The sequence below is a fragment of the Myxocyprinus asiaticus genome, chromosome 12 (genome assembly GCF_019703515.2).
Source record: "Myxocyprinus asiaticus isolate MX2 ecotype Aquarium Trade chromosome 12, UBuf_Myxa_2, whole genome shotgun sequence".
Taxonomy (NCBI): Eukaryota; Metazoa; Chordata; class Actinopteri; order Cypriniformes; family Catostomidae; genus Myxocyprinus; species Myxocyprinus asiaticus.
Genome location: NC_059355.1, coordinates 16,933,055 through 17,077,233, shown reverse-complemented (window position 1 = coordinate 17,077,233; position 144,179 = coordinate 16,933,055). Strand labels below are relative to the sequence as shown.

Genomic DNA, 144,179 nt, shown 5'->3' with positions numbered 1-144,179 from the left:
ATAATGCTCAGACTGAGGGGCCGTTTACACTACAACATTTTCAACTAAAAACAGAAAACTTTTTATACGTTTTGGCTGTTCGTTTACAAGACAACAGCGATTTGGGGCCTGAAAACGCAAACTTTTGAAAACGGGTTTCAAAGTGCAAGTTTTTGAAAACAATGCCGTTATCGTCTCCGTGTAAACATACAAAAACGTGAATTTGTGAAAACGATGACGTCATGCACACGCGTATTACGTGTTATATAAAGAATGATAGGCATCGACGCCATGCAAGAAGCGGACATGTGGGCGACGATCTCTGCACACTTTGCTAAATTTTTAATTATTTTCATTTTATAATCTGGTGAAATTTGATACACCCAGTTACACATTTGCTCTTTGAGGCAAAACATGGCGGGGAAGTCAAAGTCCTCGGGCTCTGGAGACATTAAAAGACACTTACGTGTTCAGGATGAAAGCCCCAACAGGCCTACAGACCGGGGACTTGATTTAGATGGCGCGGCGGGAGAGGAGATCCAGCGTCAGTTGTCCAACATGTCGGTGATGTTGACGAAGGTTCTTGCTGACTTGGAGGATCTCGCTGTAATACTTCAATCGATTACGGCGATGGAAATAAAATTCTCTGAAATAGTTACAAGAGTGACTGATGTTGAGAGACGAATCGATTTTCTGGGATCTTCGGAGAGGGAATTAACCACTAATCTGCCCGTTACCAAAGTTGATTTGGAACATCTCCTTGAAAAGCTTGAAGATCTTGAGAATAGAAGCCGCAGGAATAACGTTCGAATTGTTGGAATTCCTGAGCATGAGGAGGGCAGAGATATGGTGAAATTCCTAGATGAGCTTTTCCCGAGTCTGCTCGACATAACAGGCCACAAGCTGGAAATCGAGTGAGCTCACAGAGTCCCAGCTCACAGATTTGCTGAGGGAGACAGGCCCTGATCGATTCTGGACAGATTTCTGAGATCATCCGATAAAGATCTGGTGTTGCACCAGGCGAGGAGCAAAGGGAAGCTTTCTTTGAGACAGTTCTGTGAATGAATCTACATGTTCTTTGTGTTCATTCTTCCTATTGGCTGGGGTTTATTTTACAAAGTATATCCGGTTATGTAATTTTGCCTCACTAATTTGTGAGGCAAAATTGAGCAATTCGATGGCAAAGTTGTCATGGAGTTTAGAGGGATTGTCACCGGTTGGCGCTTTCGAGCGCGGGGTTAATGCGCACATTTTTCTTTTTCCTGTTTGTTTTGTTCGAGGGGAAGTTCAGGGTTTGATTGTTTCACTAATAGGGAATGTGGTCTGTATAATTTTGTTTTTGATCTATATCAAAATGTCAAATGTTAAAATGATTGTACTATCTCTCTCCACATGGAATGTAAATGAGTTGAGGCACCCCATAAAAAGAAGGAAGGTTATTACTTTTCTTAAACATAAGAAATATGATATAGTGTTTCCTCAAGAAACACATCTCTCCCTGCAAGAAGCTGAAAGAATTGTGAAGATATGGGTTGGACATTTTTTTAGTGCTGGCTCAAGTAAGAGCAAGGGAGTCATTATATTGATTAATAAACATCTACAATTCAAATGTCTCAAACAGACTAAAGATAAATTAGGGAGAGTCATTATTGTTTTAGCTGAAATTCAAGGGCAAAGGTTGATTTTGGCTAATATTTATGCACCTAACGCTGATGATCAGGGCTTTTTTATAGATCTTGAAGGGATGCTGCAAACCGCTGGCACCCCTCATGACATAATATTGGGAGGAGACTTTAATCTTTTGATGGACTCAGTCCTTGATCACAGTAAAGCAAAAGTGTGTAAACCCCCTAGAGCAACATTGACGCTTCACAGGATGTGTAAAAATCTTGGTCTTACGGATATTTGGAGAATTTTGAACCCTTCTGGTAGGGACTATACTTTTTTTTCATCAGTCCATTTTTATATCCAAATCCCTCATTTCATCTGTTGTTGATTGCTCAATTGGAAATATCTTAGTCTCAGATCATGCCCTGGTGAGTTTAGAGGTGTTGCCATATACAGAGAAAAAGAAATCATATAGTTGGCGCATTAATGTGTCCCGTTTGCAAAATCCTGATTTCCAACAAATGTTAAAGACTGAAATCAGTGTTTATATGGAGACCAACTTGTCCTCAGTATCCTTTGTGGGCGTGGCTTGGGAGGCACTTAAGGCAGTTCTTAGGGGTCGGATCATACAGTATGCCTCATTCATCAAAAAATCCAAAGCACGAGAACTCGTGGAGTTGGAAAAGAATATTAAAAGTGCAGAGGCAGAGCTGAAGCGCCATATGTCAGCTGATGGCCTCAGAGAATTGACCCAATTGAAATATAGATATAATACTATTTTGTCGCGGAAAGTGGAGTTTTGGTTATTCAGGGCAAGACAGTCATACTTTGAGTCGGGGGACAAAGCAGGGAAGCTTTTGGCTAGATATATAAAGCAGAGAGAGTCTTTTTCTATCATTCCCTCTTTTTTTGGTGGTGAAATTTTTACCTCAGCCATTGATATTAATAATGCCTTTAAAGAGTTTTATCTTGATCTTTATAGTTCCACGTCTTCATCTACTGATGAAGATATTAGAAACTTTGTGGAACCATTAGATCTTCCTAAACTGATGATTGAGCAAAAAAACTCTTGATTCTGAGATAAACTTGGAGGAGCTTGACAAGGTAATTAAGTCCCTACCTACTGGCAAGGCTCCGGGGACAGAATCATTAAAGAATGGAAAGCTTCCTCCAACCATGACACAAGCCCGGATCAGTCTGATTCTTAAAAGGACAAAGATCCAAGCGAGTGTAAAAGTTACCGTCCAATCTCCCTGATCCAACTAGATGTAAAAATAGTCAAAAATTCTGGCTACCCAATTAAGTAAGGTTATGACATCTATACAAGGTTATACATATAGATCAGGTGGGGTTTATTCGGGGCCGTAGCTCTTCTGATAACATCAGGCGTCTCATCAATATCATGTGGTCAGTAGCGAATGATCAGTCTCCAGTCGCTGCCATCTCACTTGACGCCAAAAAGGCGTTTGCTATGGTAGAATGGGATTATCTTTTTAAGATTTTGGAAATGCATGGGTTCGGGAGTACATTTATTGGTTGGTTTAAGTTACTTTATAGACACCCTGTAGCGGCGGTACAAACAAATGGATTAATTTCAGATTATTTTACTCTGGATAGGGGCACTAGGCAGGGTTGCCCACTTTCCCCTTTATTGTTCTGTCTTGCCCTGGAACCATTAGCAGCCATGATAAGGAGGATGATTTTCCAGGGGTGGTTGCATGAGGTGTGGCGCATAAGCTTCTGCTTTACGCAGAAGTTATTTTATTATTTGTCTCTGAACCTACTAGATCTATGCCTCCACAGAATTATTAATTCCTTTTCCAAGTTATCAGGATACAAAGTCAATTGGTTTAATCTGAAACTTTGGCTCTGACAGCCTACTGTCCAGTTACTGCTTTCCAGCCGGGCACCTTCTAGTGGGCCAAACAGGGCATTAAGTATTTGGGGATTTTATTCCCAGCAAATTTGTCTGATTTAGTTAGTGTTAATTTTGACCCTTTAATAAAAAGATTTGAGTGATGTGGGCAGGTGGGCTTCATTACATTTATCAATGATTGGGAAGGTTAATGATATTAAAATGAATTGTATTCCAAAATTTAACTACCTGCTACAGTCTCTCCCTGTAGATGTCCCCCTCTCTTATTTCAAGCAATCTGATAGCATAGCAAAGTCCTTCTTTTGAAATGGTAAACGTCCCAGATTGCATTTTAATAAGTTACATAGGCCGATTGACAAAGGTGGGCTAGCCCTACCCAAGATTTTGTTTCATTACTATGCGTTCAGTCTCAGACATTTGGCTAATTGGTCACTTCCACCTGAGAGAGCCCCCTCCCTGGGTTGTTATTGAACAGGCAGTTCTTGCCCCTAATTTGCCATTACAAAGCATCTCTATCAAACCAATTGGAAAAGTTAAATTACACCCCGTTATTTCATATTTACACTCGGTATGGACTAAAGTGTCCAGATTGTTTAAATTGGGCACTTATTTAAATGTTGCCTCGAGCATATGGCAGAACCCAAGATTATGTATTGGCAAGTCCCCTTTCTGCTGGCCAGAGTGGATTGTGAGGGGGGTTGCTACACTCAAAATATGAAAGTGGAGTGTTGAGATCATTTGAAAACTTGGTCCAACATTTTGGGATCCCCAGACCTCAGTTTTATAGGTATATACTATTTTTGGGAGTAGCACACACCCCCCTAAGGAGGCAGATGCTTTGGGAGAGGTGATTGCGGCTTTTGGATAAGGTCATGAGGCATCAGTGTATTACTCCCTGTTAATTCAGAGTATGGGGGATGGAGCTTTAACTTCTATTAAGAAATTATGGGAGAAAGATTTGAATTTGGTATTGGAGGTGGAGTGTGGACTAAGATTCTGAAAAATGTCAAGTCTGCATCTAGATATGCAAGGGTTCGCCTTATGCAATTTAAGATTTTACAAAGATTTTATTGGACCCCCTCTAGATAAAATATAGGCTTGGTCTTAAAGACACACCCACCTGCTGGCGATGCCAAACAGCCCATGTTTTTTGGGGATGCGTTAAGATCCAAGATTTTTGGTTAAAGATTCAGAATTATTTGCATGACATTCTGGGCACTCAAATTTGACTTTGCCCCAGACTTTGTATTTTGGGCGATGGGGAAGTTATAAATTCGGGCGACAAATATATAAAAAATTGGGTTCTGACTGGCGTGATGATCGGTAGACAAATTATTTTAAGGGGATGGAAGTCAGACCAAGCGCCACCATTTCTGGAGTGGTGTGCGGAGATGGGGAGGGTGGCGGCTTATGAGAAGATGATAGATGGAGGGCTGGGGCTGGAGGACTTATTTTTCAGGAAGTGGGGTAGGTATTTGGCGGTTTTGGAGGACTCTAGGGGAAGGGATGAGGAGGGAGATGTTTAGTTTAACTATGTATGTTTATTATACATTATTTTTTTTTATTTTTTATTTATTTATTTTTTTATTTTATTGTTTGTGTGTGTGTATTATTTTATGTGATCACAGGGGTGTTCTTTGGGGTAGGGTGGGGTTGGTGTTTGGGGAGAGATGTTAATGAGCGTTAAAAGTTATATGTTGGTTCGGTGTGTATATGTTGTGTTTTTCTCTGTTGTGTTTTCTCTTTGAATCAATAAAAAAGTTTAATTACAAAAAGTCTCCTCCCAATATTATATCATGAGGGGTGCCAGCGGTTTGCAGCATCCCTTCAAGATCTATAAAAAAAGCCCTGATCATCAGCGTTAGGTGCGTAAATATTAGCCAAAATAAACCTTTGCCCTTGAATTTCAGCTAAAACAATAATGACTCTCCCTAATTTATCTTTAGTGTGTTTGAGACATTTGAATTGTAGATGTTTATTAATATAATGACTCCCTTGCTCTTACTTGAGCCAGCACTAAAAAAAACATGTCCACCCCATATCTTCACAAATTTTTCAGCTTCCTGCAGGGAGAGATGTGTTTCTTGAAGAAACACTATATCATATTTCTTACGTTTAAGAAAAGTAATAACCTTCCATCTGTTTATGGGGTGCCCCAACCCATTTACATTACATGTGGAGATAGTACACTCATATTAACATTTGACATTTTGATATAATACAAAAAATAGTGTGTCAAAAACAAAATTATACAGACCACATTCCCCATTAGTGAAACAAACCCCGAACTTCCCCCAGAACAAAACAAACAGAAAAAAGAAAAACGTGCGCCAACCGGTGACAATCCTTCTAAATTCAAAAGGTCCATGAACACCCACAAGCCTCCACGACAACTTTGCCATCGGATTGCTCAATTTTGCCTCACAAATTTGTGAGGCAAAATTACATAACAGAAAATACTTTGTAAAATAAACCCCAGCCAATAGGAAGAATGAACACAAAGAATGTGTAGATTCATTCACAGAACTGTCTCAAAGGTGTGATCTTCCACAAAACAAATTCCAGCTGACATAAAACCGTTCAGATTCCTCGGACAGACAAACTAATGTTCAGTGAGCTGGCTGTTATGAGTTCAGCGGATGACGTAATCATTCCAATGTCCCGTAAAAATACTCAACAAAACAAACTCCAGCCAGCAGGAGGAATAAACACGAAGAACGAACAGATTAATCCACAGCTGTTCCAAAGGAGTGTTATTCAATAGAACAAGCTCCAGCCGCTAGGCGGAACCAATACAAAAAGAAACAAAACCAACATCCCGGTTCCCCGGATGGTCAAGTCAATTCACTCGGAGGCCACATAAAAGTATATACCATGACTTACTCAATCCGTCAATTTTATAAAAGACATCCTTTGTGTAAGCATGTAGACATTTTGCAGTCATCCGTAGTGTCCACTCTCAAACTGGCTGGGAACTTCAATGCAAAATAATCTTTCATCAATGCAAAATTTCTTTAAGGAATAGTGTTGTACACAAACAAACTCCAGCCGCTCAGCAGAGCCAACGCAAAAAGAAAAAAGAAACCAAAATGATGCCCAGCTTCCTCAAAAGCCAGAGTAAGTACAGCGAGTCGACCCACTCACATGAGAAACACCCAATGGTTTACTCACCCATTGATTCAATAAAAGACATTGCCTGATTGGGACATGTAAATACTTTGCGACCGTCCTTCGTTTCTATTCTCAGTTTGGCCGGAAACATCAGAGCAAAAGCGATCTTTTGCTGATGTAAGAGTTTCTTACATTCCTTGAACCGATTGCATTTCTCTCTTGTCGAACTCGCAAAGTCTGGGAACAAGAAAATATTATGGTTCTTCCAAGAAAGCTTCCCTTTGCTCCTCGCCTGGCGCAACACAAGATCTTTTCCGGATAATCTCAGAAAGCTGGCCAGAATCGATCGGGGCCTATCTCTCTCAGCAAATCTGTGAGCTGGGATTTCCAGCTTGTGGCCTGTTATGACGAGCAGACTTGGGAAAAGCTCATCTAGGAATTTCACCATATCTCTGTCCTCCTCATTCTCAGGAATTCCAACAATCCGAACGTTATTCCTGCGGCTTCTATTCTCAAGATCTTCAAGATTTTCAAGGAGATGTTCCAAATCAACTATGGTCACGGGTGGATTAGCGGTTTATTCCCTCTCCAAAGATTCCAGACAATCGATTCATCTCTCAACATCAGTCACTCTTGTAACTAACTCAGAGAATTTTATTTCCATCGCCATAATCGATCGACGTATTACAGCGAGATCCTCCAAGTCAGCAAGAACCTTCGTCAACATCACCGACATGTTGGACAACTGACGCTGGATCACCTCTCCCGCCGCGCCATCCAAATAAAGTCCCCGGTCTGTAGGCCTGTTGGGACTTTCATCCTGAACACGTAAGTGTCTTTTAATGACTCCGGAGCCAGAGGATTTTGACTTCTTTGCCATGTTTTGCCTCAGAGCAAATGTGTAACTGGGTGTATCAAATTTCACCAGATTATAATATGAAAATAATTAAATTTAACAAAGTGTGCAGAGCTCGTCGCTCACACGTCTGCTTCTTGCATGGCGTCATGTGACCTCTGAATAGATTTTCTTTTTATATCTAAGTCCCTCATTTCATCTGTTGTTGACTGCTTAATTGGAAACATCTTAGTCTCAGATCACGTCCTGGTGAGTTTAGAGGTGTTGCCACATACAGAGAAAAATAAATCATATAGTTGGCGCTTTAATGTATCCCTTTTGCAAAATCCTGATTTCCAACAAATGTTAAAGACTGAAATCAGTGTTTTATATGGATCCTCTGTGGGCGTGGCTTGGGAGGCACTTAAGGCGGTTCTTAGGGGCCGGATCATACAGTATGCCTCATTCATCAAAAAATTCAAAGCACGAGAACTCATGTAGTTGGAAGGTAATATTAAAAGCGCAGAGGCAGAGCTGAAGCGCAAAATGTCGTCTGATGGCCTCAGAGAATTGACACGACTGAAATACAGATATAATACTATTTTGTCCCAGAAAGTGGAGTTTTGGTTATTCAGGGCAAGACAGTCATATTTTGAGTCAGGGGACAAAGCAGGAAAGCTTTTGGCTAGATATATAAAGCAGAGAGAGTCTTTTTCTACCATTCCCTCAGTGAAATCTGCTGGGGGTGAAATTTTTACCTCGGCCCATCTCTTATTTCAAGCATTTTTATTAACATAGCGAAGTCCTTCATTTGGAATGGTAAACGTCCCAGACTACATTTCAACAAAATACATAGGCCGATTGACAAAGGTGGGCTAGGCCTACCCAAGATTTTGTTTTATTATTATGCGTTTGGTCTCAGGCATTTGGCTCATTGGTTGCTTCCACCTGAAAGAGCCCCTCCCTGGTTTTCTATAGAACAGGAAGTCCTGGCCCCTATTTCACCATTGCATTCAAGCATTTCTATCAAACTAACCGGAGAAGTTAAGTCACACCCTGTTATCTCACATTTGCACATGATTTGGACAAGAGTGGCCAGAGTATTCAATTCGGACATTTAAATAAATGTTGCCTCGAGTATATGGCTTAACCCAAAATTATGTATCAACAAGTCCCCTTTCTGTTGGTCAGAGTGGATTGTGAGGGGGTTTGCTACACTCGGCGACCTGTATGAGAGTGGAGTGTTGAGATATTTTGAGAATTTGGGTCATCATTTTGGGATTCCCAGATCTCAGTTTTACAGATATTTACAGCTGCGCCACATGCTTTGTACTGTTTTTGGGAGTAGCGCGCACCCCCCTAAAAGGCAGATACTTTGGGAGAGGTGATTACTGCTTTTGGGAAAGGTCATGAGGCATCAGTGTATTACTCCCTGCTGATTCAGAGTCTGGGGGATGGAGCTTTAACTTCTATTAAGAGATTATGGGAGAAAGATTTGAACTTGGTATTGGAGGAGGGAGTGTGGACTAAGATTCTGAAAAATGTCAAGTCTGCATCTAGATATGCAAGGGTTCGCCTTATGCAATTTAAGATTTTACAAAGATTTTATTGGACCCCCTCTACATTATATATGCTTGGTCTTAAAGACATACCCACCTGCTGGTGATGCCAGTCAGAAGTTGGAGACACAACCCATGTTTTTTGGGGATGCGTTAAGATCCAAGATTTTTGGTTTAAAGTTCAGAATTATTTGTGTGACATTCTGGGCACTCAAATTCTACTTTGCCCCAGACTTTGCATTTTGGACAACGGGGAAGTTATAAATTCGAGGGACAAATATATACAAAATTGGGTGATGATTGGCAGACAAATTATTTTAAGGGGTTGGAAGTCAGATGGAGTGCCACCATTTCCGGAGTGGTATGCAGAGATGGGAGGGGTGGCAGCTTTTGCGAAGATGATAGATGGAAGGCTGGGGCTGGAGGACTTATTTTTCAGGAAGTGGTGTAGGTATCTGGCAGTTTTGGGGGACTCTAGGGGAAGGGATGAGGAGAGAGATGTTTAGTTTAATTATGCATGTTTATTATATATTTTATTTTTTTATTTATTTATTTTTTATTTTATTGTTAGTGTGTGATTTATTTTATGTGACAACAGGGGTGTTCTTGGGGTAGGGTGGGGGTGGTGTTTTGGGGAGGGATATTAATGAGGGTTAAAAGTTAAATGTTGATTCGGTGGTTATATGTTGTGTTTTTCTCTGTTGTGTTTTTTTTTCTTTGAATCAATAAAAAATGTTAATTACAAAAAAGTATATATATATATATATATATATATATATATATATATGCACATGTACACATATGCCCACGTACGCACACCCACGCACACCCACGCTTATACGTACGTGTGCACGTATGCATGTGTGCATGTAGGATGTATCGAGACAGCGGCGGGTGGTGACGTGAGTGATGGTGACAGGTGGTACTGATAAGGGATTAGCCGATTAGTGATTGATGAGCTTTCCTGATGTGGAAATGATTGGATCTGATGTAGCTATGATATGCGTATGAGGACCAACGACAGAGAGATTGAATTTGTTGTTCTGATAAACCTTTTTGGGCAACTGTGTTTGCTGTGCCGATACGGAATGAATGACTGGAGTAAAATTTTGCCGGGATGCCAGAATGGAGGAGGACTGATTTAAGGTGCTTTTGGAACCAGAATCTTGAAACTGCATGGTTATTATTGTCGGTGAATAGCGGATCAAGAGGGGACTTAATGTGGGAATGTCTGTAAGCAAGAAATGATGCAAGAAATTGGTAAGGTTGGATGGGGAAGGGCAAGTTGATTGAATGCCCCTTTTTAAATTGATCTGTTTTGCTTTGTTTAATGAAGAGTCTGTTTCGTTATCTATAATTTGTAGGTCTGAGAAGGTGGGATGGATTTTGGGATCAAATTGTGTGTTGACAGTGATTTCTGAGCAACGCAGAAAGCTGAATAAAGCTAGGATAAACATAGCTTCGAGCGTGCGGGCAGTGTTTAATGAATGGTATCCAAGGCGGAGGATTGTTAGGCATTTTGTTAAAATGTCGATGGTTAGAGGCATTCTGGTGTCTGGGCGTGCGGGTTGGGATTTTTAAAATTCCTTTAATGAGCAGAGAAATTTGGGGTTTATTGATTGCTGGGACTGACTTGCCGAATATTAATTTGTGGAAAAAATAGACACCGCTCAGATAGCCTTTGATCGTACCTGGTTGAATACCTTTGAATTGATTTAGGAATGAAATAAAAGATGAAATGGATAATAAGGAAACATTTGGGAACTACAGCTTATAGGTTTGGTGAAATTGTTTGAAGCTTTTCCAGGCTGTCCAGAAGGTTTGGAGAGTTCTCAGTGAGACTGCTTAAATTATGGAGTTGAGTGATGCAGTGAGAAGTTGGGGATGGTCTATAGGAATCTCAGCTCTAAACAGGGAGGTATCAGGATCGGAGTCGACTCCACCTCTGGAGCTAATGCTCTGAATTTCTGAAAGGAAAAGCGTGAAAGTGAGTCAGCAATTTGATTCTTTGATCCTGGTATGTGTCTAGCAGAGATAATGAATTGGTTACAGGCTGAAATCCAAATTAGACGTCTTAGAAACTGCATGATTTCGGGGGCACGAGAATGGCCCTTGTTGATGCATTGAACTATAGCCTGATTATCGCAATGGACTATGATGCTTTTTGAAGTCCATTTGTTTCCCTGCAGAAAGGCTGTGACCACGATAGGGTATAATTCTTGCAGGGCTGAGGAAGCTGCTGATTGTGGAAGGCTGGTGAGCTCTGGGGGCCAGGTGGAGGCGAACCAGCGACCTTGGTAGAATCCCCCAAAGCCGATGGACAGGGCGGCATCAGTGAAAAGTTGGATGTCTTCAGGGAATGAGAGGAAGTCCTCTTAAAAGAAGGCAAGTCCGTTCCATTGTTTTAGGAATGTTAACCAGAACTGGAGGTCGGTGCGGCGGTATAGGTTTAGGGGTTATTGTGTCTTTTAATGCAGCGACGGATGAGGTGAGGGTGAGGAGGTGCGAGATGAAAGGGCGGCCTTGGGGAATGATGCACATGGTGAAATTGAGATGCCTGAGGAGGGAGAGGAGCTCTCGTTTAGAGCAGCTTTTGTTAGATAGGAAGTTGGACATGATTATGATTATCCTGTCAATTTTCTCTTGGCAGGGAGGCTTGAAAGTCGTCTGTGTTGAGAATGATACCTAGGAATTCGATGGATGAGGAGGGACCCACTGTTTTCTCATGGGAAATTGGAATTCCTAAATCGGCAAAAAGTTTCTGGATGGTACAGAGGTGGGCAGCGGGAGGGGCATCGGGGGGCGAGATAAAGAGGAAATCATCTAGTAGGTGAATTAAGTGGGGAACGGAGTAGTTATTTGACAAGATCCAGCAGATAGCTTTGGACAATAAGTCAAAAATCTTGGGGCTGCTTTTGCAGCCGAAATGCGGACAGAAAAATAATAATTCTCTCGCCAGAAAACTCCGAAAAGATGCCAGAAATCAGGATGGATAGGCATTAAACGCTGAAGTAATGTCAACTTCAGCTAGCCAGACTCCTTTTCCGACATTTTTTTTATCATTTGGATGGTCGACGCTGTGGTAGTGGAGAGAGAATTATTTGAGAGGAATTAAGCTGTTAATGCTTGAGTACTGGTATTCGTGCAGGGCAAAAAGATCAATGATGATGCGTTTTGCCTGAGAATTTTTTAGTCACTACCCCAAGAGGGCTGAAGCGGAAGGTTTTAAAAGGGGGGCCTTCGAACGGGCCGATCATAAAACCTGACTTTAGCTCTTTATGGATTAGTTCGTCCACCACTTAGGGTTCAGCTAGCGCAAATTCCAAATTATTGCAAATAATGCTAGTAGAGGGCAAGCTTTCTAGCCCAGGGTTGAAGCCAGATTTTAAACCATTCAGGAGGTAGTTTGTAAATTGGGCATCGAGATGGTTGGCAAGTTCTTTAGCAAGAGAAGAAATATTGACAGGAGAGCTGAGATATTTTTTAAGATTTGTATTTTTGAAAGGTTTCAATACAGGGCAGATAGGGCGTGCACCGCTGCAATGGGAACAGACATGTAAGAAACGACAGTGTTGCCTAGAGTGTTGCAAACTTGTCTGCCGGTTGAAACTCTTACTATCCTTCCTCTGAAATCGTGATCTGGTTGATCGAGAGGGGGGATGTTGGAGGGGTGTGGGATGTAGCTGGTAGAGTTTTCGGATCTTTGGGCTGACCGGGTGGGAAGGTTAGAATTTATGAGAGGGCATAGTTCAGTTTGATGGTCTGATGATCTACATACTGTGCAAGAAATGCTGCAGCAGCCCAGAGAAACTCTGGTTCCACTGCGCGACTTGAACAGCGCATCTGGCAGAGAACAGTTTATGATAAGTGTATGAATGACTGTCGCCAAATGAGAGGGAGAGCTCTGCAATGATCGCCATGTTCGCGACATCTGTGTGGAAACAGAGAGCAAATAACTTCTGTATAACGGCTAAATGAAATACAGAATTCTGCCAAGGAAAGCATTCGAGTGGAGGTGATTTTGATGTTTTTTTAGCATTACTGAAAAGTCGGCGCAATCTAAAAGGCATTGCGGTTCGTTGGTGGAGTAGAGAGAGAGGAGGGCAGAAAGGTCTATATCTGCACCTGACAAAATCTGACTACAGAGATTATTGGACACTTGGCTCCATGGCTGCGGCATTTGGGGGAATGGCTAGGGGCGTAGCTGTGTGGATGGTGAAAGTAGGAGGGCGGGCTGGTTGAGGGCCGCCCGAAAAGGAGTGGAGGCGGAGCCTGCGCTGAAGGCAGAGACATCCTCATGCCTAGGGTGACTCCAAAGGCAGGATAGAGTGAGGGGGTAGGAGCTGGAAAAGGTAAACAGTGGGCTGGTTGAAGGCCTTTTACGGGATGGAAGTTTGGTGAGGGAGAGATGGCCTGTACCTGAAAAACCAGTGGGTTGTGAGCAATTGGGTTGTTTGCGAGCTGGAGTGTCGCATCTAGAGGAACGGGTAGAAGGTAAGGATTCGGCTATAATGTTTTCAGGGGTTTTAGAGGTAGAGGGAATGTCATGTTGGGAAGAGGCATATAAATCATATAGTTGGATTTTACTAAGCCTGCATGAAAAGTGGATGTTAGGCTAAAGCGTGGCGAAGTTTGTTAACTGTCCATTTTAAAATGACAGATATAGTTGGGTGGTTGGCAGAAGTTGAAGATCTGAGTGATCTGGATGGCTAAGGAGAGGGTTGATTCCTACGTCTTGGTGTGTGGGTTGCTGAGCGAGAAGCTCTTCATCCTCGGCTTGGAGCAGCCGGATCGATAATGGTGTTGGATGGAAAAGTGTCTTTTCCGGGATCGGATGGCTACGATGAAGGATTGAGGGGAGAGTTGAAGAGTTCCTCATCGGAGGGAAAGAGATCCAGTTCAGACATCTTGCTGGCTTGAGGGTGGGACCCAAATGTCAGGAGAGTTGTCATAGGAAGCAGGTAAGCGGCGGCTTATATACTCCTGCATGCTTGCTTTGATTTGTCAGATTAAAATTAACATGCTCCTCCCGAACCTCTGTTAATTAACTCCATTTTACTCAGCTCACTGAAGAATCTCCTCCATAGACATCCATTCAAAAAGAACAGTCTCTTGTCTCCTTGCTAGAGTACCACCCATATGGGACCGCCACATTATGCTATTTTTAGGCTAAGCTTGTAGGCTCCACTTACTACAAGAGCTCTGGTGCAGGGGTTGTCTTGGCTCATGAAACTTGCCTGTGATTTAGATTTAGCTTGCCAACGGAGTACCAGAAAAGTGCGGGGGACAGAATTACTTTTTATAAAGAGTGAGGGGGGACGTGTCCCCCGCAGCTCCTATGCACTTGTGTTTATGTATTCATCAAAACACAAGACCTTTATCGGTGCAGCATCTTATGCAGTAACAGCAGTGGGAGAGGTAATCGTTTGTCTTTATCTTTCTTTAGACCATTCAGAAGCAGCTGGATGGACGGATGACCAAGAAGACTAATGATGTTAGGGTCCTTCAGTCGCAGATGGAATTGAATGTCTGCAAGGGTGGCTTTGTTTGAGTTGGGTTGCAACAAAGTGTACTATGATGGCACGTATATTGAACAGGTTTATTGGAAGAGCAGGAACAGAGAAACAAGCACAGAAAGATGAGAAATATGCCCAGGCATATTCATAAGATTTGAGCGTGGATTTAGCCATCCTGACCTCAATATTTGCTGGCGGTAGTCATGTATGAGGAGAGAATTTTAGTCTAACATGACTTGACTAAAAGGTGGTATCTTAGCCGGTGGGCAGACTTCTGCGCATAAAACATACAATTTCTGAATTTGAATGGGAAGGGTGTCAGCTATATTATTATTTAAACCTCGACAAGCTAAACGATTGATAGAAGGAATAGAAACAACACTTATTTATAATATAGACTAATGCTTGGTTGTTGCATAAGAAAGTGATCCGTTTACCTTTTTATTCCTCACCCCACTAAAGGCATTCAATTATGATGTGATAGAGTTTAAAATTAGATAGATTTAGACTCAGGGGCAAGAGTAGTATTTCGGTGGCCAAGTTTCTGCAGACTGCTTGTTTCCGGATATTCCACCAAAGCCAATAGAGGGAGCTGTATCTGTATAAATTTGGAGCGAGTTTGAAGTTTGAATTTATCATTGTAGAAAAAGATAAACTGTTCCAATAATTTAAAAGGTGAGCCCAGAAATGCATGTCTGACTGGCAGACTTGATTATGAATTACAAGGTCCTGAAAGTTTGGAATAGATTTAAACAGGTCGAGAAGTCTGGAGATGAAAGTGCGCCCCTAGGAAATAATTCACATGGCGAAATTTAGGTGCCTTAACAGAGAAAGTAAGTCACACTTAGATATAGATTTTGCGGAAACAAAAGAGGACATGCACTGACCAATGCGGGCGAGTTTCTTGGAGGAAGAGAGGTTACCATATGCTACTATATTTCAGAGAGGGACACACAGAGTTTAGAAAACAGACCTTAAAGTAGAAATAATGCAGTCTGGCGGGGAACTAGGAAAATCAACCACTAGAATATCGTCTAAACAGGTGCAAAACTAATGGTAATTGTGTTTATGAATCCAGTAAATCTCTTCCGAGAGAGTGTTGGAGATCCATGGACTACTACGGCAACGAAAAGCTTGACAGATGGCAAGTTAAAAAATTTTTTGACACCACTTGGCTCGAAAAGATGCTGGAGGGGCATGATTTTGAAGGCATCAGATGTTGGCTTTCCTTAGTTGAGCACCTTGCCAGCTGTTTTAATAAATTGAATGCCATGGCCGACTAAAGCATAGGACAAGGAAGATATGTCAGAAGAATGAGACTGTTAATGCTAGGAATTGAACTATAATACTCTATAACTACTGAGAGATTAGGGAGGTTTTTTTTTTTTTTACACTACTAGTGATGTTACATGACACTGAAGCTTCAAACCCTGAATCGAGTACCTGTATCGAGAATTTCCAATGAAGCCCCTTATTGGTTTGTGTATTGTTTCAGACAATCACGTGATCAACGAAAAAGGAAACTTCATTTTCTGTCCAGTCACGTGCTCTTCACTTTGTGTGTCAGAATGTTCAAATCAAGACCTCTACTCTATGGGTTTATGTAACTAAGTCCATTTACAAACTTTCAAATTACATTATCATATATCCTGTCATACAAGAATTATTCAAATAACTAGAGCACCAGATACTTGCCTCATACAACTGTTTTTCGTATTTTTGTTCATTATTATTATTATCACATTGAATCATATTGACTCATATTGGCATTTATTGCCACACTTTAATAAGAGAATTATATTATCAGAAGTTGAAAATCAACATTTAGTGCTGTTAGGCTTTATTTGTGCATACTGGATTAAAACTACATCAGGCGCTTCCTTTAAAGGAGCTGCATTCCCGGATTTATGCTGCTTTAAATTTGACCAACCACCAGATGGCACTGTTTTCGACACTCCCGAGGCTTTAAATATTTTCCCGGAGCAATCAGTGGAAAGCTTCAGCTCTTCATGAGGCTTCATTTGCCCATTCCTACACTATACACTTGAAGGCAACATTAATTTAGCTAAAGTGAAACTTTAGAAAGCCTGGTGTCACACTCTTCAAGATGACAGAAACATTGCCACAATCCACAATGCACCTGTCTTTAAATCCAGAACAGCAGAGTAAGATTTAATTAAATTGATATATTTACCTGCTAATACTCGGGAAAGCTGAAGCCAGAATAAAACGCTGAGTGATGTCATTTGGACCGACTTAGATCTCGAAGCCTCCAAGACCCGTATCCAGGCTCAACTACCCACCCCATACGCAGCTCTGAACTACACCTTCCTGGGCAATCCCTCTGAGGGTTTTGGAAGCTTTCCTCACACCGTTTGCCAACACACCCAGACTCTTGGTGCTGGTTCCCGTAAACCTCTCTCCAGTGACATATTCTGACAAGAGGAGAGGGACTACAAGGAGCTGGTGACCTGAAAGGTGTCCCGGCTGAAGGTGGGACTTGATGCATGTGGGGTGGGGCTTATATTTGAGGGATATGAAATTGATTATGCTCATACCAAACTAATTCCACTGGCCTCAAAAATGAGTCTCACCTGTCCAGCATCTGAATTTTATGATCACTAGTCTGGATATGTAACATCAGTTAACGGTCCACCCGCCAGCAAAGAAAGTCTTAAAAGAGATATGTGCCAAAATTACCCTACGTTAAACATTTTCTCCAGATTTAAATCAGAATTGTTAATAGAAATGACAGAAATACTTTTTTTTTTTTAACTGCATTAACAAAATAGTTTCAACATTTAAGGTTCTGTGTTCTTAAGCACAGTATTTTCCTCATTTAATTACAAGATTATCTAATTTTAGAGATTCGATTTATAATTTTTAAACAAACAAGTGGAATTTGAGAAAAAAGACTGACATTCATTAAGTCTCTGATTGTGAGGCTTTATTACGGAGGCCGTGAAGTGCAAAACTAAACAACAAAGCTGAAAATACAACAGCAAATGCAAAAACAAAAGAACAAATCAGAAAACACAATGCCAAATCCAGAAACAAAGAACAAGTGAGAAAACAAAACAGCAAGTCAGAAAAAACAACAGCAAGTCAGTAAATACAATAAGTCAGTCGAAACCATATACAGTAAAAAATGTAATAATTTTTTTTCCAGCTTATGGTTTTTTTTTTTAGTCACAGATACTACGAAATGTGAGTTCTTTGCATCTACATAAAAACATGCTGGACAAACAATATTCCCCCAAATGTTGTCCCAACTAACCTAACAGAGTTGTTTGAACTAACAATTTCATATTGAACAATGTTGCTGATCCACGAGTTCCCAGCATGCATTTTTTAACATAAATCAATTACGCAGTTAGTGTTATAGGCTTATTTTTTTGCTGTTTGCTCACTTTATTAGGGGGCTAAGCACCAAAGGTGATGGAACCCTATTGTGTTTGTTCTGATTTTCTTCTTTATTTTTCTGCCCTAAAAAGTGTATGGGTGTCAGAGACTGTAAATCATAGAGACTCCAAACTTGGCAGGATGGTCCCAAATGTATAATAAGTACTTTTAAGGTTTTGCTCATATCTCCTCAACTGTATGGGCTAGAATCAAAATTATTTCCCCCCTTATTCCTTGAGTCAAGCCCTACAAAATGTATATCTCTGATTTCATTTCTTGTCAATAAAAATTTTCTGCCTTTTTCATTAAAAAAAAAAAAAAAAAAAAAAAAAAACTTTTCTAACTCCTCCTAGGCCGTTTGCCCAATTCACAAAAATTGGTACACATCATCTACAAACCCTTTTGACAAAAATGTATCAAAAGAATTTAGATACGTCAAATCGTGCCGAAGAAATTAGTGATACAATTCCTTTGGTTGAATGCACTTTGATTCATTGATCAATATCTACTCAACGTAAAGTCCAAATGTAACGAAACCCGGAACACATAGTCAGCAGGCCATGTTGAGGATGCTCGCAAATTTTCATTACAATTTTACCCATAGGGTCACTACAACTAAAAAAACTGTAATAACTCCGCAGTCATTTGACCGACAAAGTTCAAAATAAATATGCACCTTCTTTGGTTCAAGTGCTCACATATCCTTAATATATCGATTCGAAAAATAAAAACAAAATGGCCGACAACAGCCAATCAAATTTCAGCAACTAAAAACTCAAATTGGGAAAGGGCCGATGAGCATGAAACTTATTTTACACAAGAAGGGATTCTACACGAAGCTGTATATAAATGTTTGTGAGAATCTTCCACACAGTGGCGCTATTATAAGCTAATTCGTGTTTTTGCTAATAACTCTGGAACCATATAGGCTAGAATAACTTTGCTTAGCTTCTCAAATCCTTCATTGCCCCCAAATCATATGGACACATGGATTTTGATTTCCGCATGAAAGCTTTTCAACTACTTGGATAAAAAAACTAAACAAAAAAAAAATATTTTTTGAACTCGTCCTAGGCCGTTTCCTCGATTTTCACAAAATTAAGTACACATCATCTACAGGCCCTCTTGACAAAAAGTTATCAAAAGAGTTTTAATTAAGTCATTCAGTGAATATATTACCGAATACTTTTTTGGGTGTGGCCTGTAATTAATAATTTGCCTGTATCTTGTGAGCGAAAAATTTTAACTTAACAAAACTTCAACTTAGCAAAATGTCATAAATTTTTTATACTATGGGGCACTATAACTTCCTATTTGTGCTACTGTGATTAAGGCAATTAGGGTTAGGGCTTGATTTAGGGTTAGAGTTGGTCACATGCATAATTTCATAAATTTGTGATGATAGGGGGTGCTATAACTTAAGAAAATCCTATTTGTGCTACTGTGATTAAGGCAGTAAGGGTTAGAGTTAGGATTCCACAGAATCTTTCCTGTTTAATCTGATTTAAATGTAATTTTTCCATATGTGCTTGGCCCCCGATAATTGCCGCTTTTGGCTATATTTTCTGCTGTTTTTGTTGCCACTGTTAGTCATTTGTTGTGGGGTGGTGATGTTAAGAGCTCATCTTTCACTTAATGAGGTTTGTTGATTGTCACCGTTAATAAGGTTTGTGTGTTAAGGGTTGAGCTCTATTATGTCAAACAATTGTATGTACTGTCTTGCCTTGCAAGACATATCTCTCTTTTCAGAGGCAAAGATTGCAGTTAACTTCATGTAGAAGTAGTTGAAATGGTAACAAAATGAAAGTTCTCTATCGCAAATTGATAGTTGGCTGAACAAGAAATTAGTGGTTTTCTCAAGAATTTTTGCATTGAATGAACAAACAAATTCATATTGACTGAGGACAATTATTAAGACAGTAATTGCAAGAACTCAAAAATCTTATTGCAACATGTTCTCTTTAATTTTTTTTCACCCAGTTTGGAATGCCCAATTCCCAATGCGCTTTTAAGTCCTTATGGTCACGTAGTGATTCGCCTCAATCTGGGTGGCCGAGGACGAATCCTAGCTGCCTCCGTGTCTGAGACCGCCAACCAGATTTATTTATCTTATTTACACATAAATGTATCAATTTTACCATTAATTTGCATATGCAAATTCAACAAATTTATATACATTAGTACAGTAAAAACCTACTGTGACCCTTCTCTAGCTCTTCTATGGAGGAGGAAGCGGGGGTCAGGTGAACAGTCCACGAAAGTCTTTTATTCACACTTTTCAGCACAACATACTCAAAGGCACACACGACCACTGCTGCATGCGTCTCTCTCTCTCTCTCTCTCTCCCTCCGGCGGTCTGGACTCCCTTTTTATCCCTCTCAAGCTCTCACTGTAACACATAACATCTGTTAGAGATAACTTCCCACAATTGTCAATCCTTACCATTCTTCCTCTCCCGGCCTCACTCTCCACAGACGTCGCTCGGCCACGGCCACACCACCACACCTACACTTCAGTAAGTTTAAACATAAAGAAAATATGAGATTGTGACATACTGTATACTGGCAGCCAAAAGTTTGGAATAATGTACAGATTTTATTGTTTCGGAAGGAAATTGGTACTTTAATTCACCAAAGTGGCATTCAACTGATCACAAAGTATAGTCAGGGCATTACTGATGTAAAAAACAGCACCATCACTATTTGACAAAAGTCATTTTTTATCAAATCTAGACAGGCCCCTTTTCCAGCAGCCATCACTCCAGCACCTTATTCTTGAGTAATCATTGAGTTGCCACAGTATGCAATAGCTTGACATGTCTTATAGTCAATATTAGGTCAAAAATGGCAAAAAAGAAACAGGTTTCTCTTGAAACTTGTCAGTCAATCATTGGTTTGAGGAATGAAGGCTATACAATGCCTGAAATTGCCAAAAAACTGAAGATTTCATACAAAGGTGTACACTATAGTCTTCAAAGACAAAGGGCAACTAGCTCTAACAAGGACAGAAAGAGATGTGGAAGGCCCAGATTCAACTAAACAAGAGGATAAGTACATCAGAGTCTCTAGTTTGTGAAGACGCCTCACATGTCCACAGATGACAGCTTCATTGAATTCTACCCGCTCAACACCAGTTTCATGTACAACAGTAAAGAGAAGACTCAGGGGTGCAAGCCTTATGGGAAGAATTGCAAAGAAAAAGCCACTTTTGAAACAGAAACACAAAAGGAAAAGGTTAGAGTGAGCAAAGAATAGAATCTATAAATCATTATGTCTATAGAGAGTCCTCATAAGGTTAGCTGCACCAACATTTGTTTTATAGTCTCATTGTGGGTGATTTATTGATTGTATCTGACAGATTAAAAAAAACCCTGCTTTGTGTTATTTTTTTTAATTTTGTATTTTTTTTTGTATGTTCAGATGGCAAATGGAGGAAAATTCACCAAGTCTTGTACCACAGATAAAGGAAAAATTTTTTTTAAATCAGCAAAAGTGGGGAGTCGCATGGTGCCATGCGAGGGTCAGACTTGTGAACAGCTAGCTCTGTGCACTTTGCTAGTTTTAATGCTTTTTATGTCATAACCCAGTGAGATTCAATATACTCCGATTCTTGACTCTTCTAGGAAGACAATATGTCAAAGAACTCAAAATCCTTGGGCTCTGGAGACATTAATAGACACTTACATGCTCCAGCTGAAGCCCCTGAGCAACAAGCCGGAAGCCCAGGACTCAATTTGGACAGCGCGGTGAAAGAGACTTAGCGTCAACTGTTGAACATGTCAGCAATGCTGGCGAAGGATCTTGGTGTAAAAGATAAAATATATTTTATGTAAAAATATTGTTAACTATTCTGGCTAACCGATTAAGTTATGACATCTCTTATACATATAGATCAGGTGGGGTTTATTCTGGGCCGTAGCTCTTCTGATAACATTAGGCGTTTCATCAATATTATCTGGTCAGTGGCGAATGATCAGACTCCGGCAGCGGCCATCTCACTTGACGGCAAAAAGGCATTTGATATGGTAGAATAGACAACAGGTAGCGGTGGTACAAACAAATGGATGAATTTCAGATTATTTCACTCTGGATAGGGGCACCCGGCAGGGTTGCCCTCTTTCCCCATTATTGTTCTGTCTTGCCCTGGAACCATTAGCAGCCGCGATAAGAAGGGAAGATGATTTTCTAGGGGTGGTGGCGGGAGGTATGGCACATAAGCTTTTGCTTTACACAAATGATATTTTTTTAGTCATCTCTGACCCCATTAGATCTATGCCTTGCCTTCATAGAATTATTAATTCCTTTTCTAAGTTCTCCGGATACAAAGTCACTTGGTCCAAATCCAAAGCTTTGGCTTTGACAGCGTACTGCCCAGTAATGGCTTTCTAGCCAGGCGCCTTCCAGTGGCCTAAACAGGGCATTAAGTATTTGGGCATTTTATTCCCAGCAAATTTGTGTGATTTAGTTAGAGTTAATTTTGACCCCTTAATAAAAAGGTTTTCGAGCAATGTGGGCAGGTGGGCTTCATTACATTTCTCTATGATTGGGAAGGTTAATGTTATTAAAATGAACTGTATCCCGATATTCATCTACCTGCTACAATCTCTCCCTATAGATGTCCCCCTCTCTTATTTCAAGCAATTTGATAGCATAGCAAAGTCCTTCATTTGGAATGGTAAGCGTCCCAGATTACATTACAATAAGTTACATAGGCCGATTGACAAAGGTGGGCTAGGGCTACCTAAGATTTTGTTTTATTATTATGCATTCATTCTCAGACATTTGGCCCATTGGTCGCTTCCACCTGAAAGAGGTGGTTTTGGTATTGTCCCTCCCTGGTTTTATATTGAACAGGAAGTTCTTGCCCCTATTTTGCCATTGCAAAGCCTTTCTATCAAACTAATTGAAGTTAAGTTACACCCCGTTATCTCGCATTTGCACTCGGTATGGACAAAAGTGTCCAGAGTGTTTAATTCGGACATTTATTTCAATGTTGCCTCAAGCATATGGCTGAACCCTAAATTATGTATTAATAAGTCCCCTTTCTGCTGGTCAGAGTGGATTGTGAGGGGGGTTACTACACTCGGTGACCTGTATGAGAGTGGAGTATTGAGACCTTTTGAAAATTTGGTTCAACATTTTGGCATTCCCAGATCTCAGTTTTATAAGTATTTACAGCTGCGCCACCTACTCTGCACTGTTTTTGGGAGTGGCACGCACCCCCCCACAGTGCGGCAGATACTCTGGGAGTGGTGATTGCTGCTTTTGGGAAGGGCCATGAGGCATCAGTGTATTACTCCCTGCTAATTCAGAGTCTGGGGGACGGAACTTTGAATTCTCTCAAAAAATTATGGGAGAAAGATCTAAACTTGACATTGGAGGAGGGAGTGTGGGCTAGGATCCTAAAAAATTTCAAGTCTGCATCTAGAGATGCAAGGGTGCGCCTTATGCAATTTAAGATTTTACATCGATTTTATTGGACCCTCTCCAGATTGTATAGGCTTGGTCTTAAAGACACGCCCACCTGCTGGCGATGTCAATCAGAAGATGGAGACATAACTCATGTCTTTTGGGTGGGGGTGGGGGTGGTGGGTTGAGATCCAGGAGTTCTGGTTGGAAGTTCAGAGTCTTATACGTGATGTATTGGGCACTCGGCTTTCACTTTGCCCCAGACTCTGTATTTTGGGCGATGGGGTGTTCATCGACGTTGAGAATCGGCACATAAAGAGTTGGGTCCTAACGAGCGTCATGATCACCAGACAGGTTATTTTAAGGGGTTGGAGGTCAGTTGGAGTGCCCTCATTTCATGAGTGGTGCTCGTAGATGGGGAGGGTGGCGGCCTTTGAGGAAGGGATGTATAGAAGGCTGGGAAATCTGGGGTTATTTGATAGGAAATGAGGCAGATATTTGGCCTTTTTGGAAGGCTTTCGAGGAGGGGTAGCGGAGAGGGATCTTTAGTTTTAAATGTGTGTGTGTAATTTGATTGTTTTTTTTTTTAAATATGCTTTATTTATTTATTGTGTGTTTTTTTTATATTTATGACCACTGGGGTGAGTGTATGTGTCGACTGGGGGTGTTCAGGGGGAAGGGTTTAATTGTACATAATTTGATTCCACATTTTCTGCGATGTTTAATTTGTTGAATGGAATCAATAAAAATTGTTAATAAAAAAATAAAAATAACAAAAATGCATCCGAGGATGTTTACCATTCCAGATAAAGGATTTAGCAATACTATCAAATTGTTTAAAATAAAAGAGGGGAACTTCAGTGGGGAGAGACTGTAGTAGGTAGTTGAATTTTGGAATGCAATTCATTTTAATAACATTAACCTTCCCAATCATAGATAAATGTAATGAAGCCCAGCCCACATTGCTCAAAAACCTTTTTATTAAGGGGTCAAAAATTAACTAAATCAGACAAAATGCCCAAATACTTAATGCCCTGTTACTGAGCAGTACGCTGTCAGATCCAAAGCTTCAGATTTCGATCAATTGACACTGTATCCCGAAAATTTCGAAAAGGCATAGATAATTCTGTGAAGGCAAGGCATAGATCTAGTACGACGCTGCAGGCACGGAGGACCAAGTAGACCAGAGCAGATCAGGCGGATGGCCAGGAGACCAAGGAGACCAGAGCAGAACAGGCAGACAGCCAAGTGTCCAGGGAGACCAGAGCAGATAAGGCGGACGGCCAGGAGACCAAGGAGATGACCTCAATGAGGGGACTGGGTCAGGAGTCCTGAGAGGCGGCCGCAGGGTCGAGACAGGGTCAGGAGTCCTGAGAGGCGGCCGCAGGGCCGAGACAGGGTCAGGAGGCGGAGCCGCCGGGGAAATAGTCTCTGGGGGCGGAGCCGCCGGGGGAAGACTCTGGGGGCGGAGCCGTGGAAGACAGAGCCGTCGGAGGCTCGAGGGGCCAAGCTGTGGAAGGCGGAGCCGTAGGAGGCAATGACCTCCGTGGTTGTGGGCATGGGAGGAGACTCGGAAACAACCTCCGTGGTCGTGGGCATGGGAAGAGACTTGGGAACGGAAACTTTTCTTCTCTTCCTCCTCCTCTGGATGGCCAAAGTTGGCAACGCGGCCGTGGCAGGCGTGGGCGCAGACAATTTTTGAGGTAGTGTCTTCATGGACCTACGCACGGATACCAGTGGCAGATCATACAACTTCGAGACAGGAGCTGTGGAAGGCTTCGCGACAGGGGCCGTGGACACAGGTTTTGGCCCGGGGTTCCCACCATAATCCATTGTATAAGGGGAACTGCTAAGTTCCAGAGCCCTCTCCACATAATCAGTGCACTATTTAGACTGGCCCGGAAGAAAACCACCAGAGAGCAGTCTGGATAGTGCACAACATTTGCCAGCTCTAAAAACTCACGGACGTGATCCTCAACTGGACGGTCCCTTTGCTGAAGGAGCAGAATCCTGATGGCACCTAGATCCATTTCTTGGTCAGTCTTTCTGTGACGAGACAGGAAAGGAATGAGGATCTAAATGCAGCCTTTTTAATAAAATAAAGGTAAACCAGGTAACTCAGAACATAATGAAACAAAACACAGGGAACAAAGCACAGCATAATACAGATGAAGACTGACCAAAAAAACCAGGGGAAAACAAGGGCTTAAATACACAAGGGAAAACAAGTGAATGAGGAACACCTGGGGAAACAATCAGGGGAAAACCAATCATGACAAGAAACTACAAAAGGACTACAAAACTAACAGGAAACAGGAACCTAAACCAGAATTTCAACATAAAAGTCGATACAAACAACAGGGAATATGACAATAACATTCTAAATGGAACTCCGCACGGTAGTGCAATTAGCCCAATATTGTTTAATTTAATGATTTTGATAAAGTTAAAAAAACAGGAATAGGATTAGCTCTTTATGCAGATGACGGAGCATTATGGAAGAGAGGCCGTAATATTAAAAATGTAGTTAAAGGCATTCAGGAGTCGATTAAAGAAGTGGAGGAATGGTCACTGGATTGGGGTCTAAAGTTTTCAATTTCAAAAACACAATATATGTTATTCACAAACAACAAGAGGACTGAACATTTAGATCTGAAGTTGTATGATCAAACATGGGAAAGAGTACCTGTTTTTAAATATCTTGGTTTATGGTTTGATGAAAAATTAACATGGAAATTGCATATAAGTAAAATTTAATCAAAGTGTAAAAAGATCATAAATCGCATGAGTACGGTTGCTAGTCATAATTGGGGAGCTAGTCGTAGTGCATTGTTGTGCATGTATCAAGCATTGACTCGTTCTTGCTTTGATTATGGATGCATTGTATACGGGTCGGCAACCAAGTCTTTACTGAAAAAGCATTAAGAATATGTTGTGGAGCAGTTAAAACATCCCCTGTAGATGCAATTGGGGTAGAAATGGGAGAGATGCCTCTAGATCTTAGAAGGGAAAAACTGGCAGTGACATACTGGGTGACTCTTCAACAATCAACGAATAATCATCTTACTTGCAAAGTATTGGAGGAGTGCTGGGAATATACATATGATGGAGGACATAGTTTTTGATGGAAGAGTAGAATGTGGGCTAAGGAATGTGGCATGGACAATAAGATCTTCTGTCCTAATGTACCGCTTACTGATGCTCCACCATGGATAGTCCCTGAACCGCTGGTAGATTTGAGCTTACTAGACAAGTCCAAAGAAGAATACATTGGAAACGAGGTTAATGCTATTTTAAATAACACATTTTATTCAATTTTACAAATATTTACAGATGGTTCTAAGGAACCTGTCAGTCAAAAGGTTGGAATAGGTTTATATATTCCTAAATTTAAAACACAAATTAGCTTGAAATTGCCCGATGAGTTATCTGGGTACACTGCAGAGTTAACAGCTATAATAATAGGACTACAGTGAGTTGAACAAGTCAGACCAAACAAAGTAATAATATGCTCAGATTCTTCTTCAACTTTAATTAGTATAATACATGCAAGATCAGACAGAGAAGATTTATTAATGGAAGTATATTTATCATTATACAGACTGAAAGAGGCTGGAATAGTAGTGTATTTTTGTTGGGTACCAGCACATGTTGGGGTATCTGGTAATGAAGTTGCTGATAAACTAGCAAAAAAAGCACTAGACAAGAGGGAGGTGGATGTTAATGTACCCTATGGGGAAAACGGAGGCAAAATCGATTTTAAAGAAAAAGTTAATGAATAAGTGGCAAATTAGATGGGACAGTAGTAACACAGGGAGATGGTGTTATAGTATTATACAGACAGTAGGGAGGATAAATTGCCAGGGAGGAAATAGAAAAGAAGTAGTATTGCTGTCTAGATTAAGACTGGGACATACAGGCTTGAAATCAACACTGGCACTTATGGGTTTGCATGAAAATGGATTATGCGATGTGTGTGGTGAAAATGTATGTCATGTGCTTTTTTATGTGTAGTAAATATAATATATATCATGATATATTATTTGGTCACTTTAAGAATGGGGAGGACAGAATGAAGAATGAGGATATATTAGGAAAAGGTTTAATGGACAGACAGGTATACAGAGCACTAATTAAATTTATATATGACTCAGGTCTAGGGTCTAGAATATAATATGTGTGGATGGAAATACTCTACCTAATCTGGAGCATGAAGAACTAATTGTGAATGTTAGAGGAGCTGAACATGCAGCACTAGCATGAGCATGCGCTCTGGTTGGTCCACGGACTGGGAAGTGAGAAGTGTGCTGAAACTGTGAGGTGAACGTGAACTGATGCAAACTCATCCAACGAAAATCCTGTAAAACAGAAATTCTTCGCTTTATTAGGAATGATTTCTGATAATGATCAAGTTTTCTTGGTAAGTGAATCTATATAATTATTGTATTTAGTAGTTTACAGTTCAAATATTGGTTGATCGTTTACTGAATCAGATGTCCTTAATTGTGTATGATATATGGTTCAGGTACGTGTATCAAAGACCATTTAGTTTTAAAACGTGTAATATTTTCAAGTGAACGTGTCATAATTGTAAGTAAAATGATAAATTAGCGCTGATGGCTAATTTAGGGAATTATGTGAATTCGTTAATCTCACGTGCTAGTTTTGCTAACCATGTTGGTCGCACGTGCTGAGGCGCATTATTGGAGTATACATGAAAATGAAATAAATTATTTCATGTGACAGTTGATTATTCTTAAGAAAATGTGTTAAAGAAAAGGGTATGTATTCAGCATATTAATGCTGGATGTAGAGAGTAAATACATGTGTGTATATTCTAAATGTTTTAAGTACACTTCAAGACAGTTATTGAAATTTTGAGGGTTATTGTTGTTGGAATGAGAATTAATTGTGATTCCGGCCTTGTCTTTTGCAAGGTAAAAACAAGGCCGGAGTAGTGGACTAAAGCACTGAACTGGTAAGCAAAAGGTTGTTGGTTCAATCACCACAGCCACCAGCATTGTGTCCTTGAGCAAGGCACTTAACTCCAGGTTGCTCCAGGGGTATTATCCCTGTAATAAGTGCACTGTAAGATGCTTTGGATAAAAGCGTCTGCCAAATGCATATAAAATGTAAAAAAAAAAAATGTAAATTGTTCCTGTTAACAAGCAAAGAGTGCTCAATGCTGTGTAGGAACTGGCGAGCCAATCTACCGTATACCTGAGCCTGGAACAGAGACATTTCACAATAGGAATATCCGAGTGGTAGGACTACACATTTCTTTTGCTGAACATTGTCTCAAGAACAAGAACTATATCCTATTCTGAATCAGTGTCAAAGTTTTTGCATAACTGCATTGCTCTGCAACGGAATAGAGTTGAAACGCAGAGGAATATGAGCAAATAACTGAGTTGAAAAACTTACACTGGTACTGAGTCAGTTTCAAATTACATTGCACACTGAGAGTGAGTGCAATTCACAAGGACATTTAACTGAATGAACATTGAGTTGATGTAACATTGGGTATCTTACCTGTGAATTTCATTTTCATTGAGTTTTTTATTTTGTTGTTTTTCCACAAAGAGTTCTGAAAAGCAATAATTCAGAGGTTATGTCTTGAATGACATTGAATTGTATTTGGTATTATGTGTGAAATCGTGTTAAAACGGATGTAAGGAAAAAAGAAATAAACAAAGTAATTATAAGTAATTTAATATAAATTTAAATTAGAACTAAAATCTAATACAACTAAACCTAACTAAGGAAAATTAGGAATTTAAAATTAGGCAATAATTAGGAAAATTAATATCTAAGAGAATAAATAACTTTGAGCGCTAAATTCTAAGAGGTCTACTCAAAGGAGTTTATTTGTGAATTGTTTATTCGAAACTGTTGGTGTCACTAGTTTTCTTTTCTTTTCCTTTCTTCAACTGAAACAAGGCAATAGACAATTCTTACTTGTTCAACTGCACATCTGTCTCGTGTGGTCATTTCCCCTTCTCTCAGTTGCAAACACTGTCTCTTGAGCGAACCTAGTCTTCTGATGTCTGGTCCGAGACATTGGAAAGTGTATCCCTCTGCATTAAATCACATCGAGTCACGAGCTGCAGGGCGGTCTACACTCGTGCCATGCCTGAGTTACATATAACTTCAGTTATATACTATTATGTGTAACTTATGGTTTAAAAGTCATTAAATGTCATATTTACAAAGTTATATCGACATACATCATAAACTATTTTAAAGGATTTCTACTCAGGCAGTGAATATAGTATCCATTAATAGGTCCCTCAGTCAGTAGAATTGCTGTGACGTCAGAGGGAGACCCGATTTTCAGGGGGGACTCTTTCTCACGACACTGGCAGCAACGCAAAATGAAGTTTCTTCTGGCAATCTTGATTTGTTTGAATTGAATAAGCAATTGGTGGAAATAACCTGCAGCAGTGAACAGGTTTGGTCTGACTCGGTTCATCATTGATTTGGTGAGAACACCTCAAAATTTACTGACTGTGAAAATCAGCAGGTGGGGCTCATTATACTACATAAAAAACGCTGTAAAAAGCGCAGCTTTTGTGCAACTAAAAACAGTGTTTTTATGGTGTCATATGCCAAGCCAAATAGCGTAAAAAGCGGCGCTTTTCACATACACTAAACGCCGTCCGATACGGCATTTTAAAGACTTTTTAACGGCGTTTGGAATTACTTCGGTGTATTTTACAGCATTATGGTCTTTTAGAATGCCGCAAAATATACCATTTTAGAACACGTTAAAACTATCCTGTAATTCTGGTACTCATGGCTTGCCATAGTAGCCTGATGCATATCTCTTAAAAAATTTAACTGCGAGTCATGTTGACGCAGAACACAACAGCTGTACCCCAGGATATCTGAGGTTGTGTCGCATTTTATCCAAGTTTATTTTAATATCTATGCATTATATTACATTGTATTTGGATTCGGGACCATTAAAGAAATTGTCTCAATCAGGATCATCTACTCTTTTTTGTTTTATCAACTAAACTCCTTAATATGGTGGTATAGATGATTTTGTTCTTGTAGCCAATGGTGTTGAATTTTTTGAAGAATTTTTTGATATGAAGTGTGCAAACAGCTCTTAGCTCTTAAGAAGTTCTTAACATTTTTCTAAAGATTTTGCCAATCCTCAGCACAAATGTCTGGACTCAAATAAGAGCTGACATGCTGTTGTGGCAGAAGTGCCGTCTGTCATATACTGTACATTTAACACCCCAGCAAAAACAATTACGTTGTAAAAAGTTTTGTTTTCACGTTGTAAAAAGGTGGTGATAACGTTTATATCCAAAGTACTTAATACGACAAATGTCGGGGGTTTTTCACGTTGCAGTAATGTTATGATGTCCGCAAATCTCCTTGTGAGGTTTAGGAACCTACAGTACTTACCACATCCAACCTAGTAGTACTTCACGTGCTGTTCAAATGTTTTTTTTTTCTACTGTTGTCTTCCAAAGTAAAGGGTACCAGCATCAGCCCAGTAAATTACGTCCCCCGATAACGTTTTTACCGATGTACTTAATACGGCAGATGTCAGGTTTTTTTCAGTAGGGGTAAAATCTTGGGGCAGTGGTGGCTCAGCGGTTAAGGCTCTGGGTTACTGATCAGAAGGTTGGGGGTTCAAGCCCCAGCACTGCCAAGATACCACTGTTGGGCCCTTGAGCAAGGCCCTTGACCCTATCTGCTCCAGGGGCACCATATCATGGCTGACCCTGCATTCTGACCCCCAGCTTAGCTGGGATATGTGAAAAAAAAAAGAATTTCACTGTATACGTGCAAATGTATAACATGTGATAAATAAATACAATTATTAATTATAATTATCTTTCTGTGGCAGGGAGAGCTGCCACAGGCAGCTCTCACTTGATCTGTCACCATTCGATGCGTCGCCTTTCTCTATGTCTCCCTCTCGAGGCATTGCCTTTCTCTGCATCTCCCTCGATGATTCACCGGTCTTTGCATCTCCCTCTCGATGCGTCACAGATAGTTAATTGCATCTCCCTCTAGATGTGCCACAGTTAGTTGCGTCTCCTCGATCCGGACACAGCTTTTTCGCTGGAATGGGTGGGACTTAAGTGTAAAAAAAAAATAAAATAGGCTTTACTCTCTGCCCTGTTAATATTTTACTCTTCAACAGCCTCAGTTTGAATCTTTAGGTTCAAGTGCATTTCGTTTTATTGTTATTCAGTCCCACCAGGATTTTGCTGCACTTTTCCTGATTTTGCGGCCTAAAATTACAATTTGCTGCAGCTTTCCTCAAATTTTGCTATGCAATTTGTGCATTTTTTGGGGTTGTTTTGCAGTGAAAACTCACAAATCATCATTATATACCTCTGTAATTGTGTTAATTACATTGCAAATGCAATTACATGTAAATATTTTAGTACACAACTGAATATGCAGAGAGCAAGAGAAAAAATAATGTTTGAATTACACACAAAAATAGGCTACCATACATTTAGATGAAACTGGAATTTTTTTGTTTGTTTTTGTATTAACATTTTCTGCCTCAGACAATGCAAGAAAACTTCTAAGTTTAAAATAGATGTGCAATAAATCTGTAAACTAAAAACACCAATGACGATTGTATTTTATGGACCTACAGAGCAGAGATCTTCTAAAAATCTTAATTTGTGTTCTGCAGAAAAAAAGAAAGTCATACACATCTGGGATGGCATGAGGGTGAGTAAATGATGAATTTCATTTTTGATTGAACTGTCCCTTTAACATTTACGTCTGAGGATAACAAAACATGCTAGTAGGCAGCCATCCATTTACAGGAAGAGAGAAGTCTGGTGTGGTGTAGGTGGAACTGGAAGAGGCAACTGTCCAGGTTTACACAGCATCTCTTGTGTTTTCTATGTCCTCGCAAACTGGAGACTTGCAGTATTACTGAATTACAGACAATGAAAATCAAACATCAATAACAATTATTGTGAATTTATCATGAGGCTTTAACATTTATAATATGCTCATTTTGGCCTCTGTGGTGAACATTAGTGCAGAAAATTACAATTCAAACAGTCTTTGAGAGTGTAATGACAGTTTTAAAGTCTATTCATCTCTCTGGCCACGTTCACACAGCAGCAGAATACGATTGTCAGTCCTGTTTAGAGTGCTTAATACGGTTACATCCACACAGGTTGGTTATTTACCAGTGTGACCGCATTCTATAACCTAACTGACAACCACACCCATGCTGTGTGAACGGAACCTGTACTGGTAGTTGTCTGTCACATCATTTAATGTGAGAAAGTCATGCTGCACTGTACACGCGCATGTCTCGTCCATTTCTTGTGGGGGTTTTGTTCACTCACGGAGACGGCGATATAACTGCTTGCAGTGGCATAGCCCAGAATATTACAGATTATTCTTTGACTTCAAATATATGTGTATAAAATAGTTTCAAAAATGCATAAATCCTGATTTCTGAAAGTGTGAAAGATCCGTTTGAATGTGGCACCTTTCTATTGTTAATTTGGTAAACAAATTGGGTGAAAATTTGGCCCATCTATTTTTATAGAGGCCCACCCAAATGTAATTTCCTGGCTACACCCTTGGATGCTTGTCATCGAAGATTCAGCCGCCGCACGAGCCACACGACAAAAGCTGAACTTTGCACTCAAAGTACCGAACATTTACAATTAGGGGCAATTTACAGTGAGTGTTAAATAATAACCCACGTTAAGTACAAACGAGGCGTGAGTTCATCCATCAGATCATAATTAACCGACAGCAGCTTTGAATGCTTTTAAAATAATATTTCCAAATGCGCATGTGTATACACTACTACTTAAAACAAATATATGCACTTCTCTTGCCTCTACAATCCATATGTATTCTGCCTTTTGCACAAGAGAACTTTGCTGCAACCTCACAATGTAAAGCCTGCATCACTGCATAATTGCAGATGTGCAACTTGCACAGAAGTACTACTAAGGGTAAGATGTGGGTACCACTTTCCCATAGGTCTAGCTCACTGTAAATTACCCCTAATTGTAAATGTTCGGTATTTTGAGTGCAAAGCTCAGCTTTTGTGTCGCAAGCCGGTAAGACGGTGTTATGGATGTCGCTACTATAAACTGTTGTATGAACAGGAAATTTCAAGACTCACACATGTAAGTAAAAACGGTTGTCAATCCCAAACACTGACTGTGTGAATGTAGCCTCTGTGACTAAGCATTAAGGCCCAAACATACTTCACGCAAGTACGCGAACGCAGACGCACCTTGCTACGCAAGCTTGCCACGTGTCGTTGCGTAGCAAAATGTGTCAGCGCTCAATTCCGAGCCAGGAAGAAATGGAAAGGCGTCCACAGCAGAGATGCCGCAACTAGCTATGGATATCCAGTCATTTTGGACATATTGGGATGGCTTTTTGACTTCATAAAACACCGGACCACAGAGTAACATTTTCGTGATTCGGTTTTGTGGCGCCTAAAAAAACTCTATAGTCCCCTTGTGGTGTGAGATTTGTAACCACCAGAGCAACGCAAGAGCGCATGTAAAGTATGTACAATGGGACCATGCGTTGGCCAAGCACTTGCATCTGTGTTCGTATACTTGATGTTTCGGCCTTTACGATCATGCGTGAGCGGCATACAAAACGAACAGACACTTTAATAAAGTTAATATTTTGAAAATATGTAAATGATTATGGTGAAGTATATTTTGAAGTGTCTGTTTTAAAACAACTGAAAGTGAACTATATAAATTTACCTCAGATTTTACCTCAGGCTACCTCATGGAAATCTGGCAGTGCAAAAATGAACCAACAGAGCTTTGGTTTTGTTTTTAAAACAATTTTAAAATACAACACATTACTGTAATGTAACCCTAGTTACATTTAACGTTAGATGGACAAAAATGATGAAAAAACTGATAATTACTTTCTCTTCAGCGTACGTTGACTGGACGACCTCAAAACTGACACATGCGCAGTACTCCGATTCTCTTTGTGGGAAAGATTTTTCTAAATGGTAAACTAAAGTTAAACACATTATCCCCCGAGAAATATTCGGTTCAATAAAGCGCGTCAACAACGCTAACATAAAACAAGCAGTTAGCAAATAAACACCTCTTTCTGTTCTTCTTCTTCTTCTTCTTTGGGTTTTACTGGCAGCTTGCTTCCTTAATGCTGCACTACTGCCATCTTCTGGAGTTATCAAACTCCTAAACTGTCCAGTATTTCATATATTCCCATCTATCCTGTTCCTATTAGAAGCAGTTCAAGCATCTTCTACCTTGTCCATTCCAACCACACTTCAGTATACTCTTTACTCCTGTTCCTGATATTCCAAATCTTTCCATTTCTTCCATCATGTCATTTCTTTCTGCTTCATATTTCCTGCAATTGACAAGCACATGCTCTACAGTTTCTGATACCTGACAATGATCACAAAAGCCGGTTGGATGTTTTCCTATAATGTGAAGTGTGCTATTCAGATTACTGTGTCCTATTCTTAACCTAGTCTTGATTGTTTCCTCTTTTCCGTTTCCTCCCCTACTTTTCACAATATCAACTCTATTTTGAATGAAATATAAATGTCTTCCATTTATCTCCTGATCCCACTGCTGCTGCCACTCTTTAATGATTTCTCTTAATACAATGCTCTTTCCTTCTGATTTTGAGATACTAATATTTGTGTCTGTTTTCTTTAACAGCTTGTTTAGCTAGTTTGTCCACTCTTTCATTACCCATAATGCCTGTATGAGCGGGAATCAAAATGAATATGATCTCAGTGCCTTGTTTCCTTATTCTTGAGTGTAATGATATTATTTTGTAGATTAAATCCTGTTCGATTACTGGTCATACCTGATATAAGACTGTACAGGGCAGAGACTGAATCACTACACACTAGGACTCTGTTTGTTTTGTTCCACCCATTCTAATGCCATCAATATGGCATATAATTCAACAGTATACACACTTAAGTAATTTGAAGTCCATCTGCATATCTCACTTCTCTGGTTAGGAACTACAACCGCAGAACCTGTACTTCCTGTTATTGGATCCTTTGATCCATCTGTAAAAATCTGCTCATAGTCTTTATACTTAGATTCCTTATATCTAAGGAATGACTCAAGATGGCGCCGAGTATGGCTGCTGCGTTGCGAGCTCCGATACAACATGGTAGTGTTTTGTTTGTTTTGTTCACAATTCTTATGTTTTTTGTCTTGGATGTTGTCTGTCTTATTGTCTACGACAGACAAACACTTTTGGACATTGGTTCAGCAATTTCACACCGTAAACCGGACTTCAAATTCCTCAATGCCAACCCGCTGTTTACAAACACGCAAGCGGAGCCCTTTGTCTGGGCAGTCCGGACGCGGACTTCGCAACAGAGCTGACGTTCTCATCAGAGTAAGACGGCACGCAAATCGACCCCTGCTACCCAGTATTCTACTGGCAAATGTTCAGTCTCTGGACAACAAGCTCTGCGAGCTTAAAGCGCAGATCTCTTTCCAACGAGGGACTGCTGCATTATCTGCCTTACGGAAACTTGGATGTCTGTGGAGATTCCAGACTCAGCCATTGAACCCGCGGGGTTCTCCGTGCACCGAGCGGACAGAGCAAAAGACCTCTCAGGTAAAAGCAGAGGTGGTGGTGTATGTTTTATGATCAACAAATCCTGGTGTGATCAGAGGAACGTACATTCTATCAAGTCTTTCTGCTCTCCTGATCTGGAATTTCTCATGCTTCTGTGTCGACCATTCTGGCTACCGAGGGAATTCACAGCGGTCATTATCACTGCTGTGTACATCCCGCCACAAGCCGACACAGACCGGGCACTCAAGGAACTGTATGGGAGTATAAGTGAGCAGGAAACCGCGCACCCTGAGGCCACGTTCATTGTGACCGGGGACTTTAATAAAGCCAGTTTCAAATCAGTCACACCAAAATACCACCAGCACATTAGTTTCAACACACGAAGGGACCGGGTTTTGGACCATTGCTACTCTCCCTTCCGGGATGGCTACAAATCCCTCCCCTGCCCACCATTTGGCAAATCGGACCACTCTTCCATTCCGCTTCTGCCCGCTTACAGGCAGAAACTGAAACAGGAAGCACCCGCCCTCAGAACGATCCAGTGCTGGTCGGACCAATCAGACTCTACGCTACAGGACTGTTTTGATCACACGGACTGGGAGATGTTCCGGTCCACCTCTGATGACGACATCGAGCTTTACGCTGATAGCGTAATGTGTTTCATCAAAAAGTGCATGGAGGACGTCATTCCGACCAGAACAACACGGATCTATCCGAACCAGAAGCCATGGATAAATAGCGATGTTCGCGCGGCACTTAATGTGCGGATCTCCGCTTTCAATTCCGGGAACGCGGAGGAGCATAAACAAGCCAGTTATGCCCTCCGAAAAACGATAAGAACAGCAAAACACCAGTATAGGAACAAGATTGAAGGACAGTTTAACCCCACCAACTCTAGAAGCATGTGGCAGGGAATTAACATCATCACGGACTTTAAAGGGAATAAAAACTCCGCCTTGAACACTGCTGCCTCTCTCCCGGATGAGCTAAATACTTTTTATGCTCGTTTCGAGGGAAATAACACCGCCCTCGCGGAGAGAGCTCTCGCGGCCGAAGCAACAGAGGCTAGTTCGCTCTCCGTCTCTGTAGCGGATGTAACCCGATCCTTCCGATGGGTGAATATCCGCAAAGCCGCGGGTCCAGATGGCATTCCGGGCCGCGTCATCAGAGCGTGTGCGAACCAGCTGGCTGGTGTTTTTACGGACATTTTCAACCTTTCCCTCTCTTTGTCTGTAGTCCCCACATGCTTTAAAACATCCACCATTGTGCCTGTTCCAAAGCAATCAAAAATAACTTGCTTAAATGACTGGCGTCCTGTTGCTCTGACCCCCATCATCAGCAAATGCTTTGAGAGACTAATCAGAGATTACATCTGCTCTGTGCTGCCTCTCTCTCTAGACCCATTGCAGTTTGCTTACCGTAACAACCGCTCCACTGATGATGCCATTGCATCTACAATACACACTGCTCTCTCACACCTGGAAAAAAAGAACACTTATGTGAGAATGCTGTTTGTAGACTACAGCTCAGCATTCAACACCATAGTGCCCTCCAAGCTAGATGAGAAACTCCGGGCTCTGGGCTTAAACAGCTCGCTGTGCAGCTGGATCCTGGACTTCCTGTCAAGCAGACGCCAGGTGGTTAGAATAGGCAGCAACATCTCCTCATCACTGACCCTCAACACTGGAGCCCCACAGGGCTGTGTTCTCAGCCCACTCTTGTATTCCTTGTACACACATGACTGTGTGGCAACACATAGCTCCAATGCCATCATTAAGTTTGCTGATGACACGACGGTGGTAGGTCTGATCACTGACAATGATGAAACAGCCTACAGAGAGGAGGTGCACACTCTGACACACTGGTGTCAGGAGCACAACCTCTCCCTCAACGTCAGTAAGACAAAGGAGCTTGTGGTGGACTTCAGAAGAAAAGACAGAGAACACAGTCCCATCACCATCAATGGAGCACCAGTGGAGAGAGTCAGCAGCTTCAAGTTCCTGGGTGTCCGCATCACTGAGGAACTCACATGGTCCATCCACACTGAAGTCGTTGTGAAGAAGGCTCATCAGCGCCTCTTCTTCCTAGGATGGCTGAGGAAGTTTGGAATGAACCGCCACATCCTCACACAGTTCTACACCTGCACTGTAGAGAGCATCCTGACTGGCTGCATCTCCGCCTGGTATGGCAATAGCACAGCCCACAACCGCAAAGCACTGCAAAGGGTGGTGTGAACTGCCAGACACATCATCGGAGGTGAGCTTCCCTCCCTCCAGGACATATATACCAGGTGGTGTGTGAAAAAAGCTCGGAGGATCATCAGAGACTCCAGCCACCCGAGCCATGGGCTGTTCTCACTGCTACCATCAGGCAGGCGGTATCGCAGCATCAGGACCCGCACCAGCCGACTCCATAATAGCTTCTTCCCCCAAGCAATCAGACTTTTGAACTCTTGATCTCCCACGATCAAAATACATCAGCACTGCATTTTATTACTCTTACTCTTATATCTCACACCGGACCGTCATAAATTATATTATTATTATATTATATTCTCTCTTAACAACTTACTATCAAACAACAGCCTGAATGTCAATACAGTACAATACAACCTACTGTACATTCTATATATACTACTATATATACTTTTTTATTTTTATTGAATAATGTGCATCTATATTGTGTGTACTGTATACTGTACAGTGTATGTTAGTATTTGTATATTGTGTTGTGTGTAATTGTGTATATTGGACTTTAAATTGTGTTGTGTTAATTTGATGTTATTGTAAATTGGTATATGTCTCATCACTGTCACGACTGCTATGTTGATCGGAACTGCACCCAAGAATTTCACACACCATTGCACTTGTGTATATGGTTGTGTGACAATAAAAGTGATTTGATTTGATTTGATATCTATAAAACTCACTCACCAGGTCTATATTTTTATTTCTAGCCTTGATTTGAAGCAGTTCCAAATCTACCACCAAAGTTTCTAGCATCCACACAGGAGTAATAGGCCATATTACAGTAGGACAGAAGTCCTTTCCATGCACTCCCAAGTCTCTTGCTGCTGCATCTCCTGTCTAGCCAAAACTTAATTTTTTCACTCTTTCCCTTTCCCAGCTGGCTGTAACACTTTTAGTTGGATGACTATCTCCATAGCCCCTCAGATTTATCCAATAATTTACAAACAGCTGTTTTCAGCAGAGACTCAATGGTAGTTTTCCTGTCTCAACTTGAAGCACACACACTGGTGATGTTCTCACTGCCCCTAAACACTCTCAAGGCCTGAGCCTGAATTACATCCAACCTCGCAAGCACAGATTTAGCTGCTGATCCAAATGCCACACTGCCATAGTCTAGCCTTGATCTTATTAGAGCTACATATACACTACCGGTCAAAAGTTTTGAAACACTTGACTGAAATGTTTCTCATGATCTTAAATCTTTTGATCTGAAGGCATATGCTTAAATGTTTGAAATTAGTTTTGTAGACAAAAATATAATTGTGCCACCATATTAATTTATTTCATTATAAAACTAAAATTTAATAAAAAAAATAAATAAAACAATTTGAAATTGATGACTTGGACTAAATAATAAAGAAAAGCAGCCAATAAGTGCCTAACGTAGATGGGAACTCCTTCAATACGGTTTAAAAAGCATCCAGGGTGATACCTCAAGAAGTTGGTTGAGAAAATGTTAAGAGTACATGTCTGCAAATTCTAGGCAAAGGGTGAATACTTTGAAGATGCTAAAATATAACACAGTTTTTATTTATTTCGGATTTTGTTTGGTCACAACATAATTCCCATAGTTCCATTTATTCCATAGTTTTGATGACTTTACTATTATTCTAAAATGTGGAAATAAATAAATAAATAAAAAATAAGAATGTGGGTTTCAAAACTTTTGTATATATTTCACTGATTCAATATCAGCTCCCCATTTCACTCCTGCAAAGACATCTCATAATATTTATAATTTTTTTACACATTCTCCACTATTCACACTTCCACGTTTTTCCCCCGAGTCTGCTTGACATAACAGGCCACAAGCTGGAAATCGAGCAAGCTCACAGAGCCCCAGCTCACTGATCTGCTGAGGGAGATAGGCCCCGATCGATTCTGGCCAGATTTCTGAGATCATCCGGAAAAGATCTTGTGTTGCGCCAGGGGCGAGGAGCAAAGGGAAGCTTTCTTGGAAGAACCATAATATTTTCTTGTTCCCGGACTTTGCGAGTTCGACAAGAGAGAAATGCGATCGGTTCAAGGAATGCAAGAAACTCTTACATCAGAAAAAGATCTCGTTTGCTCTAATGTTTCCTGCCAAACTGAGAATAGAAACGAAGGTCGGTCGCAAAGTATTTACATGTCCAAATCAGGCAATATCTTTTATAGAATGAATGTCTGAGTAAACCATTGGATGTTTCTCATGTGAGTGGGCCTGACTCGCTGTATTTACTCTTGAGGAAGCTGGGCAACGTTTTGGGTTTTTTGCGTTGGCTCCGCCTAGTGGCTGAAGCTTGTTTTGTGAATAACACTTTTCCTAAAAGAAACTTTTGCATTGATGAAAGATTACTTTTGCATTGAAGTTCCCGGACAGATTAAGAGTGGACACTATGGATGACCGCAAAATATCTACATGCTCACACAAAGGATGTCTTTTATAAAGTTGACGGATTGTGTAAGTCACGGTATATACGTTTATCCGGCCTCCGAGTGAATTGACTTGACCATCCGGGGAACAGGGATGCCGGTTTTGTTTCTTTTTGTATTGGTTCCGCCTAGTGGCTGGAGCTTGTTCTATTGAACAACACTCCTTTGGAACAGCTGTGGATTAATCTGTTCGTTCTTTGTGCTTATTCCGCCTGCTGGCTGTAGTTTGTTTTGTTGAGTTTTTTTTTTTTACGAGACATTGGAATGATTACGTCATCCGCTGAACTCCTAACAGCTGGCTCACTGAACATTCGTTTGTCTGTCCGAGGAATCTGAATGGTTTTACATCAGCTGGAATTTGTGTTGTGGATGATCTCACCATTGAGACAGTTCTGTGAATGTATCTACACATTCTTTGTGTTCTTCCTATTTGCTGGGTTTATTTTACAAAGTATTTTCTGTTATGTAATTTGTGAGGCAAAATTTAGTAATCCGATGGCAAAGTTGTCATGGGGGCTCGTGGGCGTTCATGGACCTTTTGAGTTTTAAGGGATTGATGCCGGTTGGCGCTGTTGTGCACGGGGTTAATGCGAATGTTTTTATTTTTTCTGTTTGTTTTGTTCGGGGGTCGATTGTTTCACTAATGGGGAATGTGGTCTGTATAATTTTGTTTTTGGCAGAAAAAATTTCTACTATATCAAAATGTCAAATGTTAATATGAGTGTACTATCTCTCTCCACATGGAATGTAAATGGGTTGGGGCACCGCATAAAAAAGGAAGGTAGGTTATTTCTTAAACGTAAGAAATATGATATAGTGTATATATTAATATGTATATATTATATAGTGTATATAATATATAGTGTATATATTAATATTAATATGTTAATATGAGTGTACTATCTCTCTCCACATGGAATGTAAATGGGTTGGGGCACCGCATAAAAAAGGAAGGTAGGTTATTTCTTTTCTTAAACGTAAGAAATATGATATAGTGTATATATTAATATGTATATATTATATAGTGTATATAATATATAGTGTATATATTAATATTAATATGTTAATATGAGTGTACTATCTCTCTCCACATGGAATGTAAATGAGTTGGGGCACCCCATAAAAAAGGAAGGTAGGTTATTTCTTTTCTTAAACATAAGAAATATGATATAGTGTTTCTTCAAGAAACACATCTCTCCCCACAGGAAGCTGAAAAATGTGGGAAGATATGGGGTGGACATGTTTTTTTTTAGTGCTGGCTCAAGTAAGAGCAAGGGAGTCATTATATTGATTAATAAACACCTACAATTCAAAAGTCTCAAACAGACTAAAGATAAATTAGGGAGAGTCATTATTGTTTTAGCTGAAATTCAAGGGCAAAGGTTGATTTTGGCTAATATTTACGCACCTAACGCTGATGATCAGGGCTTTTTTTATAGATCTTGAAGGGATGCTGCAAGCCACTGGCACTCCTCATGATATAATATTGGGAGGAGACTTTAATCTTTTGATGGGCTCAGTCCTTGATCACAGTGAAGCAAAAGTGTGTAAACCCCCTAGAGCAATATTGACGCTTCACAGGATGTGTAAAAATCTTGGTCTTACGGATATTTAGAGACTTTTGAACCCTTCTGGTAGGGACTATATTTTTTTTTCATCAGTCCATTTTTATATCCAAATCCCTCATTTCATCTGTTGTTGATTGCTCAATTGGAAATATCTTAGTCTCAGATCATGCCCTGGTGAGTTTAGAGGTGTTGCCATATACAGAGAAAAAGAAATCATATAGTTGGCGCCTTAATGTGTCCCTTTTGCAAAATCCTGATTTCCAACAAATGTTAAAGTCTGAAATCAGTGTTTATATGGAGACCAACTTGTCCTCAGTATCCTCTGTGGGCATGGCTTGGGAGGCACTTAAGGCAGTTCTTAGGGGTTGGATCATACAGTATGCCTCATTCATCAAAAAATCCAAAGCACGACTCGTGGAGTTGGAAGAGAATATTAAAAGTGCAGAGGCAGAGCTGAAGCGCCATATGTCAGCTGATGGCCTCAGAGAATTGACCCAATTGAAATATAGATATAATACTATTTTGTCGCGGAAAGTGGAGTTTTGGTTATTCAGGGCAAGACAGTCATACTTTGAGTCGGGGGACAAAGCAGGGAAGCTTTTGGCTAGATATATAAAGCAGAGAGGGTCTCTTTCTATCATTCCCTCTTTTTTTGGTGGTGAAATTTTTACCTCAGCCATTGATATTAATAATGCCTTTAAAGAGTTTTATCTTGATCTTTATAGTTCCACGTCTTCATCTACTGATGAAGATATTAGAAACTTTGTGGAACCATTAGATCTTCCTAAACTGACGATTGAGCAAAAAAACTCTCTTGATTCTGAGATAACCTTGGAGGAGCTTGACGAGGTAATTAAGTCCCTACCTACTGGCAAGGCTCCGGGGACAGATGGTTTTGCCGCAGAATTTTTTAGATCCTATGTTACAGAACTGGCTCCACTTTTGTTAGAAGTTTATACAGAATCATTAAAGAATGGAAAGCTTCCTCCAACCATGACACAAGCCCGGATCAGTCTGATTCTTAAAAAGGACAAAGATCCAAGCGAGTGTAAAAGTTACCGTCCAATCTCCCTGATCCAACTAGATGTAAAAATAGTCAAAAATTCTGGCTACCCAATTAAGTAAGGTTATGACATTTATACAAGGTTATACATATAGATCAGATGGGGTTTATTCGGGGCCGTAGCTCTTCTGATAACATCAGGCGTCTCATCAATATCATGTGGTCAGTAGCGAATGATCAGTCTCCAGTCGCTGCCATCTCACTTGACGCCAAAAAGGCGTTTGATATGGTAGAATGGGATTATCTTTTTAAGATTTTGGAAATGTATGGGTTCGGGAGTACATTTATTGGTTGGTTTAAGTTACTTTATAGACACCCTGTAGCGGCGGTACAAACAAATGGATTAATTTCAGATTATTTTACTCTGGATAGGGGCACTAGGCAGGGTTGCACTCTTTCCCCTTTATTGTTCTGTCTTGCCCTGGAACCATTAGCAGCCGTGATAAGAAAGGAGGATGATTTTCCAGGGGTGGTTGCATGAGGTGTGGCGCATAAGCTTCTGCTTTACGCAGAAGTTATTTTATTATTTGTCTCTGAACCTACTAGATCTATGCCTCCACAGAATTATTAATTCCTTTTCCAAGTTATCAGGATACAAAGTCAATTGGTCTAAATCCAATTTAGAGAGCCTGAGAGAGCCCCTCCCTGGTTTGTTATTGAACAGGCAGTTCTTGCCCCTATTTCACCGTTACAAAGCATCTCTATCAAACTAATTGGAAAAGTTAAGTTACACCCTGTTATTTCGCATTTACACTCGATATGGACTAAAGTGTCCAGATTGTTTAAATTGGACACTTATTTAAATGTTGCCTCGGGCATATGGCAGAACCCAAGATTGTGTATTGGCAAGTCCCCTTTCTGCTGGCCAGAGTGGATTGTGAAGGGGGTTGCTACACTCGGTGACCTATATGAAAATGGAGTGTTGAGATCGTTTGAAAACTTGGTCCAACATTTTGGGATCCCCAGACCTCAGTTTTATAGGTATTTACAATTACGCCACCTGCTTTGTAATATTTTTGGGAGTAGCACACACCCCCCTGAGAGGCAGATGCTTTGGGAGAGGTGATTGCTGCTTTTGGAAAAGGTCATGAGGCATCAGTGTACTACTCCCTGTTAATTCAGAGTATGGGGGATGGAGCTTTAACTTCTATTAAGGAATTATGGGAGAAAGATTTGAATTTGGTATTGGAGGATGGAGCGTGGACTAAGATTCTGAAAAATTTCAAGTCTGCATCTAGAGATGCAAGGGATCGCCTTATGCAATTTAAGAAAGATTTTACAAAGATTTTATTGGACCCCCTCTAGATTATACAGGCTTGGTCTTAAAGACACACCCACATGCTGGCGATGCAAATCAGAAGTTGGAGACATAGCCCATGTTTTTTTGGGGATGTGCTAAGATCCAAGATTTTTGATTAAAGATTCAGAATTATTTGCGTGACATTCTGGACACTCAAATTTTACTTTGCCCCAGACTTTGCATTTTGGGCAATGGGGAAGTTATACATTCGGGTGACAAATATATAAAAAATTGGGTTCTGACTAGCGTGATGATCGGTAGACAAATTATTTTAAGAGGATGGAAGTCAGACGGAGCGCCACCATTTCCAGAGGGGTTTGTGGAGATGGGGAGGATGGCGGCTTATGAGAGGATGATAGATGGAAGGCTGGGGTGGGAGGACTTATTTTTCAGGAAGTGGGGTAGGTATTTGGCAGTTTTGGAGGACTCTAGGGGAAGGGATGAGGAGGGAGATGTTTAGTTTAACTATGTATGTTTATTATATATTTTATTTTTTATTTATTTTTATTTTATTGTTTGTGTGTGTGTATTATTTTATGTGATCACAGGGGTGTTCTTTGGGGTAGGGTGGGGTTGGTGTTTGGGGAGAGATGTTAATGAGTGTTAAAAGTTAAATGTTGATTCGGTGTGTATATGTTGTGTTTTTCTCTGTTGTGCTTTCTTTTTGAATCAATAAAAATGTTTATTACAAAAAAGAAATCAAACTCTGGACCTGGCTGTGAAGAGGACCATAGAAGGGAGGGAGAAGGCTAGTGTCTGGTAATTAAAAAACATTTTATCAGCCCAAATGGTCTTCTCTTTCTCTCCATCGACAAGCTGTTTGACTTCAGACATATGAGCTGCTGGTGTTTAACTCTGTATTGGAGAAGAAACTTTCCACTGATGCAAATTAGGCTGTGGTGATGTCTCCCTGCTTTTTTATTTTTATTTTATCTCCAAGACAGCCAGTTTCTGATATTGTTTGTACAAAATAATTACAACTGTTAATAATCTTTGTCACACTTTAAAAAAAAAAAAAAAAATTTCCCTCCAATTCCCATACCATGTAATTTAATCATTAATCCCTCTCTCCATAGCATGTCATATGCTTTTTCTACATCAAAAAACACTGACGCCAATGTCTCTCTATTTATTTGAGCTTTTCTGATTTCATCCTCCAGACACAACACTGAATCCATATGTAGCATGTCTGGATCGGACACCCTCACACACAAAGACCACACAACCACTCGATGAGATCTAGTGCTTTTGTTTAATCTGTAACAAAGAAAGATCATCAGTGGATCAACGGGGCATTGGCTTCTCTCTCGAGTACACACAGAGATTCACGGAGAAAAGCAACAGCGCATATGCTCATCAACCTCGTGCATAGGTAGACTGAGGCTATCGCATAATTTAACAAAAAAATGGAAAGACACGTAAATAAAATAACTACAATATAGCAATATATAACAATATATACATTGCTTGTCTTCCTTATGATACAACACATTAATATTCTTAATACATTTCAATATTTTATATTCTACATTATATTAACATATGCATTAATTCAAATATTTATACGTTATAACATACTATAAAACAAATAAACAATAATAATACTATTCATATACATAAATCCAAATGAAACATTCAATGTATTTAACACCATTCCACATGCAGGCCACACCACGTGCGTCACGCACAGCATGAATCATTAAATCGAATTCTTTTCCCTTTTAACACTCTACGTACAATACACGTTCATTAACATTCAACCAGATCTCTTTCTTTTATAAAACATAAATAATTAAACATACCTGTAACAAAGAAAAATCATTAGTGGCTCAACGGGGCATCGGCTTCTCTCTCTCTCAAGTACACACTGAGCATAAGATGCTAATTAGTTAGCGCTATGATGATTTCGTAAAAATCAAATTACAATTAAACACACATCACCACTAACACGATCAAATGCTGCCATCACTTAAATCACACTTGAGCGATAGATATACATTTAGACAAACATCATCTTACCAGAGATTCACAGAGAAAAGCAACAGTGCATATGCTCATCAGCCTCGCGCATAGGTAGACTGAGGCTATCGCATGTCGCACAAGGAAAACCCTGGAGGTGTTCCACCAATGACGCTCCCTCCCCAAACAAACACCTGAAGAAAAGTTCCGCCACTATAACATTATTTTCTTTTAACTTACAATAACGGGAACAAAATTTCGTGAAGCTCAATAAACCCTTCTAATAACAAGACACAACAGAGGTTGAACATTAATACAATACAAATACAGAAGAAGAAAAACAAAAAAAAAAACAAGTCAAAACAAATCAATGAATAAATTACACCAGTTACATTTTCCCCCCTGAACTTCACAAAATGTTGTCTTAAAGGGAAGTTATACACTGGGCCTGTTAGACCAACTGTTATCCAGAACCTTGTGCAACAATGTTTCCCACTCACAGGGAAGGTGAATAGGGCAGGTTGATCAGGCCCACTGCAATCACCTGCAAAAAGGTGCCTTTAAACACCATTCATCTCGGATGAGACTTCATCTTGGATCTGGAACAACAAATGTGCTGAAACATATTGACTCACAGAATCTTAACTCTACAACTTCAAATAAAACAATATTCTAATACATTCTTATTTCAATATAGATCTTACAACCAGATTCAATGTTCTGATAGACGGAGACATGTTCTCTATCAGTCTGTTGACATGTTTCACCATCCTACCCACTCTGGTCCGAACTCTCATTTCCCCTTGACCAGGAGGTGGCTCAACAAATCCAGCAGGTGAAACACAACGGTCACCATGGAGAACCGCCTCAGTAAACGAACTGCAAGAGTCACAACTCAGTCCTTCATCCGGACTGCCTACATTGCTCCTTGGTACAATCATCCTTTGACGGCAATTGCTCCTGTCCCAATGACTCAGGGACCACGTCCAATGATGCAGCACTATTGGACCTGCAGGACGACCTCTGCTGCAGATCCTCGGAAACTGTGGTTCTTTCTACCCAAGTGGCAACACGTTCAGACACAGGACACATCTCAGATGCGGAACCAACAACGTCATCCAGGGATGCACTCCTGCTTTCAAGGACAGATTCACCACTATCCTCAGGTGATTCAGAACCTCCCAAATCAAGCGGCAGGAAATTCGCTTGTAACAACAAATTCTGGTGAACAGTTTTCTCCTGACCCGTTTTGGCGTTACGTATACAGTAAATATAGCATTGAGGGTTCAACGCAACTACCCGATAGGACGTAGACTCCCACCTGTCTGCTAGTTTTCTCTTCCCATGTTCACTTTTGTTCGACAGGAGAACCTGATCACCCAACTCAATACTACAGCCCTTCGTCCTTTGGTTGTACAACTCGGTCTGACGTTGCTGACTGGTGTCAATGTTCCTCTGAGCGACAGTCAGAGCCTCTTTCAGGTCACCTTTCAAACTTTTCACATATTTGTCAATCAACGACATCACAGTCTCTCTCAACATTGTCAAACATAACATCCACGGGTAGCTTCGGGATCCTACCAAACATTAGGTAGAACGGAGCATAGCCAGTGGACTCGTGCGCAGTACAATTATATGCAAAACTCAGTGTCTGGAGCATCTGTGACCACTTTTCCTTAGACCTCGGCGGGAGTGCTCCGATCATGTTGCCCAAGGTTCTATTGAACCGTTCAACATGGCCATTTCCCATGGGATGATAAGCAGTTGTTCGGGACTTTTTTACTCCGGCAACCTGCAGCAACTCTCGGATCAGCTGGCTCTCAAAATTAGCCCATTGATCCGAGTGGATCCTGTAAAGGAAACCGTACACACAAATATATCGATCCCACAATTGTCGTGCTACCTGCTTTGCCGACTGGTCACGACACAGGAAAAATGGTCAGTCATGACCAACATGTCCACATTACGGCCTTTGGAGCTTTCCGTGGTCCAAAAATCTATGCATATTAGCTCCATTGGACTCGACGTTTTCACGCTCTCTAGCGGGGCTCTGCCTTCGGGTTCGGCAGTTTTACTGACGACACAGCACTTGCAACACTTAACATACCTGCAAACGTCTTGTTCCAACCCGACCCAAAAGCCTTGCCAGGTGCATAGTTCTACCTTGGCCCTGGTGCCCTGCTTCATCGTGGATGCCTGTCATCATTTGCGTGATCAAAGAAGATGGGACAACTTACTGTAGCCATTTCTTTCCCATCAGGTTATCTTTGTGTAGGTTCTACTGATTGTTTAGATCAGTGTTACTATCAGAAATAATTATTTATTTAGTTAATATTTAAATTAAATAACAGAATCTAACTCATTAAAACCTCATACGGGGCTCCAGTAAATGTAGTGCGCTACGTTCAGGAGCGGGTTTGGTTATTAGCAATAATTAATTATCAAAGATAATTATTAAAATCAATAGAACATTGATGAGAATCAATGTTAGCCTTTTTAATCCTTTAAATCAACAATTATCAAAGATAATCAATTATTAACATCAATGAAACTGATTAAAATTAACACTAGCTTATTGATCATTCAAATTCAACAATCAAAGATAATTATCAATTATCAAAAATCAATAGAACATTAATGAGGATTAATATCGCCGGGGCACCACCCTGGAATCAGGGACTAATAACCAGATAGTATAACAGTCTCAATATTAGATTGTTCTCCAAGGAAAATCGACATCCGAAGAATATCGATTTTCGAAAAGAAACAATGAAGGCTTGAATCCGAGCACTGACATCCCGTCAGCATTTGACACAGGTGTATGCAAAACAAACCAAAACGCTTCTCTTTGAAATATAAAAAGTTTATTTATGCAGTAATATCAGTTAATAATCAATACAATGCAGTCAATAAACTTCCAACTTCCAACTACAAACTAAACAGTGATATGATTAGATATGGTAACCAAAATAATCCTATAACACGAGAGGAAGGTGTGTGTAAGGAGGGACGCAAAATGGCAGACGTGACTCTCGTGGAGAGTACGTCATGCGAGATTTCCGGCCAGAGAATATGGCCGTGAATGTGGGCGGAGAGAAGCCGGTCAATGGCGTCTGCCCATTTACCACGTGTCTCCGCTTGTACGATAACTTAGGGACAAAGCTGAGCTTTATCACAAAGTTATCTACTAGCCAAAAGTGTGTGCGAGAATGTTTGTGAGGGGTCGCGTGTGTGTATGATTAGTACGAGAGAGAGAGAGAGAGAGATTAAAGTGGCGGCACCAAAGCCGGTTTCGTGATCGTGGGAGAGAAAGCATCTGTTAGTTTATAACTCAGAGATGTGGTGGACGGCTCGTAAACCGTCCTGCGGTCTTTGATTCTTTAACGGATAAACTCTGTTAAAAAAGTGTGCCGGTCTCACCTGCAATGGCAGAAATACACAACAGTCCAATGCGGCTGGACTACAACACAGCAGATCTAATTCATGATATGTACATTACAGTAATACCTTGAGTGTTATTAGCAGCAATGAGCGGACTCGGCGGTCCGTAAACTGTACAAGCAATAACCTTGATACACAAGAATAACACACTATAACAATTCTATCTGTGCCCAGACTTAAACCTCTTACTTGAATTGTATGAGATGAATGTGTGTTCATCCGTCCTTTAACTCCGACTAGGTTCCTCGAAAATCGGATGACAGGAGGCCGTTTCCTCGCTCTGTCGGCAGGCTGTACGGCTGCTGATTCTCGGCAGGCTGGCAGAGAAATCAGTGATGGTGACTTGATTGAAGAGGGACGAGAAATCTCTCTTCACTTCTGCAGGCAAATGGATGAAGATGCGGATTGCTCGGCGGTCTCCTTCGGATCCGTTAGTGTTCGGTGGAACACAGAGTAATCAACTCGTCCAGCGAGATGGACATTGTATGGCCACAGTTTCAAGTTTGATGTTACTTCCTTGTGCCACGAGGCTACACGAGAGCCTCATCTACACACGGCAAGCAAAGTTGCTGGAAGCAAATCCTGGAAGCATCTCAGAGGTATTTCTACTCCTGATGACGTCATGGTTGAGGGTCGTTCTGTCGTGTACCTCATCCAATAGGAGTTGAGAGTTCGATCCTTTAGTGAGCAAGGCTTCATGGGATTTGTAGTCTGTTTTGGACACCGTTTGTTTGATTTTGGCGGGTTTTTTTATCAGTAAGACTTATGACGGAGTGTGTGGGCCTCAGTTAGGTTTTATGACTGTGTTAGGCCTGCATTTGTCTTCTATCTGAATACATGAGGCCCAACATTTGCTTACGCGATACAGTACACCATCAAGTATCTTCAACTTGTCCCATTGCTTCAAGACTCTGAGCACCTTATACGTCTCACCAGCACTCTCACTATGTGAGGCTCTCTTGCCCCTACTGATGTGAAACAGGACCCTGGACAGAGAAGGATTGTTCCGTTGTCTGTCTCAAAGTTCATCTAATGAGAAGACTGGTAACGGGCATTGCCCAGGAGACGACAGATGCTGGGTGTCTTGGGCAATCCAAGAGATTGCTCTCAATTCAACTCCTACTTCCCAGTCACTGTGACCCTCTAACACCGCAGACACCTCAGCACTGGAAAGCGGACAATGGCTTGGTGTTACACAAGGAGGACCTTCAGTGCTCTGGATACCAGCACTCAGCATGAAAGCATCCTGCACTCCGTCTCTCTCAAACTGTTCCGCTTCCTCAAGCAATGCACCATAAGGCTCATTCAGCAGCCTCTGACTGAGCTGGTTATGGACAAATGGTTGACGACTTAAGGCATCGGCCACTACGTTCTTACTGCCAGGTATGTACTTGATGCTGAAACGATAGGGTGCCAACTTAGAAACCCATCTCTGCTCAGACGCGTCGAGTTTAGGCTTTGTGAGGATGTAAGTTACAGGACTGTTGTCTGTCCAAATAACAAAATCATGGCCTTTCAGCCAGTGGCTGAATTTGTCGCAAACGGACCATTTCAAAGCCAAGAACTCTAAGCGGTGAACAGGATACTTGGCCTGAGCGCTCATAAGGGATTTGCTAGTAAAAGCAATCGGCTGGGCTCTAGTCTCACCCTCTGTGACCTGCAACAACACAGCGCCCAACCCGTCCATGGACGCATCAGAGGACAAAATAAATGGGCGGCTAAAATCAGGATGTGTCAGTACCACGGAATTCATCAGAGCGGCTTTTAACTGCTGGAAGGCCCTACTGTGCTCCTCCCAGTCACCAGGACTCAACTTCCTGAACGCAGCAGCACCCTTCTCCAGAGGCTTCTTACCCCTTGGTGCAGCTGTCAAAGCAAACAGGGCTTTCGCGACAGTGGATCAATTTTGGATGAACCTCTGGTATTACAACACCATTCCAAGGAACGATTTGATCTTCCTTTGGGACAGGGTTACCCCATCCTCCATCATCAAATCAGACTCCATTACTGCTCCAATAGTGCTGACCTTGTCTGGGTCGGTCTCTACCCCTGAACTGTCAATGACGTGCCCCAAGAACAGCATGCTACTCCAGAGGAAATGGCACTTTTTAGGAGCTAACTTTAGCCCGTGCCCTCTGAGCCTACTTAACACCATCTCAAGTCTCTTGATGGCCTCGCCCTCATCTGGGGCATATACAAGTAGGTCATCCAGATAGCAAAGCAACGTCAAGAAATTTTGATCACCAAAGATATTTGTCATCAGGCGCATGAAGCTAGAGGGGCTATTGCACAACCCTTGTGGTAAGCGATAACACTCATAAAAGACCTATCGGTGTTGTGAAGGGCGTAAGCTTTTTGTCCTTCTCTGCCATTGTGATATTATAAAAGCCGGAGGTGAGATCCATCATGCTAAAAATTGCGTTTCCGCCCAAGGACGCCAAGCAGTCTGCTTGGTGAGGTAAGGGGTGAGCATCCTTGACGGTCCGGGTATTAAGCCAGCGGTAATCAATGCAAACGCGAAGATCACCGCTTTTCTTCCATACCAGGACCAGCGGAGATGCCCACTCACTACAAGGATTCCGAATAATCTCTTGCTCTTCCATCTCTGAGAGCACTTTTCTCAGTTTCTGATACTGAGCCAGAGGAACACGCCGGTATGGAAGTCTGAACGGGCGGTTATCTGACAGATGAATCCTGTGGACAAACTCTTTGGCCTTACCACAATCTAGCTTGTGTTTAGAAAACACATCTTGATATCTCTGAATCAACTGCAAAAGCTGGTCCTTCCAGTACAGAGTCACTTCGCAGGACTCAATATCAAGATCACCAAGACCAAGCTTCTGCAGCGCACCGCAGATGTCAGAGGGAGAATTACCTGTGTCTGCACTAGAGGAGACAGACTGGCTTTGCACGTTCACAGTTTCTCCTTGACCATGCCCGGCTTGCACATCCAGGTCTTCGACCGCCAAAACAGGAGACACATCGGCTATTTTAGCATTCCGTCTTAAAGTGACCGGCTTACTGGATGGGTTGATCACCTTAACCGGCACCCATCTGTCACCAGGTAATGTGGCTATAACATGCCCGACAAGAACACCTTTCTTATGAGTTTGCGCCTTTGACGGCTCAACTAACACAGTACTACCTACAGAAATAGTGGAACTTGTCGGGAGTCTGCCCCACACGAGGTGCTCTTGCTGTGGTAAAAGCGTGACGGCTTGAGTTAACACCAAGGGTTGGGATACTACCACCTTCCCATCTGTTATGCCCAGACATCATACTCAAGAACCGCTGAATCTCTGGTTCTCCCGTAGAATTAGGCTGATTCATGACACACCAATAGCTTTCAGACTGCTTCAGTTGACTGAGAACATACTTGATCACATTAGTACCAACAATTAACTGGTCTTTTTGTTATAGTATGACCAAGGGAAGCACGAACACCAAATGTCCATACACATAAATCTTTAGCTGGTGGATACACTTGGGCTTGATCTGAACACCACCACAACCGACAAGCAAAACATCGGCATGGGGCTGACCAGACTCAAGGGTCCCACATGCATCCAACAGCTTGTGCTCAGTTTCCTCATTAATAGTACATGCCATAGAACCAGTGTCTAACAGGCCTTGGCAAGTGACTGTATCATTCACCAGCACATCGGTAGAAAACAAACTGTCAACTTTTTCCAGCTTCACAATGTTCTGGAACAAGATGATACTGCCACTTAACTCAACCTGACGCATGGCTTCCATAGATGACCATCGGATTGTCTTTGCTGATGAGAGGCTGACTTTTAACACTCACATCACCCTCTCTCCAATGCGAGTGATCTAGTTTCCCCGATTGTCACTGGTCTGGGCCCTGCCTTGGCCAACAACCCTGTGACACTGCTTACGTTGATGCTGAAACTCTAGACAATGGAGGCATCTTTTTTCCCTCATACAGTGAGAGCGAATCGAGTGAGATCGGTCTCCGCACACTTCACATGGGGAAGCTCGATACCAAGATGACGTTCGAGGCTTTGGTTCTGAAGCAGGTACGGTCGTGTGCTCCAGCACCCTTTCTAACATTTTCAGCACATGCTCCAAAGTGCCCAATCCTGCAGCTTCACTTGTTCTAGGGTGCGGGCCTACAGTACACACTACAGAGGTTACGCCCATACTTTCGCTTCCTACTGCTACCTGAGTGCTGACAGGTTTTTCAGCAACAATAGCCTGATTCACTGCAACTTTAGGCGCAGACGGAACCAGCTTCCAAGACTTAAAGTCTCTCTCATGCTCGTCGATGGCTTCTTGGACCTCCTCGGCTGACCATTTGCTTACGGGCTTACACCTAAAGACAGTGGAAAGATCAGGATTGGGACAGTTCCTGATAAACATCATTGCGATCTCAGAACTCATATTTTCCATCTTGCCACCACATCTTTGCAAGTGAGCATCTGCTAGCTCAGCTGCCTCTTTCAACCTGATCCAATAGTCAACAGGGTGCTCGTTAGGCTTCGGCTGCATCGCATAAAAATCGGCCAATGGCTGGCACGAGCCAGGGCTCTCGCTAACATAGCGGCGCAGTACCTCGTAGACAACTTCAGGACAGAGTACTGTAGCCGGGCTACTTTTTAGCTTGACCCTAACAATGCTCTTTGCCCGGCTACAGAGATGATTTAGTACCTCTTCCACACTGTCGAATTTGTCGCAACCCTTTTTGGACAAATACATCTCCATCTGTTCAATCCACTCCAGGATGGTGCACTTATCACTTCCATCCCCTCTAAACATTTGCAGTTCCTTAATGTCAGCTTTGACTACGAGGTTTAACTTGGACAGATCGAGACTCTGGGACAGTGGCATTGTCCTAGAGGGCTGCTGCTCAGATGATGAAGCGGAACCAAGTAATGCTGAAGTCTGGTTTGTTAACAACCATGTGGCAATGGAGTCACCTATCTGGCTTCCAAGCTCACCAATGAGGTTGCGTAATTGCTGTGAAACATTGTCACAACCAGCATTGGCCGGAGTGGAAGATTCTGGTTTACTCGGCTCGTTATTGTGAAGCGTAGTCGGTACAGTCACAGAATCGTAGACCAACATGCGTGATCTACCGACTATAGGCTCATTCACCCCAAAAAACCCTCGAACCCTGCCAATGTGTGGTGTTACCAGGTCTTCTTTCCATCTCCCTTCAGCCATATTACCAATGGTAAGTGATAACAATGAAAAACATACACAAAAAAAATTAACTACATACGCTATCGTACGCTTCTACAAGCAGAGATGAAGAAAACAAAAAAAAAAAAAAGAAAACAGTCCAATGTGCGCGTATTGTGTGAAGCAAGATAGTTCAGTAACTGTCAATGTCCAGACACTGCCACCGAAACGTCAACAATGAAGATTCTTCGGCCGTCGATTTCAGGAGCGTTGTGATCCCACGTTGTCGAACCCTAGCGATCAGCTGCAGCAGATCTGGTGCATCCAGGTCACGGCACCAAATTATGTAGCATGTCTGGATCGGACACCCTCACACACAAAGACCACACAACCACTCGATGAGATCTAGTGCTTTTGTTTAATCTGTAACAAAGAAAGATCATCAGTGGATCAACGGGGCATCGGCTTCTCTCTCTCTCTCAAGTACACAGAGATTCACGGAGAAAAGCAACAGTGTATATGCTCATCAGCCTCGCGCATAGGTAGACTGAGGCTATGGCATAATTTAACAAAAAATAAATATATTTTTTGAAAAAACACGTAAATAAAGAAATAACTATAATATAGCAATATATATATATATATATATATATATATATATATATATAACAATACATACATTTTTTGTCTTATGATACATCACATTAATATTCTTATTTATACATTTCAATAGTGTATAATACATTACAATATTTTATATTCTAGATTATATTAACATATGCATTTATTCAAATATTTATACGTTATAACATACTATAATGAAACAAATAAACAATAATAATACTATTCGTTTACATAAATCCAAATGAAACGTTCAATGTATTTAACACCATTCCACATACAGGCCGCACCACATGCGTGACGCACAGCATGAATCATTAAATCGAATTATTTTCCCTTTTAACACTCTACGTACAATACACGTTCATTAACATTCAACCATATCTCTTTCTTTTATAAAACATAACTAATTAAACAACATACCTGTAACAAAGAAAGATCATCAGTGGATCAATGGGGCATTGGCTTTTTTTCTTTTTTTCTCTCTCTCTCTCGAGTACACACTGAGCATAAGATGCTAATTAGCGCTATGATGAATTTCGTAAAAATCAAATTACAATTAAACACACATCACCACTAACACGATCAAACGCTGCCATCACTTAAATCACACTTATTGAGCGATAGATATACATTTAGACAAAAAACATCATCTTACCAGAGATTCACGGAGAAAAGCAACAGTAATATGCTCATCAGCCTCGCGCATAGCTAGACTGAGGGTATTGCATGTCGCACACGTAAAACCCCGGAGGTGTTCAACCGATGACGCTCCCTCCCCAAACAAACACCCGAAGAAAAGATCCGCTACTATAATATTATTTTCTTTTAACGTATAAACAATAACGGGAACAAAATTTTCAGTTCAAGTTCAATAAATCCTTCTAATAACAAGACATAACCGAGATTGAACATTAATACAGACAATACATTTGAAAAATAATACAAATACAGAAAAAAATAAAAAAAATAAAAAAATAAAAAAAAACAAAAGTCAAAACAAATCAATGAATAAATTACACCAGTCATTATACCCCTTCCTCTCCTAAATCCACTTTGGAATTCAGTCATCTCTCTTTTCTCCAAAAAATACATTAACCTCTCACTGACCATCCGTTCCATCAACTTACAAACATGTGATGTCAAGGCAAAAGGTCTGTAGTTTGTTGGCTTACTGGCATCCTTTCCAGGTTTCCTAAAATACACATTCAAAAATTATCATCAAGAATACGATTTTTGCACCTAATATCAATGGTCTTACTAGAAAAAAATACATTTATTCAAATATTTATACGTTATAACATACTATAATGAAACAAATAAACAATAATAATACTATTCGTTTACATAAATCCAAATGAAACGTTCAATGTATTTAACACCATTCCACATACAGGCCGCACCACATGCGTGACGCACAGCATGAATCATTAAATCGAATTATTTTCCCTTTTAACACTCTACGTACAATACACGTTCATTAACATTCAACCATATCTCTTTCTTTTATAAAACATAACTAATTAAACAACATACCTGTAACAAAGAAAGATCATCAGTGGATCAATGGGGCATTGGCTTTTTTTCTTTTTTTCTCTCTCTCTCTCGAGTACACACTGAGCATAAGATGCTAATTAGCGCTATGATGAATTTCGTAAAAATCAAATTACAATTAAACACACATCACCACTAACACGATCAAACGCTGCCATCACTTAAATCACACTTATTGAGCGATAGATATACATTTAGACAAAAAACATCATCTTACCAGAGATTCACGGAGAAAAGCAACAGTAATATGCTCATCAGCCTCGCGCATAGCTAGACTGAGGGTATTGCATGTCGCACACGTAAAACCCCGGAGGTGTTCAACCGATGACGCTCCCTCCCCAAACAAACACCCGAAGAAAAGATCCGCTACTATAATATTATTTTCTTTTAACGTATAAACAATAACGGGAACAAAATTTTCAGTTCAAGTTCAATAAATCCTTCTAATAACAAGACATAACCGAGATTGAACATTAATACAGACAATACATTTGAAAAATAATACAAATACAGAAAAAAATAAAAAAAATAAAAAAATAAAAAAAAACAAAAGTCAAAACAAATCAATGAATAAATTACACCAGTCATTATACCCCTTCCTCTCCTAAATCCACTTTGGAATTCAGTCATCTCTCTTTTCTCCAAAAAATACATTAACCTCTCACTGACCATCCGTTCCATCAACTTACAAACATGTGATGTCAAGGCAAAAGGTCTGTAGTTTGTTGGCTTACTGGCATCCTTTCCAGGTTTCCTAAAATACACATTCAAAAATTATCATCAAGAATACGATTTTTGCACCTAATATCAAAGGTCTTACTAGAAAAAAATAAATTATGATCCAACGTGAATTTTCTTGATAAAAAATATGATCGTGCCTGGTAACATGCATGTAAAATGGCTGGAAATAGCATTTTAGCTTAGTGTGAAGCTGACAATTTACACAAGGTTTATTTCTACTACTTCTGCTCCAAACTTAATTCAAACTTTTCTGTCTGCTCGTATAAATGTAGCACATCATAAGAAAGTATTTCACATCTGTTCAAATGCACTTTGGATCGCATCATTTATATGTATACATTTTTCCATCTGAAAGGACTAAATATTAAATGAGACAAATGACAATAAAATGCAAAGTAATCTCTTCAGTAATCAATACTTTTTGAATGTAACTATATTCTAATTACCAATTATTTAAATTGTAACTGTAGCGGAATACAGTTACTTATATTTTGTATTTTAAATACATAATCCCGTTACATATATTCCGTTACTCCCCAACCCTGTTATCGGGATAATTATCGCTTACTTACGTCTCTCTCTGGTACTCTTCCTTCCCACACTTTATTAAATAACCTCAACAACTTCTTCTGTCCCTCCATATTGAAATGCTTCAACATGATGTAGCATATTTCATTTTTCCCTGGTGCAGTCTTCCCAGTTTTAGCCAGCACCTTACTTAATTCTCCCATGCTAAATGGGACATTTGGTTCATCTTCAATGCTTTCCTTTCTCCTTAGTGCCCCCAAGTTTTCAGATTTGGTTTTCTCTCTGTTTCTTCTTCCCTCCTCAGACAAGTTATTGGAGCTGTGTACATTAACAAAAGTATTTACCAACATTTCATCTTTCTTTATTGGTTACTGCAACCTCAATTCCACTACTCAAGACAGGATAGCTCCACTCCCTCCTATCCCCACACATCTTTTTAATCATCCCCCACACCTTTCCTAGCTGAGTGGTGTTCCCAATTGAATCACAGTGTTTCCTTCAATATGTTCTTTTTGTCTGTATAATTGTTCTCCTAACTACTGCCTGAGCTTGTTTATATTCAGTCATATGCTGAAAATTATGGGTTCTTTTCATTAACTTAAATGCTTTATTTCTTTTTCTTACTGCTGCTTTGCATTTATCGTCCCACCATGGTACTGCTTTCCTCTTTACTTTACCTTTACTTTTAGGAATGGATTCTCGTGCTGCTGATATTATACCTTGTCTTATTTTATAATCAATTGTTTCTATATCTCTATTATAATTAATCTGATTCAGATATCTATCACTTCCTTTCTGAAATTTCTCCCAGTCAGCATTCTCAAATACCCATTCCCCTCACCTACCATATGTGATCTGTGACATACAAATATTAACTTTACATAAAACTGGGTAATGGTCACTCCCTATAGTTCCTTCTTGATAAACATTCCAGTCACACAATGGTGCCATATTATTGGAAACCAATGTGAAATTAAGCACAGATTCCTTTCCAGAACCAACATCTATCCTTGTTTTATTAACATCATTTAAACACTACATTTTTCCCATCCAAAAACTCTCCTATAACTTGACCATTATTATCCATTTCTCACTCCCCCACAATATGTTATGCGCATTAAAACCCCCACACCATACAATATTACTTCTATCCTGACCTTCAATTTCCTCAAGCTTGTTTAGCTCTAGCCTTTTACATGGGTTGTAGTAATTTATAACTACTAACTTTTTCCTCTCACACCATACTTCTAGTACCATGTATTCCTGTCCACTCCCTATACCTAGTGTTCTGTAAGGAATCCCCTGTTTTACAAACGTGACACACCCTCCACCACCTTTTCTATCTTGCCTAATTGTCACATATCCACTTATGACAAAATCCAAGTTAGGCTTTAACCAAGACTCTTGGATGCATATAATGTCCGTTTTTTCTCTACTGCTGGCTATAAACTGTTTAAAATCTTGACCATTTGCAGTCAAGCTTCTTGCATTCCACTGAAGGAGTAACATTATTAATGTTATCAACCCACACATGCTGATTCTTGACTTTACTGTACATTGAAGTCATCCCTTACTGCTTCCCATTTCAACCCTACCATTTCCAAATGGCGCACTGCTGCTTTAACAATAATCTGGATCCTTTCAGTTTTAGATCTGACCTCAGATGTTGCATTTATCACCCCCGCTATAAATGTTACCAGTTTCTTCTTTTTGCCCCATACCTTTTTCCATTCTTGTTGTTCATCCCTATTCTGCTCTTTATCATATTCTCTGTCATTAATCTGTTTTTTTTTTCTGTTCAACCTTCTTACTTGCCTCAGCAACTTTTTCCTTTACTTTTATCTGCTGCACTTCCACCTCTCACCTCATTACTTCACAACCCCAAAAGGCAACACTGTGACTACCTCCACAGTTACAGCACTTTGGTTTCACTCCCTCTCCACATTTTCTATATTCGTGATCTCCACCACATCTAGCACATCTTCTCTTTCCTTTACATACCTTAGCCACATGCCCAAATTCCTGGCAGTTAACACCTCATAGGCTTAGGGATGTACTCTCTTATCTTGTATCTTTGTGATAACCTTTGTGTCAAACTCAACCAAAAAGGTTTCTGTCTCCACTTTCTCAATTCCCCTTGTCAATCTTTTAGCACTTTTTACGGAGTTATTCTGCACCTTCAAATTCTCCACTAGTTCTTTCATACTAACAGTGAGAGGTACTCCAAACATCACTCTCTTGCATCCATCAACCCTCTTCTCCCCCACTTTACTATTTTAATTTTTCCAACACTACTCATTTTCTTTGTCTTCTCCATCTGAGTTTCAGTGCTACAACCTATAAGCAAGTTCCCATCTCCCAAAACTCTTGCATATTTCACTTCTCCAATTTGTCCTCTAATGATTTTTGTAAGCTTTAGCAGATCGACTCTTTACTCCCCCCTCTCCTTCAAATCATACCACCACATTAAACAGCCCTGTTTTCGGGTCTTTCTCCTCATCTTCTCTTCCCTCACTCTCCATTCTGCCTGGCTATCTATGTCTTTTTTCTTTCTCTTAAGGCTAGCCACCTTCATAGATCTATTCCTCTCACCACATCCTCCCACTCACTTTCCCTCCTCTCATCACTGTAGTTTCCCTCTTGCTCAATAAACTCCATGCTGTTATTTTCAACATCTGACTTCCTCCCTGCCATCCTGTCAGTTTGTTGGCACTGCAGTCAACAAGAAGCAGCAAAAGAGTATCGCTACCGGACCTATACAGGCTGTCGGCTGACACTCCCACACTACACTCCTTAATCGACTTACCAGTTACCCAGTCAACAGTCCGTAAACCAATATCAAAGTCACTTAGTCCATTCAAATACATTCCTCCGTTTAGAGAATCTTCATACACATACGATAGCTTCCGCATACGCCGACGTCACATGCGTTACACTCCGATAATGGCGTCTTCTATCCTCCCTCTGTTTGTTTGTTCACCTCACTAAGATAAATCAGTGGTTCACGTCATACGTCAACTCTAGCTCCACCCCAACTTCCACCCGAGGCAGCTGACCTTCCTAGACATGACCAGTGGAAACGCTGCTGGTCGTTTATTTATTTATTTAATAAATTATGTCAACAATAACAGAAACAACAACATTTTTGCAATGTCACAAACTAGGATGAAGAAGGGGAAATTATACATTTTATACTTACATTTTCAATGCACTTAGTCTGTGCCCATCATAAGTTCTTAGATTTTTTTATTAGTTTTTGTTTCATGTTTGAAGATCAAAAAGAGAGGTTTGCTTATGAGACTTTACATTTTAAATAGGCCTATGGTATTTACCTAATAAAAAACTAAATGTATATTTTAAAAGCACCATTTATTTTTTTAATATTCAGGAAAATCAGCATTTACATTAAGTAAAGAAAAAATTGGGATTCACATAGGCCTACCAGTAACACGAAATTAATTTAAGAATGTCAGACCAGAATTTCACTAGATGGGCACAACTCAAAAACACCCTTTATGCTGACATACGGAACTGCAGATGGATGTGTCTTGTGCACGCTCCTGTGGCCAAAGTCTCGTGTGGTGCACCATTCAAAAACTCTCTTCCAGTCACAAGTTAAAATAATATGAATAATCACCTTTTACTTAAGTAAAATAAAACATGTCCCACAAACTTTGTAATTTGTCCTTGTAGTCTTTTGGTATTTTCATTATGTATTTTAAACGTCTTATTCAAATATACAAATTACGTTATATTAAAACCTAAATAAAACGTTCCACAAACTTTGTAATTTGGCCTGGTTGTATTTTAGTATTTTCATGCTGTATTTTAAACGTCTTAATCAAATGTACAAATAACGTTATTTTAACACCTAAATAAATGTTGCAGTTTCGACTGGTTTTATTTTCGTGTTAAAAACATGTTATATTTAGTTTTATATCTACTTAAAGAAAACATACCAGGTTGGTACTTTCACAACGTTTTTAAAACATTTTATTTTGGTAATGTTATTCAGGTGTCATTTCTAGGACGTTTTTAAAACATTGTTCTGCAACATTACTTAACTACAACCAAAATGCCACATTGTATAAACTTTTGTGTTTGCTGGGACGGTGCCTGATGTGCTTTGGAGACTGTTTGTTCCTGCACTGAGGAGGTCTGTTATACCTGGATTCCATCTATTAGCATTCCCATTTATCTCAATCAGCTGCTCATGGGCATTCAGTTCTGGAGACAGAATCAATCACCTGAGCCATAAATGCAACATCATTAATCACTCTGGAACTGCAGGAAAATGATACCATGATAGCTGACCGATGGCACCACAAGAACACACTCAGTCCCAAACCCTTCACTACACTGTAAAATTTTTTTTGTAATTTTAATGGTAAAAGACTGTAAAAATGCTACAGTAAAAAAACTTAAATTGGTTAATGGGTAGTTACATTAAAATATACAGTAAAATTTTTAAATATATTTAAAAAGATAATACATGTAGTTTTTTGGTAAAATTTTGTACAAATAATATTTTTTTTTAATGTAAAAATATGATTTTCTGTATAATTAAATGTAAAAATGTATATTATGTTTAACAAGAGAGTACATGTACTTTTTATGGTAAATTATTGTTAAAATTAAGGTAAAAATCAATAATCGGTGTTCCCAGAATTCCCTGCGTGACCCAGTTCATTTAATTATATTTTATGGGAATAGTTATGTTTCTTCTTATTTTTAATATCAGTTATGTGCCTTGGGGTGTTCTGCGTTATATTTGATGTAGTTTAGTTAATGTTTATTACATTATTTTAATTTCACATGTGTTACCCTGATGGTGTTTAGTGTTTGTGTGAGTGACACTGAGCACTGTCTCTGCATGTTTATTGGTACTTGCTCCAGGAAGGACCTCTATTGATGAACTTCATGTCATCATGTGCCCTTTTGTAATTACAATGGTGATTAACAATACATTATGAAGTTAAAAGTAGATTTTTATAGTTTCAGAAGATTGCTTTCGTCACTACGAATTGTCTATTATCAACCTCTGGAATACCTGAATGCAACAATTAACTCTTCATCTATGTGGCATTGAGACAAAGACTTGAGTATATCTCACACCTTAAACACATCCTGAACACAACCTATAGAACTGTGCAAAAGTCTTTAAGCACAAGATGTTTCACAAAAACATTTGTCTTAAGATCATTATTTTATATATATACTTATATTCTATGGACCTACGCTGAGAAATTCTTCTAAAAATCTTCGTTTGTGTTCAACAGAAGAAAGTCATACATATCTTGGATGGCATATTTTTTGTTAATTATAAAAACAATCAGAAAGTTCTCATTCTCATCAGTTCCATCACAGCATAGTGTCATAGTGACTTCATCGTGCCCTCTGTTGTTTGGTGTCATGGCATCATACCGCCGCTAGATGTCAGGCAACACCAAAACTTGACGCTCGCTATCGGAGCCTTCACCATTTTTCAATGCAAATCCATTTGCGGCAGCACGAACATATTTTGCCACATCCATCACATAATCAATAATCTCATCTATGCGGGTTGAATATCTCAGTATATGTTCACACTTATGTAACCGGATCGACGTAGCTTTTCTGTAAATTATGGTTTTCTGGCGTTCTGGTACAAAGTAACGTCTGTTTCTCCAAGCGTTTTTTTTCTTCTTTCTAAACGGAAAATGTATTATTGGCTCGTTACATGCTTGACGTTTCCCTGACGCTTAAATTAACACATCTGTTCAGACATAGGCTATCTTGGATTCGGTTCTTGTGCGTGCGTTAAACACAAAAAGAGCTTCGTGCTGGGGGGCTGGAAAACTGCAGCAGGAATAAAACAGTGCGCGACTGTAACGAGAGCGCGGGCGCCCGCGTTTCCTCTCTGCCTTGAATCCATTGAGAGAGAGAGAGAGAGAGAGAGAGAGAGAGAGAGAGAGAGAGAGGGAGGAGGAAAGGAAAGGCAGCAGCTCCACGCCACTCCTTTGTTTTACGAAATCGCTTGAAGGACTGGAATGATGCATCGCGTTTCTCTCCCGACTGTTGTTTTTAGATGCGAACTTTAAGATTTTGCGTTTAATTTAGCGGGATCGTTAGAAGAGCGTTTGGGACCAGACACCTTTAGACGCATTCGGCATTTCCAATGCGTTCATCCTATGTGCGTTTAAATTATTCACACCCCCACCACCCTTTCAGTGTAACATTAGCATATATTCTGACCTGCTGAAGCATTTTAAAGCTCGATGATTTTTCTACTCGTGGTTCGAGTCTGTAATTCGCGTCCAGGCCTGAAACATTTGCTCTTGATCAGAGGCCTTTAATGCAGCACACATTCAACGTCAGTCTTTAACGGGTTTTAAAGCACCACTGATTCCTAAACAGAAGGTCTGATCTTCATTAAACGCTCATCATACGCCACATCTGCGGACCACTTCAATGTTAATGTCGACCGACGTCACATCTCTAATGCTGCCCGTGACCCGTGGGATCATGGAGCGCGAGACGGATCTGGACTCCGGTTCGGCTGGAGTTCGGGGGGTGAAACGCGGAGACCCGGAACCGGAGGGTGCCGCAGCGGCGGAGGACTCTGTCGGGGCTGAATGCAAACGAGCGCGAATGGACGGTACGGGAGAGATCGGACAGGTAAGCTTTAAAAAAAAAAAAAAAAGATTTGCGCCAACGATTCGGGGCAGAAGTTACATTACATTTGAAGAATCACTATTTGATCTCATCTCTCATATCCGCAGTTTTATCCATCTATCAGACACTCTTTCTGCTCATTCTGTGTCTCCGGTAAGTGATCTAAAGTGCTGCATGTGCTGTGGGCTGTAATGGCTCACGACTCCTATAAACTGCACCATTGCAGTCTTTAGACTGAGCAGATGTGTGTGTGGAGGCCCGCTCGTGCAGCCCAAAAAGGTATTGATCCTGCTAAAAGAGAGTGTGTCTGGAAATATGCCTGCAGCAGAGAGACAGAAATGGAGTGGGGGTGCTGGAATCAAACGATTTAGAAACAGATACGAGTGTTTATAAAAAGTGGGGCGATACGAAAGGAGTAGTTGCTTTGAAATGTGTGTGAACACACAGGCACAATTATACCATCCAGTCCATTAAACCCACATGTTCTTTGTGACACCCCCCCCCCCCCCCCAACATTTCAATAGCTTGAAAAATATACTCACCAATCCCCCAATAGCACACATACATCACCCAGACATCTATTTGATGTGTGTTACATCTGTAAGATGTATTTTTTAGGTTGTTTGCTCATCTGTGATACCTATATCTAACGTTTACTTTTGGATGCCAATAAGACATACAGCAGGTATTGTTCCACACACACACAAAAAAAAGGCCGAAACAGAAACATTAGTCACATTTATGAAAATAGCACATCTACTTGATGATACCACAAAGGGAAAATAAATTTAATGAAAATAAGAACTTAATTACTATTATTTTTCATATTGCAGTCTCTGGGTACCCAAACAGAAAAACAATGAAGTCAATCTCAATAGAACATAAGAGTTTAGAACACATTTCAGTGTCTGAAACATCTGAAGCAGAATCTTTCACACTCTCAGTTGTCCTTTGACCCGCTGAACTGTTCCACTGATCGATACTGATATTAAAATTACATCAGTTTGCTGTGGCCTCTTACACATTTACAAGTGCACACGCATGCACAAGTGCTGTATCACTAACAGTAAAGAGGCTTTTTGTTGTGCTAAAGCGATCTGTACTTGTTTCAGAGTGGCATTAGTCTCTGATCTCTCATTTATCCTGGGGGGGGGGGATAAAACGCGCGCACACACACGCTCTGACCGGAGATTTGCAGATAAGTCTTTGCATTTTTACAGCATATATAGAGTGGCATTACAAATGCTTGTTTAATGAATCTCCTCAGTTTCATGTGGCTTTTTTCCAGGGGACCCATATTTTAACAAGCAAAATCCTGAATAACCCCCTCTCCTGCAAACACTACAGCAAAATATTCATTTGTTATTTGTTGAATTAAATTAACACAGGCTCAATGAAAACAACTAGCAATATGCACAGGTTCACAAGAATAGATTTTCCGTGTAACAGGAGCAAAATATAATCTGTTAATGTGAATATCGATGCATCGGAGGAGAAATCACAAATGTTCAAATTTATTCATTTTACTTAACATATAAAATTTGGAAATATAAAACTAATAATTAAACTAATAATCTGTCTATTCCAGAGAACACAAACATAGTTGTCTTTGCTTCGAATTGCATATAGACTGCATATAATAATATGGATTACCCATTTGCTACACATCCACAAATGTGACACGCTCCATCATTTGAACCAGAAGAAGTGTTTTGGAGAAACTCGATTTTAATCTCCGCCTTCAAATTATGTCAATTTTATCATGAAATCCAAACAATAAATATTGTTTTGGTGCACTTTAATGTTTTGTGTGACAGATTGTGGCAGCTAAACATTCAAACGGAGCAGCACAACGCTCTCTCTCCAACATAGCATGAAAAAAAACATGAATGAATGAATATCAGAGGTTATGTTGAAAGAGTACAGTACAACTTAATGAAATGTGTCATATCTTTTGTAATCGGCCAATCTGTTAATGCAAGGCTCCAGACTGTGACTAAAATGGTCACAAATGCGAAAAATAATTGATTGCGACAATAATTAAAAATCTTGTTGCCATTGGCGACAGTCGGGTTGTGTGCATTCATATGCGGTTTCGTCAGATTCCGTTCTGTTGTGATGAGCTTGCTGCACCGCACAAAACAACAAACCCAGTGCGAGAGAGTCATGAACATATGACCCTTTTGAACCGGGTCTTTTTCATGAATCACACAAAAACAACTGAGGGTTTGAACTCAGGAGCTCAGGTTAGCAGTTTGAGTCAGATTCGCTTTCTCAGCGAATCAGCCATCAGTGAGCTCACAACTGGGAGCGCATACATTACAAAATAAGAGTCCCATGCGTATTTCAGGCTTCTTTATAATTAAAAGTCCCATCCCATATTGTGTACCACTTTTTATTCTTCTGGTAATTATTGATTGGGATTGGAGTAGCACAATAAACTGCATCTGGGATTTCAATTTGCACTCTGTGTCTGGGGCCATCTGGTAGCAGTAAAGAAAGACTAAGGCAATATTTTATATATGTATATGGGATTTTTGAGACTGATACTCATTTTAGAGGGGGAAAATTCAATGATTACCGATATGGTGGCCGATATAGTTCATTTTTGAGCTGGAATGAAAACAGACCATCTCTATGTGGATTGTGCACCGATTTTGCACTGATATGACTATAAAAAGGTACTCCGAAGTCTGCTTTCTTAAACAAATATTTTTATCAAAGAATATTTTACAATATTATTATAATACATTGTCAGCATTGGAAAAAGTACAATATTTCCTTCTGAAATGTAGTGGAGTGGAAGTATAAAGTAATAGAAAATGCCATGGTAATACTCAAGTAAAGTACAAGTACCTCTAAATTGTACTAAAGTACAGTTTTCTTGCTTCTCAAAACATCATCAGCAATATTTCGCTGTTAATGTATAACAAAACAGTCACAAACAATAACTCATGGTTCGCTGCTGCCGAGTCAAGAGATAAACAGTGGCAGCGGTGTTACACCGTATTCTGGTGGAAAACTAGACTTTTAAATATTACATTTTGTAAATGCAACGACTGGAATTGTTCGGTTGAAGGGGGTACCAAACTGCGAAGCCTGAACAAAACAGTTTGGTGAATACATGTTTACACATTAGCTTCCACTCAGCTGACAAGGTATGAAAGTAGCAACATGGTTAGTTAGTTAGCTATAAGCTCGTTGTCACGGAGAGTAAAAGATGGACGTTGTTTATTTACTTTCCAGCATTGCGTCTCACCAACTAGGTAACAACGTAGTGTGAAATCAACACTCAACAGACACAATCCACCATTGCACCGTTGTCTGCTGAGCGCAAAAAGATGCTCAGATGTTTCCCTTTCAATCTGCTACGTTACTGACTAAATATAGCTGGCTAACAGCAAACAGATGTGATAAACATGAGTGACATAGTTGTCAGGGACAGGGTTAACGTTATATTAGTTATATTGAAAAGGAAAAATGATGGAGCCATTGTTTAACTTTCCAGTATGTATTTCACAAACTAGTTAGCAACTTACGAGAAGACACCGCTTAACTCCGCCCTGTCTGCTGAACCACCATCAGCACAGCTCTGTAAACAATGGAATCGGAGCACGCTCTGCTGGATAAACTACACTATGACACCAATTCTAAATCACCCAAGCATTGTTTTCTGCATTATATGTTCTGAAAAAAAGTTTTAATATCTGCGCATATCGGAAAACATTTACGCCGATATATCTGTGAAAGGCTAATATCGGCCGACCGATAAATCAATCGGGCACTAATATATATTATGTATATAAAATGAAGCTTTTGATACTTAGGATGATTGAGGGACTCATACACAACTATTACACAAGGTGCAAACATTCATTGATCCTCAAGACGACGACACACTACTATATACATACTATACTTTGTGTAAATATCTGTAATGTAGATTCTGAAGAGCAGCACTAAATAAAATATTTTATCTCATAAATTATGAAAGAGGTGGGAACATTTATGAGAAAAAAAGGGAACGCAAACTTCTCAACTATATATACTGTTTATTAAACCTCCGGTTAATGGGATATCAGTCTTCTTTTTCTTCGGCTTTCTATCTTGTTTCTGATCAGCAATCTAAATCAAGCAATTCTGTGATTTGGTGAATAAAACAGCCATTTGGCTCCTTAATGTTTCATTTTAGGAGCCAATTGCTCCTAAGTCATTTTTAGTCTGGAGCCCTGTAATGTTGAAAAGACATGGAGAATATCTCTCGCTTTTTGGTTAGCGCTCAATTGCGTGCCCAGTCTATTCATATATGTTTTATTTGCTAGTATTTCACTTCAAATCACATGCTCAATTCGCATTTGTCCATTGCCTCAACCAAATTCAATACAATTAAATAATAAATAAATAAAACCAAATAATCCTTGCTTTCTTTTTACCACTTACGAGTACGTTTATATATTTTACCACTCCCTGAAGCTTTGCCTTAGTCATTGTTTTCGTTTGGCTAGCTAGCCTGTTGTTCTGATCATTGCTCACTACTGTACAAAGAACAAGCAATTTTGCTGCATGTTTGAAAAGAAACTACGTTCTTAATCTTACAATATGCACGCCTTTAACAGCTTATGTTAGACATACAGTATAACTTGTCTTTTCATATCTCATAAACAATTCAATATTATTAAAATACTAAAAAATTGCCCTATTTGAGCTTTAATACAAAAACAAATGTAACTTTCACACATTAAATTTTTTTCTTCTTGTAACCCTCAAAATAGAGAGAGCTTGGCAACCCCCCATGAAGCTCTGGCAACCCCCAGGTTGGGAACCACTGCTGTAGGGTCATAAATTGCATTCACTGCATATGGCATGCTCAGAGCTTAATTGCTGCCATTCCGAGGCCATTTTTATTAATAGCTGTAATGTGCCCTACTTACCCACATTTCTAGTAATTAACCTTAAGGGACTGTGCACGTGTTACCATGGCAATTTTGAACTTTGACCCCATGAGCGGAGCAGTAAAATTGGGGTGTGGTGGTAATAGTTATTGTGATAGACAATAGAAAACACATACTCGCACACATCTGATACTCATGTCTGAGTTGTTCATATTTTATGTGCCGTTTAATATTCATTCAGTGTATTATTTATTTTTTTAATTTGGCTTTATCAGTTTGACTGTTGGTTGATCTGACTGTGTGGACGTAGATATTATTGATGTAAAATCACACAAGAAGTAATTTGATGTGCGTTTTTTTTCAGTTATGTCTTCATACTGGCTCTGGTCTTTATTATCAAATGACATGGTTGTTTGTCTGTTTCTCTGCAGACTGCAGGGCTAGAAACTCGCTCAAGTGTGCAAACAAAAATTCTTGGCTAGCACACTGCAAGTGTGTAGTCCCGTTATACATACTCTGTGCGTATTCTTGCATTACTGTGGCTGTAATAACCCTAAGTACTCAAGGATGGCGACAGAGTTTTCTTCAAATGTCTATGCCTCTTCTAACTGTTGCTCGACTATGACAGTAGTTGACCTGAAAGAGAAAACTGAACTTAGAAGACATTTGCCAGTGTTTTCGCCAATGATGCCCCTTGTGGCAACGCTGAGAATGCAAGATGTATTTGTGTAGTGTTGTGAATTGTGGTCTGACACGTTTCGTAATGCAATGATACATGAAATCGAGCTTGTGTAGCTAGTATAAATGTTTATTTTCACGTTCTTGTACAGAGTATGTTTCAGGCGTTTTGCTCCATTTGACAGCGTATGCTTTTTACTGACCATCATCTAAAAGCGCTTATTTGCACATAGTTTCATATAATGCTGTTATTTTGCCCCATCAGAGGGGGAAGTTGAAAACCGTTAAAAGAATGTTTTGTATGTGAGTGAAGCTGGTTAGAGGTAATAATTCAAGCTTTCATGGAAAACTGAGGGGTTGGAGGTAAAAACCTGCAATGTGTTTTTCATTTTCTTGTTCTTTGTTTCTCAATACCGCTTTGAGGGAGTCTGTCTCTCTTTCTCTCTCTCTCTCTCACACACACTCACAGAGGGATTACTTACAGACATGAGGCCTCTGTCAGGACACCAGACCTCCATCTTAAATGTCTTCAGCAGTAATATATAAAACACACACAGGAAACGTAAAACTACAGGTAGACTCGCGGCACACTAACAGATATGTATGAAGTCACAGCGAGGTTTGACGTTGGAAAAATACGTCATCTCTCTCTCATCTCATCTTCTCCTGTGTCCTTCACTGAACTCCTCCCTCTCTTCAGATGGACCATCTGCTCATTTCTTCTATCACTCCATTCTTTCTGCTTTTCTCCTTTAACAGGAAGTAACAGATCATTGAGTTTGAGGGGAATTGTCGTTTTTACCCTTACAAGATCTAAATTGCTTCCACTGAAACTGTGTGTGTTGGCAGGCAGCAGAGCTTCAGTCCTTAAGGAAATGAGGCACATGACTGTGGTTGTGTATGACTCATTGTCTCTCTCTTTGCTCTGGTCTTCAGTGTTTCACACACATGGACTACAGATGTTTCTTGATTTGCTGGACGGCTGTTAATGCAGACCTGAAAAAAAAAAAACACATTCAGACTGAGAGTTTGAAACCAGATATCTTACAAAAACGGCTCCCCTCAAAATAAAAAATAAAATGACTGTAATCTGAAGAAAACAGACCATTTCTATGTGGATTGTGCACCGATATGACTATAAAAAGGTACTCCGAAGGCTGCTTTCTTAAATATTTTTATCAAAGAATATTTTACATTATTATTATTATACATTGTCAGCATTGGAAAAAGTACAATATTTCCCTCTGAAATGTAGTGGAGTGGAAGTATAAAGTAATAGAAAAGTACAGTTTTCTTGCTTCTCAAAATATCATCAGCAATATTTCGCTGTTAATATATAACAAAACAGTCACAAACAATAACTCATGGTTCGCTGCTGCCGAGTCAAGAGATAAACAGTGGCAGCGGTGTTGACACCATATTCCGGTGGAAAACCAGACTTTTAAATATTACATTTTGTAAATGCAATGACTGGGATTGTTCGGTTGAAGGGGGTACCAAACTGTGAAGCCTGAACAAAACAGTTTGGTGAATACATGTTTACACATTAGCTTCCACTCAGCTGACAAGGTATGAAAGTAGCTACATGGTTAGCTAGTTAGCTATAAGCTCGTTGTCACGGAGAGTAAAAGATGGACGTTGTTTATTTACTTTCCAGCATTGCGTCTCACCAACTAGGTAACAACGTAGTGTGAAATCAACACTCAGCAGACACAATCCACCATCGCACCATTGTCTGCTGAGCGCAAAAATATGCTCAGATGTTTCCCTTTCAATCTGCTACGTTACTGACTAAATATAGCTGGCTAACAGCAAACAGATGTGATAAACATGAGTGACATAGTTGTCAGGGACAGGGTTAACGTTATATTAGTTATATTGAAAAGGAAAAATGATGGAGCCATTGTTTAACTTTCCAGTATGTATTTCACAAACTAGTTAGCAACTTACGAGAAGACACCGCTTAACTCCGCCCTGTCTGCCGAACCACCATCAGCACAGCTCTGTAAACAATGGAGTAGGAGCATGCTTTGCTGGATGAACTATGCTATGACACCAATTCGAAATCACCCAAGCATTGTTTTCTGCATTATATGTTCTGAAAAAAAGTTTTTTTCAGGTCTGCATTAACGGCCGTCCAGCAAATCAAGAAATATCTGGATTCCATGTGTGTGAAACATTGAAGACAAATTAGATATATTTCCATATTAGATCAATGGCTAATGCAGGATTGCACTTCGTGAAATACACACAACTTTTCAGCGCTTTTTTTTTTTCTCTCGTAGATTTAGCTTTGTCTACCTGTTAATTATTTTCATCAATGTCCTGACTGTTTTAATATGTGAAGTAACTTTTACATGGTGAATTCCGTTTAGAACAGGCTGGGTTGCTCTATTGGCCCTGCAATATTCATTCAGTTGTTTTCAATAAATATGCCTGTTAAATATTCATTAACGTTGATTCAGTGAATTCATGTCATGTTCTATATTTAATGTACAATGATCATAATGCAAGGCAAGCACATCACAAATAAACGCCCCTTTTCAGTGGAATTTAACTTCGGATTTGGAGTAAAGTATTTTAAATGGGTTGCATAAACAATTTTTTTTTTACTTTTTTTCTGAAGGTTGGTTTCTTTTTAGACTAGTCGACTTCAAAATGTCTGTTTAAACGTCAGTGCAATTAGTCATTCAGCACATCCTTAATTGTAATTGCGATTATTCACTTCATTTAATAGAATTTACATTTTTTGTGGAGCAAATGCATGCTACATTCTTTATGTACTGAAATCTAAACATCCAAAACAAGATGAAAACCGTGTTCCGAAATTTCTTCTTTATATTAATTGCATAAAAAACAAATTTTTAATAAATTAAACAAAGTGAGCATTATTGATATGCCTTTAGACTACACTCTACACACCTTTGATTTGCAGTTGCATTAATTTACACAACAGACCAAAACATTTTGACGCAATGGGAGTAAATTTTTTCCGATTAAATTTTTTTTATTGATTCCAACACATGAAACAGACAAGCAAAACATAAATGCACAGAATAAACTTTTAACCCCCATCATTCCCCCTCCCAAACCACAAACCCACCCTAACCCACAACAAACATCCCTGTGGTCAAAGCCAAATCTCACACACACACACACACAAAAAGCATATATATATATATATATAAAATAATTATAATAATCACACATTCCAACTATAAATCCCTCTCCACTGCCCCTCCCTGAGAGCCCTCCAAAAAGGTCAGATAGCTGCCCACATCAAATCAAACACCCTCAGGTTGCCCTGCCTTCTATCTGACATCTCCTCAAATGCTGCAAACCTGCCAATCTCCGTGCACCACTCCCGAAATGAGGGCGCACCAGCCAACTTCCATCCCCTCAGAATGATCTGTCTGCCGATCATGACACTGGTCAGGACCCAACTTTCCATGTGTTTATTCCCTATATTGATGACCGCCCCATCGCCCAAAATACAGAGTCTGGGGCAAAATGAAATTTGAGTGCTCAATACACAAAACTCCGAACATTCAACCAAAATTCTTGGATCTTAACACACCACCAAAAAGCATGGGTTGTGTCTCCATCTTCAGATTGGCATCGGCAGCAGGTGGGTGTATCTTTAAGACCAAGCCTATACAATCTAGAGGGAGTCCAATAGAATCTATGTAAAATCTGAATTGCATAAGGCGCACCCTTGCATCGCTAGATGCAGACTTGACATTATTTAGAATACTAGCCCACACTCCCTCCTCCAATACCAAGTTTAAATCTTTCTTCCATAAACTCTTGAGAGAAGTTGAAGCTCCATCCCACAGACTCTGAATTAGCAGGGTGTAATACACTGATGCCTCGTGACCTTTTCCAAAAGCAGCAATCACCACTCACAGAGTATCTGCCGCTTCCAAAAATAGTACAGAGCAGGCAGCGCAGCTATAAATACCTACAAAACTGAGATCTGGGAATCCCAAAATGTTGAAACAAATTTTCAAATTTGGAGTCTCTCTCAGGTGGAAGCGACCAATGAGCCAAACGTCTGAGACCGAATGCATAATAATAAAACAAAATCTTACCTTTGTCAATCCGCCTATGCAACTTACTGAAGTATAATCAGGGATGTTTACCATTTCAAATGAATGACTTCTATAGGGAGAGACTGTAGCAGGTAGTTGAATTTTGGAATATAATTCATTTTAATAACATTAACCTTCCCAATCATAGATAAATGTTTTGAAGTCCACCTGCACACATCGCTCAAACCCTTTATTAAAGGGTCAAAACCCTAACCCTACCACCTAACACCTAACCCTAAACCTTAACCCTAACTAAATCACACTAATTTGCTGGGAATAAAATACCCAAATACTTAATGATCTGTTTGGGCCACTGGAAGGCGCTCAGCTAAAAAGCCATTACCGGGCAGTACGCTGTCAGAGCCAAAGCTTTGGATTTAGACCAATTAACTCTGTATCCTGAGAACTTCAAAAAGGAATGAATAATTCTGTGGAGGCAAGGCAGAGATCTAGAAGGGTTGGAGACGAATAATGAAATATAATGAAAAACTTAGGCACCACACCTCCTGCCACCACCCCTGGAAACTCACGCTGCTAATGGTTCCAGGGCAAGAATAATAATACTCTATCCAGAGTAAAATAATCTGAAATTAATCAATTCGTTTGTACCGCCGCTACCGGGTGTCTATAAAGTAACTTAATCCAACCAATAAAAGTATTCCTGAACCCATACATTTCCAAAATCTTAAAAAGATAATCCCATTCTACCATATCAAACACCTTTTTGGCGTCAAGTGAGATGGCAGCGACCAGAGACTGATCATTCGCCACTGACCAAATGATATTGATGAAACGCCTAATGTTATCAGAAGAGCTATGGCCCTGAATAAACCCCACCTGATCTATATGTATAAGAGATGTCATAATCGGTTGGCCAGAATTTTTGACAATATTTTAACATCTAGCTGGAGCAGGGAAATTGGACGGTAACTCTTACACAACGCTTGGATCTTTGTCCTTTTTAAGAATCAGACTGATCCGGGCTTGCGTCATGGTTGGTGGAAGCTTTCCATTCTTTAATGATTCCATATAAACTTCTAGCAAAAGTGGAGTCAATTCTGTAGCATAAGATCTAAAAAACTCAGCGGCAAAGCCATCCGGAGCCTTGCCTGTAGGCAAGGTCTTAATTACCTTGCCAAGCTCCTCCAAGGTTATCTCTGAATCAAGAGAATTTTTTTGCTCAGCTGTCAGTTTAGGAAGTTCTAATGGTTCCACAAAGTTTCTAATATCCTCATCAGTAGACGAAGACGTGGAACTATAGAGATCAAGATAGAATTCTTTAAAAGCATTATTAATATTAGTGGCTGAGGTAAATATTTCACCACCAGCAGATTTCACTGAGGGAATGGTAGAAAAAGACTCCCTCTGTTTTATAAATCTAGCCAGAAGTTTTTCTGCCTTGCCCCCAGACTCAAAGTGTGAATTTCTTGCCCGGAATAGCCAAAACTCCACCTTCCGTGACAAAATAGTATTATATCTTATTTTCAATCAGGTCAGTTCTCTTGGGGGCTTACACACTTTTGCTTCTCTATGATCAAGGACTGAGTCCATCAAAAGATTAAAGTCTCCTCCCAATATTATATCATGAGGGGTGCCAGCAGCTTGCAACATCCCTTCAAGATCTATAAAAAAAGCCCTGATCTTCAACATTAGGTGCGTAAATATTAGCCAAAGTAAGACTTTGCCCCTGAATTTCGGCTAAAACAATAATGACTCTTCCTAATTTGTCTTTAATCTCTTTGAGACATTTGAATTGTAGATGCTTACCTAGTGTAATGACTCTCCTGCTCTTGCTTGAGCCAGCACTAAAGAAAACATGTCCACCCCATATCTTCCCAAATCTTTCAGCTTCCTGCGGGGAAAAATGTGTTTCTTGAAGAAATACTATATCATATTTCTTACACTTAAGAGAAATAACCTTCCTTCTTTTTATGGGGAGCCCCAACCCATTCACATTCCACATAGAGAGAGACAATCCACTCATATTAACATTGACATATTAGAAAAAAGATTGTTTGTCAAAAACAAAATTATAAAGACCACATTCCAACATTAGTGCAACAATCAAACCCCAAACTTCACCTCGAACCAAACAAACAGAAAAAAGAACAACATGTGCATTAACCCCGCGCACGACAGCGCCAGCTAGCGTCCATCCCTCTAAACTCAAACAGTCCATGTAAGCCTACAGAGCCCCACAACAACTTTGCTGTCGGATTGCTCAAGTCCAGTGTTTCTATACAAGATTTACACAACAAAAGATAATCTATAAAACAAACTCCAGCCAATAGGCGGAATAAACAAAAAGAACGTGTAGATTCATCCACATAACTGTCCCGAAGGTGTGTTCCTCCAGAAAACAAACTCCAGCCGCTAGGCGGAACCAGCACAAAAAGGAGAAGAACAAAAAAGGCGCTCATTTTCCTCTGACAGTCAAACGAATGTTCAGTGAGCTGGCCCATTCGGCTGCTACACGAGTGCAACAAATGACCTAATCACTCCAAAGTCTTGCAAGAAATACTCCACAAAACAAACTCCAGCCACTAGGCGGAACCAGCACAAAAAGAAACAAAAAAGGTGCTCAGTTCCCTCGAACAGTCAAGTGAATGCTCAGTGAGTCGGTCCACTCGCCTGCAACGTGAGTACCACAAAATCACTCCACTGACTTGATGAAGGACATCGCTTGCTGGGGACATGTGAATGTTTTACGGCCATCCTTAGCATCTATTCTCAATTTGGCCAGGAACATCAGTGCAAAAGCGACCTTCCGCTAATGTAAGAGTTTCTTGCATTCCTTGAATCGATCACGTTTCTCTCTTGTCAGGTCGCAAAGTCTGGGAACAAGAAAATGCTGTGGTTCTCCCAAGAAAGCGTTCCTTTACTCCTCGGGCAACACAAGATCTTTATCGGATGATCTCAGAAATTTGGCCAGAATTAATCGGGGCCTGTCTCCCTCAGCAGATCGCTGAGCCAGAACCCTGTGAGCTCACTCTATTTCCATCTTATGGCCTGTTAAGGTGAGCAGACTCTGAAAGAGCCCGTCCAGGAATTTCACCATATCCTGATCCTCTTCGGTCTCAGGAATTTCAACAATACGGACGTTATTCCGCCGGCTACGGTTCTCCATATTCTCCAACTTCTCCCAGACGTGCTCCAAATCCACCTTGGTCGTTAGCGGATTAGCAGATAATTCCCTCTCCGATGACTCCAGATAATCGATCAGTTTCTCCACATCCCCCACTCTTATAACCACCTCAGTGAATTTCGTCCCCATGGCAGTGATCGATTGACGTATTACAGCAAGATCCTCCAAGTCAGCAACGACCTTCATCAGCATTGCCGACATGTTCAACATTTCTCACCAAATTTCCTTAATTTCTCCGACCAAATCGGCTCCCTGGCTCGGGGCCTCAGTGGTGTCAGCTTGAGCACGTAAGTGTCTTTTAATGTTTCCAGAGCCCGAGGATTTTGAATTCTTTGACATTGTCCTCCTAGAATAGTTATGGAACAGAGTGTATCGAATCTCACCGTTTTATGAAATAAATAGTGTTAAAACTAGCAAAGTGCGCAGAGCTCGCCGTTCACACGTCCTAACCTCACATGGTGTCACGTGACTCCTAATGGGAGTAGATCTTAATGGAGTGCTGTAATTGACACTTCATGTTAATTGAGTTAATTGAGTTAATTGCGGCTGCTGTAATTGTAATCTTGATTTTTTTTTTTTCCGATTAATTATGCGGCCCTACCTGGACGTATTCTTTGTGAAATTCCGTGCTAGAAATTTTTCTAGAATCAGTTTCAAGAAAAGCCTTGGTAAGACTTGTCTCTCAGTCTGTCTGTCTGTCTGTCTCTCTGGCATTGCATACTACCATACAACTCTTGCTATTCCTGTCATAGACTGATATGGTAAAACAGAAGTAGTAAGAGTAATAAGAAGTATGCCATTCTGAACTCAGCCTCTGTGTCTGGTGCGCGCTTTAGCTGTGGTGTGCGCAGTGCTAAGTGTTCCCTCAAAGGACTGTAGGAGAGACATTATTTCCAGCTGGGAGCTGAGCTCAACTCAAAGATGGTGTTTATCAAGAAATGATGAAAAGAGACACAGCAGCAGAGCACTCACATCCCATGATTCTCTACATTTTTCAGTGTTTGTATTTACTCTCTTCTTTCAGATCATTGACATGGGTGAATCTGTTTTAACCTGATGTGATGGGAGAGTTTTCATATCAGTGTGTATGACGTGTTGTGTAAGTGATCTGATTCGCTCGTCTCATCTACTATAAATATTAACTACTGCAGATCTTTTGAACTCTTAATAAGTAACTGTTAAACTGTAATTCTTGCAGTAACACACGAGTCCTTTCCATTTTCTCTCTCTTTCTCTCTCTCTCTCTCTCCTAGTTCTGCCTCATGTCATCATTATCCTCTTGTTTTAATGTCTAAACCATAGATTGGCTTGAACCCTGGCAGAGCGGTGCAGCTCGTGTGGCAGCAGTAATCTGATTATACACCACTATAGACCAATTAAACCTGGAGCCCAATTAAAGGGAGCATGATGCTGCAACACAAACAGTGTGAGAGAGACAGACAGACACTCTGTGAGCTGCCTCCATAGACAACATTTTAAAAGGAAAATTAATTCACTTTCATTGCATCTTTATTTCCATACAATGAATTTTGCATTCCACTGAAGAAAGTCATATGAGTTTAGAATAACATGAGAGGATATTCGATATATATTTCGATGGCTCAAGTGTTGTTTTTTTAATCAGAGGAAGCATCATTTCATCCAAACAGCCATTGTAACCAAGTAGATTCATTATTTTAATTTATTGTCTTTAAAATACTAATTAGTTTTTCATTAAATAAACAGAAGGGAGAATGAAATTCAATCGATTTAATTAATATGCACTTTATATTTATATTTAATATACAGTGATAGTAGCTTAATAAAATGCATTATTTACCTTCAAATGTTTTTACTAATACATTTTTGTGAATGAACAAGGTGTGCAAAGCTACTTCACTGACTTATTTTTGAAACCCCAGTTAAACATTGCATAATACAAAATTATTACTGTCAGACAGGTTAGGTTTATTATTATAATATAGTGCTGAATTATCATTATTCTGATTATTAGATTTATTAGAAAGTGCTGTCATATTTACTTTAACTTCACAAGGAGCTTTTATTTCAACACAGGAAAGGCAATGTTTATTTGACAGTTTACAATGTTCCGTATTTCCTGAAACGCTGTAATCTCCTTTTCTGTTATACGGTGCCGTGTTTGTAGATTTTTATAATATCTTTTAACTGATACTAATGTTTGGAATTGCGTGAATGCTTGAACCTGCATTACTTTGATTTCACAATGCATGTGAACTGATCTGAGATCGCCAACATGCGTGTGCACACAAATCAGCGGGTCACCGGTTTGTTCTGAATCACACACAGACCATGTTTATTCGTCTTTAAATCACAGCCTTTTGTGGATTAATAATCACATATGACCAACTCACCATTTTGATGTTATTTTGATTAATTGTGCAGCCTTAAATGATCGTGAAATTAGTCTACTGATGTACTCTTTATGAAACTTAATGGCCAAATGAAAGCACATTAAAATCATCACGATATTCACGATATTGGTAAATTTTACATCGTCAGTAAAATTCTCGATTATAAAAATATACAAATCTCGATTATATTGTTAATATTCTATATATCGCCCAGCTCTAGTATCAAGTGATATTTTTGTTGTTGATGTCAACAGTAAAAGATATAGATGTTAGGGCTGTCAAGCAGTTTAAGAGGTTTGACTTTCTCCATAGTGCTTTAAACTAGAAAATTCTCACAAGAATTCAAAAGGGTCGCATCAGTGTTGTGGTCTGCGGCACAATATTGAGGGAAGCCTGGTTGATGCGTGGGCTCCAGAGAGACAATTGATTTGAACAGAACAGATCAGTGGCTTGAGTGGTTCTGTGATGCTTGCGCAAGCTTTAATCACATCACGTTTTAACATGAAAAGCTTATTTAGCGCATATAAAATGCAGAACGCTAGATGAATAGCATTAACAATTTGCCTCAGCAGCCTGACATTTTTGCTTGGGCTGCAAAAAAAAATTCAATGAAGAAAGAACCCTGGCATTGTTCTTTCCTTGCTGTCCCAGCCCAATCCGAACAGACTTGCAATTAGGGCTGGACGATACATCGAATACCTACGATATAATCGCAATGATTTTGCTGACGATACAAAATTCAACAATATTGTGAATATCACGATGATTATGTACCTTTTATTTGGCCATTAAGTTTCATAGAGTGCATCAGTAGACTAATTTCATGATCCTTCAGGGCTGTATAATAAATCAAAATAAAATCAAAATGAAGATATGACCATATGTGATTATTAAACTGCCAAAGGCTGTTATAAACATGGTCTGTGTGCACTTCGGAATTAACCGGCGACGCGCTGATCTGTGCATGGGCAGGGGCTCGTGTTTTTAGCGCAGTTCACCTGCATTGTGAAGTACTGCAGGTTCAAGCATTCACGCAGTTCCAAACATTAGTAACCGCTATAAAGTTATTATACAAATCTACAAGCGCGGAACAGTAAAGGAGAGTTTGACAGCGGTTCACAAGATATGAAACTCATAACTCTCAAACAAACATTGCACTTCCCATTTCATAATAAAAGCTCCTGGTGAAGGTTAAATAAATATGACTGCACTTGCAGTGTCAAAATAAACCCAGTTTAGTGTGAAGTTAATAGGACAGAAATATATGAATTTCTTTAACAAATCTTATCCTGAAAATAATAATTCATTATTATATTATATTAATAAACTTGACTGGGTTCCACAGTAATAATTTAGCATGATGCAATATTCATCTGGTTTCCAAAAAATAGGCTAAGTAGTTTTTGCGCACTTTATTCACAAAGAAAAAAGTTTTAATAAAAATATATGACGGTAAATACGATTTTTATTAAGCTTCCATGTATGATTGTGTGTTAATTAAAAGTATAAACATGCAAATTAATGAAAATTATTACATTTTAATTTAGTGAAAAACTGGGGGAAACGTGCCTTTATCATTTCTAAATAGTTTTATTTAATACCTTTGGAAAAAAAATAATTCTACTTTGCTACAGTGGCACTTTAGATGAAATGATGGTTCCTCTGATTGGAAAAAAAACCCCCAAAAAACATTTATGCTATTTCAGAGCAAAAACATAATTATCGAGATATCGAATATAGTCAATTTGTTGAAAAATATCAAGATATAATTTCTGAAGCCATATCACCCAGCCCTACTTGCAATACATTTTTGGGTCACAACCCACCAGTTGAGAAACGCTAGCTCGTGTTTACATAAAAAAAAAAAAAAAAAAAAAAAAAAAAACACAGTGCAGACGGTTGAGATAATGTGTTCGTTGTGAATGGCCCCTTATATTTCATCCAATACTGAGAAGTATTAAAAAAAAAATCGACCTAATTAAATTTAATTAAAAATGCACTATTTAACCCAATATTTGCTGTGTAGTTTTATGGTTTTTAGTTTATGGTGTCAGTTTAGCAACATGCCAGTGTCAAACTTGAAGCGCTATTTCAATAACGCATACAGTTGCTTCCCATGTAGAGCGCTTATCACTTGTAATGTTCCATCTCTGTTACCATATTGCCATAGAAGGATGCTGTCTATGTAGGCAGTGGACATCAGTGCATTAATATCTGAAGTTAATTAACATCTGATAGTGTAGATATGCTTGTTCACCTCTCTCAGGTAAGAAATGAACACTCATTTAACTTCCAGTGTTGAGCACTCTTGAATGTTTCTTAGTCCATTAATTGATGTCATTTTCCAGGGCATTTGCCTTCAGGTTTAATCTCTCTGTTATGCACAGATCGGGTGCTTCAGTGGTCGCAGTGGTGCAGTTGAAAACAAATCTAAATATGAGCACGAATCTTCAAATTTTCGGGGTCACGCATATGATTACATGACCGTCTCTCTGAGTGTTTACACACACCTGCTCACTCGGGCCATCCATACGAGTGAAGAGGTCAAGGTTCAATAGCTGTTTATTAAAGAAAGATCATTAGTTTATAGTTTTTGTTTCACACGGTCATGCTGTAAAATATTGTTTCACCTTTTTGTCTTGAACAATGAACCCCTAATTAAGGGTTTCCATGGATGCTCTGCGGCCGGCCAGGTGCTGTTTAGGGCTCATATTTCATGTTGTAATTGTCTGAAGTGCCTTTGACATGCTGTCAAAATCATAAATATCTATATCAAGGCCAAATTTGTGTAGATGTACGATGTATTAAGGTTACGCTGAAAACATATGGGGAGCTTTTCAATCGAAGAGCTGTTCAAAATATCATAAAAGTATAAAATTGCGAGACAGCGGCTTATAACGGCAGTGTTCTAGATTAGCATTCTAGATTACAGCAGCATATTTAGTGTGTGTGTGAGAGTGTGTGTTAGTGTAGATAATCTCTCTCTTTATCTTCTTTCTCTCTGTAATCCCTCCATCTCTCTCTATCTGTTTATCAGCAGCCGCTCATCTCTGATCTTTGACATCTGTTCTTTTTCTCTCATTTCTCGGTTTCATTTTTTTGGGACTGTGTTGTGTGAAATTCAATTCCACCTTAAAATTCAACCCTAAGGGCCAACCGTGTGTAAAGCCTGATAAAAGATGCCTGTCATGTTATTCCACTGTAGTTGATCACATAAATACAGTCATAATTACAACATACTTTAATGCTGATAATATAGTGCATTGTAGTGTATTAATGTAATAATGTAGTATAGTGTTGTTCTGTGTATTATAGATTAAATTTAGTTTGTTGTTTATTACATTGGATATAATCTTTCTCTTGTGACACCTAAATGAATAATAATAATGAACATAGACCCTTGTACGTTTTTCTTTAACATTTTAAGAAAATGGGTTTTTACAACAAATTCTGGGAGCGTCAAATTCCATGAATGTATGCTGTGATTTAGGGCTGCTACCAGTGTTTGGTGTAATGCATTTCGAAGTAATTAATTACTGTAATTAAATTACTTTCATTGAGAAAAGTAAAGGGATTACTCTTAATTTCAGTAATACTATACTGTATCTATACTGTAAATACTGTACAGACTATAGAACAATTCTATATAAAACCGAAATTCGAAATTTAACGTCTTAATTTTAAAATGTTTTCTAATTTTACGCTGCCCCTTAAATTCTTTGGCCAGTTCATGAATAATAATTTATTTGATTTTATATGATTTATTTGAAAGAATTAAAAGAACAGTTTCATGTCTATCCTTGTATTTTTCATCTGGTCGAGGTTGATAAGGGTTTTAGAAAGTAATAAGTAATGCAGTTACTTTTCAGACAGAGTAATTAGTACAGTAATCTAATTACACTGTAGAAGATGTAATTAGTAGTTAGTAATTAATTTTTTAGAGTAACATACCCAGCACTGAGTGTAACTAATGATTATTTTGATAATCGATTAATCTTCGATTATTTCTTTGATTAATCGATTAATTGGATAAAACAGACATTTTATTTCCAGTATTTTAATAAAACAGGATTTAAATAAACAAATGATAAAAGGGCATAAGGATTTGGTTCGATTTACAGTACTGAATTCACAATTCTATGCTCTCACAAAACTTTGAACAAAGCCTAAATCATGAAAAGTTAGAAAAAAAAATATATTATTATTACTACTTTCAGGACATACAGTGGTGTGAAAGTGTTTGCCCCCTTCCTGATTTCTTATTTTTTTGCATGTTTGTCACACTTAAATGTTTCAGATCATCAAACAAGTTTAAATATTAGTCAAAGAAAACACAAGTAAACACAAAATGCAGTTTTTAAATGAAGGTTGTTATAATTAAAGGAAAACAAAATCCAAACCTACATGGCCCTGTGTGAAAAAGTGATTGCCCCCTAAACCTAATACCTGGTTGGGCCACCCTTAGCAGCAACAACTGCAATCAAGCGTTTGCGATAACTTGCAATGAGTCTTTTACAGCACTGTGGAGGAATTTTGGCCCACTCATCTTTGCAGAATTGTTGTAATTCAGCCACATTGGAGGGTTTTCGAGCATGAACTGCCTTTTTAAGGTCATGCCACAGCATCTCAATAGGATTCAGGTCAGGACTTTGACTAGGCCACTCCAAAGTCTTCATTTTGTTTTTCTTCAGCCATTCAGAGGTGGACTTGCTGGTGTGTTTTGGATCATTGTCCTGCTGCAGAACCCAAGTTCACTTCAGCTTGAGGTCACGAACAGATGGCCGGACATTCTCCTTCAGGATTTTTTGGTAGACAGCAGAATTCATGGTTCCATTTATCACAGCAAGTCTTCCAGGTCCTGAAGCAGCAAAACAGCCCCAGACCATCACACTACCACCACCATATTTTACTGTTGGTATGATGTTCTTTTTCTGAAATGCGGTGTTACTTTTACGCCAGATGTAATGGGACACACACCTTCCAAAAAGTTCAACTTTTGTCTCGTCAGTCCACAGAGTATTTTCCCAAAAGTCTTGGGGATCATCAAGATGTTTTCTGGCAAAAATGAGACGAGCCTTAATGTTCTTTTTGCTCAGCAGTGGTTTTCGTCTTGGAACTCTGCCATGCAGGCCATTTTTGCCCAGTCTCTTTCTTATGGTGGAGTCATGAACACTGACCTTAACTGAGGCAAGTGAGGCCTGCAGTTCTTTGGATGTTGTTGTGGGGTCTTTTGTAACCTCTTGGATGAGTCGTCGCAGCGCTCTTGGGGTAATTTTGGTCGGCCGGCCACTCCTGGGAAGGTTCACCACTGTTCCATGTTTTCGCCATTTGTCTCACTGTGGTTCTCTGGAGTCCCAAAGCTTTAGAAATGGCTTTATAACCTTTTCCAGACTGATAGATCTCAGTTACTTTCTTTCTCATTTGTTCCTGAATTTCTTTGGATCTCGGCATGATGTCTAGCTTTTGAAGATCTTTTGGTCTACTTCACTTTGTCAGGCAAGTCCTATTTAAGTGATTTCTTGATTGAGAACAGGTGTGGCAGTAATCAGGCCTGGGTGTGGCTAGAGAAATTGAACTCAGGTGTGATAAACCACAGTTAAGTTATGTTTTAACAGGTGGGGCAAACACTTTTTCACACAGGGCCATGTAGGTTTGGATTTTGTTTTCCTTTAATTATAACAACCTTCATTTAAAAACTGCATTTTGTGTTTACTTGTGTTTTCTTTGACTAATATTTAAACTTGTTTGATGATCTGAAACATTTAAGTGTGACAAACATGCAAAAAAATAAGAAATCAGGAAGGGGGCAAACACTTTTTCACACCACTGTATGCAAAACGGTTAATTTAATTACTTGTAAAACTTAACACAAATGTACTGTTCATTAAAGAGTACGATTATCCATCGAGGATGGAGTGGGACAAAAAATCAGCCCAGCAGAGGGAAATGGTGACACCAGAATAGAAATATGCTGAAAAATACATAATTATGTTAGATTTGTTAAGGTGCTTGTACACTGTCAGTGATTACATACTGTACATTTTAAGTATTTTAAATGAATACTGTAGGTTTTAAAATAGTATTGTCATTGATTACATGTTTCTAAACTATTCTTTTCAAAAATATTTTTATGCTTGTTAGGGCTGGGCAATTATGTCAGATTATCTCAATTTTATCAGCCTATTGATGATATTCTATATATATCTTGATAATTATGTATTTGCTCTAAAATGGCTCAAATATGTTTTGTTGCTTTATCAGAAGAACCATCATTTCATCCAAACAGCCATTGTAGCCAAGTAGATTAAATATTTTAAAGACATTAAAAATCTAATAATTAGTGTTTCATGAAATAAACACAAGGGGGAGTGAAATTCAATCATTTTCATCAATATGCACTTTATATTTCATACACAATAATGCATAGTAGCTCAATAAAAAGCATTATTTACCTTCAAATGTTTTTACTGATATGTTTTTGTGAATGAACAAGGTGTGTGCAAAACTACTTCACTGACTTATTTTTGAATCCCCAGTTGAACATTGCATAATACTTGATTATTACTGTGGGACACGTCAGGTTGATTATTATAATATAATTCTGAATTATCATTATTCTGATTATTAGATTTGCATGACACAAAATATATTTCTGTCCTGTTTACTTCACATGGAGGCTTTTATTTTGACACCAAAAAGGGGTCGTGTCTAGAAGGGATTCCTCTTTCGTCGGTCTCGTTACATTCTTCAATTCTACAGATTATACGTGGGCTGCGTCTCGTTTGGAAGGTTGCGTCCTCAGGAGGTCACAATTGTCGGCCGCATACATCATCGAGGCTGTCTCGTTTCAGAAAAGCGAGTAGGACACTTTGAATGCAGCCTTCGAATGTGACCTTCTTTCACGGGAATTCGGAGGATGCATGAGGTGTATCCTTCGTAGGCACTCACAACACACAATTCTTTGCTTCAACTAAAAAAATGACGCCAATTTGCCCGTAAATATGATGTTCAAGCGCAAGGAATGTTAATTCCCAAGTTGAAGTACCTCAGTAGATGGGTGCAGAGTATATAATATGTATAATTATATTAATATATAATTAAAATAAAGTATTAGACTAAAAGTACAACCGTAAAATCTATTTTCTTTTCTCTTTACATCATTATAACTCTCCTAAAATGTACCTCATACATTCCCTTCCAGAGGGACTTTGTTCGCTTCTCACTCAAAGCGCTTGCGCTTGTTAAAGAGTGGCGTGCTGTCATAGCAACCATGTTACGTTCCGTTCCGTTTGTCCTAGGAAGGCCGTCTCGTTTAAACGAGTCTTGTTTAAAGGAGGACACTCGGTATACTGCAACCTTCAAAGTAGGCAAACGAGACACAGCCATGGTGTTTGAAGTAGCACAGCAATGAGGAGCACAAGTAAAAGATTATTTAGTTATTAGTCTGTTTTGATATAGTCATTCTTGATGATCAATTCAAGCTCTAAAATAAATATTTCACATAATACATTTGATAACTTCATCTCTATGTGTGCTACTGTCGGTCATGAGATATTGTAAGTTAGTGGAGGAGTACATCAATCAGCGCTATCTTCTTAATACTGTATAATTAACGCTTACGTTGTTTAAAATTAAAAGCAGTTCATGAGCATGCCGTTATTTTGCTGAACTGATCTGTAACTTTGTCGTTCTTTTGATAAAACATAGTTAACTGATGAACGTAGCATGTGCAAGAAGCTGACGCAAGAGTGATCCCTTCTAGACACGACCCAGAAAAAGCAATGTGTATTGGCAGTTTACAATGTTCCACATTTCCTGAAATGCTGTAATCTCCTCCTTTTCTGTTATACTGTGCCGCGTTTGTAGATTTGTATAGTAATTTATAACTGTTACTAATGTTTGGAATTGCGCGAATGCTTTAATCTGTATTACTTTGATTTGACTGCACATGAACTGATCTGAGAGTGCCACCATGCGCGTGTACACAGATCGGTGTGTCACTGGTTTTGTTCTGAATCACACACAGACCGTGTTGATCTGTCTTTAAATCACAGCCTTTTGTGGATTAATAATCACATATGACCAACTTGCCATTTTGATGTTATTTTGTTTTATTGTGCAGCCCTGAAGGATCATAAAATTAGTCTACTGATGTGCTCTTTATGAAACTTAATGGCCAAATGAAAGCACATTAAAATCATCGTGATATTCACGATATTGGTCAATTTTACATTGTCAGCAAAATGATCTCAATTATGTCGTTAATATTCGATATATTGCCCAGCCCTAATGCTTATCCAGTAAAATAATGTTTGCCTTTTGTATAAATTTACTGGTGAAATCATACATTACATTGGCATTATTAGGACTACATCAAGACCCTTAGGATTATTATACACAGTAAATATTCAGCATTACATACAGTTTAATATAGTACAATAATCTGTAAACGCAGTGCAAATTCACTCTTGCATGGAAAAGTCTCATTCCTGTTCTCATTTATGCGCTTACATGATGAGGGGAAATCAAGTTGATACTTTAAAACCAGCACACCTTGACCTCTAAGACATCAGTGTTATATTCATGAGAGCTGCACAGTTGATCACAATGAGACTGAAATCGAGGTATCATGTTACACGGTTAATAAACTGCAATGCACAGTTTAATACAAATTATTGCACTCCCTTTCTCCATCGCTTGCGATTTGATTGACGTTGATGTGCGCGCTTGCTTGCTCAGTGAAGTTTAACGGAGACTCGCCTATGGTAAAAATGAACAGTTTTGCAAAATACGCACCTGATTTTGAATTCATAACATGTATACATTATAAAACATAGAAATAGCAGTCAAATGTAAATTATGTACTGGATTGAAACAACTCGTAAGCGCATCAAACAGCACAATCAATCTGTCAATGTGCCTGAAGAATCAATCGCTCCACATTACACTGTGTGCTTATGTTCTTCTCTGAAGTGTTTATAAAGTGCTCTTGTGCGCTGGACAACTTGGGTTGTGTTTTTTCCACTTCAACTGGTCTCCGTCATTTTCAAACTAGTTATCATGCAACACATTTTTCACCGGGCTGTAAAGTGTAGTCATTTTTAAACCAAGGGGTGATTTTCATGAAACCTGTAAAGAAAATTAATATCCTGGTATTATTTTACTCAATTATTTTACTCTTTTAGTATTTATACATCGTTTTAGGGCTCGACATTAACGCTTGTCGGGACAAGTGGAAATTTTGAACAGACAAGTTAGAGAATTTTACTTGCCCAACCATACAAGTAGCTTGATTAAAATCTCAATAACGAATGTTGGCTCAATAGCGCAGGATTGCGGGGACTGAGCACAATTTTAATAATTCCTGCATATTTCACTTTGAAAATGCGGGGAATTCCCTCTATTGTGTTGCCCTCTCTCCCTCTCGCCTTCACTCGTGGTGCAGCGTTCAGCAGCTTGTGAGTGCGAACAGTGGGGAAGCGCATATTTACTGAAATTTTACATATATAAACAGGTATAAACCTGTATAACAGGTTCTTAATTTTCATGGCAAGGGAGGAAGCGGGACACGGCGAGATCCAAATCAAAAGGGCTGTATTTCCCACAGCTTCACAGTCTATATATATATATATATATATATATATGTATATTCCACTTTTCTGTGGGCACACTCAAATGAATGCTTTTCAGCAACACAAATCGCACTGGAACACTCTGCTCTGTGCAGCTCTCTCTCTGTGGACTGGGACGTCTTTTATCTCCTCCGAATCTCACTGTGCATATAGAAAAAATTAATTGGTAACAATTCATCTCAGGTGGAAGTCCTTACCACTTTATCTCTCCCCAGACAGGTGCTCTACCATGCCCTCACCTCCACATACCCCCACAGCCTGACTGACAACTCCCCCCCCCCCCCCCCCTTTTCTGGAGAGGAAGTCCACGACAGCCATCTGTGCCCCCAATCTGTGGACCACCTCAAACTTAAATGGCTGGAGTGCCAGATACCAATGGGTGATCTGGGTGTTGGCATCCTTCATACGGTGGAGCCACTGGAGCGGGGCGTGGTCCAAACAGAGGGTGAACGCTCATCCCAACAAATAGTAGTGGAGAGTGTGGACCGCCCACTCGTTGGCCAAGCACTCCTCTATGGTGCTATACTTCGTCTCTCTCATTAAGAGCTTTCGACTAATGTACAGCACTGGGCGCTCCTCCCCCTCCACCACTTGGGACAGAACAGCACCCAGCCCCCTGTCCAATGCGTCCGTCTGTAAAATTAAAGGGAGAGAGAAATCAGGGGAATGCAGAAGCGGCCCGCCGCAAAGTGCAGCTTTAACTTGTGCCCATTGTCATAGCTCCGTTCACTGGACTGGGTCTGGAGCTCCCTTTTTAGTGAGATCAGTCAGCTGGCTGGTGATGTCCGAATAATTAGGCACAAAGTTAGGCACAAACCTTCAATAATAGCCAGCCAGCACCAAGAACTGTCTCACCTCCTTTTTGGCCTTAGCACTTGGGCAGGTCGCAATCACTGTGGTTTTATCAATTTGGGGTCGCACCTGCCCATGCCCCAAGTGAACCCCAGATACCGTAACTCCACCCATCCAACTGTGCACTACTTCGGGTTTGCCATGAGACCCGCTCGTCGCAGTGACCTCAGAATGGCCCCAGATGCTGCATGTGCCACTGCCAATCATTAATGTAAATAATGATATCATCCAAATAAGTAGTGGCATACGCAGTGTACGGTCTGAGGACTCAGTCCATAAGACGCTGAAACGTAGCCGGGGCCCCAAACAAACTGAACGAAAGGGTCACAAATTGGTGTAATCCAAACGGTGTGGAGAAGGCCGTTTCTCACGTGACATTGGTGTTAAGGGGATCTGCAAATAACCCATTAAGTCCAGTGTCGAGTAAAAGCGAGCCGTGCCCAACCATTCGAGCAGTTCGTCAATACGAGGCATTGGATGCGCGTAAAATTTTGACACCACGTTGACTTCTATAATCCACACAGAACCTGACCGAGCCATCGCTCTTAGATACCAGAACTACCAGGCTGGCCCAATCACTGTGGGATTCTTCTAGTAAACCCATATCAAGCATGGCCATTTAATTCTTCCCGTACAACCCATTTCTTGTGTTCGGGTAAGCGGTAGGTCCAGCTACGTACCACTATTTCGGGGGTTGTCTCGATGTGGTGTTTTATGAGGTTAGTGCGGCCGGGGAGGGGAGAGAACACAGAGAAACTTTTTTGCAATTCCAACCTCCGTACGTTGTGACGTCATCTCCATATGGGACCAGAGTGAACTGATTGGCTTTTAGGCTCACCTCCGGACCGAGCTCATCTCTCTCTCTGGAACTACCGTCGCCAAGGATACGAGGACCGCCTTTCTCCATGGTTTTAGGAGGTTGAGGTGGTAAATTTGACTAGCCCCGCCCCTATCCGTACGCACTACCATATACCACACTTACCCAACTCGCCGTGTGACCTCAAAGGGCCCTTGCCACTTCGAGTAATTTTGAGCTTGATGTGGGCAGCAGTACAAGTACTTTATCTCCCTGTGCAAACTCCCATAGCCGAGCTCCCCTGTTATACAGCCGGGACTGACATTCTTGCGCCTGTAGCAAATTCTCCTGTGATAGACGCCCCAGTGTGTGGAGTTTTGCTCTCAGGTCAAGAACGTATTGAATTTCATTTTGATTTGTCCCTCCTCCCAATTTTCCTTCATGATATCTAACACGTATAATATATAACATATAATAATTAAAAAAAAGGGATACATTAATGCGGCAACTATGTGATTTATTTTTCTCCATATGTGGCAACACCTCTATACACACCAGGGCGAGATCTGAGACTAAAATGTCTCCAATTGAGCAATCAACAACAGATGAAATGAGGGACTTGGATATATATATAAAAAGGTCTGTTCTAGTGTAAATCTTATGGACTGATGAAAAAAATTTATAGTCCCTACAAGATGGGTTCAAAAGTCTCCAAATATGTATAAGACCAAGATTTTTACACATCCTGTGAAGCATCAATATTTCTCTAGGGGGCTTGCACACTTTTGCTTCACAATGATCAAGGACTGAGTCCATCAAAAGATTAAAGTCTCCTCCCAATATTATATCATGAGGGGTGCCAGCGGCTTGCAACATCCCTTCAAGATCTATATAAAAGCCCTGATCATCAACATTAGGTGCATAAATATTAGCCAAAATAAGACTTTGTCCCTGAATTTCAGCTAAAACTATAATGACTCTTTCTAATTTATCTTTACTCTGTTTGAGACATTTGAATTGTAGGTGTTTACTTACAGTGCATCCGGAAAGTATTCACAGCGCTTCACTTTTTCCACATTTTATGTTACAGCCTTATTCCAAAATGGATTAAATTCATTATTTTCCTCAAAATTCTACAAACAATACCCCATAATGACAACGTGAAAGGAGTTTGTTTGAAATCTTTGCAAATTTATTAAAAATAAAAAACGGGAAAAAAAAAAAAAAAGAAAATCACATGTACATAAGCATTCACAGCCTAAGCCATGACACTCAAAATTGAGCTCAGGTGCATCATGTTTCTACAACTTGATTGGAGTCAACCTGTGGTAAATTCAGTTGATTGGACATGATTTGGGCACACACCTGTCTATATAAGGTCCCACAGTTAACAGTGCATGTCAGAGCACAAACCAAGCCATGAAGTCCAAGGAATTGTCTGTAGACCTCTGAGACAGGATTGTATCGAGGCACAGATCTGGGGAAGGGTACAGACAAATTTCTGCAGCATTGAAGGTCCCAATGAGCACAGTGGCCTCCATCATCCGTAAATGGAAGAAGTTTGGAACCACCAGGACTCTTCCTAGAGCTGGCTGCCTGGCTAAACTGAGTGATCGGGGGAGAAGGGCCTTAGTCAGGGAGGTGACCAAGAACCTGACGGTCACTCTGACAGAGCTCCAGCGTTTCTCTGTGGAGAGAGGAGAACCTTCCAGAAGAACAACCATTTCTACAGCACTCCACCAATCAGGCCTGTATGGTAGAGTGGCCAGACGGAAGCCACTCCTCAGTAAAAGGCACATGACAGCCTGCCTGGAGTTTGCCAAAAGGCACCTGAAGGACTCTCAGACCATGAGAAACAAAGATTGAACTCTTTGGCCTGAATGGCAAGCGTCATGTCTGGAGGAAACCAGGCACCGCTCATCACCTGGCCAATACCATCCCTACAGTGAAGCATGGTGGTGGCAGCATCATGCTGTGGGGATGTTTTTCAGTGGCAGGAACTGGGAGACTAGTCAGGATCGAGGGAAAGATGAATGCAGCAATGTACAGAGACATTCTTGATGAAATCCTGCTCCAGAGTGCTCTGGACCTCAGACTGGGGCGAAGGTTCATCTTCCAACAGGACAACGACCCTAAGCACACAGCCAAGATAACAAAGGAGTGGCTCCAGGACAACTCTGTGAATGTCCTTGAGTGGCCCAGCCAGAGCCCAGACTTGAACCCGATTGAACATCTCTGGAGAGATCTGAAAATGGCTGTGCACCGATGCTCCCCATCCAACCTGATGGAGCTTGAGAGGTCCTGCAAAGAAGAATGGGAGAAACTGCCCAAAAGTATGTGTGCCAAGCTTGTAGCATAATACTCAAAGACTTGAGGCTGTAATTGGTGCCAAAGGTGCTTCAACAAAGTATTGAGCAAAGGCTGTGAATACTTTTGTACATGTGATTTTTTTTATTTTATTTTTTTTTATTTTTTTTTATACATTTGCAAAGATTTCATACAAACTTATTTCACGTTGTCATTATGGGGTATTGTTTGTAGAATTTTGAGGAAAATAATGAATTTAATCATTTTGGAATAAGGCTGTAACATAACAAAATGTGGAAAAAGTGAAGCGCTGTGAATACTTTCCGGATGCACTGTATCAGTGTAATGACTCCCCTGTGCTTACTGAAGCCAGCACTATTAAAAAAATGCCTACCATACCTTTCAACATTTTTCAGCTTCCTGTGGAGAAATCATATTTCTTACACTTGAGAAATAACCTTCTTTTTATGGGGTGCCCCAACCCATTCACATTCCACTTGGAGAGAGACAATCCACTCATATTAACAGTTGACATTTTGACAAATAAGAAAAAATAGATTGTGTGTCAAAAACAAGATTATAAAGACCACATTCCAACATTAGTGCAACACTCAAAACCTTAACATCCCCCCGAACAAAACAAACAGAAAAAAGAAAAACGTGCGCATTAACCCCACGCACGACAGTGTCAACTGGCGTCCATCCCTCCAAACTCAAACAGTCCATGCACCCCTATGAGAACCCCCGCGACAACTTTGCCTTCGGATTACTAAAGTCCGGTGTTTCTACACAAATATTGTGAGACAGAATTACACAGCAAAAGATAAATCAGTAAAACAAACTCCAGCCAATAGGCAAAATAAACACACAGAGCATGTAGATTCATCCATAAAACTGTCCTGAAGGTGTGTTACTCTACAAAATAAACTCCAGCCGATAGGCGGAACCAGCACAAAAAAAGCGCGTCGATCCATCCATAAACTGTCCTGAAGGTGTGCCACTCCACAAAATAAACTCCAGCCGCTAGGCAGAACCAGCACAAAAAAAGCAAGCAGACTCCCCAAACATTCAAGCGAATGTGAGTACAACAAGATGACTTACTCAATTGACTTTATGAAGGACATAGCTTGCTGTGGGCATGTGAATGTTTTACGGCCATGCTTAGCATCAATTCTCAATTTGGCTGGGAATATCAGTGCAAAAGCGACCTTCCGTTGATGTAAAAGTTTCTCGCATTCCTTGAATATATCGCGTTTCTCTCTTGTCGAGTTCGTAAATGCTGTGGTTCTTCCAAGAAAGCCTTCCTTTTACTCCTTGCCTTGCATAACACAAGATCTTTATCGGATAGTCTCAGAAATTTGGCCAGAATTGATCAGGGCCTGTCTCGCTCCATGGATCGCTGAGCAGGAACCCTGTGAGCTCGCTCAATTTCCAGCTTATGGCCTGCTATGTCAAGCAGATTCGGAAAGAGCCCATCTAGGAATTTCACCGTATCCTGTCCCTCTACTCCCTCCGGGACTCCAACGATGTTATTCCGCCGGTACGGTTTTCCATGTCCTCCAACTTCTCCCAGACATGCTCCAAATCCACCTTGGTTGCTAGCGGATTAGCAGATAATTCCCTCTCCGATGACTCCAGGTAATCTATCCCTTTCTCAACATCCCCCACTCTTGTAACTACATCAGTGTACTTCGCCTCCATGGTGGTGATCGATCCGACGTATCACAGCAAGATCCTCCAAGTCAGCAACGACCTTCATCAGCATTGCCGACATTTCAGCCTCTCCCGCCACATTTCCCGCACCTCCCCGACCAAATTGACTCCCAGGCCCACGGCCTGCTCGGGGGTGTCTTTTAATGTCTCCAGAGCCCGAGGATTTTGAATTCTTTGACATATTGTCCCCCTAGAACAGTTATGGAACAGAGTGTATCGAATCTCACCGGTTTGTCATAAAAAGTATTAAAACTAGCAAAGTGCACAGAGCTCACCGTTCACATGTCCGATCCTCACATGGTGTTACGTGACTCTCCAATGTTATGCTTTTGAACCCGAAATAGAATAGTGACGGTCACGGCAGGATAATCGTAAATATCCCTGTGCACACACCTCACCTTCACCCGATTATTTTAATTCAATGCCCCATTTTGAACCAAGCACTGATGAATTGGTATGTACCCCCCCAATACTCATGGGTATTTGGTATGTCCCAGCTCAATTGGGGGTGGACCGTGGAGTGTCGGGGACCCTGATCGACTTCCCCACCTCCATCACCGGGCACTGTTTGTGGATGTGACCCAGCACCCAGCAACTACAGACTGGCCCGAGGAACAATGGGTGGAGTTGGGGGAGAGTAAGACAGGAGGGTTAATACACCCCCGAGGCCGGCTGTACTGCTTCATCCAGCGACGCTGGGCAGTGACACTGGACCCACTCCGCCGGGCAGTGACACTGGACCCACTCCGCCGATCCTTTTGGTAGTCAGGAGATGAATTGCTCCAGCACCACGAGATCGTTGACATCCCAAAGTCACTGGGCACCTCAGTAAGCACCCACCGCCGGCAGGCTTCACGGAGCTGTAGAGCGAAGGCAAACATGTGGCCGACTTCGCTCAGCGTCAAGGATCGGAACCACTGGCAGTGCTTCTCTGGACTGCGGCCGGCCCGCTGCAGGATGGCTTTCTTCAGCTCTGGGTACCTCAAGAGGTTGTCGTCTGGGAGGTGAATCCATAGCAGCGTACTTTCCTCCACTTTCGTGGGTTTCGGCACCAGTGTAACAAAGTTTGTGTTAGTTTTGGTGACAAGGGAGGAAGCGGTAGATGGCGAGATCCAACTCAAAAAGGGCTTTATTTTCAACAGCTTCATATATATATATATATATATATATATATATTTATATATTCCACTTTTCATTGGGCACACTCAAATTAATGCTTTTCAGCAACACAAATCACACTCTGGAACACTCTGCTCCGTGCAGCTCTCTCTCTGCTCTCTCTGTGGACTGGGGCGTCTTTTATCTCCCCTGAATCTCACTGTGCACATAGAAAAAGTAATTAGTAACAATTCATCTCAGGTGGATGTCCTTACCGCTTTCTATCTCCCCAGACGGGCGCTCGGCCACGCCCTTACCTCCACAACCTGTTAATTGGACATGCGAATGGTGTTGTACCACGTCTCTATAATCAAGCGAGCGATGCGATAAAACTATTGCTCCCGTTTGTAATCAGCAAAGCTGTCTTCATTGCAAGCACGCAACGTTGGAGAGATCTAATTTTGTCTTGTCACATTGTGGCACTCCCTCATAATACAGCAAGAAAGGCAGAAATTGCAAAAATGCTTTCTGTAATAATACCGTCAGTAGAGTGAAGATAAACGCTGAAAACAGACTTATGCATTATACTGAAGACCCGTTACATCTCATCTTTCTAGAGCTCCATCTAATGTATGTATCTGAAGTAATTTCTCTGCCATGTGAATCAGTCAATTTTAATAAGTATATAACAATATACATTATAATAATATTAATACTATAACGTTAATAAATTACACACAAGGAAAACATTATCTATATTTATGCATACCTGTTTTGAATATACAAAAGTGATTTAGCAGCAAGGTTCTCCCAGGATTTTATCTGTTAACATTTTCAATGCATTTTGTCAATATTAAACAGACGTTTTTAATGCAACTGGTGAGAACTGACTTGTACCCAAAAATTAAAATTTGGTAACACTTTACAAAAAGGTTCCATTTGTTAACGTTAGTTAACTAAATCAGTTAACATGAACTAACAGTAAACACCACTTTTTTGTAGTTTATTAATCTTGGTTAATGTTAATTCCAACATACTGTATATTAATTCAGTGTATTAATACATTTTCATAACTTAAAATAAATTGTATTTTTTTTGTAACTAACATTAAGATTGATAAACGCTGTAAAATATTGTTTATTGTTAGTTCATGATAGCTAATGCATTATCTAATGTTAATGAATGGAACCTTATTATAAAGTGTTACCAAAATTCTATCATCATTACTCACCTTTATGTTGTTCCAAACCGGTCTGACTTTCTATCTTCAGTGGAACTCAAAAGGAGATGTTAGGGAGAATGTTAGTTTCAGTCTCAATTCACTTTTATTTTATGGGGGGAAAAAGATGCAGTGACAGTGAATAGTGACTGGCAAAAATCTAATTTTGTGTTCCTCAGAAGAGAGAAATTCATACAGGCTCGAGGGTGAGTAATGATTTATCATCTTTCTGCACCGTGTTCTTAATGGTTCTTAGGTGTAAATGATGACAATGGAGGCTTTTTTTTCTTTCTTGTGTCCTTTCTTTTGTTTTTGTCTCCGGACAAGTAACTTTTTTTTACTCCGACAAGTGAATGATTAATTTACTTCTCCGAAGGACAAGCACATGACAGTGCTTAATGTCAAGCTTTCATTTTCACATATTTTATTTAAAATAAATCATTTGTGGCAGGGAGGAGGGCGGGGCCAGGTCCTGATGCTGCACACCCGGCCCCAATCAGGCTAATCAAGCCCACGTGAGGGATAAAGGCGACCGGATGCTGCAGTTCCAGAGAGAGAGAGAGTGTTACGGGCAGCTGCCCAACACTTGTGTGTGTTTGTCTTTTTGCTTAAGAGAGCGGAGGAACAGCCGCCGACCGTGAGGGAAGGAGGGGCTCCTAGCCGACCGCCTGGAGCAGTCAGGGCCACTGCCAGGGGCGGAGGAGACTCCTACCAGCAGATAGAACACGGCGGGGTCGAGAGGACCGGCGATCGGGGAGGGGCTCCTGGCCGAAAACGCGGCGGGGCATTCCATCCACCAGGGGCTAGAGGACTGTCTCCGATCCGCCTGGGGAGGCGTGGCTGTCATCCACTAGAGGGCGGAGGAGTGTCCGAGGACCAGGCTACGGCGTATCGGAGAACCGGCGAGTACGTTTTTTTTTTTTTTTTCTCTCTCTCCTCTCTCTCTCCCGCTGTCGCTCCGTGTTGGCCTTTCCCTCTCGTTTTTTTGTTTTGTTGTTTTTTTCCCTCCCCTTGTCACCCTCCCAGGTCCGAAGAGGCAGGGATGACCTGCTGGGAAGACACACTAATCAGGCTAATCAAGCCCTCGAGAGGGATAAAGGCGACCGGAGGTGGCAGTTCCAGGGAGAGAGTGTTACGGGCAGCTGCCCAGCATGTGTTTGTGTTTGTCTTTTTGTTTGTTTATTATTAAATTATTTATATTGTCAAGCCGGTTCTCGCCACCTCCTTTCCCTTTTACCCTGTTACATCATTGTACAACAGCATTTTTGTTGTTGTTGTTGCTGTAATAGCTTCTGTGTATAATGACTTTGTTACTGTAATAACAGTCATCATTGAAAACAATTGGAATAGTAAAAGTAAAACATCGAGACTTATTAAGGTATTGAGAAATGGGTAGTAAAATGGGCTTAAAGGGATAGTTCACCCAGAAATGAAAATTATCTAATTTACTCACCCTCATGATATCCCAGGTGTGTATGACTTACTTTCTTCACCAGAACACATTTGAAGAAAAATAGGAAAATATCTTAGCTCAGCAAGTCCTTAAAATGCAAGTTAATGGTGATTTCTCTTTTGAAGCTCCATAAATTACAGACAGTCGGCATAAACATCATTGATACGACTCCAGTGGTTAAATTAATGTCTTCTAAAGCAATACGATCACTTTTGGTGTGAAAAAGATAAATATTTAAGTAATTTTTAACCATAATCCAACACCTCGGTAAGTTTCACAAGAGGGTCTCTCATGCGACGTATTCACGTGGCCATGATACAGATGTAATCTCACATTCTCCACTCGGTTGAGACATCCAGGATTAGTGCACCATTGTGTGTAAAGTAACAGATAAATACAGATCTAAACCAAAACCAACCAAGCTACTGTACAGCATTTATCCTTCTCACATGTAAACAGTGCTGCCGGCTGTGATGCACTAGCATCAGTTCTTGTGTTTCAAATGCCACTGCGATTACGCCACACGCGCCTACCACTCCTGACTGGAAGCAGGATTTAGAGTTAAAAGTACTTAAATATTTATCTTTTTTGCACCAAAAACGATCGTGTCACTTTAGAAGACATTAATTTAACAGCTGGAGTCGTATGGATTATGTTTATGCTGACTCTGTGATTTTTGGAGCTTCAAAAGAAAAATCTACTGCATTTTAAGGACCTACTGATTCTTCAGATGTGTTCTGGTGAAGAAAGATATTATGAGGGTGAGTAAATAATGAGAGAATTTTCATTTTTGGGTGAACTATCCCTTCAAGTTTCTTGAAAATGTCACAAAGTTAAAAAAAAGTTTTTATTGTCCTTAATTCTCTGGGGTCGACGGACACGGCGGTGTGTCCTGCTGGATTTTTTCCTCATAACAGCGGAAACAACTTAAAATACTTTTTTTAAAAAATAAAATAAAAAATTTGAGCGTACAAATAAGTGTAAGACATCATTAGAAACTATAAAGGGTCTACTTTTATTTGTGTACACTCACAATAACAACAAAACGTTGTGCTTTTGTAAAATAAAGAAAATAAACAGGGTGCACTTTCAGCCGTCTCTCGTCTCCGCGAGCATCTTTCTGAAACACGTCAAGAAAATGAACTGAAACTCTACGAATACTTCTCAGACAAACATGAAACATATGTCAAAAGAAAGCTTAAAATGTCTACTTTTAAATAAAACAATTCAAATTTAAAACAAATATCTCCTGCAATGTAATCTGTATGAAACAAAGCGATGTACAGTTTCTCCTGGCTCAGCTAATTATCCCTAATGTGATCACACCCACCAGCAGAGCGCGCTATTCATACGGTAATGTGCTGAGGCAATCAATGCAAATGGTAAACCCCCCCAACAGTGCCTTAAACATCAAGTTCATTCACTTTTCTGTGCGTTTGGAAGATGGCATGCTACACAGGTGAGGAAGGTCTACAGATGGTCCTGGATAGTGACGAAGAGTTCACATTTTCATCAGAAGAAGAGCGGGACTCCGATGAATGTTTGCATTTTGAAGAGCGACTTGATCCAGCCGAAGATACAGTTTCGGATGAGTAAGTCTTTACTTTCATTAGTTGACATGCTATTTTATATAAACATGGACATATTTTACTAGTTGGACTATTTTCAGACTTGCCAGCCAGGATTCAGAGTATTGAAATTTGAAATATGTCCTAATAGGCAAGTTTTAGTTACATTTAAATGTTTCATCTAAAGCAGGTATTTCAGTTGTATGCTGTATGATTTAAATATGATATGTAATATGATATAAAAATAATATGAATGTTTAGATTAGATTTTAACTAGTGTTTATGCTGCCTCATTATCATCAACGAAGCTTGTGCTTGCAAATATCTGTTCGGGTGTAAATGTATAAAATGTGCTATAAATATGCCCATATTAGAAAATCAGCATATTAGAATGATTTCTGAAGGATCATGTGACACTGAAGACTGCAGTAATGATGCTGAAAATTCAGGTTTGATCACAGGAATAAATAGCAGTTTACAATATAAAGTTATTTTAAAATGTAAAAATATTTAACAGTATCACTATTTTTGCTGTATTTTGGATCAAATAAATGCAGCCTTGGTGAGCATAAGATACTTTTAAAAACATTAAAAAATCTGACAGATCTAAAACTTTTAAACAGTAGTGTAGGTCTAAATTTTTTTAAGTCTTTATGGAAAGAAAATGTTTAGTCAGATTCTTTTAACTTAAACTTGATTTTGTGAATAAACTACAAACAATACATTCAATCATTAAGTCTCCTCACATTCATTCTCTCTCAGGGGAGGGGTCTTTGTCTCCTCAGGTGTGAATCACATCAATATTAGTAATAATCCACACCTCCTCACATATGGCCTTTCTAACATTAAAAGTGTCTTACAAAAATTAAATGACTATATTGTTTTGTATGAATGAGTGATCAGGATGGTTTTCACATCATTTTATAGCAAAAACTCTAGGCTACAATATCCAGTTCTCAGAAGTCTTGTGAACCAATGTTTAGTATGTGTTATATGATCTTATTTCAGTGACTTAAAAGTTAATTTTTTCAAAAACCACGCATAAAGGTTATTTTCTCAAAAATACAAACATGCACATGTTGTTCACATACTATTGTAGCCCAGTTTGTGCTGAATACAGTGTTAAGAGACTTTAGCCATTGATATGTTTTTAAGCTACTGAAAAAAGCACAAATGTCAAGGCATGTCAAAACTTCTCCAGGGCCCAAAACACCCTCAGACCCCAGAGGGTTAATATAGGCTTCATTCTTTTTTTTTTTTCTTTTTTTTGGGGGATTAAATCTGACCAGGAAATTTTCTTGACAGGTTTTGTGAGATTCACCCCAAAGAATCCCTTTGAATTGTGAATCTTTGGATTGTGAATTTAATATTGTTTTAAATGAGAGATTGTAAAGAGAGATCTAAAAAGACATTTGCTTTAGTTACTCTAAACAAAGCCAACAAAAATTGCACAGCCGTTCTGTATATTTCTCGGTGGTGCAAAACTGCCTCGATTTACTCACCAATACGCAGGAGAGAAATTTTACAGGTGTTACAGGAGAGAGAGAGAAATGGAGAGAGCAGAGAGAGGAGGGAACGAGTGAGTGATGTGAGCCTGAGGGGAGAGAAGACAGAAGAGACGAGCACGCAAGATCTGAACCAGAGCTAGAGAGATAGACAGACTGAAGGGGAGGAGAGAGAGAGAGAGAGAGAGAGAGGTAGAGAGAGGGAGATTTTGAATGTGTCAGACACACTCTGATAGAGGGACAGTGAGCATTGACATCTGACAGAAGGAAACACAGTGTTGTTGCGTTGAATAGAATAGGATGATGGGACTCTTTTACCCTCCAGTTCTAACGGTGAGTGTTTTAATCATTCATGCTGCTGCATTTCCTGCCTGGAAACATCAACACACTCGAGTGTAATTCACTGACGGCACTTGTGCTTCTCTTTAATAGGACAGTCTTCCACACTTAAGAGTTATGAAGTAAAACATGATATGAATGGTGTTTAAATGTGTCTTTTGATCGAGTATGTCAGAAATTAGAGTTATTGCAGCTACAAACGGATGCCACTGAATGCGTCTGTGGTGTAAAGCGGGCAGGTCTGGGCTGAAATACTTCTGAATGACTCCGATTGAGGTGCAGAAAGTCTCATGTGTTTCTCGTGTTTCTTCAGCTGCCTGTCTTGAGTGAAGGGTCCAGGTGTCCGACAAATGTTGTTCCTGCCTCTGAATCTCTTATTCTTTCTCCGTTTTACACATCTGTCTCACACAAGTTTACATTAATGTGCAACAATTCGAATCAATCTTTTATTGTTAATAGCAGTCTCTCTCTCATACCTTGGAATCTGTCTCTCTCTACACTGATTTGACCTCTCTTCATCCCTCCCCCTCTCTTTTGGTTTCCAGAGGGTCCTAGCAGCTGTTATCTCTGAGCTTTACTTCAAAAGCAGGACAGGGTAGGGGAGGGGAGGGAGAGAATGGAAATTGATTTTTTTTAAAGGTGACAGAAGTAAAGAATCTTGGGAAAAGAGCTAAAAACAGTAAATGTAGGAATGTATGTGTGTGTGCAGGTAACATGCTGACGCTGCAGTTCATACTGAACACAGAATGTAAATATGTGTATTTTAACATGGTTAATGTAAGACCGCTGCTAGCGTGCTGTTTTTCTCTTTTAGTAACTCTCTAGATGTAGGCTAGTTGAAGTATGTTGAACCCCACCCAGTTTTTGCCCTCAAGGGTGGGAGAGACACTTACCTGCCATTTCATTTTTTCATGCACACTTGCTCGCTTTAGAAAGTGAGATCTTAAAAAATGTCAACTCTTACAGCAGCCATTGCATAGACATGCACGGCTTGTTTGGAATAGTGTACTATCATACGACTCTATTTCTACATTTACTATAATTCTGTCATTTAATATACTGCATTTGTCAAAGCACATTGCATGAGCTTGCATAAACCATTTTGCATGAGCATACATGCAAAATGGTTTATTCCAGGGTTTTTGCAGAAAGTGGCATCATGCCTTGCACAGCTTTTTAACGCAAGTAGGTTTCTGCTGGAGAACGTGTCTTATGTGGCGATGTTAGTGCATATGCGGCATTCTTAGAGGTTTCTGAAGAGAATGCGTGTGCATATGTGCTCAAGTGTGCCTTGGGAACCCTGGGGTAGGATTTGCTGATTACTGATTAGCTGATTACTGATTGACCGCATGTATACAAGGGTAAAGAGTACGCCGCTAAAACAGTGTGAAGATCGCTTCCGTGTTTTAAGCAACTTTCTCACAATAAACGGCTTTCTGGTCTCCATGTAAATAAGCTCACTGTGTCCCACAATGCACTTGACTTTCCATTTCCTGTACAAAAAATTTAACTGAAGTTATATCAGATGCAATTATTACCAATAAGTTTAGTCTTATTATTTGATCTGACTGCCAAAAAATATTTTGTTTTAAACAAATTTGGATCAAAACTGTATGTCGAAGATCACAACTGGATGCTACTCACATACAAAGTTGTGAGGTCTTGTGACAACAATGTAACATACTACTGTTGGAAATGTTTATCATTTTCCATTATACCTACTGTTTTAATAGCAGGCAGTATTCTGTTTATACTGCATAGTATTCTGAGCAGTATGAGTAGTAAGCTAATATTCCATTCTGAACATGGCCAATATCTATAGTAAATCCCCTGAAAACATTCCTCGATTTCTTTGTTTACTATAAAAACATTTTATGGGACATCTGATATTCATCCCAGCTCATTTAGCTCATCTCAGAGTTTGTTAAAAAAAAAGAAAGAGTGCTTACATTTATGGATTGGAAGTCTTTGGGGCAAGTCAACAGCAATCTGTTTTTTTTTTGTTTTTTTTTAAATATGCAGCTATCATACTAGTTGAACGCATAATTATTGTAAAACAATTATGAAAACGCATGCCTGTCACAGATGCAGCCGACAGAGCTTATGTTGAAATTTTCTGTTATTCTAACATTGACCTCAGAACGTTCAGTTTTTCTTGTGTTGAAACTCTGAATGTTTCATTTTTCAGGATGTTCAGTTATTCTTACATTGAAATTCTAAATATTCTATTATTCTTGCACTGAAAACCTCAGAATATTCCATTATTCTTACATTGAAACTCAGAATATTCAAATTATTCTTGCATCGAAAGTCAGAATATTTAGTTATTCTTACATCAAAAATCTGTACATTTTATTACTCTAGCATCTTAAGTCAGAATGTTCTATTATTCTTGCATTGAAACTCGTAATGTTCCGTTAATATTACGTTGAAATTCGGAATGTTCCGTTAACATTACGTTGAAACTTGGAATGTTCTGTTAATATAACGTTGAAACTCGGAATATTCCATTATTCTTACATTGACATTTAGAAATATCCCATTATTTTGTAAATTTACGGATATTACAAAACTAATCTGTAAAATGTTAACACCTTTTATATGTTGGGCCAAATTAAAATACTCTGACAGCTGGAATGAGTTAGAAATTCTTTCATGTTTCCTTTCATCAGGATCTTACTGTTTAAAATACAGTCATCTGAAGACAAACAAAGCCTTTTTTAAGCTAGTTTAATCATCGATACATTATGGCTTTTCATAGAGTTTTTAAACAAATAATCAATGCCGAATCCACGACCCAGCCCATGCTTCTCGCAGCGCTTTTTATGATGATCTGTGCGGCTGAGAGCTCGAGACCAGTCCACGTGTATACACACGTGCTCTGCACTGATCTGTCCATTGAGCCATGGTGACTGATCCGGTTTTGCTGTGCCTTTGGAACATTTGCTGTTTGAAATTTCTCATACGCAACAAAAAACACAGCTCATAATCAAAGAGTTGACCAACTTTGTAGTCGCACCAGTGCGACCTCTTGCAAAGTTTAATCACACTGAAAAATTTGTAGTCGCCGTCTGGAGCCCTGTTCTTGCATTGAAACATAGAATATTCAATTAATTTTACGTTGACACTCAGAATGTTCCATTGTTCTTACATTGTTCTTACATTGAAATGAAGCTCTGAATATCAGACTTTCTGATCAAATATATTACTTGAGATTTCATTTGTATTCTGGCAGAAGTCGTTAGTTTGAGCTGCTCGATCTCAGAAATAATATCTGCAGGATTATATTATGTATGTTTTACTTCTTTAGATCAAATCCGCAGTATGAATATTCAGTATGCAGTATTCTAATATAATCTAAATATTGTCCATTGTTGCAAGTTAATATTACCGGTACTGATCAAAGCATTAATGATGATGAGAGAAGTTTTGATCTGTTACTGTAGATGAGGCAACCTGTGGCACAGCTGCCATCTCTGAGAGCGGCATGATTGAAACATGCCAGCTGACCCGTAACTAAGGCTGCCAGTGTTTAGAAGCCCTCGCTCTGATGAACAGATGCTAACACACATACTGTCAAGAGTATTTATGACAAGCTTAAGAAACTGTTTCCTTTGTCTGTCTGTCTGTCTGTCTGACTGACAGATACAAATGTTAATTAAAAACCTTTAGTACAACTGAATGGAAATAATATTAGAATAAGGTGCACAATACATCATTGACGCACTCGGTTTCAGCTAATATTGTTTTTTGTTTTTAAATAATCTTATCAGTCTGAATCAGCTAATATGGGAAGCAGATGATAATCAGGTTTATTTTTTTAAACATTAAGTTTTTCTATAAATACTGAATTGTAATCCATATTTTCTACTGCACATTAAAATTGATGATTTTACTTAAAGCATGTCAGATTCTAAATTTGAGCTTCATTGTGAACATCTATAGACAAAAGAATTTAGATATTGGCCATTATTTCGGTTGGTATTGACCACAAATTTTGTAGATTGATGCATCCCTAAGAATTAACTTTTTTTTTTTTTTTATGTGTTTTATAAATATTGGGAACAGAGACAAATATGCTGTTAATGAGATTATAAATGACTGTTTCTGTCAGCATGATTCTGAAATCTAGTTATGTGAATAATATGAATATTTCTCATGGTTTAGAAGAAATCTGAACTAAATACCAGAATGTGTCTTTTCCTCGCTTGTCCAGTGCTTCCCTTCCCCCTCACTCTCTATTCATCGCTCTCTCATCACGCTGTCATGTAGAGATGTGATGCTGGAGGCAGGAATGCACACTTGACAGAGCAGTGTTTCTTTGTGTGTTTGTTTCTCTCTGCAGTGATCAAGTGACGTGTTTCATGAGGACGCTCCACAAGCTACACAGTTTAGCTGGGAGAGAATCTGTTGAGAATGCAGAAGAAAGATTTTCTTTAAACAGTGAAACCTGTCAAGAACATGTCCAGGTCACATTTCACCCCAAAAATCAAAAGGAATGAGGAATTAAATTTTGCTTAAATAAAATGAAGCCCATGTTAAAGATTATTAAAGGAATGTTTCAGGACAAAAACATTTAGGCTTAGTTAGGGCTGGTCAATAAAACTATATCGATATATCGTTATTTATCGGGAAAAATTTTTTTTCGAGATCGATGATAAACTTTTGAGGAATTTTCCATATTTAGCCTATGTTCTACATCTAGATGATCAGATCAGGTGTGTCTCGCTAAAAAACAAGCAGTTCGGCAAAGTTATACACATGCAACTAGCTAACTGAATCACAGTCATGAAATCAGCCAGTTTGGAAGTAATAGCAGGCTAGCGGCTACATAGCCCTGATGTCATGGAAACAGTCAATGAGGCTCTGTAGCCACTAGCTCTTCGGCTAATATGATATCGTTATGTACTGAACAAGACAACACTGACAGTGCAATAAAGCTATCGACTAAACACAACTCTGACATCAACAACATTTCTGTTTATGTATGTACTATTTAGTTAAAAAAAAAAAAAAAAATGTCATGATCCATGGCACTGTCACAGGCAAGAAAGTATTTCTTCTTGTGATGTTTATTGGCGGTTGGCAATCCAGTGTGGTGCATTACCGCCACCTATGAGTTGGAGTGTCTCAAGAAAGTATTTCAGTGAAGTCAAACGTCTGCTGAAGATGATAAAATTGGTGAAATTTAATTGAAAAGAGGTAACACACCTTATGTAAGATCAAATCCTAAACTGAGTATACTTTAAAGGAAGCTTACCTTGTGGGGTGTACTTGTAAACAAACAAATTGTTTTCATTCATTCTTGTGGTCTAACAAACATGTGGAGTACAAGTACATGAGTGCGGTATCGGACCCGATTCCAATAACAGTATCTGTATCGGTCCGATGCCGCGCTCATGTACTTGTACTCGTATAAATGCTACGATACCAAAAACCAATACCATCTGACATACGAATGTCATTACGTAAACATTCAGCATACAGATTAAAATCAAGTGAGATGATTTAACAGCAAAAGCTGCGATTTAATGAAATTGTTTGCACGTGCAGCGTTTTAAATGTGAGTGCTTGTGAATGTGTGGAGCCGGTGTTGTGCAGGCATAGAGAGACAAACTGCTCATACCTTTAGAGATCCTTGGCTCATACACAGAAAACACTATTATGAGCATTGCATGCTCTGTTTGTAGCAGTGTGCTAATTCACTTTTTAGCATGTGTTATTTACAGACTACATATTTATTTACTTGACAACATAAATAATAATTTAATAATAAACTTATTATTTATATTGTCAAGTAAATAAATATGTAGTCTGTAAATTTAATAATAAACTTAAACAAAAAGACAAACACATGCTGGGCAGCTGCCCGTAACTCACTCTCTCTGGAACTGCTGCCTCCGGTCGCCTTTATCTCTCTCGAGGGCTTGATTAGCCTGATACCCGCCCTCCTCCCTGCCACAGTAGCCTTTTGCAGTTTAATAATTACTGTGATTCACTTAGCGACCTGCTTTTCCGGATTGGAAATCTGCCATCATTATGTTAGAGCTTCTTGGTCTAACAACACAAACACTTCAAAATAAAAGCTCCGCCAAAATAAAAGCTTAATTTAAATGAAAAACGTATGACAGAAATAGATCACTTATATATAGTTTTGTAATACTCACTGTTATACTATTACTACTACTAATAATAAATCAATAGTATCTGTATTATATTTAAAGCAGTATCTCACATCCATGATGCTCTATTATGCAGCACTTTATTTTAAAAAAATAACTCCAATATTGTATTTAGAATTGTGCTGTGAGGTTCTGTAAATAAGCACTTAATTTGATAAAAAAAAAAAAGAATATAATATTATTTTGAAAATGTATTGTTTTACTTTCATTTGATTAAAGTTTTAATAAAGGTATTTAAACACAATTTTGATGATAAAATTGAAATAAACTGCTGATATTGAGTTCAGAAAATAAACTATTAGTATCGACTTTTTAGTAAAAGTATCGGTGCTCGTACTTGTTCTCAAAAAAATAAAAATGGTATCGGAACATCCCTAATCGTGATCAATATCGATACTGAATGATATAAAAAAAAATATTGTTTTAATATTTTTGCCCATATCACCCAGACCTAGGCTCAGTTTACAGCATTTGTGGCATAATGCGGATTACCACAAAAAAAAAAAAAAAAAAAAAAATAACTTTGACTCGTCCCTCCTTTAAAAAAAAAAAAAAAAACACAAATCTGGGTTACAATGAGGCACTTAAAATGGAGGTAAATGGGGCCAGTCCTTAAACTTAAAAAAACAAAAAAAAAGTCAAAAGTATAGTCAAAAGATATAAACATTATTCATGTTAACATGTTTTAGTGTAAGTTGTAAAATTGGATATAACTACACAAAGTGTTAGTAAGTGATTTTATCACACTATAACCATGTTAACACACACATTGTTTACATCGTTGGCTATACTTTTGAAACAGTGAGTATTTTAATGTTTACGAATTGGCCCCATTCACTCCCATTGTAAGTGCCTCACTGTAACCCTGATTTTTCTTTTTAAATAATAAAGGGACGAGTTCAAATTATTTTTTTTGTGTGGTAATCAACATTATGCTACAAATGCTGATGAGTGAGCTTAAGTTGTATTGAATCCGGAATATTCCTTTAAGATTTTCCTGAAGTGTGATATTTTTAATTACATTTAAACACAGTTTCCCTCTCATTACAATTTAAATACTTTTTTCACATTACAGTAAAGTATTTGTACATCATGGTGGTATTTATTAGAGGTCGACCGATAGTGGATCTTTTTTTTATACTGATAAGGTCGTGGTAAATTAATCAATTAATCAGCCGATAGTTTTTAAAAATTGCTTTATAGATTGTTAAAAATGTTTCTTAGTTTTTCCTTACTGTGATGCAAATCTCCACATGATTGTTTTTATTTCACTTCTAGAAGCCACTGTTATACACTAGAATTCTCCAGCATTGACCACAGAGGAACTATTGGAATAGATTTTTCCTAAAAGCAACTTTCGGCAATGATTAATCTGTAAAAACCAATATATCGGTCTTCCTCTTGAATTTTTTGCATATTTTTTTTTTTTTTTTTAAATATATCATTTTTATAACCGTAAATATCACAATTAGGATTTCTTTTATGTAAAAAATAAAATCTTTTGATTATGTGACTCTGGACATGTTTTTGTTTCACCAAAATGTGCTAACATGTAATCATACTGTTTAAATGAAGCAGTGTTTGGTTAGAACATTGAGAACACGTTTTTAGCAAATATAAATTAGTTTTGATCAGATTATTCTAAATATTAAGTTCATTGAGCTTCCATAGTCCGATAGAAATAACTCTGAGCTTCATAGCTCTTACACTTATCCACCCATGTGTCATGTGTTCATCTCTGAGCCCAATACACTAAATTATGTATGAGGGACTCATGAATATTTAAAAAGCAGCCTGAATCCTCTTGTCACCAGAAAGAGAGAAATATAATATCTCTGTGAGAGGGGTTTGTACATTTGAGATGTTAGTTAAGCACTTTTCCTCTGTTGCTCCGTCTCATGGCGGTCACTCTTAAGTGAGCTGTTTTTTTTTTTCCCTTTGCTTTCTTGTGCTCACTTACTCTTTTAGTCTGTGGATCATGGCCAATCGGTCAAATGTCCTCTCTCTGTCTCATGTAGGGTTCACAGGACACACTGGGGACTCAGGAGGGTCTCGTTCCTCCGTTCTCAAACTTTCCACCCCCTCCCCCTCAGAATGGTCTGGCACTGGAGTTTGGAGGAGGCAGTATTTACTCCGCAGGGGGACAGGGGCAAATGGAGCCACCAGCAGGAGTCAGTACCCCCTCCTCTAACCCCAGCACTCAAGTAAGTGCGCGCCCCTCCTCTGAGCATTTGGTGACTTCTGATCACTTGCACCATTGTTGAACAACTGCAACAACAAGGTGACAAATGACTTCCTGTTGGTTGATCTTTTGTCTTGAAGCTGTTTGTCACCTCAGACATTATCATTTCACAGCCAGGATTGTGATGTTGTCTTGCTTTGATTGTAAAGAAATGTATAAACTGTGTATATCTTAATTCACTTAATTAAATGAAGACAGGCAGTGTTGATTTTTGTAGAGTTGCAAGACACAGTGGTGTCACCAAACCTGAGCTGAAGGGGCTGTAGCCCTAAACATTTTCTGGATAGCCTGAATGTCTTAAAACAAGAGTTTTCAAACTGGGCCAATTGTGTAAAATTAAAGAGTGTGAAATGAGAATAAAATGTAAAAAAAATAATAATAGAATTTTAACAAAGAAATACAAATTTTTGAACAAAAGTTTACAAAAATTTAACATTACTACTGTTTCATTCTGAAATCCTGAGATTAATAGTGATCATTTTAGACAGCCAGATTTTTAACAGTAAGAAATAAACCAAAAAGGCATGTAGTTTCATATGTAATACATTTTATTTGTATAGCACCTTTCATACATAAAATGCAGCTCAAACTGCTTCATAGTTGGAGTATAAAAACATAGAATTCAACATTTCAGGGAGAGTAAAACAAATCATAGCAATAAAATTAAAACAGTACAAAAATAAAATAATAAAATGAATTAAAAGAAATTTAGGGAGAACAAAATTCAAATGATACAAATAATAATTACAAAAAATTATCAAACAAAAACTATATATCAAAGTATACAAAATTAAGTTGGTTATGTTAGCATTGTACAGTACAACTCAAATTAATCAAATCTCAATATAAAATGTGTCTTATAATCGATATGTCCACTGTACAGCAATTTTACATGGTCTGATTAAAAAAAAAGTATTTCTTCGAGATTTTAATATAGCTAAAATAATATAACTGTACAAATGAGCCAACATAAGAGGTATTGTAATTTATAGTTTAATCTAATTGTATCTTTGATTCAAAATTTTTAGCTCATAGTTTTTCTCTTTATACCAAATCTTGACTACAGCATTAATAGTTTATTTAATTCTCTTTATACCAAACCTTGACGGCAGCATTAATAGCAAACACTGCAAAAATCATTTTCTGAATTAGTATTTTTGTTGAATACAAATATATATTCTTAAAGCTACACTATGTAACTTTTGGCCCTCTAGCTGTTGAAGCATAGAACTGCAAGTTACTTGGGGAGGCACACTGCTTTGAGCTTTGGCTCTGCTCTTCTGCACAGATGAATCTGATGGTTTGAATACCACCGTGTAACCATGGTTACAGGTGATCTACTTATCAGAGCAAATATCACTAACAACAACAATATTCGCCACCTACCCTAAAAAAAAAAAAAAAAGACAAAAAAAGGAAGACTGATATCCGAAAAAAATGTCTTAATAGCAGGTAAGTTGCACATCTTCCGCTGTTGTTTTGACTTGTTGAAAACAACTGTTTAAAAATAAATAGTGTTAAAAAAGTTAGGCAATGATGACATTAGACATAACGATTGCTAGTCATAGCGGATGAATTCAAACAGTGGAAATGGTGCAAACGGTGGAAATTATGACTTAGCTAGCAAGCAAATAGACCAAGGTAGTATCTGGTTTAAAGATTGGCATTGTTACCAGCATAAAGTAAAAATAAAATTCCCCATTTTCCTTCCTTGAAAATGAAATTGAAAACACTGCAGTACCACAATCCATAATAAAATGCCCCATTTGAGTGGCTAATGCTATCTAACGAACTACTAGACTAAGAGACGGTCCAATAAAACGGTCCAGACCTATCTCTTAATTTTATCGGTCCAATAAAATACGTTGAGCGAGGAAAAACTCCATCTCTGGGTCAGTTTTAAATCCTTTTTCGGAATTGTCGCCACCTCTGAAATAGCCAAGCCAATGCTGTTTCATGTTTTTTTTTTTTTTTTTTTTATGGGCTCTGTCGCTTTCCCTTTTTGTCATTAACAATTTTTATTGATTTCACACTCAAATCAACATAAACAGCACATGAAAACACAGAATCAATTTTCAACAAAATATACCCCGCTCCCTTCTTCCTTCCCACCACCCACCCAACACACAACCCAGTGGTCAGACACAGAATAATAACAGACACACATACAAGCAAACAGTCCAAAAAAAATAAAAAATACTCAGATATAAAAAATAAAAAAAATTGCCCAACAAAAAAGGAAAAGGGTTCCACACATCAATTAATTACATACACACCATTTAAACTGTCCCTCTCCACTGTTCCTCCCTGGCACCCCCCAAGAAGGCCAAATAAGTGCCCCACTTCTTCTCAAAGGCACCCAAGCTGCCCAGCCGCCTAAGCGACATCTTTTCAAAGGCCCCCACTGTGCCCAATTCGGTGCACCACTCATGAAATGAGGGTGCACCAGCCGACTTCCATCCCCCAAGGATCACTTTCCTGCTGATCATCACACATTCTTCATCCTCCAGTACTAAATTCAAGTCTTTCTCCCATAACTTCTTGAGAGATGTCAAAACCCCATCCCCTAGACTCTGAATTAGCCAGGAATAGTACGCTGAAGCCTCGTGACGCTTTCCAAAAGCCGCTAGTACCATCTCAAGAGTGTCTGCAGCTTTAGGGGGCTGTGTACTACACCCAAAGATGGTACAAAATAGATGGTGCAGCTGTAAGTACCTGAAGAATTGAGATCTGGGAATCTCAAACCGGTGTGTAATATTTTCAAAGGATCTCAATGCTCCATTTTCATACAGGTCACCCAGCATAGCAACTCCCTTCTCAATCCATTCTGTCCAGCAAAAAGGGGACTTATTAATACACAGTTTAGGGTTTAACCAAATACTTGCGGCAACGTTCAGGTAAATGTCCGAATTGAGCATGCGGGAAACCCTTGCCCACACTAACTGCATGTGTGAGATATGGGTTGTGTCTTTAGTTCTCTGGGCAGCCTGGTAGAAAGACATTGCAATGGCAAGATAGGGGCAAGAAGTTCTTGTTCAATGCAGAACCAGGGAGGGGCTCTTTCAGGTGGAAGCGACCAATGAGCCAAATGTCTGAGACCGAATGCATAATAATAAAATGAAACCTTGGGTAAGCCTAGCCCACCTTTGTCAATCGGCCTATGTAACTTATTGAATTGTAATCTGGGACGTTTACCATTCCAAATGAAAGACTTCGCTATGCTTTCAAATTGCTTGAAATAAGAGAGGGGGACATCTACCGGGAGAGACTGTAGCACGTAGTTAAATTTTGGAATACAGTTCATTTTTATAACATTAACCGTCCCAATCATCGATAAATGTAATGAAGCCCACCTACCCACATCGCTCATACCATTTTATTAAGGGGTCAAAATAAACTCCAACTAAATCAGACAAATTTTGGGGGAATAAAATGCCCAAATACTTAATGCCCTGTTTGGGCCACTGGAAGGCGCCTGGCTGAAAGGCCGTTACTGGACAGTACGCTGTCAGAGCCAATGCTTCGGATTTAGACCAGTTGACTTTGTATCCTGAGAATTTGGAAAAGGAATTAATAATTCTGTGGAGGCAAGGCATAGATTTATTAGGGTCAGAGACAAATAATAAAATATCATCTGCATAAAGCAGAAGCTTATGCGCCACGCCTCCCGCCACCCCTGGAAAATCATCCTCCTTTCCCATCGCGGCTGCTAATGGTTCCAGGGCAAGACAGAACAATAATGTGGAAAGAGGGCAACCCTGCCGAGTGCACCTATCCAGAAATCGGGAAATTAATCCATTTGTTTGTACCGCTGCTACAGGGTGTCTATAAAGTAACTTGATCCAACCAATAAACGTACTCCCGAACCCATACATTTCCAAAATCTTAAAGATAATCCCATTCTACCATATCAAATGAGATGGCAGCGACCAGAGACTGATCATTCGCTACTGACCACATGATGTTGATGAAACGCCTAATATTATCAGAAGAGCTACGACCCCGAATAAACCCCACCTGATCTATATGTATAAGAGATCTCATAACTTAATCGGTTAGCCAAAATTTTAGCCAAAATTTTTACATCTAGCTGGATCAGGGAAATTGGATGGTAACTTTTACACTCGCTTGGATCTTTGTCCTTTTTAAGAATCAGACTGATCCGGGCTTGTGTCATGGTTGGAGGAAGCTTTCCATTCTTTAATGATTCAGTATGAACTTCTAACAAAAGTGGAGCCAGTTCTGTAGCATAAGATTAAAAAATTCAGCGGCAAAACCATCTGGCCCTGGAGCCTTGCCTGTAGGTAAGGCCTTAATTACCTCGTCAAGCTCCTCCAAGGTTATCTCAGAATCAAGAGAATTTTTTGGCTCAGTCGTCAGTTTAGGGAGTTCTAATGGTTCCACAAATTTTCTAATATCTTCATCAGTAGACGAAGACGTGGAACTATAGAGATCAAGATAGAATTCTTTAAAAGCATTATTAATATCAATGGCTGAGGTAAAAATTTCACCATCATCAGATTTCACTGAGGGAATGGTAGAAAAAGACTCTCTCTGCTTTATATATCTAGCCAAAAGCTTCCCTACTTTGTCCCCTGACTCAAAGTATGACTGTCTTGCCCTGAACAACCAAAACTCCACTTTCTGCGACAAAATAGTATTATATCTGTATTTCAATCGGATAAATTCTCTGAGACCATCAGGCGACATTCGGTGCTTCAGCTCTGCCTCGGCACTTTTAATATTTCCTTCCAACTCCACGAGTTCTCGTACTTTGGATTTTTTGATGAACGAGGCATACTGTATGATCCGACCCCTGAGAACCGCCTTAAGTGCCTCCCAAGCCACGCCCACAGAGGATACCAAGGACCAATTGGTCTCCATATAAACATTGATTTCAGTCTTTAACATTTGTTGGAAATCAGGATTTTGCAAAAGGGACACATTAAGGCACCAACTATATGATTTCTTTTTCTCTATATGTGGCATCACCTTTAAACTCACCAGGGCATGATCTGAGACTAAAATATTTCCAATTGAGCAATCAACAACAGATGAAATGAGGGATTTGGATATATATAAAAAAAAATCTATTCTAGAATAAATCTTATGGACTGATGAAAAAAATGTATAGTCCCTACCAGATGGGTTCAGATGTCTCCAAATATCCATAAGACCAAGATTTTTACACATCCTGTGAAGCGTCAGTGTTGCTCTAGGGGGTTTACACACTTTTGCTTCACTGTGATCAAGGACTGAGTCCATCAAAAGATTAAAGTCGCCTCCCAATATTATATCATGAGGGGTGACAGCGGCTTGCAGCATCCCTTCAAGATCTATAAAAAAGCCCTGATCATCAGCGTTAGGTGCGTAAATATTAGCCAAAATAAACCTTTGCCCTTGAATTTCAACTAACACAATAATGACTCTCCCTAATTTATCTTTAATCTGTTTGAGACATTTGAATTGTAGATGTTTATTAATCAATATAATGACTCCCTTGCTCTTACTTGAGCCAGCACTAAAAAAAACATGTCTACCCCATATCTTCACAAATTTTTCAGCTTCCTGCGGGGAGAGATGTGTTTCTTGAAGAAACACTATATCATATTTTTTATGTTTAAGAAAAGTAATAACTTTCCTTCTTTTTATGGGGTGCCCCAACCCATTCACATTCCATGTGGAGAGAGATAGTACACTCATTAACAACTGACATATTGATATAATAAAAAAAATTGTGTGTGAAAAACAAAATTATACAGACCACATTCCCCATTAGTGAAACAATCAAACCCCCGAACACCCCCCCGTACAAAACAAACAGAAAAAGAAAAACGTGCGCATTAACCCCGCGCACAAAAGCGCCAACCGGCGACAATCCCTCTAAACTCAAAAGGTCCATGAACGCCCACGAGTCCCCACGACAACTTTGCCATCGGATTGCTCAATTTTGCCTCACAAATTTGTGAAGCAAAATTACATAACAGAAAATACTTTGTGAAATAAACCCAGTCAATAGGAAGAATGAACACAAAGAACATGTAGATTCATTCACAGAACTGTTTTAAAGGTGTGATCTTCCACAAAACAAATTCCATCTGATATAAAACCATTCAGATTCCTCGGACAGACAAACAAATGTTCAGTGAGCCAGCTGTTATGAGTTCTACGGATGACGTAATCATTCCAATGTCTCGTAAAAAAACTCAAAACAAACTCCAGCCAGCAGGAGGAATAAGCACGAAGAACGAACAGATTAATCCACAGCTGTTCCAAAGGAGTGTTATTCAATAGAACAAGCTCCAGCTGCTAGGCGGAACCAATACAAAAAGAAACAAAACTGGCATCCCGGTTCCCCGGATGGTCGAGTCAATTCACTCGGAGGCTGCATAAAAGTATATGTCATCCGTAGTGTCCACTCGCAATCTATCCGGGAAATTCAATGCAAATGTAATCTTTCATTAATGCAAAAGTTTCGTTAAGAAAAGTGTTATTCACAAAACAAGCTCCAGCCGCTAGGCGGAGCCAATGCAAAAAACCCAAAATGTCGTCCAGCTTTCCTCAAGAGTAAGTACAGCGAGTCAGGCCCACTCACATGAGAAACATCCAATGGTTTACTCAGACATTGATTCTATAAAAGACATTGCCAGATTTGGACATGTAAATACTTTGCGACCGTTTTTCGTTTCTATTCTCAGTTTTGCTGGAAACATCAAAGCGAACGAGATCTTTTTCTGATGTAAGAGTTTCTTGCATTCCTTGAACCGATCGCGTTTCTGTCTTGAACTCGCAAAGTCCGGGAACAAGAAAATATTATGGTTCTTCCAAGAAAGCTTCCCTTTGCTCCTCGCCCCTGGCGCAACACAAGATCTTTATCGGATGATCTCATAAATCTGGCCAGAATCGATCTGGGCCTATCTCCCTCAGCAGATCTGTGAGCTGGCACTCTGTGAGCTCGCTCGATTTCCAGCTTGTGGCCTGTTATGTCGAGCAGACTCGGGGAAAAACTCGTCTAGAAATTTCACCATATCTCTGCCCTCCTCATGCTCAGGAATTCCAACAATTCTGACATTATTCCTGCAGCTTCTATTCTCAAGATCTTCAAGCTTTACAAGGAGATGTTCCAAATCAACTTTGGTCACAGGTGGATTAGCGGTTAATTCCCTCTCCGAAGATTCCAGAAAATCTATTCGTTTTTCAACATCAGACACTCTTGTACCTAACTCGGAGAATTTTATTTCCATCGCCGTGATTGATCGACGTATTACAGTGAGATCCTCCAAGTCAGCAAGAATCTTCGTCAACATCACCGACATGTTGGACAACTGAAGCTGGATCTCCTCTCCCGTCGCGCCATACAAATCGAGTCCCCGGTCTGTAAGCCTGTCGGGGCTTTCATCCTGAACACGTAAGTGTCTTTTAATGTCTCCAGAGCCCGAGGATTTTGACTTCTTTGCCATTTTTTGCAACAAAGGGCAAATGTGTAACTGGGTGTATCAAAATTCACCAGATTATAACATGAAAATAATCGAACATTCAGCAAAGTGCGCAGAGCTCGTCGCTCACACGTCTGCTCCTTGCATGGCGTCACGTGACCCCCCGGAACGATCCATGGTTAATGTTGCTCATTTGTTGTGGCTACAAGCTGTCAGCTTCAAACTACCACCACGCCTGTCACTGCACATATACACGCTGTAGTAGCTAGCTGGACCTTCTTTTTATTTACGGATGTGAAGTAAACACGCACGGATGACTGACGGAAGTATGCAATTTCTCGCCAAATCAGTCCTGACAGCTCTAAAATATAATTATTATAGGCATACCTTAGTGAATCGGGGTAAGACAAATACATGGTTTGGAAGACGAACTGTTGGTGTTCTTGCTTATTAATGAAATTGTTCATTTATAACAAAAAAATCTTACTGTATGTGGCTTTAAAATAAGATATATTTATTTGGCAAGTAAAATGGCATGGCAATGGATGTTAAGTGTTGTTTTCAAAGAAATCTGACAATGTACTAAACTTTGTTAAAAAAAAAAATTCTACCAATGAGGTAAGAAAAATAAACTTTTTTTCCCTTTGAAATAAGTTTATTTTTCTTACCCCATTGCAAACATTTTTTTTAAGCTAAACATCATTACATTTTAGATTTCTTTGAAAAGAAGACTTAATATCTTATGCCATTTTGCTTGTCAAGTAAATGTATCTTATTTTAAGAATACTTACATATTTTTACTGGAAAACAAGACAAAAATACTAATTAAGTAAATAATTTTTGTCAGTGAAATTTCAAATGCTGAATAAAATGAACTCTTATTTGAGTTGCTTATGTTTTTTAAGTGTCTTTGCGTAATGAGCCCCAGATGACACTTATGTCTAGCAACATCTATGGTAACGCTGGTCTCTCTCAGCTGTCAGATGGGTCTCCTCAGGCAGAGGTTCAGTGTGTGTCCGCTGGCAGTTCTGGCAGTGAAGAATCCTCAGAGGCCAAAGGAACCCCAAAACGACTTCATGTTTCCAACATACCCTTCCGCTTCAGAGACCCGGACCTGCGGCAGATGTTTGGGGTACTAGATGCACTTTAGGGTTTATGAACTGATGATTTTTAGAAAGAACACAAAGACAAAATGATGTGAATATTGGCAGATTCTGCCCCCTGGTGATAAACATTGTAAAATCACATTAATGGAATGTTTTAACGAATAGTACCCTCTTTTGTAGTGAAATACATATAAAGCTGTGTATTTTGTGGTAGGAGTATTTTTGTTGAGCGTTCTGTTTGTGTGTGTGTGTATGTGCGCATCTGTTTTTATTTTTTTTATATAGCAATTTGGGAAGATTCTGGATGTGGAGATCATTTTCAATGACAGGGGCTCAAAGGTAAGAGACAGTTTTGAACCAAATCTGACTGGATTTTAATCCATTAAAGAATCCATTAAAGAAATCACTCTAAACCTGTATAACATTTGAGGTATCTGGCAAAATGTTCAGGTTTCTCTATTTCCTACAATGAAGATGGGCTGTAATTGAAGCCATGAGCTGAAGAAATTACAAAAAGTGCCATATAGGTACCATAAAAGTTAACGATAGCTTGGCCAGGCTGATATTTGGCCATTTTGAGATTATCTGCATTAACAAAAGTGGCCATTTAATCTAGTCAAAACCAAAATCTACTAACAGCCTTGTCAATGAACAGAGCACATTTTCTGTTTTCAAGTATTTTTTGTGAAGTTTGAGTATCGTAAAATAAGCTTAATATTGAGTGTTCATTTAAATTCAGCATTTTTGCATTTTATTTGCTATCATTGAATTTAATGATATACAGTATTTTTGCATTATATCTGCCTCCCTGGTAGGGCTACATAATTGCTAAAAATCCTAATTGATGATTATTTCCCTTGACTTTGTAAATGCAGTTCATTTAGTTTAAATATAATTCACATAAAAATACTTATTTTGGGTGGATCAACTGCATGCTGTTTTCTTTGCCGGCTACACATCCAAAGTAAGCTGAGAACTGTGGTCCTGAATTACTTTGCTGTTTTAGACATCAGTAAATTAAAAACTAGTTGCAATTCACATTTTGTCCTCTTAGAGGCATAAAAACAAAGCTATGGATCCAAGCAATGGATTTAGGTGGAATTGAGTGTAATCTGATTACAAAGTTATCAATTACTGTAATATAATTTTAAGTGAAAAGTAGTTTAAAGCATATCCTTTTACATTTTAGTGATCAGATTACAGTTACTGATTTCAATTAGGCTTATTACTCTTCAATTCATTACTTGGGTTACACAATTTAAAAATAGTATTAATTATGTAGAATTTATAACATTTGTACATTTATTTGCGTTTTTGTGACCGCTGAAGGACGTGCACCCCTTAATGAGTCATTAAAAGAGATGACTGCTGAGTGTGGTGCTGAGTGTGTGACTTGTAATATAGATATTGTTTTGAATTCATTGAGCAAAACAACCGAACTTTTTTGTGACGTGTTTTAGAAAGTGACTTTAAAAGTAATATACTAATTAGTAGTAGGATAGTGTTCACTAATTAGATGTGGATTTTGCCAATTGTGATGACTAAGGTGGTGTAAAAGGCAGATAACCGATTTATTGGCCGATTCGTTTTTAAAATCAATTTATAGAATGTTAAAAAAAAGTTCTTAGTCTTTCCTTACTGTGATGGGCACAGACATAGAGGCTACAAGGATCCAAAATAAATAAAATCCCAGATGCAGTTTATTGTGCAACCAAAATCCCAATTATGATTTTTTTTTTTAAATAGAATATTATTCATACATTTTTTAAATGCTTTATAGTTAAGCAGGTTATTTACCAAATTAAACTTTTTATGGCATATACAGTTGAAGTCAGAAGTTTACTTACACTTAGGTTGAAGTCATTTAAAACTAATTTTTTAACAATTCCACAGATTTAATATTAGCAAACTATAGATTTGGCAAGTCGTTTAGGACATCTACTTTGTGCATGACACGAGTCATTTTTCCAACAATTGTTTATAGACAGATTGCTTCACTTCTAATTGACTATATCACAATTCCAGTGGGTCAGAAGTTTACATACACTAAGTTATCTGTGCCTTTAAGCAGCTTGGAAAATTCCAGAAAATGATGTCTTGCCTTTTAGCCAATTAGCTTCTGATAGGAGGTGTACTGAATTGGAGGTGTACCTGTGGATGTATTTTAAGGCCTACCTTCAAACTCTTTGCTTGACATCATGGGAAAATTAAAAGAAATCAGCCAAGACCTCAGAAAAAAAGTTGTGGACCTCCACAAATCTGGTTCCTCCTTTGGAGCAATTTCCAAATGCCTGAAGGTACCACGTTCATCTGTACAAACAATAGTATGCAAGTATAAACACCATGGGACCACGCAGCCATCATACCGCTCAGGAAGGAGATACATTCTGTCTCTTAGGCTTGAACGTAGTTTGGTGCAAAAAGTGCAAATCAATCCCAGAACAACAGCAAAGGACCTTGTGAAGATGCTGGAGGAAACAGGTAGACAAGTATCTATATCCACAGTAAAACAAGTCCTATATCGACATAACCTGAAAGCAAGGAAGAAGCCACTGCTCCAAAACTGCCATAAAAAAGCCAGACTACATTTTGCAAGTGCACATGAGGACAACGATCTTACTTTTTGGAGAAATGTCCTCTGGTCAAATGAAACAAAAATGTAACTGTTTGGCCATAATGGCCATTGTTATGTTTGGAGGAAAAAGGGTGAGGCTTGCAAGCCGAAGAACACCATCCCAACCGTGAAGCATGGGGGTGGCAGCATCATGTTGTGGGGGTGCTTTGCTGCAGGAGGGACTGGTGCACTTCACAAAATAGATGGCATCATGAAGAAGGAAAATTATGTGGATATATTGAAGCAACATCTCAAGACATCAGCCAGGAAGTCTTCCAAATAAACAATGACCTGAAGCATACCTCCTAAGTTGTGGCAAAATGGCTTAAGGACAACAAAGTCAAGGTATTGGAGTGGCCATCACAAAGCCCTGACCTCTGTCCAAGAGAAAATTTGTGGGCAGAATTGAAAAAGCTTGTGCAAGCAAGGAGGCCTACAAACCTGACTCAGTTACACCAGTTCTGTTTGGAGGAATGGGCCAAAATTCCAGAAACGTATTGTGAGAAGCTTGTGGAAGGCTACCTAAAACATTTGACCCAAGTTAAACAATTTAAAGGCAATGCTACCAAATACTAACAAAGTGTATGTAAACTTCTGACCCACTGAGAATGTGATGAAAGAAATAAAAGCTAAAATAAATCATTCTCTCTATTATTATTCTATTATTTAAAATAAAGTAGTGATCCTAACTGACCTAAGACAGGGAATGTTTTCTACGATTAAATGTCAGGAGTTGTGAAAAACTGAGTTTTAAATGTATTTGGCAAAGGTGTATGTTAACTTCTGACTTCACCAGATGAAGGGATTTGTATATATTTCACCAGATGAGGTTTTTTGTACTATTATTCACAAGATATGAAGTATGAAGAATTTAGACACACGATGTATGTGCTGACAGGGCGCGTTTCTATATGGCTGCATTTTTCTTTGCATGCCCTCACTTCAATTTAAAACACTTGTTTGTCTTATCAAAATAACAAAATATCAATTGAAGTGAGGATAACAATATGGAAGATTGTTCTCAATGATGTCAGATTTAGATATTGCAAAACCCCAGGAGGTGTCAGTGATTGTTTTTATTTTACCTCTAGAGGCCGCTGTTATACTCTAGAACCAAGCCGCTCTAACTGTAGAATCATCTCACGCTGGCCACAGAGGAACAAAAAGCAACTATTGGCACTGTAAAACCGACATATCGGTCTACCTCTAATTGTAATCTTGATTATTTATTCAATTAATTGTGCAGCCCTACAGCCTGATCTCTGGATATTGGTAATGGGTCTGCCATTAAAAAATCCATATTGTTTTACTACTAATCATGACTAATCACAACAATGAAGTACGTTTAAATTGTTGCATTTAACGCAAGCACTTCACAGTCCCAGTTACTACCCACCTTCATTGTATAGAAAGGAATAACTAATTAGAAAATCGTGTGTGTTTCGATTAACGAGAGTACAGTATAACTGAATTTTAATTTATCTCTTTGTCGTGGTTCAGGGTTTTGGTTTTGTGACGTTTGAGACCAGTGCAGATGCAGAGAAAGCGCGAGAGCGGCTGCATGGGACCATCGTAGAGGGACGAAAGATCGAGGTGAGTCTCTGTCTGTGTGTCTCACTCTCTCTCTTTCCTCTTCTGATGTTTACATTTCACACCTGAACTGAACTGGTACTCAAGATGCTCAGCTCTGTGTTTTTGTGTGGCATCATGGAAAAGTGTATGTGTGTGTGAGCTTAGCAATGCATGGTTGCATCTCCACTGCAGTTCACTATAGATTCTGGTTTCGGCTCTTCTGATTGGCTGTTGTCTGGCTGAGTGTTGGTTATTAACAGCATGTGTTTTTTCCCCTTTTACTTAAGTTAAACGATCTGTTTTGTACAGAGCATGCTCACAATATGTCCATTGGCCAATCACATGCGTGCATTTGATGCTGTCTTCGTTTCTTCTGGTTTGAATGGCTTTCTTTTTTTCAATAAACATTTGCTTGGATTCTTATGACAAACGAGGACTGTCAGATTATTCTGAATGCTCTTCTGTGCACTGTGGTGTTAAACCTTTTTATAACATTTGTGTGCACAACGTGAGAAAATGTCTCACTTTTTCAGATGCTTGTTGTCATTGTTGTTTTTAGTGCATTTGTTGATCGTTGTAGATCGATGATAAAGAAGCTTGTTGCTTGCTGTGTATGTCAAGTGTTGCATGGAGCCGCGTGTTTCTTCCCTCGTGAGCCCTGGCATGTTTGACGTGCTGGTTTTCTGGGTGTTTTTGAACAGATCTTGAACTCCTCCAGGGTTTTTCCTGCATGACATCTGAGATGGCTGCCTGTGTTTGTTTCTCATAGAAAGGGTGAAAGTTGTTTATTTCCTTTTTTCAGTTTAGATTGAAATTGAATTCTTAATATAGAGTAATTTAATTTATAAATTAATCTAGAATTACAGGGCTACTGGTAATGTTAGTGTGTAGACCAGGGGTGTCAAAGTAATTTTTGGTCGACGGCTGGATTGGACAAAACACACTTATGTGGGCTGATTTTTTTAAATTTAGTGTACCCATGCATAGTATGGCTTTATACTGCATTTATAACACATTGTGGTAAAACAAAAGGAAGAACATGGAATTTACTTATTTAATTCACCAGAGGCCTTTATTTTACTTGAGAAATTAGTAATTAGGGAAAACTGCTCTTGGCTGGACTTCCACGCAGACTGTCCATTTGCAGCATAGTTTTTGTAAACTGCTTCTTTGCACATCATCCCTATACGTGTGTCATGAGTATACTTTTCAAAGCGCTCAAGCACGCGACCTTGCATGAGGCGTAACGGCACACAGAAAAATTAAGTATACCCAAGTCTTTGATATAACACAATGTTAGACCTAAAAAAAACTAGGACTAATGTAGATTAAATCCCTGCTTTTCAATTAAACTCTGACATTATTGAATCAGTATTAATGTATAATATCTAATAATTAGGGCTGTCGATTTAATACACTAATTTAGTGTGATTATATTAAAAAATGACACATTAAAAACTAGCTTAATTAATCATGTCCCTGGACCGTAATATGGAATATATTTTGGTTCATTGGAGCGATTCAAGCTTGAAGTACCACCTGTTTTCAGCAGGGGGCAGTAAGCAAAACTCCAGCTGTACAGAGAACAAACCACACTCAGACTTGACACCAGCAACAGCACAAGTCAAAAACGCGTTGTTCAAACACAGCTGGACGGAGCGCAATTCGAATGCAGGGAATTGCACTTTTTGTATTGTCTTAACATTGCTTTACTCATCTGCTACAAAAAAATTAATGCATTTTAATTATCTGAATTATTATAATTATGGTAGATATTATATTTATAATAATTTAAATATAACTATTTATAATGATTTAACCATTATATTGAATTATTATTATTTCAAGGTCTTTCTCAGCTAAATTTTATAAATGTGATTCAGTTAATTATTCAGCATATCATTTAATTAATTTGATAAAAAAATATATAGTTTCACAGCCCTACTTATCATTCAGTGTGCACTTTTTACCCTTGATATTTTTACTTTTACTGTTTTCCTTTGTCCATTTATTATTATTGCTGTGAGTGACTTGCTCAAACTTCAAAATGGACAAATGAACAAACGGATGCAGTTTCAGATGAAAAGCGTGAATGCAAACCACTTTAAGATGCAGACTTTAACATGCAACACAAACTAAATAAATTATCTGTCATACTGTAGCTTATAATAGAATATTATTAAGATATCATACAGATGTATTAAATGATATGCAAAAGTTTTTTTTTTTAAAGCATGTTAATTTTTTTCCCTTAAATCATCCCGCGAGTCGTATTGGACTCCCCGGCTATGTCTTTGACACCCCTGTAGATGCATGATGCCTGTCCCGCTGCTCTGTAGCTCCCCCTGGTGTCCGTGGCTGTTTGTGCATGGGGTAGGACATGGCCCGAGTGGTGCAGCTTTATTCAGGTTTGCATGCATCTGACAGTGGCAGCAACGCTCTGTTTCAGATGTTTTGTTAGATTCATTCTAAAGTAGGAATTGGGTTTAATCTGGGCAGCAGCACTATACAACAAAATCAGTTTAATTTTGATTTATTTGTTTGTTTTTGAATGCCATTGTTTTCACTGTGTTATGATCTATCACATTCCTTTCATTCGAATGTTTTGAACAGAACTTAAATTTGCCATTTATATTATGTTGTAATGACAACCTAATATTTGTTTGTGTATTTGTGGAGGAGAGATTTGTGGAGAGAATGACACACAATCAAACTCTTCACTCATCTCTCTCTCTCTCTCTCTCTCTCTCTCTCTCTCTCACCAGTCTGTCTGTCCAGCTCTGCACTCACTGAGTTTCCCATCTGTTGCATCTTTTCCAGTCCCTGTCTGTACTTTTTGCCTCTGATGTCACTGTCCAGGCCCCTCCCTTGAGTGATGTCATTAATTTGGCATGTTAGTCTCACTAACCACTCCTCCATTTAAACCTGCCCATATATTTCCAGTTTTGACAGAGTCGCTCTGTGCTGCATTTTCACACCATTAATTCTGACTGTTTGTTTGAGTTTCTCTAATTATTCGTCCTTTTCTCCTTCTCCACTATGAAATGGACGAATGCGGCCGTAGGCTCTTTAGCTCAACTACAGACAGATTTGATCACCTGAAGATTTCTGTTGTCGTTTTAAGTCAGTGAATGTCTGCCTCAGAATTTTCCTCATTTTGTTTCGTTTGGTTTACTTTCACTGCACTTTGAGTTGTATTTATTTATTTTTCCTAATATCCTCTCCTGCTCTTTTTTTTCTAGTTGTTCACTCATTCTTTGCATTTTGTTTGTTTGGTCATTTACTCCTTTTTTTTCTTTCTGTTTCCTTGACAATTTCTGTGTGTTATTGTTGTTGTCAGTCTCCACGGTAACTGCTCGCGTGTCGTCACGCCGTTTCCTGGCTCATGGTAAGTTTGTGTATGTACGGTTTCATCCCTGATCAAACCCACCAACTCAAACCCCTGAGAACTAAACTTCAGTCCCCCTAAAAGCCTTACAAACTGTGGTCTTTCGCTCTTTTGCACTGATTAGCGTGATATTTGTGGAGGGAACAGATATGTGTTAAATCCCTTTCGGAGACGACAGCAGACCTCGTCCTCATTAAGAAGTTCAGCCAAACGCATCTTGCTAGCGGTGTCTGTTTGCAGCTAGTGTAATGGCATCTCTTTCCTGAGGTCTGTTCTGATATATTTTTCAACAGAGGCATGGGAAAAAATGAGCTTTATGAAATTATTATCATGAGTCTCATGTCTGTTATAGTCGCTAAGGACCACAGAGTACTGACAGAAATGATATTCCCTCCCCAGTGCTCGCCATTTCTCCTCTTTCCATATCTCTCATGATCATTAACACTTTTCCCATGCACTGACATGGCTCATGATATTGTCACACTAAACCCTTCATTTCTCTTCTCACCATCCATCCATCAATCCTGTGGTTCTAATGAACTCTTATTAGGGGTGGGCGGTATGACCGAAACCTTATCTTATGGTAGGAGTAACGATTTCTGTTACATGGTAACATCAAATATCACAATGCAGTTAGTTTTGCTGTAAATTCAACCAAAAATGGTTTATATTTGTATAACAATGTGGTAATGCCTATTTTTGGATAATTCAATCCAATAAGCAAATAAGTCCGGTATAAGTGCAAAAACAGCTGCTTCACATTATATAACATTTGAGTTAAAATCAAGACTCAAAGCAGTAGTACATTATAGATTTGTTTGGATAAACCTCATTCGAAGCCATTGTAAAATGGCCAAAATAAATGCCTGTCATCACACATCAGTTGCGATTTAATTGAAAAACATAGCCGTACATCGCAAACATCAAAACTAACACCAGACAAGAGCCCTGTGAAGTGTCGCACGAAAAGCAAATCGCTCTCATTGTAATTAATGATGTTGTCTAAACTGGATGCGACGAGTGCATTGAACCGTGCTGACAGTTTGCACAAACCCCGTTCTATTTCTGACGTGCTGCACGTACTTGATGCTGCAGCTCTCAACTTATTGTTTGTGCATGTCATCCTTTCAGAACGTTCGTTTCTATGAGTACTGTGTAGACAGTGTGAAGCTGTTGTGGTGCAACCGATAGACAGGCTGTTATTCAAGCTCTCGCCTGCGTCAATTTGCAGAGTAGACTAGTTTTCTGATTGGTGTTGGGTTTTTAAAAACTGTCACAGAATATAACGCGATATAATCACAGTAGCAGAATCTCTAGTAGTGTGAGACATTTCTGTAGCGTCATACCACTCAGCTCTATCTGTCATCATTAATTTCATTCTTCAGAGTCATTTGTGATTGTTTTAATCATCAGTTAAGTCCCAGATATCTGCTGATGATTCCACAGCCTATGAGCCTAAACACACACACACACACACACATCGAAATTGTTTCTCAGACGATATTTCTGCCCTTATATTCATGTGAGGATGACCAGCTCAAACTTGTTTTTAGTCTTTGGTTTTGGACTGTGTGTGTGTGTGTGTGTGTGATGGTGTTTGCATATTTGTCTTCAGCGTGTGAAAGAACCGTGTTGATGCCTGCCGGTGTTTTCCATCTTCGTGATTTCATTTATTGTAACATCCAGCATTTGCATCTCTCTCTCTCACCCATAAACTCCATCACTCCTCACAAGGTCTGACAACAGCCAATCACAGGCCTTTCATTTTACGCACTTTGGTGTACTTGTTCATGACAAACTGGATGGCTTTTTGAGTTTGGCGTTTCTGATTGGGTGGATCATTCTTCGTCTCATTTTGTCTCCTTTTTTCTTCTCCCGTTTTTGTGGTTTAATTGAATGTCGACTGGCTCCTTTTTTCTTTCCTGCATCCCTCTGTTTCTGAACACCTACCCCCCCTGTGTATGATGTGTTTTACAAGGGGGCGGGATTAGGCTGCAGAGTATTTGGATTGGTCCATAGGCTGCATCTGATGCTTGCTGATTGGCTGATATGCTCATTTCTGGTTAATGACCTGTAATTGGCTGAATGTGATTTTGCTAAATGCTGTGTACAGTGTATTGATTTTGTCATGTGATCTCTCTTGTTTCTCTCTCTGTTGATCTCTTTCCTCCATTTTAGCAATGGAATGCCCTGTTTTTCGTTTGCATTTACACATTGATTTCTGGGTTTTTGTGTTGAATGTTTGAAAATCATTGGGAGTTTTATGATGCATGAAGTAGGGATGCACCAATACCACTTTTTCTCTTCCGATTCCGATATCGGAAATCTCAGTATCGGCCGATACCGATCCGATACCAGTGTTGTTTTTTTTGCATAATCAGTTTAGAATATCTTTACATCATTGTGTGGAACTAATTGGGTGTGCTCTTTAATATGTAAAGAAACACAAACCTCTAACTACACATTATTTCAATATAAATGTATAGCTTATTAAGAAAAACTTTATTGTTAATTAGTATACTAGATAATGTAGCAGCAAAATTAACAGTAATTCCAGTATAAGTCATCAGTAGAAGTTTTTTTTTTTCAACTTGTATCTGGACTTTAAAGGATTCAAATCTCTTTTTTGTTCAGTTTAATTGTAAGATATCAGCTCACTTTTCATTCACACAGTTATTTTTTGGAACCCATTCAACTTAAATATTATTATAATTTGTAAACAAATGATAATAATAATAATAATAATAATAATAATAATAATAATAATAGTAATATATAGCAATATAACTCAATCGTGCACCTTTAACTTTTAAACCCTCATGCTTTTATTTTGACATTCTGAACTCTCCAGGAAGTCCTGTATGTGTCTGTTTGTAGGCAAGTGCACAGTAGTTTAATTTGCTTCTTATTCAAATTCTGGTAAAAAAAAAAAAAAAAGCACCTCCAATGCCATTCTAAATGCATATAAGTGAACCGAACTATTGAGCATCTACATCTGAGATGTTGTTCGTGAGTAGTGCTCCAATATCGTGCTCTGCGTGAAGGCTAAAAATAGCCACGAGCGTGTGTAAACAGCAGCGCCATTCACTGACGCGCTTGGAGCTGCGCATGCATTTTATATATTTACTTATTAAACACAGCCTTTTGTGATTCACAGAGCTATTGCACGTCTTCAAGTGGCTTTGAATAAAATGCACGAGTCATATGAACTACTTTGTGTTTTAATGGTTCTTTTATGTCATTTTTGGAGCTTGACAGTAACGAACATGACTAACACACAGTATCGGATTTGGACCGGGTTCGTCGGACCGATACCCGATCCACCTAAAAGCTTCAGTATCGTGCATCCCTAGCATGAAGCAATATAAGGGAATATCAATGAGTCCACAATTTCTGTTGTACCTTTAAAGAGTTCCTTTGTATGATTAAAGGATTAACATTAAATAATGTTTCTAGATGACAGTTTAAATCTTTTAGTATAATTTAGGTTATCTGTGAACGTTTACTCCATGATAATAACTACATGATACATTTTCATATTTAGTCCTGTTTGCAGAATGATCTTGTAGTATAAGAATGGCTGTAGTTTGAATGTAAGAACCTTCAATTCCTTTGTCGCTAATCAGATTATCGCTCTCTCTCTCTCTGATAAACAGGTCAATAATGCCACAGCTCGAGTGATGACCAATAAGAAGTTGGTTAGTCCGTATGCTAATGGTGAAGGTCTCAGCACTCTGCCCTATGGTAAAACAACCTCACTACTGCTCAGTAGTTTTTCTCTTAGTTTTGCAGCTTTAGTTTTTAGTAGTTCCTCACAGTTGTTATTGATTAGGTCAGACAGGTAATCTGAACTTTTTCTGTCTGTATTTTTGGCTTTAGCTGGGTGGAAATTTAGTCCTATGGTGGGAGCCATGTACGGACCAGAGCTCTATGCAGGTGAGATATTCGGCATGTGCTACAACATGTCTGCTTTCTTACAATGTGTCTACACCATACACAACTTTCGTAAATACGAGTAAATTGGGTGTAAAATGGACCTTCCCGAAAACTTCGCGTGCACCCCAAATTTGTTTGTGAAACTTGTAGATGTTAGTGAATTCTGAATATTCGCAAAAAGGGCGCCCATGCACGCTCATTCATAATCCCAAAGTTTTAATTAAAATATTAATACTTAACCTCTATTGCATTTATTTATTGCCAAGTATGCTTACAAATACAAGGAATTTGTCTTGGTGACAGCAGCTTCCAGTACACAACAATACAAAACAGCAACAGGACTTTTAAAAAATATTTAAAATTGAATAAAAAAATTATATTGAAAATAAAATAAAGTGTATATATAGAATACACAATAGACAAATATATATATATATATATATATATATATATATATATACATACATATATACATACACACATACACATACGTAGTGCAAATCTAAATACAAATTGGTTATATACAGTGCAAGGGAATGTAATGGCAGAAGAGGTTGGATGTGTTGGATAATATAAACCGTGAAAGATGTGAGAAAGATACGGTTAATCAAAGACAAAGGGACATTAAAAAAATGATACTGTATTTTAATAATTAGAAAGCCATTGTACATTAATTCAGAGTATAAAAAAAGTGTTGAAAAATAAATCTCATTTAAAACAATAGGCAGTCTGTGCATGTGATGTGACGGTGCAAGGCTTTTTCAATTTTTTCAGGTTTAGCTGCATTAACGTAGACTTGTATGTTGTCAGTTGAACAAGATTTATCTATACTGAATTAGCAAAACCTAAATTACAGAGCTCATATCAATCATGTTAGTCATAAGGTGTGTCCAGAGTAACACAATATACACTATGCACTCAGCCATGTAATGTATGAATTTTCAAAGTGTAGTATCGTCCCAAATGGAGCACTTAACATTTTTTTACTACACGAAAGCATTTGCCGTTTAACAGCTGATGGTAGTGATGTTTTAAACGCATGTGAGATGTTGCTGCTAGCTTTAGCACATTAGCCAACCTCAATATAACACTTGTTTCTTAATGTACTGTACAGATTCACAGCATGGGGTGATGGTAGAGCATTTAACTTACATTTGTAAGGTGCTGTCTTCAGTGAAGTTTCGGATTTGTATTTCGCTTTTTATTTTGATCATCGGTCGCTTCCAGTGTAGACTGTCAAAACACACTGTTATGCATGTAAAAGATTGACCAGCCGAGTCTTTCTGGAATATATAACTGATTAGATCTGTGTTTGTGTAGTTCCAGGGTTTCCGTACCCCACCGCTGCGGCTGCCGCAACTACAGCTGCAACATTCAGAGGGGCGCATCATCTGCGAGGTCGCGGGCGGCCAGTGTACGGAGCTGTGCGTGCCGCTGTTCCTCAGTCTGCCATACCGACCTATCCCGGGTAACACACGTGTGCACGCATTCAAACACGCACATGCACATATAGATGCAGCACATTTGGGTTTTCTTGAGTTTTCTGCATGCTGCATGGACGTGTGCTGCTTCTGCCGTGCTGTTCAGAATGAGGACGATCTGAAATAAATATGTAATCACAGCTGTTGAAATGACACAAAAATGCCATTTTCTCCTAACATGTGACCATTTTATTAGCAATGTAGTTTGAATGCATTATAATTTAACAGCTCAAGAGCATTTCATGGCAAATTTAAATGTTTAAATTATTTTGAAATGGATAAAAGTGGCATTTGTTCTGTTTTATGACCGAGTGCACTGCATGTGTGTGAATTAATGTTTTCACTTTCTCTTTTTTTGTGGTCTTCATCTGTTCTACCATTTTTTTTCTTTCCTTCAATCGCCACATGGTGGCACTCTATCCTTGTTTTTATTTTCTTCCATCCTTTTTTTCTACACTTTTTTTTTTCTACATTTTGTTCTTTTCTCTCAGTGTGGTGTACCAGGATGGGTTTTATGGAGCGGCAGAGCTGTATGTAAGTATGACACTTCCTGTCGCTTCTGTTCATTTCCTCTCTTTTTCCTCCTCTTTCCGAGTGCTTTGCTGTGTGAAAACTAAAGCAACACAGAGCCGTTTAGTTCTGAAGTGAACTTTAAAATCACAGTACAGACATGAAGTCTTATCCTCGTTAACATGATTTAATTGAATCAGTTTGATGAATCACTTGAATTTTGTTGGTAAATTCAGTTTGACAGATTCAAATGGCTCTGTGTGCACGAGTGTGTGTTGTTGTGTGAACTCAAGTGTCTCAGTGTGTGTGTGTGTCCAGGTTGATGATAGCTTTTTCTGTTTTTTCTGTAGAATAGTGTTTCAGGACACACTCGTTAGTGGCAGAATGCCTCAGGTAGGCTCACAGATGGATAGTGTGCATCTCTCCTTCTGATTAATACATTTGTTTGATATTGAACGTGTGAGATTGCTGTATCTGTTTCCCTACTAACTCACAGTAATCTGATAGGAGTGAGGGCATGGAAGGGGGAGAAAGAAATTCTGCTTGAAGTCTGCACATTTCCTCTCTAAACCATCTAATGCAATTTAGCACATGCACAATTTGGCAGCAGTTACTGTCGTTACTGTATCTACTCATAGAGAATATATAATCACAGTGCAGTAGATTATTTACACTTCTGAGAATGTAACTTGAGTGCGTTTACATGCACAGTCTAGCACTAGTTATGCTTATGTCAATTATTATGCCTTAAACGGGTCTAAGTTAAACTTAATCAGCATGCCTACATTTTTGTTTATTACCCCAATTTCGCTTTGCATGTAAACACCTTTACCGGCACTATGTCATCTTATTAAATATGTGCAGGTTTTGACATCAAGACTGGAGAAAATCTTGATTTAAAGTCTCATGTAGGGGTGGGCAATATAAGCAAAATTTTTATATTGTGATATTCATGACATTTTTGGTTGATAACAGTATGCATCACTAATCAGTCTTTGGTAATTTATGACAATAAAAAGTAACCTACTACAAATGACTAATTACTTCACTGTAATCAGATTACACTGCTCATTATTACTTAATTGGAAAGTAATCACATTACTAATTACTTTTATGTTACTTGAACTCTTCACAATTTTTATTTTCTGCTTTTCGAAATTAAAATAATGTCACACATCCTTGAGCTGTCATTGAGACGCAAACAGATGTACATATAAATTTCATGTAATAATTAAATGTGTTCTTAATAATAATAAGTTAGAAATACATGCAACTAATGTAATATATTTAAAAAAAAAAGGGAAAGTTCACCCAAAAATTAAAATTCTCTCATGATGTACTCACTCTCCTGTCATCCCAGATGTGTATGGATTTATTTCTTCTGCAGAACAGAAATTAAGATTTTTAGAAGATTTTTCAGCTCTGTAGGTCCTCTCAATGCAAGTGAATGGGTACCAAAATTTTGAAGATCCAAAATCCACAAAGGGAGCATAAAAATAATCCATATGACTCCAGTGGTTAAATCCATCTCTTCTGAAGCAATTTGACAGGTGTGGGTGAGAAACATATATTGTTAAGTAATTTTTTTTTATCATGCATGAAGAATGTGGACCACCAAAAATAGAAGTAGTAGAAGATTGGGAACGTGAAACTTAAGTGGAGATTGACTGAGCAGGGACCATTTATTAAAAATAATATTTTACCTTTTTTATCTTCTCTGCAATAGTATCAGAAATAACTTTACATTATTTCTGTATTAGATTTTCTGGAGCTTTGTTGTTTTTTTTTTTTTTGTTTTGTTTTTTTACATTGATGATATTTCGGTCTATTTAAATCATAAACAGAGTCTCATCTGTTTATGTCAAACTTTTAATCGATTCATTAATAAAAATTCTTAAGATTTAAAATGCATTACTTCTTACCCTAGGAATTAAATCATTAATTCATATTAATTCCATATGTATAATAAGGACTGAAAAAGTATATTAAGAACTATATCAGATGTTACAAAAAAACTGAAGAATTCATTACGAGGACATTTTTCACCCCCCATATTTTTAATTTCGGGGCATTTTTGCCCAGAGCCCCCCTAAATTTCTGACCCCGCTCTGCATTGTTTTTCAATCCAGGCAAAAAAGTGTTTGCTTTGATTATTAAGTGAGCCCCTGCATCACACTTAAGGATTTTAACGCACATTCTGTATCATGCGTCAAAAGCGTGATACAGCCGATACTCCGAAATTTGTGCCGGTAGACACATTTCTACCAGTTTAACGATTAAGCCTGTATATCACCCTCCCCTAGTCTCATGATATCCTGGTTTTCTTGCATTGTCTGTTTTCTAGTATGCTGTTTTTTTTTTTATTTGTTTTTTTTTTACCATTAGTGTGTTGTACATGTAAACGCATTCAACATCCTAAGAACTTTCTGCAGGTACTCTCTGTTGTGTATTACAAATAGTTCTTAGGGCTCAGGATGTTTTGGGTTTTGTCAGAGTGGATCTGATTCTGTCCCCTTCCCAGAGTCTCCCTGAGTCCGTGTCTCACTCACAGGCATGTTAACTCGATCTGTGTTGGTATGCAGTCACACTTAATTCCCTTTTAGATCTCTATCTCTCTCCATCTCTCTCACTTTACCTCCTTTCTTACTCTTTACTTTTCATAAACAATTCACTCTTCTCTCTGTTTTTCATTTTACCTTTTCATTTTAACTCACCTGCTCCACTTTACCTGTTTCTCTTTCTCTCTCTCTTTCTCTTTGTGTCTTGCCTCCCTCCTCCACTGCTTTCTTGTGGAGTGAGGGATAATGGGAGAGTTTCCCCATTGGCCGTAGGGTAGAATGCTGAGGAGAGGCGTAAATGGCTTATTTTGTTCAGTTTGGGGTGCATGCTGTCTGTGTGGTTGTGTGGATGTTCTCCTAATCTCACTATCTGTCTGTCTGTATATGGCACCAGTAATCGATTTGATCACCCCTGGTTGTGTGTAGCTGTGCATTTGGGGATGAAGTTGACACTGATGCTAATGCACTCACGATCCCACTCTCTGCTTGTGTCTCCCTCTCTGCCAAACAAACAATTAAAATCTATAATGAATCATTAAAGGAAATACTCATGATTGTGCATTGTTTGCCATTGAGGAAGATACACATTGCATAACAGACCTACATGTGGTTCTCAGAATGCGGTTTACGTTTGAATGAACATCAGTGGCAGATTGCTTGTTAATGGATTTTAGATTTGCTTCTCTTGTACGTTTTCATATCTATTTTTCCCTGCCAACTCATCACTTTACTTGCTGCATATTACTGGTGCTAATTTTGAAAACATCTGTTTATCTCTCTTTGCAGAGTGGCTATACTACATATCGTTACACTCAGCCGGCGGCAGTAGCGGGACCAACAGCAGCGGCAGCAGCAGCAGCTGCCTACAGTGACAGGCTAGTTTTTTAAGCTAGAAAAATACTCATCGCAATTACATAAACGCAGAAATGAATGCTTGGCCAATGTGCGTTCAGTGTTTATCTAGTCAATTAAATTACTGATGAAACTGTTTAACAAAGCTTTTTTTTTTTTGTCTACGAGGCATTAAAATTTATGAAAAATTATGAAAAAATATTGCACGATTTCAGCAGTGCACTAACACTTTTTATCTGTTAATTTCTTCTTCTTTGTTTAAGAAAGGAAAATCTTGAAGTATTGATTTAAATAATCCAGTCATTGTATGCTGGGGATTTCCCACTGAACACCTGTACAATGAACTACTAACGGGTTAATTAATTCACTCAAACCAAACGTGTCTTAGATTCATGACATTAATCAGCTATATCCACAACATAAACATCATATTACAACTTACATTTGCACAGACAATGAAGTGAATGAACAGTGAATTTGAATTAAGTTCTGCACTTGTAAGGATGCGCAACTTGCATGTGAAAGGTTTTTTAAAATGTGCAACACACATAACACAATATCCTAAAATGTCTAAACGTGATGAATTCCCAACAGTCACTTCTGAAAGTAGCTCATACTTCAGTAGATTCATTATGTGGTGTTATTTCAGGAGCTCAGGATTTCAGGACCGTTTTCTCATGTTGTGTAATCTGACATTTAAATGTATTTATCTTTGATATGTTTGATACATGAATTGTAAGTAGTTTATGCATTTATTTAAAATATTTGAGTATTATATTAATGCACAGAAACGTTTTAGTCATTTTGCACATGATCTTCAACTACTGTTATTTTTGTCTACAAAATATGCCATTTTATGACATGCTGAAATATTGACTATATTTAAAGGATATTTTCAGAGCTTATAGAGGCATCTCCCTTAAAGATTTGTGTGTCTTGTTTGTCTAGCTATGGTCGAGTCTATGCAGCAGATCCGTATGCGGCTGCACTAGCGGCTCCGGCAGCGGCAGCGGCCGCGTATGGAGTTGGAGCGATGGTAAGCCACGCCTCAATTTTTTTTTCTGTCCTGCTCCATAGAACCAATCATTTGCTTGTGTAAACACACCAATGCTCACTTACAGGATTCAAACCGATATGTATGTTTCATAGGCGACGCTCTACAGAGGAGGATACAGCCGGTTTTCGCCATATTAAACACCTTCAGTACACTTCCTGATTCTCTGTCTCTCTGATACTTCAACAGCTGGTGACCTCGGAGGGAAAATTCAAATCACACTTTTGGAAAACAAAATTCGAATGAATGAATGTTACGAATGAAACTTTAAATAAGGAATGCAACCATCAATCAATACATCAAAGAAAGTGGATTTTTTACAAAGGAAACACGATAATGTCGAACACTAAATGGTATCAGAGATATCTGACTGAAACTGCTTGACTGATGAACTCAAATCATTTCTTCCTTCGGCTCATCTCTCAGCACATATGCATGCAGTAATGGCTTTAAGACTGCCTCTAGTGGCCATTGAACTACTTGTGCACAGGGTGTCAGGACTGCAATGAATAAAGTTGTACGTCACCGTCACTGTTTCATACTACAATAATTATCGATATTCTTTAAGAAACGTAAGAGACATTCATCTGGGCGCTCTGTTTGTGGTTAAATCATTTTGAAATACGTGGATCCGATCGGCACTGTGCGGGAGGACGATGCTATTATTCCAAACACAGCAACATGATGAGAGACACGCACCATGGTCTTCCTTTCTCTGTGAAGATCTTGGATGAAAGGAAACGCCAACAGCTGTTACAAATCACAGAACTTTGCACACAAACGGGACGATGTGTCATAATATTCCATCTTGCTGAAAGCTTTGTGTTCTTAAAACCGTACCTCCATTCAGACCATTTTGAAGAGGCATACCTTTAAAATGAAATTTTAATTATATTTAATGTCATTATATGCAAGTAAACTAGAATAGACACAAAATTTTACCAAACATTATTATTATTAATTATTATTATAGTCATTAGTTTCTCATGGTTATGCGTGTTGGCTTTGAAGAAGGGGAAGAACACAATCTGAACCTGCATGAATACACAAAAGACGCCAACACAGACGGAATGACTATAGCAAGTATTTAAATTATGCTAAGAAAATATGTACTTTTTTTTTTTTTGTCAGACTTTGGAATTGAAGAGCCCTTCTTGATGAATACAAAAGCTCTTTTATTAGCATAGTTTTGTAAAATATGCAAGTTTCAGCCCAAATTTCAAAGAAGAGAGATGGTGGATAAGAAAATTGACTATTTTAAAGGAGAACTACTTAGTATTTTTATTTTCATCATCTTTGCAGTGTCCTCTTTCCCTTCAGTATATTGGTATTTTTGCTTTTTTTGCATTTTGGTTCCAAAGATGAGTCAAGCACATACTTGTTCGTGTGTAAACGTATTTGTAATTCTATTGTTTGATGTATTTTTTGTATCAATAGTTTTTTGATATTGTTTGAAGTGGCTCATTGATTATTTAAAAAAAGGCTGGATATGGAATTGCTGCATCATCGTTTAACAGTCCAAGAATGCCGGCTGGTCACATGACCAGTTTCTTTATATGTGAAAACATATATTTTGTTTTTTGCAGGACATCCGTTTCAGTAGATAGAAAGTTCTAGGTGTGTTTCCTGGTGAAGGACTGAAAACATTTTGCCATTTTAGAGTTTCAGAATTAGTTTCACCACAACAATTTGTGTGGAGGAGGGATGTTCTGTTGACGCTAAGAGTCTGAAATGTTGTACTGGGCCTCAATCTGACCACAACACTAAATGAGAATGCATTTTTGTTTGTTTTGCTTTTCTTTTTTGTTCAAAAGGTACTTTGCAGTCTATGCATACATTTTCCACAGTATTATATGAGATTGAAATATCTCAGTACCTAAATTCTGGCTTTTAAAGATGCTTTTGAAAAAGACACTTCTCTTCTTCTGTCCGTTTCCCCTGTAGCAGCTGCACTGTTGGTGCCGTTTCAGGTAACTTTGACTTCAACATGGAGATGGAATTCTTGAATGACAGTTTGTCTCCTGAGGATGGAGTGAACCATCTGAAATCCCCTCCATTCGTGCAGTAAAGGATTAAAGGTGGCATCTCTTATTTTCCATTCTTGCACCTTATTAATATGATGCCTGTTCCACATACTCTCCTTTGGTTTACAGTGTAACCGTGTTTTTGAGTTGAACTCTTTATCTCTCTAAATATTCTGATTCCATTTGTGATGTAATTTGTATCTGAATGTCTTATAAACTTTTTTTTTTTTTAAACAATCACTTGAGTCTTTAATTTTTAGATTATTTTCCATTGAATGCTAGTTTAAAGGTAATTAGGAGATGTTATCAACTGATCTGAGGTGAATAATAATGTCAAATAATTTAATTGATCTAACTACTTAGTGTTTTTTATGGTAGTTTCACAGTGACTGTTCAATGTCACTTAATGCAGACTTGACTATAGATAACTCACACATCATTACTGTCATTGCTCGCTCAGTACTCTCATTTTAATTGACGAACTTATTCAAAGTGATTAAATTTTTAAAAGTAAAAGTGGTTGACAGCATCCCTATGCACATAGTAGGTGACTTACAGTTGGTTTTCATGCGTCAGCACAGTCTGGATGTCGTGTGACTTTTAAAGCTAAAATAAAAAAAATATGTTAATCAGAACTCAATTGAAGGTTTATACTGAAGAGTACAGGGAGGTTTTTTTCTTTCCCTGAATTTTTTATTTAAAAAAATTTGCAGTCCCTTGTAATAAGTTTTGTGCTCCCCAACTATTAAACTATGGTATTTGTAGTAAAACCGTAACCAAAAAAATTATCATAGTTTTACTATAGTAACCATATTTGTAGTGAAACCACAATAATAATACAGGACAATGAAAAATTTTGTGGTTTTACTAAAAATACCATAGTTTTAACTTTGGTTACTGGATGAAACCATGGTTCCCTTACGACTCAGTACACTTGACACTGCGTTTGCTAATGCTTATGGGGAGTGTCCTTCCACACTACCTAGTTGAAACCTCTCTACAATAACGCCAATATTCTAATATCGGCTATGGTATTTGAGCCCCGCCCTTTTAGGCGCGAAGCTGTTCCCTATAAAAGCAGGCACGCAAACAACATTCCTCAGAATTTTCTTCCTTCAAGACAGTGATTCATCTCTCGTCTAGAAACCCTCTACTAATTCGCCATCAACTAAACGAGTCAGCGGGCAGGATCTTCACGGCAACGAGATGACTATCCTGCAGTGTTCCTGCGAACATCACTCCACCTCGCCGCTTGACGCTTCGCTGGTGAACGGGCCGCTTCAGCATCCTGATTCCCCGCAGCACTTCGCAGGAGTTGTGTATCCTTATAAGTAATTGTATATTGATATATTGTGTATGTGTGTGTATGTATGTGTGTGTATATATATATATATATATATATATATACGCACACACACACACACACACACTACCGGTCAAAAGTTTTGAAACACTCATTCTTTATTATAAGTTTTTTATTTTTTATTTCACATTTTAGAACAATACAGTCATCAAAAATATGGAATAACAGAAATGGAACTATGGGAATTATGTTGTGACTAAACAAAAATCCAAAATAAATCAAAACTGTGATATATTTTAGCATCTTCAAGGTAGTCACCCGTTGCCTAGAATTTGCAGACATGTACTCTTGACATTTTCTCAACCAACTTCTTGAGGAATCGCCCTGGGATGCTTTTTAAACAGTATTGAAGGAGTTCCCATATGTTGGACACTTATTGGCTGCTTTTTTTATTATTTAGAAATCAATTTCAAAAACTTTTTAGTTTTATAATGTAATTAATATGGTGGCACAATTATATTTTTGTCTACAAAACTAATTTCAAACATTTAAGCATACGCCTTCAGATCAAAATATTTGTAAGATCATAAGAAACATTTCAGTCAAGTGTTTCAAAAGTTTTGACCGGTAGAGTGTGTGTGTGTGTGTGTGTGTGTATGTATATCATATATATATATATATATATATATATATATATATATATATATATATATATATATATATATATATATATATATGAGTTGCTTACGTGTTCACATCTTTTTAAAGATGTCATTCCGTAAGGTTTCCTTGTGCGAGAGGTACATCCCACCATCAGATCAGCATGAGCCACACCCATGCAGAGTCAGCTCTCATGGAGACAGACTGCCCTCACTGTGAGGGCATGAGTCTCAAGATGCTTCGCTCCCGAATCGCCCTCGTTCTGAGGAACAATTCAGCCTCCCGCGCCCTCCCACCTGCCTCTTCCGTGACACCCGAGGGATCAAACAAGGAGGCACGGCGGGGCCGCGAGGTCGAGCAGGATGAATTTGAGGTGGTCCTCATGCCGGCACGCCCCGTGAGCCCCTCAATCTCCATGCAACACGTCTATGCCGATACATTGTGCATCACGAGTTTCTGCCCTCCGCAGGATCATACGGCCTCGTCTCGTTCGCCAGTTTTGACGCTGGGGATGATGACGATGTCATGTCTCATGCTGCATCAGACGAGTGGTCAGTGGATGATGCTACCTGCCCTTCCTCCAGCGAGGGCAAGGAGTATGTACATGCCACTGACAAAGAGATGCTTCAAATCCTTTCAAGGGTGGTCGAAGAGCTTGATATCGAGTGGTCTCCTTCAGAGGATCCTACACAATCTCACCTTGATGAATGATTCCTGCAGTCCGGACGGCGTCAAGCGACCGCATCCCATAGATCTGCCCCGTTCTTCCCTGAAGTTCATAATGAACTGTCAAATTCCTGGCACACACCCTATTCGGTTATGCCCAACTATCCCCCCAAAGAGGCGGTAGCGGCATATCTCTACCCGACAAGTAGCAGGGCGTGGAACTCATGCCCCGTTCATCTTTCTAAGCTGTGTCTACTAACGTCCACACTGGCTGAAAAGCATACTCAGCGGTGGGCCAAACTGGTTCAGCACTACACGTGATGACAGTGCTCCAAGTTTTCCAAGTCAAGCTCCTCAAACAAATGGACGAGCAAGGCTACGATCCAGAGACATTCAAAGAGCTCCGCACCACTACGGACTTAGTGTTGCGAGCCAAGAAAGTCACTGTACGGGCCATTGGCAAGTCAATGAGCAACCTGGTGTTTTTGGATCGTGGGAAAGTCAAAATCAAATCAAATCACTTTATTGTCACTCAACCATATACACAAGTGCAACAGTGGGGGAAAGTCTTGGGTGCAGTTCCGTGCAACATAGCAGTCATGACAGTGATGAGACATATAGCAGTTTACAATAAACATCAGATTTACACAACACAATTTACATATCAAATATACACATAATTACACACAACACAATATACAAATAATAATACCCATGTACAGTATACAATACACACAATATAAAATATACATACGATATAGAATACACAGTATACAATAAAAATTAGTATATATAAAATATACAGTAGTTTGTATTGTGCTGTATTGACATTCAGTTGCCAGTGTGTTGTTAAGAGAGAATATAATTTATGACAGTCCAGTGTGAGATTAATAAAGTGCAGTGCTGATGTATATTGATCGTGAGAGATCAAGAATTCAAAAGTCTAATTGCTTGGGGGAAGAAGCTGTCATGAAGTCGGCTGGTGCGCATCCTGATGCTGCGATACCGCCTGCCTGATAGTAGCAGTGAGAGCAGCCCATGGCTCGGGTGGCTAGAGTCTCTGATGATCCTCCGAGCTTTTTTCACACACCGCCTGGTATAGATGTCCTGGAGGGAGGGAAGCTCACCTCTAATGATGTGTCTGGAAGTTTGCACCACCCTTTGCAGGGCTTTGCGGTTGAGGGCAGTGCTGTTGCCATACCAGGTGGTGATGCAGCCAGTCAGGATGCTTTCTACAGTGCTGGTGTAGAACTGTGTGAGGATGTGGTGGTTCATTCCAAACTTCTTCAGCCGTTTCAGGAAGAAGAGGTGCTGGTGAGCCTTCACAATGGCCTCGGTGTGGACACCGAGAACTTGAAGCTGCTGACTCTCTCCACCGGTGCTCCATTGATGGTGATGGGGCTGTGTTCTCTGTCTTTTCTCCTGTCCACCACAAGCTCCTTGGTCTTACTGACATTGAGGGAGAGGTTGTTCTCCTGACTCCAGCGTGTCAGAATGTGCACCTCCTCTCTGTAGGCTGTTTCATCATTGTCAGTGATCAGACTTACCACCGTCGTATCATCAGCAAACTTAATGATGGCATTGGAGCTGTGTGTTGCCACACAGTCATGTGTGTACAGGGAATACAGGAGTGGGCTGAGAACACAGCCCACGGGGCTCCAGTGTTGAGGGTCAGTGATGAGATGTTGCTGCCCATTCTAACCACCTGGCGTCTACCTGACAGGAAGTCCAGGATCCAGCTGCGCAGCGAGCTGTTTAAGCCCAGAGCCTTGAGTTTCACATCAAGCTTGGAGGGCACTATGGTGTTGAATGCTGAGCCGTAGTCTA

General features: G+C 39.2%; 2 protein-coding genes across 35 annotated transcripts; one reads left to right on the top strand and one right to left on the bottom strand.

Annotated features, from left to right (window-relative positions):
• Positions 1 to 45,703: 45,703 nt before the first annotated feature.
• Positions 45,704 to 61,422, bottom strand: LOC127449060 (uncharacterized). Of its 21 annotated transcripts, none has more exons than XM_051712182.1 (5): positions 61,261 to 61,422; positions 57,168 to 58,772; positions 56,290 to 56,826; positions 56,055 to 56,158; positions 45,704 to 55,433 (listed from the first exon to the last, which is right to left on the bottom strand). In XM_051712182.1, the coding sequence occupies exon 5, from the start codon at positions 55,050 to 55,052 to the stop codon at positions 53,700 to 53,702; it is 1,353 nt and encodes a 450-aa protein (XP_051568142.1). In that variant the 5' UTR covers positions 55,053 to 55,433; positions 56,055 to 56,158; positions 56,290 to 56,826; positions 57,168 to 58,772; positions 61,261 to 61,422; the 3' UTR covers positions 45,704 to 53,699. The 21 variants fall into 21 exon arrangements, with proteins under 21 accessions (XP_051568142.1, XP_051568138.1, XP_051568140.1 ...); XM_051712178.1 differs by having other exon boundaries at positions 56,055 to 56,134; XM_051712180.1 differs by having other exon boundaries at positions 56,055 to 56,826; positions 57,168 to 57,271; positions 57,403 to 58,772.
• A 3,004-nt stretch (positions 61,423 to 64,426) lies between these two features.
• Positions 64,427 to 140,293, top strand: LOC127449064 (RNA binding protein fox-1 homolog 2-like). 14 transcript variants are annotated; one of them, XR_007898647.1, is made up of 14 exons: positions 64,428 to 65,111; positions 110,969 to 111,154; positions 119,605 to 119,760; positions 120,020 to 120,073; positions 123,849 to 123,941; positions 130,965 to 131,052; positions 131,188 to 131,244; positions 132,565 to 132,712; positions 133,217 to 133,259; positions 133,591 to 133,628; positions 135,757 to 135,809; positions 136,580 to 136,668; positions 137,594 to 137,681; positions 137,795 to 137,850. XR_007898647.1 is itself a non-coding variant. In XM_051712203.1 (12 exons), exons 1-12 carry the CDS (start codon positions 64,905 to 64,907, stop codon positions 137,837 to 137,839), a joined length of 1,254 nt encoding a protein of 417 aa, XP_051568163.1. In that variant the 5' UTR covers positions 64,433 to 64,904; the 3' UTR covers positions 137,840 to 140,293. The 14 variants fall into 14 exon arrangements, 6 of the variants coding, with proteins under 6 accessions (XP_051568166.1, XP_051568167.1, XP_051568163.1 ...); XR_007898646.1 differs by having other exon boundaries at positions 64,427 to 65,111; positions 136,580 to 137,681; positions 137,795 to 137,855; XR_007898649.1 differs by lacking the exon at positions 135,757 to 135,809 and having other exon boundaries at positions 64,430 to 65,111.
• The last annotated feature ends 3,886 nt before the right edge of the window (positions 140,294 to 144,179 follow it).

What these genes read in the sequence shown, in the direction of transcription:
- LOC127449064 (XM_051712203.1), top strand. Translation starts at nt 64,905, where the DNA reads ATGTTAATGTCGACCGACGTCACATCTCTAATGCTGCCCGTGACCCGT. An exon ending in TAGAGGGACGAAAGATCGAG is followed by an intron (nt 123,942 to 130,964) that starts GTGAGTCTCTGT and finishes TCTGATAAACAG; the next exon opens with GTCAATAATGCCACAGCTCG. An exon ending in TCTCAGCACTCTGCCCTATG is followed by an intron (nt 131,053 to 131,187) that starts GTAAAACAACCT and finishes TTTTGGCTTTAG; the next exon opens with CTGGGTGGAAATTTAGTCCT.
- LOC127449060 (XM_051712182.1), bottom strand. Translation starts at nt 55,052, where the DNA reads ATGGCTGAAGGGAGATGGAAAGAAGACCTGGTAACACCACACATTGGC.